Source organism: Populus alba, chromosome 10 (genome assembly GCF_005239225.2).
Source record: "Populus alba chromosome 10, ASM523922v2, whole genome shotgun sequence".
In the NCBI taxonomy this organism is placed as follows: Eukaryota; Viridiplantae; Streptophyta; class Magnoliopsida; order Malpighiales; family Salicaceae; genus Populus; species Populus alba.
This window is the reverse complement of record NC_133293.1, coordinates 7,034,297-7,158,016: the sequence shown is the minus strand read 5'-3', so window position 1 is coordinate 7,158,016 and position 123,720 is coordinate 7,034,297. Positions and strand designations below refer to the sequence as shown.

The 123,720-nt window shown below is 33.1% G+C and overlaps 6 protein-coding genes, 1 long non-coding RNA gene, 1 other non-coding gene and 3 pseudogenes across 8 annotated transcripts; 3 read left to right on the top strand and 8 right to left on the bottom strand.

Moving 5' to 3' along the window:
* The first annotated feature begins 4,475 nt into the window (after nucleotides 1-4,475).
* Nucleotides 4,476-4,619, top strand: LOC118045473 (small nucleolar RNA snoR137). Its single transcript, XR_004686988.1, has one exon. It is a non-coding gene; the product is annotated as a small nucleolar RNA snoR137 (small nucleolar RNA).
* A 510-nt stretch (nucleotides 4,620-5,129) lies between these two features.
* Nucleotides 5,130-9,213, bottom strand: LOC118045412 (protein SIEVE ELEMENT OCCLUSION B-like). The gene is made up of 8 exons (XM_035054035.2): nucleotides 8,964-9,213; nucleotides 8,741-8,848; nucleotides 8,320-8,656; nucleotides 7,589-7,700; nucleotides 7,277-7,386; nucleotides 7,000-7,142; nucleotides 6,267-6,758; nucleotides 5,130-6,040 (listed from the first exon to the last, which is right to left on the bottom strand). Exons 1-8 carry the CDS (start codon nucleotides 9,171-9,173, stop codon nucleotides 5,387-5,389), a joined length of 2,166 nt encoding a protein of 721 aa, XP_034909926.1. The 5' UTR covers nucleotides 9,174-9,213; the 3' UTR covers nucleotides 5,130-5,386.
* Nucleotides 9,214-17,576: 8,363 nt separating this feature from the next.
* LOC118045404 (protein SIEVE ELEMENT OCCLUSION B-like) lies at nucleotides 17,577-20,956 on the bottom strand. The gene is made up of 7 exons (XM_035054028.2): nucleotides 20,690-20,956; nucleotides 20,467-20,574; nucleotides 19,934-20,382; nucleotides 19,623-19,732; nucleotides 19,346-19,488; nucleotides 18,647-19,132; nucleotides 17,577-18,420 (listed from the first exon to the last, which is right to left on the bottom strand). Exons 1-7 carry the CDS (start codon nucleotides 20,897-20,899, stop codon nucleotides 17,803-17,805), a joined length of 2,124 nt encoding a protein of 707 aa, XP_034909919.1. The 5' UTR covers nucleotides 20,900-20,956; the 3' UTR covers nucleotides 17,577-17,802.
* A 10,154-nt stretch (nucleotides 20,957-31,110) lies between these two features.
* Nucleotides 31,111-33,118, top strand: LOC140956055 (uncharacterized). The gene is made up of 3 exons (XR_012171071.1): nucleotides 31,111-31,360; nucleotides 32,093-32,163; nucleotides 32,752-33,118. It is a non-coding gene; the product is annotated as an uncharacterized lncRNA (long non-coding RNA).
* A 439-nt stretch (nucleotides 33,119-33,557) lies between these two features.
* Nucleotides 33,558-45,226, bottom strand: LOC118045432 (protein SIEVE ELEMENT OCCLUSION B-like; annotated as a pseudogene).
* A 1,610-nt stretch (nucleotides 45,227-46,836) lies between these two features.
* LOC118045405 (protein SIEVE ELEMENT OCCLUSION B-like) lies at nucleotides 46,837-50,217 on the bottom strand. Its single transcript, XM_035054029.2, has 7 exons — nucleotides 49,933-50,217; nucleotides 49,730-49,837; nucleotides 49,202-49,650; nucleotides 48,891-49,000; nucleotides 48,614-48,756; nucleotides 47,888-48,379; nucleotides 46,837-47,671 (listed from the first exon to the last, which is right to left on the bottom strand). The coding sequence occupies exons 1-7, from the start codon at nucleotides 50,140-50,142 to the stop codon at nucleotides 47,054-47,056; spliced, it is 2,130 nt and encodes a 709-aa protein (XP_034909920.1). The 5' UTR covers nucleotides 50,143-50,217; the 3' UTR covers nucleotides 46,837-47,053.
* A 3,550-nt stretch (nucleotides 50,218-53,767) lies between these two features.
* LOC118045406 (protein SIEVE ELEMENT OCCLUSION C) lies at nucleotides 53,768-57,494 on the bottom strand. Its single transcript, XM_035054030.2, is given in 7 exon segments — nucleotides 53,768-54,496; nucleotides 54,583-55,065; nucleotides 55,314-55,441; nucleotides 55,546-55,658; nucleotides 55,915-56,360; nucleotides 56,453-56,560; nucleotides 57,071-57,494. Coding segments are annotated over 7 exon segments (2,064 nt in total). The 5' UTR covers nucleotides 57,242-57,494; the 3' UTR covers nucleotides 53,768-53,881.
* A 10,425-nt stretch (nucleotides 57,495-67,919) lies between these two features.
* Nucleotides 67,920-69,785, top strand: LOC118045409 (cytochrome P450 86B1-like; annotated as a pseudogene).
* Nucleotides 69,786-74,446: 4,661 nt separating this feature from the next.
* LOC118045431 (uncharacterized) lies at nucleotides 74,447-76,183 on the bottom strand (annotated as a pseudogene).
* Nucleotides 76,184-83,916: 7,733 nt separating this feature from the next.
* LOC118045408 (glycosyl hydrolase 5 family protein) lies at nucleotides 83,917-106,831 on the bottom strand. The gene is made up of 5 exons (XM_035054033.2): nucleotides 106,085-106,831; nucleotides 105,245-105,492; nucleotides 104,648-105,168; nucleotides 84,501-85,070; nucleotides 83,917-84,460 (listed from the first exon to the last, which is right to left on the bottom strand). Exons 1-4 carry the CDS (start codon nucleotides 106,502-106,504, stop codon nucleotides 84,631-84,633), a joined length of 1,629 nt encoding a protein of 542 aa, XP_034909924.1. The 5' UTR covers nucleotides 106,505-106,831; the 3' UTR covers nucleotides 83,917-84,460; nucleotides 84,501-84,630.
* A 6,457-nt stretch (nucleotides 106,832-113,288) lies between these two features.
* On the bottom strand, nucleotides 113,289-115,844 carry LOC118045407 (glycosyl hydrolase 5 family protein). Its single transcript, XM_035054032.2, has 4 exons — nucleotides 115,329-115,844; nucleotides 114,673-114,920; nucleotides 114,048-114,568; nucleotides 113,289-113,928 (listed from the first exon to the last, which is right to left on the bottom strand). Exons 1-4 carry the CDS (start codon nucleotides 115,746-115,748, stop codon nucleotides 113,432-113,434), a joined length of 1,686 nt encoding a protein of 561 aa, XP_034909923.1. The 5' UTR covers nucleotides 115,749-115,844; the 3' UTR covers nucleotides 113,289-113,431.
* Between the last annotated feature and the right edge of the window lie 7,876 nt (nucleotides 115,845-123,720).

Genomic DNA, 123,720 nt, shown 5'->3' with positions numbered 1-123,720 from the left:
TAAGGGACCCAATTGATACATTTCAAACAGAAAGGGACCAATTCATAATCTGCCATTTTTTTCCATACAAGATGACGCCGTTTTGATCCCACTGTTCACCATCCCTTCCGTTTCGCACGGACCAGACCGATTCAACAGGAAACAAATCCGGCAATTCAAGTCCATGATCTCTTGCCCACGATCCCATTAAAAGGGGAATTGGTTTCTGCATGAAAGAGGCTATAAAAAGGCACGAACAAGCCAGCACCGAAGAGGGAAGTGGAGGCAAAAACCAATACAAAAACCCAAAAAAAAAGTCACCAGAAGAACACAAGGCAGCTGACGAAAAAACCCAGAAAATGAAGAGGAAAAAAGAATGATAAAATTAAAAGCAGAGGAGCGACGCAGTGACACAGCCCTACCATCTTCTTTGTCCCAAACTCAGCCCATCGGACGAACGAACAAGAGTAGAAAAGGAACGGAGAAAAACAGAGAACACGAACAGAGCAGCAACAGAAACAAATACATACGAACACGGAGGAACGAAACAGAGGTGGAGGAGAAGTTTTGGCCGGCCACCACACCTTCATATATCTTCGTCACCGACCGCCCTCAACTTCGTCTTCACCTTCAGGAGCAACGTCTTCAGGAGCGGCAGATCACTGGTAAGTCTTCTCTTCTCTCCTATGCATTTTTAATTCACTGCTACAGTAGCAGTGAATTATAATTCACTGCTACTGTAGCAGTGAATTATAATTCACTGGGCAGGCGTGCGTTGCGCACGCCTGCCATGCGTCCGGGTCACTGGTCTAGACCAGTGACCCGACTGAGTCAACTGGGTCAAGCCCAGCCCATGTGGGCTGCGCTTGGCCCAGCCCAAAAAAATAAAAAAATAGGAAAAAATAAAAAAAATAAAATAAACGGCAGAAAAATAAAAATAAGAAAAATATGTATGCAAAAAATAATAATAATAATAATATAAATTTATTGGTTTATTCACTGACGCCAGAGTCAGGAATAAAAAATACCGGTTTAAATTTATATTATTCATTGTATTTTATTTTTATTTAGCAAGAAAAATAATAATATAAATTTATTGGTTTATTCACTGACGCCAGAGTCAGGAATAAAAATACCGATTTTAAATTTATATTATTCATTGTATTTTATTTTCATTTAACAAAAAAAAATGTGCATGCGTAAAAATAAATTTATTTTTATTTTTGTTTATTCACTGACGCCAGAGTCAGTAATAAAAAAAATACTGATTTAAATTTTTTTTTTTTTGTTTTTTATAGCTGCGTAATATTTACCAACGCCAGAGTTGGAAATATTTGTAGTTAAATATTCACTGCCGCCAGAGTCAGGAATATTATAAGCAAATTTTCATAACGTAAACTAATAAACATTTAGCAATTTAAGACGAAACTAGCAATGCAGCCTGCCTCAGGCAGGACATTTAAGGGGTGATAATATCTTTCCTTTTACGTAACCAGTCCCGAACCATAGAATCTCTGTTGACCAGTTAAGGTTCCTAGTGACCGTAATACTAGGTGGCGACTCCTTAAACAAGAATATCCACATTAAAGAACAGGATGCTAGATATTCGTTCTTTCCAAAGATTTTAAAATTTTTTAGGGCCGTCGCGATGTCGGGTGCGACAAAGCTTAATTTCTAACCAGTCCAACATTAAAAGACAAAATTTTAAAAACTTAATTAAAAAAGAACAAGAAAAAATACAAAGTTTACCCCAGTTTAGCCCGACAAGCCCTTGACTCAGGTAATGAGACTAGAATAACTCCATAAAAAAACTGAAATAAATTATGAAACATAATTCCTAATCAACCCAAATGGTAAATAATAAAATTTGAAAAAATCAATTACAAAAAATGATCTAAAAAACCTGAATCAATCAGTCGACCGGTTAACCCGTAAAACTTGCAATTCAGGTTAGGAAACTAGAATAACCTTAAAATAAAAATTAGAATGAGTTATGAAGTTCGATCTTCAATAAATATAATATTCACTGATAAATTTTTTTTAAAAAAATTATTGTTACAATAAACAATAAAATATGAGGAGGGAAATAATGATTTATCTTCCTCGATTATTCCTTGTTAATTTTGAGAGTTAAAGATGGTGCCGGGATTGATTATAAAACAAAAGGCAAAAGTATTGCTTTTTTACTTCAATTAATTAGTTTTTTATTGAACTAAATTTTAATTAAAAAGGGCACGATTCAAAAAAGTTTTTTATTAAACTAAATTTTTCATTCTCTAGTTCTTACTATATTGATGACCTGTACTATATCATGAATCAGATAAAAAAAATAACATAAAAAAGAATGTTAAGATATTGCAAGTGTATTTTTCAGAAACAAATTAGGTTTATTAAGTTTGTTTTTTGATTTATATTATAATAAAAAAATTCCAACCGTGGTAAATAGTAAGAAAAAAAAATTGATCATTACATGCACAAAAATAATGAGCAAAAATTATAAAAAATCATTTCTATAATCTTACTTAATAAGAAAGCTAAAATCAAATGGAATTCAATAAAATAAAATATAAAAATGAATCTTTAATTAATATTATAACATAAAAGAATATATAAATCAACAACAAACTGGGTGAAAAAATTTAATTTAAAAAAAAAAAAAACTCGGATTAACTCATTAAATATACAATTTAGATCATAAGACCATGACACTCCTATATAAAGAACATAAAAAGAATATTACCAATTAACAAGATATTGAGGGAATAAAATAGAAAACAAGTATTTAGTTTTTAAAATTTGACAATCTATCAATCTGCATGTCGGGTCATAAAACTATGATAACCTAATAGAAAGTAAATCAAAATAAATTATAAATAAATAAATCGAATGTTAAGGATGGAATTGAAAAAAATAATAATTAAAAAATACTAAAAAAATAACCCGAGTCAACTGGACAAACCCGCAACCCGAATTATTTAGACGAGGATAACCTAGTAGAAAAAAAGTTGAAATAAATTATGAGTCTAAATTCTTAATCAATCTAGTGTCGAAATATGAAATTGAAAAAAAATCAATTAAAAAAAAACAAAAACCGATTTGAGTAAATTTTAAGTTAATCCACTAAACCCGTGACCCTAGTTAAGGGACTAATTTGATAAGAAATCATGAATTTTAATTACTAATCAACCCAATATTAAAAAATGAGATTGAGAAAAAAAATCAATTAAAAAAACAAAAAAAAACCCAAGTCAACCGAGTTAATTTGTCAAATCCGCAGTTGGGGTCATGAGATTAGGAATTTCATTAAAAAAAAATTGAAAAAAAAAAATGAAGGCCAATCCCTAATAAACCCAACGTTAAAAGATAAAATTAAAAAAATCAATTAAAAAAAGAAGAATCAAGTCAGCCCATTAAACTTATAGTTCGAGTCATGAGACTGAGATAACCATATAAAAAAAAATAAAAAAAATAATGATATTAATTTTTCAATAAATCTAATGTTGAAGGATGAAATTGATTTTGAAAAAAAAATATATTTGTTTTTTAAAAAATCCAAAAGAAGAAAAAAAACATTACTATAGTGAATTAATATTTGCGAGGAGAGGTACAATTAAACCTTCTTCTCTTGTAATTTTTTGTTAATGAATTTGAGAAAAAAATCAATTATATATAAAAAAAAACTTGAGTCAATTTGTCAAATTTGTGATCTAGGTTATAGGACTGAATTAATCTTATAAAAAGTAAATTAAAAAAAATTATAATGTCCAATCTTAAATAAATATAATATTGAAAGATAAAATTTATTATTTTTTTTTTAAAAATAAAAATTATAAAAACAAAAAAAAATTCTAAAGAAAGAAAAAAGACACTATTAGTGAATAGTTAGGTAAAATAAAATCCCCTTTCTCTTAGTATTTTGGTGAATTCAAAATACAGGAAGGTCTTAACTCTTAACCTCCACAACCCAACCCAACCCAACCCAACTAGAACCCACGTGCCTCGGGAGTGCCGGTTAGAGTGAAGCCCATCCGTGCTGGATTCCATTAATTATCATTCTGGGCCTTGGCTCGAGGGGCATTCTTGTCATGTCACGAAAGGAAATCACATCCACGCTGTATAAATAAAACCCCTAGCACGAGCACTAGAAGAAGCATAAGAATCCCTAACGCCGCTCTCCTTTTCTCTCGTCGCTTTTCTGTGTAGATCAACTTGTTTCAAGTCTCAATTTGTCTGTGTTTCTTGTTTTTGTTTTTGCTGTTAATCGCTTTCGATAGGCGTTGCGTTCTTCAATGGCTTTTACAGATCCGGAAGGACGTGTCAACGGAAGCGTATATTTATTGCAATCCCAAACCCTTTCATACATATTTATATGTATGTATGTATGTATATAATGCATGCTACGTTTCTTTGGAAATGCGTGGTTTGGTTTCATGGCTGGGTTTGCAACATTTTTAATTAATTTCCATCTTTAATGATAATTTGGTGTTTATCTTGCTGTTGCTTCCTACTGGTGAACTCTCCCTTGAAATTAGTGGGAGAAATTCATGTTTCCGAAGCATAAATTAATTCATGTTATTACCAGTATTAAACAGCACGGTGTTTTGTTTCCAGCACCGTGTTACCTGTCTCCTGGTACATTCCTGTCTTTCTTTTTTCGATCTGGTCTCTTGTCTTCCACTCTTTCTTTTTTTAATTTTATGGTGATGAGCTCTTGTTTGTATTTTTTGCGTTTTTAAAAGAGTTTTAAAAAAATTAAAATTTTTTAATTTTAATTTTAATTTTTTAGATTATTTTGAAAATCAAATTTTATATATAATTTTTTTAAAATATTATTTTAAATAAACATTATTTTAAAAAACATTGTTAGAAATTGATCGCAGCCCGCCTGCAAACAATCCCCTCTGCGAAATAAACAATCTATTCGAATAAGGAGCAGAGACAAAGAGAGTTCAAAGTGGAAAGGTTAATTTCAAGTCTTCATGAACTTCCAGGGGGTAAACGAGATTAACAAAGCCCCACGCCATAAGAAATCTGAATCAGTTACTGGATGTTCTAAATCCCCAAAGTTTAGTGGCTTTATGTTCGAAATCAAATCCTTGTCATCGAGGCCTAAGATATGCTCCGATATCTAGGAGGTTTTCCGATGAGTGGTAAGAACATTGCTAAGGAAATGGACATGTAGAAACTAGAAATGGTACTGCAAACAACACCTTTCATTTAATTGTAGGCAACATATTAAAATACAAAAATCATGTAGTAGTAGAAAAACCTCGACATATTCCACACCAGAGCTGATGTGCATCATCACACATAGTAGCGGCAGCGACGGTGGCCTTGTCCGCCTTGGTTTTTATTGAAATAGATAGTGATTTAAAACGTAAATAACAGTTTTAGTGGTAATAAAAGCTCAATCGGTACAGCAACGATACATGATGAACTTCTCCATGGGACGGCGGCATTCAGCACAAAGAACCCTTTCCTGTACACCGTCCTTCAATATCGCAACGATAGATGATGAACTTCTCCCTGTAGCCTCTGGCAGTATCAGACGGTTGCAGTGGAATGGGCTATGGAGTTCATGGAGGTAATCATTCAGTGCAGGCAGAAAACCCTTCTCCTGTACACCTTCCTTCCATATCTCAAAGTCAGTTAAAGATTTCAGTATGGTTCCTCCCTTTGCCTTGGCCATATCAGCAGGTCCCCTGTTGATCACAGCCCACCCTTGATCACTGTCATCGAAGCTGAGCATTGTCATTATCTCCTGCATGATGACGTCATTCTCTACAGTCATCTTGTGTTGCACCTTGGAATGCCACATGCTCTCCAGCCTCACCCAAAAGAACCAGATCAAAGTGAGGTCTGGCAATACATGGCTAAGTTTCTCGGTCGTAATAATAGAGTTGTTTTTCCTAACTTTCTCCCTGGGGTTGCTCTTCCCTACATAGAGCATTTCTAACGTTATGGCGGCCTTGCTCGCAACTTCTTTTGCAGCAACGGTGAATTTACGGATCCACTCAATGTCCTCCCCACCATACAAGCATATGTACTTCCCTTGCTCTATCTGCAATAACAATTAATTACTTGAGTTAAATCCAAGAATAATGCGCGCATGAAATTCCTCTGCACCAGTCGGGTTGTTGTCTGGTTTACAAATTAGTTTCAAGTTGGGAAATTTGAATCCCTCTGCTGAGAAATTGCAGGTAGTAGATGATGTCGATAGAAAGTTGAGATAAAGACTGCATTTTAGTTTGATTATTGTATATGCATGCAAGAGAGGAAAGCTATACCCAAGACAAGATCATTGGATCAATGCTATCTGCCAATAGCTCGATTCTCCAGGTTTCTTCTTTCCAAAGTGCTTCCTCCCTCAAGCTGGTGAAAGGGAAAGCCAGGCTTCCCCAAATCCACAACATGTGGATTGCATTGGGGTTGACTACTCTCCCTCGTGGATCCAAAACCACAAGCAAGGGCCTCTTGTTGAAGTGCCACACCTCTTTGATGTACCTGATGACTGCAACATCTAGCAATGAAGGGTGATAGACAGAGTACCATGGCATCATCCTTTGAAAATCCTCAAACTGCTTTTGCTTTGTTTCATTCCACGGGGATGATCTGTCCACAACTGGGAGCCATACAACCTCATACTGGCTCTCTGGTCTTCCTGGTTGCTCCCGCGCCTCACTGTACATTTGTTGCAGCATTGAAAGCTCTTCATGGGAGATTTCGAGGTCCGAAATCAGCAGCAACACGCTCCTCCTTCTCAACACATCAAGGCTTGCCTGTAATTAACAGTGGGAATTCTGTTTTATCCTTGTATATTCATATAGGAGGATCATTAACAAATATTCTCGTCAGGAAGTATGATTGATATCTGCATAACTATTATGTGGTAAGATTTCAAGCAAGACCGCATGCGGTTTTTACTCAACAATCTCTCTGGTCTCTATCATCCAGTGAATTAACTAACAGCAATACACAATCTGAATAAAATGGACTGAAAGAACAGAACAATAACCGAACCCTTTTCTTGGTGGACCCATCAAAGAGTGGTAGTTGATCGTCCTTGGCATAAATCAAAGCCTTTAGAATCTTCATGTTGTCAATGTGGAAAGCTTCGAACAGGCTCACAAGTGTTTGAAATGCTTCAATATGTCTTTTCTCATCTGGGTCACAGAGAGATCACTAGTTATCACCATCCAGCATGTATTTTGCATCAAAACATAATTTTTTTAAATGGTGAATATTATAATATACTGTTTGATATGAATTGCACTTGTTTGACAGGGCTCGGACTCACCTATGTGTTGAAAACAAAGGGTGAGCTGCTTCATGAGATGGCTGTGAATGTTATTAACCTTGTGGGCCAAGCTTGATAGCTCCCAAGCCTCTGTTGTGGATGCTATGTACCTGTGGAGCAGATAGTGAGATGCAAAAGAAAAGTTTAGCACCCTTTTCACTCTACTTTTGGCATCTTTGCATGCATGTGAAAACCCTTCTAGTACTTTCATGGCCAGAGCCAGAGTAGACTGAGCTTTTCTACATGTTATTTTGGTGCAAGAATATTTCTGATTAATATAAGCAAATTTATCATGGAGAAGGAAACACATACTCATGACCCATGCCAATAAGGCCCATAATTTGCGATGCGCAAGCCACAATACTCCTGATGGTCCAGTAAACAGCTGTGGGGATATGCGCGGTGGCAGTTAACATTTCTGGAGTGTCAGGGGTAGGGGTGTTCACGGTCCGGTTCGGTTCGGTTTTAACATAAAAATTCAACCGAACCGGAAAATATCATTTCTTGTTAATATAACCCGAACCGAACCGAAAACCGGTTCAAACCGAACCGATTTTGTTCGGTTCGGGTCGGTTTTTTAGCCTTTAAAACCAGAAAAACCGAAACTAATAAAATAAAATAAAACTTTTGGGGAAAAGGGAAGGGAAAGGGTGAGTGGGTTGGAAAAGTTTTGGGGAAAAGGGAAGGGGGAGGGTGAGTGGGGTGCAAAGGTTTTGGGGAAAAGGGAAGGGGGATGGTGATGGTGAGTGGGGTGCAAAGATTTTGGAGAAAAGGGAAGGGGGATGGTGAGTGGGGGCCGGCGGGTATTGGAGTGGGGGCCGGGTGCAAAGGTTTTATATTTTGTTTTAGATTCAATTAAACCGGTTCGGTTTAGTCCGGTTCAATCGGTTTAAGCTTTTTAAAACCGGAACCGAACCGAACCGGGTCGTTTTTTTAAATTTTTTAATCGGTTTATTCGGTTTTTTTATCGGTTCGGTTTTTTCGGTTAATTTTTTCTCGGTTTTCTCGGTTTAATCGGTTGATCGGTTTTTTTGAACACCCCTAGTCAGGGGTGATGTATTGCGACGGAAGCTCCTTGAACTCAACTATGCATTTGGCCACATCCAACATGGCCTTGATAAGGCTTGTCAGTGCCTCAAACTTGGGCTTCAGATTGTCTGCTCGTTCAATTATATCCGGCAATTGCTTCAGAAGTGCAACCGCCTTAGCTAGTGGGTTTGTAAGGTAAAGCTGGGCGACAAGACAAAACTCCCCATAGTTCACGGCAAATCCAGCTAACGCTAGCACCACCTTTTCGTCCCACGAGTAGTTTGATACCAAGTTGAAGATTGCCAAAGTTGTTGCATGTGCATCTCCACCTCCAGAACACTTGCAGGACATCTGTTGTAAAAAAGCAGCGTATTCGTAAGTGTCTTTAAACATCATGAACTTATAAACCCACAAATCTCTTCTGTCCGAACTTACCTCGCAGGAAATCTTGTTGATATTGTAAGACAGCATCTCGATCGTTTCATGAAAGCCATTTTGAAGAGCCTTCTCGTCCAATTCATCAAGGTGTGCTTGATGAGCTCCCTGAAATATAGAAGTCACCAGTGATGATCAGAAACATAATAATAATGCTGAATAAATTATCATACCAATATAACAAGCACATAGAAATATAGCATGCAACTGGTTAGGTATATACCTGCTGCTGAACAATGCTGGTCATGCCTAGGGCAGCAGTGGCACGGAGGAAAATGTCCTCAACAATATGAAGAAGAGGCTTCACTGAAAATTCACGGCCATCAGGAGCATGAGTGGCCTGAATTTGCTTCATCATTGCGGTGTCATCCGATGATGAAAAAATACCGCGTTCACGCCTCATCTTTTGAGGTACCACTGCCATCGAGGTCATAGAAAACTATATAGATTCAAATTCTAAGAGGGAAAGAGAGGAGCGAACAGCTTGTGTTGGTATGGATGTGGTTAGCTGATCCGAGACTTGTATTTATAGGTCAAATTAAGCTAGAATTAATACCTTGCTTCAGACAGGGTCTAAGCTCTAAAGTGCACCAGGGATAAATTTTGTATAAGGTCCTGTCTACAATATTGTAACTGATTTTACTATCTCTTTTGGCTTTGATTTTAACTATGTTGTCGAAGATTCGAATACTATGATTGCTGATTTTACTTCTATATGTTTTGTGGAACACGTTGATGCTGAGTTTGTCACACAGTCACAGTTTAAATTTTAATTTTGTGGAACACGTTGATTCCGAGCATGTCACAGGTCCATACTTTCCGGTCAGCCCATGATCGGAATGTTGTTTCAGCGGCAACGCCCTTGCTCTGCTTGTTGAGACTCAGAAGCTGAAATCCTTTCGTTTTCTTATAGAAATCATTAACGAGTTGTAACTCATCTGACATCAATGTAATTTACTCTTTTCAAGAGATCTGGAATTCAAATTTCAACGTCATAGAATGAAATTACGTTCTCAAACAAAGATAAAGGCAGCAGTACTCTGATCATATTGTTATGATGAAAGGCAACATTCAATCCACAAGCAACTATCTGTGCTGCTGCACCCGTGTGTAAAACAAAATTTCATGTGTTATTCTGAAATGGTTGCACGTTAATTTTAACCAGACAATACGATGAAGGAATGGAGAAAATGTTTATGAACTTTCTCTGAAGAATGTTTCTTTGTCTTTTATGACGTAAGAAACCTTTCATCATTAAAGTTAAAGGTGATTAGATGCTCATTGTTTTCTCTGTTTTCCATATCACCAGCAATAATGACGCATCTCTTTCCTTCACTTTGTGGTAGGGTTTTTTGTGTTTTAATATTATTTTTTTTTTAAATTAATTTTTTATTTATTTTAAATAATTTTAATATACTGATATAAAAAATAGATTTTTATTTCATTATAATTTTTTAAAAACACTTTAAAAAATAATTATATCATAAAACCAAACAAACTCATCATCATTAATTATTAAAAATAAATTTTAATTGTTCATGATAAATAAATAAATAAATTCATGTTGTTTATTAAAATTAATTAATTAGTTTTTATAGTATAAAAAATGATTAAAGAGTCCCCTAACCAATACTTACCATCCTTAATTCAATAGGATTTTCTTTTCTTCTAAGAAATTTCTACTTTTCTGATTAGATCTCTTCATCTTACATGCTTTTTTAGTTTCTATTTTCTTTTTATTTCTCAAAAACAAAAAAATAAAAATAAAAACCGAAACAAATATAAAATTGAAGAAAAGAACATCCAAACCAAGCCACCTTTCTTAATTTATGAGGATTAATTGATTAATTAATTTTGTCAAATTGTAAGTACTAATTTATAATTTAGTCACCACGAACCATCCAGAACTCCAAGCCAAGCCACCTTTCTCCCATTTCTTTACATTTTAAAAGGGTGTTTCCTATTTGCTCATTCTGCATAAGTCAAGTTATTTATGAGAATTATTTCTTCCTTGTATTAATTTTTTTTTTAATTTTAAATTAATATATTTTTTAGTTTTTTTAGATTATTTTGATACACTAATATCCAAAATAATTTTAAAAAATAAAAAATATTATTTTAATATATTTTTAAATAAAAAATACTTTAAAAAACAACTATAATCATTCTTCCAATTAAATCCTTAATATAACTTATCAAAAAAGTACTTTAAGTCATTGTAATACCTTTAAAAACTGTTAATGGACGTGCGCGTTGCCTTACATGAGGTCGTTTGAATATATAACTAAGCTTACCCAACTACAAATCTTTTTTATTATTATATATTTACTTAAAAGGTACTTTTATTAATTAAAGTTAAAAATACTCAAGCGTTGCAAACGTAACTGCCAATTATTTTTTTTTAAAAAAATGATGTGAAAAAAATTATTAGAGTATAATAAAAAGTTAAAGGTTATAATTGATTGCTTTTTTTCTTTGAAAAAAGTATGATTGAGAAAGAAGAGTATTTTGATAGGTATTTATTCCTTAATTAAAAAAAAAACTCACCAAATTATAAGTGTGATTGAAATATAACATTATTTCAAACTAATCATAATAAAATTATAAAACAAACCATCCAAGAACAGTGAAGGAATAGAAAAAGAAGGTCGTCTTTTAGTTCAACTTTAATTTAGAACAAATATAAAATATACCATAAAACAATTGGATCATCATCGATTTGCACTTAGACTATCCAAACACCCTTGTTTAGATCTTGAAAGAACATCACATCAAATCACTCCAAATGATTTTTGATCCCATCGAACTTGAAATAATAGCTCAAACTTTATGAAATTCCAAAGAATGACATGGGGACCAGAATCAAAGAATAAGGTGGAAAAGGAAAAGGATAAGGAAGAACCTTATATTCTCTAGACTTGAAGGCCAAGGGATGTGGGAATAAGGCAGGCGTTCAGCACCTATACCCGGGAGGGGGGGTAAAAAGTGGTGGATAACAAGGTTTTAATCGAGTTAATCAGATTTAATCTAGATAATAATCTTTTAGATTTAACTTATGGGTCATGGTTTTCTAGTAACAACTAGCGAGACCGGCCGGGTTTAACATCTATGAAATAATTAACTATGCTAGTACAGGAAAACTAATAAGAAACCACAGATTTACTGCTCTTTGCTTCTAGCAAGTTTGGTTTTTTTTTTTTTTTTTTTTTTTTTTTTTGTGTTGGGAGATTCTAGTTTCTTTCCTTGCTGTCGTCTTTCTACTAATTTTATCTCAATGGGCATACCTCCAGAAGATCAATAGCTGCAACTTGTAGAAGGCCGCCTTTTCTACCTTATTTTTCTGCTCTTTATCTTTATACAGATCTCCGGGAATTAGCAGAACAAGCAAGGATATAGTTACTGTATTGTTTACTAAGAACATGATCAAGTGTACTGTAAAATTAAGTTGCATCAATCTGTAATTAGATGATCATAATAAATTGTCAAGCATTCTGTTTAACAGCGATAATAAAAAAAATAGCTTGATGTTTGTTTGCTTGGTACATATCGATATTTCACTCATAAACAACGTTCTTCTTCATGGGATGCTCACACTACTCACACAGTACAGTTTCTTCTGTTAGCCCTTCTGTGTAAGGAACAACTTTCGAATGATTTCAAGGCCCTAGAGGAGGAGGAGGAGGAGGAGGAGGAGGAGGAGGAGGTGGTGGTGGATCAATGGCAGCTCTAAGTGCTGACACGAATCCTAACTTTGCCACATTTTCTTCCCATTCTGGAAACCTATCCAACCATTTTATTGCTTCACTAGCTGAAAGTTTTACAATGTCTGCCGTATTCCCTCTTCCATTATGGCCCACCCTCTAACTTCTTGCGGTAAGGATGATCATATGTTCTATCAAGCAATCCCTCTTGTGGAAGGAGCTCTGCCTTGGATACCAAAAGTAAAACTACCTTGCCCTTCATTTCAGATACACCTAGCTGTAAATGAACTCAAAGAAAATCGTATCAGATGCAATGTTGTGGATAGAACGAAAATCATAGGTTTTTTTTTTGAAATCCAAGGAAGAAAAAAAAGTGAATAATATTTGCAAGGAGACATACAGTAAAACATCATTCTCTTGTTGTTTTTTATTTATAAAATTGAGAAAAAAATTAATTAGATAAAAAAAATTTCTAATCAATTCGTCAAATTTACAATTTAAATCATGAAACTAAGATAACCTTATAAAAAATAAATTAAAAAAATTATAAAAGTCAATCTCAAATAAATTTAATATTAAAAAATAAAATTAATGTTTCCAAAAAATATAAATTATAAAAACAAAAATAAAATCCCCCTTTATCTTTAGTTTTTTGGTGAATTCAGAATACAGGAAAGTCTTAACTCTTAACCTCCACAACCCAACCCTACCCAACTCGAACCCACGTGCCCCGGGAGTACCGGTTAGAGTGAAGCCCATCCGTGCTGGATTCCATTAATTATCATTCTGGGCCTTGGCTCGAGGGGCATTCTTGTCATGTCACGAAAGGAAATCACATCCACGCTGTATAAATAAAACCCCTAGGACGATCACTAGAAGAAGCATAAGAATCCCTAACGCCGCCCTCTTATGCTCTCGTCGCTTTTCTGTGTAGATAACTTGTTTTTAGGGTCTGTTTGATATTAAGGTTGTTCTTTGTGGTTATAATTTTAAAAAAGTTATTTTATAAAAAGTATTTTTAATTGAGGTTGGTTTGAAAAAATATATGTCTGGTTAAAACTGTGGTTGAAATTGAGATTGAATAAAAAGTAGTTTAATGTGTTTGGTAAAAAAAATGCTTTTTAAATTGAGGTTATAAAATAATTAATATATATATATTAATGATTTTTTAATTTAAATATTGTAGATTTAACCATTGTTATTATATCATGAAATAAATAATATTGATATCAAATATTTTTTATTCTTCCATTAAATTATGTGCAATGTCATTACATACAAAATCTATCCAACAAGGACTATATTTTTTCATGGTTTCTTAAGCGCGCAACAACAAAAACTGAATTTTTTGTTACGTCATTAAGCGATCTCCTTTTAAGTTTTTGAATAAAACACAATTAAAATAAAAATAAAAACTGAATTTTTTTTTATGTAGTGTTATTAAATAATATTAAATACTAGTTTTTCAAGTAAAACATAATTTTTTTTAAAAAATTTACAATTTTATTATGTACAAAATTCATTCGACAAGAACTACAGAAAAAATAATTTTTTGAGCGTGCAATAAAATTAAGTAAAATATTATCAGGAATAAAATTGAGATTACAATACGAGTAAATTTAATTCACCTTAAACTAATTTTTTTTAAAAATAATATTGTTCATGTTCACGTGAACAATGCGAGTAAAATAAATTAATTGCACTAATTTTTCAAGAAAAAAAATAAACATCTCGCAATGTTTTTCCAAAAAAAAAAAAAAACTAAAACTGTAATAGTGCGAGTGAATTAATTCACTCGCACTGTTGCAACAGTGGAGCATGGCTCCACTGTTCTGCTTTTCTACCCTACGATTTTGCTGCTTCTCCAAAACCTGTGGTGCGGCTGAGAATTTGATGGGTTCCACCATCAAAAAACAATTTTTTCTTGTTAACCAAACAGTATTTGGTGTGGTTGCGGGTGAACCTCACCCACAACCACGTTACCAAACGGGCACTTAGTCTCAATTTGTTTGTGTTTTCTTGTTTTTGTTTTTGCTGTTAATCGCTTTTGATAGGCGTTGCGTTCTTCAATGGCTTTTACAGATCCGTAAGGACGTGTCAACAGAAGCGTATATTTATTGCAATCCCAAACCCTTTCATATATATTAATTGACATTATTATGATCAAGCTGGGTTATTAAATAAATATATGAATTTTTTAAAGATAAATTATTAATTTATGTATATTAACTTTTAAAATATTTAGAAAAGTTTTAATTTAAATATACTATTTAAAATATAAAAAATAAATTTAAAAGTACATAAAATTAAAATTAAAATAAATTTATTATTGAAGTTATATTATTTGATGTTTTGTGAAATATAATTTATTTATAATCGAGTTTGAATCGATATTGTAATAATTTTTTAACTGAGATAAAATAACAATTTCATGTCAACTGAAAAATAAAATAATTAGTTTTTTTTCTTTTAATTTCTCATTTCTTCACTTGATTTTTTTTTAGTTTAGTACTAGTTACATGCCCCGCGCGATGCTGCGAGTTAATTATTTTTTGCATTAAAAAAAGAGTTAAAAATCTAAAAGTATTAGGTTTTTTTGCAAAGTTATACTCAAGAGTCTTAGGTTTGGTTGCAACGCCTGACCCAAGAGTAATATTTATAATATTAATAATAACATTAAACTTGGGTTAACTCTTAGCATAAAAGTGTCTAGATTGCAATACCATACCTAATAGCATTGGACGCGAGTCTGGCTGCAAGGTCGTGTCATAAAAGTGTGATAATTAAATAGATTAGTTAAAAAGAAAAAAAACCAACAGGAAAAAAAAGTAATGAAAAAAAAAGAAAAAAAAATGAATTAATTGGGTTAACCCTTCAAACTAGGTTAACCCGTCATACCTTGAATTCGCATAGTGAAAGTTTGATAATTAAAAAGAAAAAAATAAATTAATGGGTTAGCCCAGAATTAACTGGGCTAACTCGTCAAATTAGGTTAACCTGTCAAACCCGGAATCTGTGTCATGAAAGTTTGATAACTAAATAGAAATTTTTTTTTAACATTAACAATTTAAATTAAACAAAAAATTTAATTAAAAAAAAAAAACAAAAGGCATTAGCCTTTTCATTGTGGACTACACTCTGCAGTCCACTGTCAAAGGCATAAAAACAAAAAGAAAAACTAAAGGTATTAGCCGAGAACTACTTAGAAAAAAATTTAATATTAATAAACTAAATTAATTAAATAAAATTAATTAAAAAAATAAAAGAAAAAAAACCTCTAAGAAGAAAAAAAACTAAATAGAAAGAAATTTAACATTAACAAAATAAACTAAACAAAAAAAATAATTAAAAAGAAAAAAAAGCAAAAAACAAATTTCAGGTTAACTCGTCAAACCAAGTGAAACCGTTAAACTTGGGATCCGTGTCATGAATGTTTGATAACTAAATAACAAAAAAAATGAACATTAACAAACTGAACTAAACAAAAAAATTAATTAAAAACAAAAAATAAAAAAAAATTCGGGTTAACTCATCAAACCATGTTAACCCGTTAAACCATGATCTGTGTCATGAAAGTCTGATAATTAAATAAAAAAAATTTAACATTAACAAACTAAATTAAACAAAAAAATTTATGAAAAAACAATTGACGGGTCAACCTAGAATTAACTGGGTTCACCTGTGAAACCAGGTTAACCCGTGAATTTCGAGATATGTGTAATGAAAGTCTAATAAATAAATAGAAAGAAATTTAACATCAACAAACTAAACAAAACAAAAAAAATTAATTAAAAAGAATAAAAAACAAAAAATATATATATTATAGGTTAACTTGTCAAATCAGGTTAACCCGTTAAATCCGGAAAACATGTCATGGAAATCTGATAACTAAATAAAAAAAAACTAACATTAATAAACTAAATTAAACAAAAAAATTTTGTTAAAAGAAAAATAAAATAAAGAAAGAAGCAAAAAAAAAAAAAAAATCCCAAAAGGCATAAAAAAATAATACAACTTAAAAAAAAAACCCACCTAAAAATTTTGTTAAAAGAAAAAAAAAAACAAAGAAAGAAAGAAGTAAAAAAAATAATCGAAAAGGCATAAAAAAAATACAACTTAAAAAAAAAAAAAACAAACCACCTAAAGCATCAGTGTTAAAAGAATCTGTTTTACTGTGGACTGCACAGTGCAGTCCACAATAAAACACTGACTCGTTTTAGTTATAATTTAATTTTATAAGTTGGACTTCATAAGTATAAAAAGAAAGAAGAATTGATTTATTTTATTTTTTAATGGTAAATAATCATTTTATCTTTAATGAGTCGTTTTGCTTTTATTTAACAATTTTTATTTTTGTGTTAGTATTACAAAACTCTATTTATCCTAAAATTTTAAGCATATTTTATTCAATATATTTTAAGATCCTTCATAAAATTTCAGCTCAATTTGATAGTGAAATTGAAAATTATATGTAATAATATAAAACTGGTTAAATTATGATTTTTTATTAAATTTTTAAATTTCTCTAAAATTTCTGAAATTTTAAACTAAGTTTAAACATCATATTAAACGACTATACCTAAATTTTTAAAAATTTTAAATAACTCAATTATAAATTATATTTTATATAAAACCAATAAAAAAATCTTGATAAAATCTTCAACTAACCCACCCTAAACTTTGCATTGCCTCCGCCCTTGTTACCACTATTAAAAAGCACGGTGCTTTGTTTCCAGCACCGTGTTACCTGTCTATTGTTTTCTACTGTTTATTATAATTTTATGGTGATGAAATTGATCGATGCCCGCCTGTAAACAAATCTTCCTTCTGCGAAATAAACAATGTATTCGAATAAGGAGCGGAGACAGAGAGTTCAAAGATCGAAAGATTAATTCAAGTCTTCATGAACTTTCATGGGGAATACGAGATTAAAAATGCCCCACGCAACAAGAACTCTGAATCAGTTACTGGATGTTATTAAGGGTTTGACTTTTGAGTATGGATTCAAATCCCCAAAGTTTAATGGCTTTATGTTCTAAATCAAATCCTTGTCATCGAGGCCTAAGATATGCTCCGATTTCTAGGAGGTTTTCCGATGAGTGGTAAGAACATTGCTAAGGAAATGGACATGTAGAAACTAGAAATGGTACTGCAAACAACACCTTTCATTAATTATAAGCAACATATTACAATACAAATAACAGGTAGTAGTAGAAAAGCCTCGACATATTCCACACCAGAGCTGATGTGCATCATCACACATAGTAGCGGCAGCGACGGTGGCCTTGTCTGCCTTGGTTTTTATTGAAATAGATAGTGATTTAAAACGTAAATAGCATACCGTATTACTGGTAATAAAGCTCAATCGGTACAGCAACGATACATGATGAACTTCTCCATGGGACGGCCGCATTCAGCACAAACAACCCTCTCTGGGATGCTCCCCGTAGCCCCTGGCAGTATCAGACGGTCGCAGTGGAATGGGGTATGGAGTTCATGGAGGTAATCATTCAGTGCAGGCAGAAAACCCTTCTCCTGTACACCGTCCTTCCATATCTCAAAGTCAACAAAAGATCGCAGTATGGTGTCTCCCTTTGCCTTGGCCATATCAGCAGGTCCCCTGCTGATAACAGCCCACCCTTGATCATTTCCATCGAAGATGAGCATTGTCATTATCTCCTGCATGATGACGTCATTCTCCACAGTCCTCTTGTGTTGCACCTTGGAATGCCACATGCTCTCCAGCCTCACCCAAAAGAACCAGATCAAAGTGAGGTCTGGCAATACATGGCTAAGTTTCTCGGTCGTAATAATAGAGTTGTTGTTCCTAACTTTCTCCCTGGGGTTGCTATTCCCTACATAGAGCATTTCTAACGTTATAGCGGCCTTGCTCGCAACTTCTTTTGCATTAACGGTGAATTTACGGATCCACTCAATGTCCTCCCCACCATACAAGCATATGTACTTCCCTTGGTCTATCTGCAATAACAATTAATTACTTGTGTTAAATCCATGAATAATGCGCGTATGAAATTCCTCTGCACCAGCCGGGTTGTTGTCTGGTTTACAAATTAGTTTCAAGTTGGGAAATTTGAATCCCTCTGCTGAGAAATTGCAGGTAGTAGATGATGTCGATAGAATGTTGAGATAAAGACTGCATTTTAGTTTGATTATTGTATATGCATGCAAGAGAGGAAAGCTATACCCAAGACAAGATCATTGGATCAATGCTATCTGCCAATAGCTCCATTCTCCAGGTTTCTTCTTTCCAGAGTGCTTCCTCCCTCAAGCTGGTGAAAGGGAAAGCCAGGCTTCCCCAAATCCACATCATGTAGATTGCATTGGGGTTGACTACTCTCCCTTGTGGATCCAAAACCACAAGCAAGGGCCTCTTGTTGAAGTGCCACACCTCTTTGATGTACCTGATGACTGCAACATCGAGCAATGAAGGGTGATAGACAGAGTACCATGGCATCATCCTCTGAAAATCCTCAAACTGCTTTTGCTTTGTTTCATTCCATGATCTGTCCACAACTGGGAGCCATACAACCTCATACTGGCTCTCTGGTCTTCCTGGTTGCTCCCGCGCCTCACTGTACATTTGTTGCAGCATTGAAAGCTCTCCATGGGAGATTTCGAGGTCCGAAATCAGCAGCAACACGCTCCTCCTTCTCAACACATCAAGGCTTGCCTGTAATTAACAGTGGGAATTCTGTTTGATCCTTGTATATTCATATAGGAGGATCATTAACAAATATTTTCGTCAGGAAGTATGATTGATATCTGCATAGCTATTATGTGGTAAGATTTCAAGCAATCTCTCTCGTCTCTATCATCCAGTGAATTAACTAACAGCAATATAATCTGAATAAAATGGACTGAAAGAACAGAACAATAACCGAACCCTTTTCTTGGTGGAACCATCAAAGAGTGGTAGTTGATCGTCCTTGGCATAAATCAAAGCCTTTAGAATCTTCATGTTGTCAATGTGGAAAGCTTCGAACAGGCTCACAAGTGTTTGAAATGCTTCAATATGTCTTTTCTCGTCTGGATCACAGAGAGATCACTAGTTATCACCATCCAGCATGTATTTTGCATCAAAACATAATTTTTTTAAATGGTGAATATTATAATATACTGTTTGATATGAATTGCACTTGTTTGACAGGGCTCGGACTCACCTATGTGTTGAAAACAAAGGGTGAGCTGCTTCATGAGATGGCTGTGAATGTTATTAACCTTGTGGGCCAAGCTTGATAGCTCCCAAGCCTCTGTTGTGGATGCTATGTACCTGTGGAGCAGATAGTGAGATGCAAAAGAAAAGTTTAGCAACCTTTTCACTCTACTTTTGGCTGCTTTGCATGCATGTGAAAACCCTTCTAGTACTTTCATAGCCAGAGCCAGAGTAGACTGAGCTTTTCTACATTTATTTTGGTGCAAGAATATTTCTGATTAATATAAGCAAATTTATCATGGAGAAGGAAACACATACTCATGACCCATTCCAATAAGGCCCATAATTTGCGATGCGCAAGCCACAATACTCCTGATGGTCCAGTAAACAGCAGTGGGGATATGAGCGGTGGCAGTTAACATTTCTGGAGTGTCAGGTGTGATGTATTGCGACGGAAGCTCCTTGAACTCAACTATGCATTTGGCCACATCCAACATGGCCTTGATAAGGCTTGTCAGTGCCTCAAACTTGGGCTTCAGATTGTCTGCTCGTTCAATTATATCCGGCAATTGCTTCAGAAGTGCAACCGCCTTAGCTAGTGGGTTTGTAAGGTAAAGCTGGGCGACAAGCCAAAACTCCCCATAGTTCACGGCAAATCCAGCTAACGCTAGCACCACCTTTTCGTCCCACGAGTAGTTTGATACCAAGTTGAATATTGCCAAAGTTGTTGCATGTGCATCTCCACCTCCAGAACACTTGCAGGACATCTGTTGGAAAAAAGCAGCGTATTCGTAAGTGTCTTTAAACATCATGAACTTATAAACCCACAAATCTCTTCTGTCCGAACTTACCTCGCAGGAAATCTTGTTGATGTTGTAAGACAGCATCTCGATCGTTTCATGAAAGCCATTTTGAAGAGCCTTCTCCTCCAACTCATCAAGTTGTGCTTGATGAGCTCCCTGAAATATAGAAGTCACCAGTGATGATCAGAAACATAATAATAATGCTGAATAAATTATCATACCAATATAACAAGCACATAGAAATATAGCATGCAACTGGTTAGGTATATACCTGCTGCTGAACAATGCTGGTCATGCCTAGGGCAGGAGTGGCACGGAGGAAAATGTCCTCAACAATATGAAGAAGAGGCTTCACTGAAAATTCACGGCCATCAGGAGCATGAGTGGCCTGAATTTGCTTCATCATTGCGGTGTCATCCGATGATGAAAACATACTGCGTTCACGCCTCATCTTTAAAGGTACCACTGCCATCGAGGTCATAGAAAACTATATAGATTCAAATTCTAAGAGGGAAAGAGAGAGGAGCGAACAGCTTGTGTTGGTATGGATGTGGTTAGCTGATCCGAGACTTGTATTTATAGGTCAAATTAAGCTAGAATTAATACCTTGCTTCAGACAGGGTCTAAGCTCTAAAGTGCACCAGGGATAAATTTTGGAGAAGGTCCTGTCTACAATATTGTACCTGATTTTACTATCTCTTTTGGCTTTGATTTTAACTATGTTTTCGAAGATTCGAATACTATGATTGCTGATTTTACTTCTATATGTTTTGTGGAACACGTTGATGCTGAGTTTGTCACACAGTCACAGTTTAAATTTTAATTTTGTGGAACACGTTGATTCCGAGCATGTCACAGGTCCATACTTTCCGGTCAGCCCATGATCGGAATGTTGTTTCAGCGGCAACGCCCTTGCTCTGCTTGTTGAGACTCAGAAGATGAAATCCTTTCGTTTTCTTATAGAAATCATTAACGAGTTGTAACTCATCTGACATCAATGTAATTTACTCTTTTCAAGAGATCTGGAATTCAAATTTCAACGTCATAGAATGAAATTACGTTCTCAAACAAAGATAAAGGCAGCAGTACTCTGATCATATTATTATGATGGAAGGCAACATTCAATCCACAAGCAACTATCTGTGCTGCTGCACCCGTGTGTAAAACAAAATTTCATGTGTTATTCTGAAATGGTTGCACGTTAATTTTAACCAGACAATACGATGAAGGAATGGAGAAAATGTTTATGAACTTTCTCTGAAGAATGTTTCTTTGTCTTTTATGACGTAAGAAACCTTTCATCATTAAAGTTAAAGGTGATTAGATGCTCATTGTTTTCTCTGTTTTTTCCATATCACCAGCAATAATGACGCATCTCTTTCCTTCACTTTGTGGTAGGGTTTTTGTGTTTTAATATTATTTTTTTTTAAAATTAATTTTTTATTTATTTTAAATTAATTTTTAAATAATTTTAATATACTAATATCAAAAATAGATTTTATTTAATTATAATTTTTTAAAAACACTTTAAAAAATAATTATATCATAAAACCAAACAAACTCAATATCATTAATTATTAAAAATAAATTTTAATAGTTCATGATAAATAAATAAATAAATTCATGCTGTTTATTAAAACTAATTAATTAGTTTTTTATAGTATAAAAAATGATTAAAGAGTCCCCTAACCAATACTTACCATCCTTAATTCAATAGGATTTTCTTTTCTTCTAAAAAATTTCTACTTTTCTGATTAGATCTCTTTATCTTACATGCTTTTTTAGTTTCTCTTTTCTTTTTATTTCTCAAAAACAAAAAAATAAAAATAAAAACCGAAACAAATATAAAATTGAAGAAAGGAACATCCAAACCAAGCCACCTTTCTAAATTTACGATTAATTGATTAATTAATTTTGTCAAACTGTAAGTACTAATTTATAGTTTAGTCACCACGAACCATCCAGATTCTAAACTCCAAGCCAAGCCACCTTTCTCCCCATTTCTTTACATTTTAAAAGGGTGTTTTCTATTTGCTCATCCTGCATGAGTCAAGTTATTTATGAGAATTATTTTTTTCCTCGTATTAATTATTTTATTTTAAATTAATATATTTTTTAGTATTTTTAGATTATTTTGATACATTAATATCCAAAATAATTTTAAAAAATAAAAAATATTATTTTAATATATTTTTAAATAAAAAATACTTTAAAAAACAACTATAATCATTCTTCCAATTAAATCCTTAATATAACTTATCAAAAAAAGAACTGAAGTCATTGTAATACCTTTAAAAACTGTTAATGGTCGTGCGCGTTGCCTTACATGAGGTCGTTTGAATATATAACTAAGCTTACCCAACTACAAATCTTTTTTTATTATTATATATTTACTTAAAAGGTACTTTTATTAATTAAAGTTAAAAATACTCAAGCGTTGCAAACGTAACTGCCAATTTTGTTTTTTAAAAATGATGTGAAAAAAATTATTAGAGTATAATAAAAAGTTAAAGGTTATAATTGATTTTTTTTCTTTGAAAAAAGTATGATTGAGAAAGAAGAGTATTTTGATAGGTATTTATTCCTTAATTAAAAAAAAAAACTCACCAAATTATAAGTGTGATTGAAATATAACATTATTTCAAACTAATCATAATGAAATTATAAAAAAAACCATCCAAGAACAATGAAGGAATAGAAAAAAAAGGTCGTCTTTTAGTTCAACTTTAATTTAGAACAAATATAAAATATACCATAAAACAATTGGATCATCATCGATTTGCACTTAGACTATCCAAACACCCTTGTTTAGATCTTGAAAGAACATCACATATAATCACTCCAAATGATTTTTGATCCCATCGAACTTGAAATAATTATAGCTCAAACTTTATGAAATTCCAAAGAATGACATGGGGACCAAAATCAAAGCATAAGGTGGAAAAGGAAAAGGAAAAGGAAGAACCTTATATTCTCTAGACTTGAACTCCAAGGAATGTGGGAATAAGGCAGGCGTTCAGCACCTATACCAGGGAGGGGGGGGGTAAAAAGTGGTGGATAACAAGTTTTAGAATTTGAGATATGCCGATATGTCACCCAAAATCCGTTTAATTTGGGACAAAATTGGTCTGAATTGAAAATAATAATAATAATAATTGATTGACTCAGTGATCGATTTAATCAAGATCTGACTCGGTTACAGATGACTAAAAATTCATTAAATTGTTTTTAATCTTTTTTTTTATCAAAACAATATTATTTTGATTTTTTAAAAAAAATTAGATCAATTTGAATTAATTATTCCGACTCGTAACACAGACTTGCCTTTGTTGTTTTAGGTCGAGTTTTAAAACTATAATATATAAGTTATTAAGTTATTGAGTTAATCTTTATCAGTTTCAATTTAAATAAATTATTTTTTTTAAAATAAAACTTCCAAACCCAATCTAAATCTAGTCAAGTTTGAACCAAGCTAATCATGTAATTAAAAACTTAATCGAGTTAATCAGATTTGATCTAGTTAATGACTTTTTAGATTCAACTTAAGGGTCATGGTTTTCTAGTAACAACTAGCGGAGACCGGCCGGGTTTAACATCTATGAAATAATTAACTATGCTAGTACAGGAAAACTAATAAGAAACCACAGATTTACTGCTCTTTGCTTCTAGCAAGTTTGGTTTTTTTTTTTATTTGTGTTGGGAGATTCTAGTTTCTTTCCTTGCTGTCGTCTTTCTACTAATTTTATCTCCAGAGGATCAATAGCTGCAACTTGTAGAAGGCCGCCTTTTCTACCTTATTTTTCTGCTCTTTATCTTTATACAGATCGCCGAGAATTAGCAGAACAAGCAAGGATATAGTTACTGTATTGTTTACTAAGAACATGATCAAGTGTACTGTAAAATTAAGTTGCATCAATCTGTAATTAGATGATCATAATAAATTGTCAAGCATTCTGTTTAACATCGATAATAAAAAAAATAGCTTGATGTTTGTTTGCTTGGTACATATCGATATTTCACTCATAAACAACGTTCTTCTTCATGGGATGCTCACACTACTCACACAGTACAGTTTCTTCTGTTAGCCCTTCTGCGTAAGTGATAAGTAATTTACTATCAACTATGAAAGAATCAAGACAGAAAGGAAGAAGAGACAAAGTAGGAAGGAAGTTATTTATTTTCTGTATAATTCAAAACAACCTATTGGCTATATTTTATAGCCGACTAAACATTGAACAATAAACTACCTGCTTAAGAATAGGAAAGCACTAACAATACGAAACTAATAATAAGGAATTACTCCTTCCACTACGCTAGTTTCCAGCCATGACCAGTAACTAACAAAGACTCCTTCCTCATTCACCCCACGTTACTAGTAACTAACAAAGACCCATTCCTCATTCATCCCACGTCCCTGCACCATGCCTTTACCCACGTAGGAATGAACATATCAATTCCCCACCCTTAAGATTCCTTGTCCGCAAGGAATGCAGGATAGGACTTAGCCAATCGGCGTTCATCTTCCCAAGTGGCATCATCAACCGAGGTGCCTGTCCATTTAATGAGAACTTCAACTTTTGGACGATATTGGCCTTTTTGGATGACTCTGCGATCCAGAACTGTCTCAGGTTGAGGCAGAATATTGGCTTCATCATTCACAGGAGGAAGCTGAGTAGAAATTGTAGTGACAGGACCAACATGTTTTTTTAACATGCTAACATGAAAGACGTTGTGAATCAAAGACCCCAAAGGCAAAGCCAAACGATAAGCTACTGGTCCAACTTTTTCTGTAATTTGGTAAGGACCAAAATAGCGGGGTGACAGCTTCAAAGAGCTGCGAAATGCCACCGAAGTCTGTCGGTAAGGTTGCAGTTTTAGGTAGACAAAGTCGCCCACTTCATAGTTAACCTCACGGCGCCGCTGATCTGCTTGACATTTCATCCGCGCTTGAGCTAATGAGAGATTCTTTCTCAACTCACAGAGGATGGCATCTCGATTACGCAAGTATCCATCCACAGCCTGTACGTTGGAAGTTCCAGGGACATACATCAATAAGGTTGGAGGTGGAACTCCATACACTGCCTCAAAAGGTGTCATTTTGGTTGTTGAATGGACTGAGGTGTTATAGCTAAATTCTGCCCATGGAATCCAGTCAATCCATTTGCGTGGTTGGTCCCCTGCAAAACACCGCAAGTACTGCTCCAAGACGCGATTAATCACCTCAGTCTGGCCGTCCGTTTGAGGGTGGTAGCTTGAACTCATGCATAACTTTGTGCCCTGAAGCCGAAACAGTGTGCGCCAAAAAGAACTAATGAATACTCTGTCCCGATCACTAACTATTGAAGCTGGAATTCCATGCAGCCGGACTATGTGAGAAACGAATGCTTGTGCAACCGTGGCAGCTGTATATGGATGTTTCATGGGAACAAAATGTGCATATTTAGACAAACGATCAACAACCACCATAACCACCGTATGCCCACTGGATGGTGGTAACCCCTCAATGAAATCCATGGATATGTCAACCCATATCCTGTCAGGAATTGATAGAGGCTGAAGTAATCCAGCAGGTCGCATGGAATCTGTCTTGTATCGCCGACAAATATCACAGCTACGCAAAAATTCTTTGACTGTGCCACGCATTTGCGGCCAGGAGAAGCTTTGTTTGAGTCGGGATAAGGTTTTATGATAACCAAAATGTCCTCCCGTAGGAGAAGCATGACATTCTGTAATAATATCTTGCAGTAAAGAAGAAGTGGGACTAAAATAAAGCTTACCCTTTTTGAACCAAACTCCATCCCGGTATGAAAATGCAGCAGTGGAAGATGTACTGTCAGCCAAAGGTGTAAAGAATGGATCATGTGCCACTTCATGTTGAAGCTTCTGCCACCAATCAACATGTGGAGTAGAGATGGAAAGAAACTGACATTCAACTACCCGTGAAAGAGAATCAGCTGCCTGGTTGTCAACTCCTTTCTTGTACTCGATAATATAGTCATATCCCATAATCTTCGGTAACCAACGAGTCTGAGCTGGTGTAGTAATGCGCTGCTCCAACAAATATTTGAGACTTTGTTGGTCTGTGCGCACAATGAATGGTTTGCTGAGCAAGTAGGGTCTCCATTTCTTAATGGACTTCACAATTGCTAACATCTCTTTTTCATATGTAGAGAGAATCAGTGTTGAACCTTTCAGAGCCTCACTATAATAAGCTATGGGACGTTTGTTTTGAGACAGCACAGCCCCTAGGCCAACTCCGCAAGCATCACACTCAATGACAAACGGCTGTGTAAAATCTGGCAGAGCCAAAACAGGAGGAGATGTTAATGCTTGTTTCAAATCGTTGAACGCCTTTTCTGCCATATCGTTCCATTTGAAACCATCCTTGGATAACAACTGGTTGAGGGGAGCAGCAATGGTACCAAAATTCCGAATAAATTTTCGGTAGTACCCAGCTAGACCCAAAAATCCGCGGACCCCTTTAATGGTGGTTGGAGTAGGCCATTCCAGAACTGCTACGATTTTGGACGGATCGACAGAAACCCCTTGTTCTGATATAACATGGCCCAAATAATCCACTGAAGTAACCCCAAACCTGCATTTAGATTCCTTTGCCAATACACTGTTAGTAGACAAGATTGTCAAAACAGTGTGGAGGTGACTTAAATGATCCTCCCAAGATTTTGAATACACCAAAATGTCGTCAAAGAAGACAAGAATGAATTTCCGTAAATGAGAACGGAAGATATCATTCATAAGACCTTGAAAGGTTGCAGGTGCGTTAGTAAGTCCAAACGGCATGACAACAAACTCGTAGTGGCCTTCATGCGTCCTGAATGCCGTTTTAGGGATGTCTTCTTCTTGTACCCTGATTTGGTGATAACCTGCTCGAAGATCAAGCTTGGAAAAAAATTTGGCTCCATGTAATTCGTCAAGAAGTTCATCGATGACTGGAATAGGATATTTATCCTTGATGGTAAGATCATTTAGAGCTCGATAGTCTATGCAGAAACGCCAATCCCCATCTGCTTTCCTGACCAACAAGACCGGTGAAGAAAATGGGCTATGGCTGGGACGTATGAACCCTGCGTGTAGTAGCTCCTTTACCATCCGTTCAATCTCAGACTTTTGATAATATGGATATCTGTAAGGTCGTACACTGACTGGTTGGATGTTGGGCTGCAACATAATTTGGTGGTCATGTAGTCGTTTAGGTGGTAAGGTTGTAGGAGGGTTGAAAACGTGAGAGAAATTGGATAAGAGTTGGGCTATTTCAGAGGGGTGTGACTTTGGCTGGGTAGTAGAGCCTACTGGAATGATAGCAAAGAATTGGCTAGATACGTACATAGTATTGAACTCCTTCTCTGTCAACTCTTGTAGGCCAGATTGTTTCAGCCCTTGGAACACACATAAATTTCCATCTTTTTTGAAAGACATTGTGAGTCTCTTATAATCGGTCTCCACCGGTCCCAGTGTCACCAGCCACTGCACCCCCAACACTACTGGACACGCTGCTACTGGAAGAATAAAGTAATCTGCTGTAACCATTTGTCCCTGTATCAAGATGGTGAGTGAAGGACACAATCCAGTGCAATCTATCTTCTCCCCGTTGGCTACTGTCACCTGGAATTTTTTATTAGGAATCACAGGTAATTCATATTTGTGGACTATGGACTGATCAATGAAATTGTGTGTGCTTCCACCATCTATCAATACCATGACTTCTTTGCTCCTCAATCTTCCCATCACCCGAAGGGTTTGGGGGTGAGCCGTACCTGTAATTGCATGGAAGGAAATTTCAGGAAAGGCTTCCTGGTCCTCTGCCGCTGGTAGAATCTCCGATTGTTCCACAGACTCCTGATCATTTGAGTCATAAATCATGAATAATTGGGGTCGTTGGCAGCGATGACCCGGACTGAATTTCTCATCACAATAGTAACATAAACCTTTCTCTCGCCGTTCTCGTGCTTCCTGGGTGGAAATACGTCTGGCATTTGACGTGGAATTCATGCTCTGTCGCAGATTTGGTGGAGGTCCAAGCACCCCGACAGTATTACTCATGCTTGGCTTTGTTGTAGCTGTAGTTTGTTGAATCCGGAAAGGGTGTGTTACCTTCTTTTGAAGTTGGTTTCGTTCTTCAATCAACCTTGAGACACCGATGGTATCTGATAGTGTGGTTGGGTGCTTAATCTTGACATCCAAGCGAATATCATCTCTTAGACCTGCAATGAAACAGCCGATAAGGAAGGTTTCTGGAAGGCCATCAACTTGATGGGAGAGTTTTTCAAACTCTTCTTGATAGGCTGCAATGGTAGAAGTTTGTCGCAGTCTTGAAAGAGCTTCAGAGGGGTCTTCAAAATCAGTTGGACCAAAACGTCGGAGAAGGGCCTTGGTGAATTCTTCCCATGTTAATGGTCCCTGGAATTTAGTCATCCATCGATGCCATTGTAAGGCTATGCCCTCTAGGTGGAAGGATGCAAGCGATACTCGTTGAACAGGTGGAACATTATTGTACTCAAAATACTGCTCAGATTTGTAAATCCACCCCATAGGATCTTCCCCGCTGAATTTTGCAAAATTCAGTTTTAGTGAATGATGGTTTCCTGAGTTGTGACTTGATGATTCAGCAGGAGCAAATGGGTTAAACTCCGGAGGATTCATTCTTGGGCTCCTGGAGACGCGTAAGGCTTGTAACTCTGTCAGTATCGTTTGTAAAGTGCCATGCACCTGATCGAAGTTGGCTTCGTGTCTAGCCAAAGCTTCATTGACTTCACTGCGGAACTCCGCATTAGATTTTCCTCTGGTATCCATGTTGGAACCAGCTCTGATACCAATTGATAAGTAATTTACTATCAACTATGAAAGAATCAAGACAGCAAGGAAGAAGAGACAAAGTAGGAAGGAAGTTATTTATTTTCTGCATAATTCAAAACAACCTATTGGCTATATTTTATAGCCTACTAAACATTGAACAATAAACTACCTGCTTAAGAATAGGAAAGCACTAACAATACGAAACTAATAATAAGGAATTACTCCTCCCACTACGCTAGTTTCCAGCCATGACCAGTAACTAACAAAGACTCCTTCCTCATTCACCCCACGTTACTAGTAACTAACAAAGACCCATTCCTCATTCATCCCACGTCCCTGCACCATGCCTTTACCCACGTAGGAATGAACGTATCAGTAAGGAACAACTTTCGAATGATTTCAAGGCCCTAGAGGAGGAGGAGGAGGAGGAGGAGGAGGAGGTGGATCAATGGTAGCTCTAAGTGCTGACACGAATCCTAACTTTGCCACATTTTCTTCCCATTCTGGAAACCTATCCAACCATTTTATTGCTTCACTAGCTGAAAGTTTTACAATGTCTGCCGTATTCCCTCTTCCGATTATGGCCCACCCTCTAACTTCTTGCGGTAAGGATGATCATATGTTCTATCAAGCAGCAGAAGCAATCCCTCTCGTGGAAGGAGCTCTGCCTTGGATACCAAAAGTAAAACTACCTTGCCCTTCATTTCAGATACACCTAGCTGTAAATGAACTCAAAGAAAATCGTATCAGATGCAATGTTGTGGATAGAACGAAAATCATAGGTTTTTTTTTTTGAAATCCAAGGAAGAAAAAAAACATTATTATAGTGAATAATATTTGCAAGGAGACATACAGTAAAACCTCATTCTCTTGTTGTTTTTTATTTATGAAATTGAGAAAAAATTAATTAGATAAAAAAAAAATTCTAATCAATTTTGTCAAATTTACCATTTAAATCATGAAACTAAGATAACCTTATAAAAAATAAATTAAAAAATTATAAAATTCAATCCCAAATAAATTTAATATTAAAAAATAAAATTAATTTTTTTAAAAAATATAAATTATAAAAACAAAAAATAAAATCCCCGTTTATCTTTAGTTTTTTGGTGAATTCAGAATACAGGAAAGTCTTAATAAAAATAAAATCCCCGTAATAATTTTTTAACTGGGATAAAATAACAATTTCATGTCAACTGAAAAATAAAATAATTAATTTTTTTTCTTTTAATTTCTCATTTCTTCACTTGATTTTTTTTTAGTTTAATATTTTATAAGTTGGACTTCATAAGTTTACAAAAATATTCTCTTATTTTTTAATATTTTTTATATAATTTTTTTATGTTTTCCCCTTACTTTTCTCTCTTTCTTTTTTACCTTTTTTTTTTTTTCCTGTTTTGCTACCTAGTCGGCAACATATAAAAAGAAAGAAGAATTGATTTATTTTATTTTTTAATGGTAAATAATTTTTTTATCTTTAATGAGTCGTTTTGCTTTTATTTAAAAGATTTTTTATTTTTGCGTTAGCATTACAAAACTCTGTTTATCCTAAAATTTTAACCATATTTTATTCAATATATTTTTAAGATCCTTCATAAAATTTCAGCTCAATCTGATAGTGAAATTGAAAATTATATGTAATAATATAAAACTGTTCAAATTATGATTTTTTATTAAATTTTTAAATTTCTCTAAAATTTCTAAAATTTTAAACTAAGTTTAAACATAGACTATACCTAAATTTTTAAAAATTTTAAATAACTCAATTATAAATTATTTTTTTTATATAAAACCAATAAAAAAATCTTGATAAAATCTTCAACTAACCCACCCTAACCTTTGCATTGCCTCCGCCCTTGTTACCACTGTTAATGTGATGTTTTGTATTAAAAAGATTGGAAAATACAATAAAGCCCTTGGTGGTTTAAAGAGAGGGTATAAATGATTGAGGGTTAGTGTGGTAATTGAACAATAGTTGATAAATATAAATAAGAAGAAGAAAAAAAAAACAAGAATGATCTGATTTTGAGAGAAAGAGAGCTACGGGAGAGAGGGAAAGAGGAAGAAGAAGAAAAGAAAGGAGAGAAGGAAAGGAAGGAGAAGAGAAGTAGAGGAAATAAGTAAAAAGGTAAGATTTATGGTTTGAAGTGTATAATATGTTGAATTTCGGTTTTGATTAATTGTAGAGTTTTGAAGTTTGTATTTTGAGTTAATTGATGAATTAATTTGAAGGTTAGGAGTTGATTATTGTGGGTATTTGATTAATTAGTTGATTTTGAGAGATTGAATTGAAGGATAATGATTTTGAGTTATGATTTTGTTTAAATGGTGAAATTGTGTTAGAAATCAGGGGATAACAGTAGGTGATCTGTTGAAATTCTGAGTTTGAGGTTGAAGATGATGAAAATTCAGTTTGGTCCCTCAATTTACGGAAATTGCAGTTTAGTCCCCGAACTTTGGAAATTTTACAGATTGGTCCCTGGGGCATAAATTGAGGTTCTGAACAGAACTGAGGATGATTTAAGGACAAAATTCCAGTATAATTAATATTTTCAGTTTGGTCCTCCAATTTGACAAAAAGTATAATTTGACCCTAAAAATTTGGTAAAGTTCCAGAATGGTCCTTGGAGCATAATGATATATCCTGGACAGAATTGAGGATTAATTATGATCAGAATTTCAGTATGGTTATATATTTACAATTCGGTCCTCAAATTTTGGTAAAATTACGTTTTGGTCCCTGTTTTGGAAAATTGTCGTTTTAGTCCCTAAACTTGGGAGATTAAGCCCGATTTTATTTTATGCATTGGGATCTTTTTTTTTGATTTGTTTTTGAGTATATTTCATATATTTATTGTAGGTTCTCCTAACGATCCTTAATCAGATTTTTGGGTCTTTCGTCTGACATTCCTTTAGTTCAGTATTTTCCGGGTGAGTGGAATAATCTTTAATATGCATATAATATAAATATATATGTATGTTGATTATACAATGAGTACAAGTAGTAAATTTCTTGAATATTTATATATGTTGCTTTATTTTCCAAGTACTCATTTATTCTTAAATTTGCACTCGCAATCTGTCAAAGTAAATTCTATTTGATATGATATATGTTTCTTTGATGATTATGTGAATATCTGTTATGCATTGATATGGGACTTGTCAGTAACTCCATGCTAACGAAGAATAGTTAGCCTGTGTGCACATAGTATTCTGTATACCTAGCTGGTGAGAGAGGCATCAGCCTGTGGCGATTGATCATCCCACAGTGGTGTCCGACGGGTGTCATCTGGTCACCTACGGGTGTCATCTGGTCAACTTCGGGTGTCATCTGATCTCTGACATGTAATCCACTACGTTATGATAATATGTTACGTTATGATAATATGTTTAGTAAGTATATGTATATGTATATTAAGATAAATCATCTTATAAATTATTAATATCTGAAATGTATATTAAATGTTATTCCTTCACTGAGTTGGTTGAACTCACCTCTCATTTTTAATATTATTTCAGGTTCTTAGTTTCTGGGACTTTGTTGAGTGTTCCCGCTTCTTCAGTTCTGGTCGGTATGCCTTGCTTGTTCGCGAGGCTTTCCTTTCAGTTTTGATTTGATGTCTTAAACGTTCCACTGTTACCTTGGTTTAATTAAATTTGGATTTTGACAATTTAATGAGTATTATGAATTATTATTTTTGTTTTAATAACTATCTTTCAGTTTCATCAGTATTTGAATAATATAATATTTCTAAATATTATGAGCCGCTGCGTATTTTTGAACAAATTGTTCTTTTGATATGTCCGTTCTGAGGCTTAGCGTAGGTGAGGTGTCCTTTCGACACCGCTCCTACGTTGCCGGTCACGGATCCGAGATTCGGGTCGTGACAGTTAAACAGCACGGTGCTTTGTTTCCAGCACCGTGTTACCTGTCTCTTGTTTTCTACTGTTTATTATAATTTTATGGTGATGAAATTGATCGATGCCGGCCTGTAAACAAATCTTCCTTCTGCGAAATAAACAATGTATTCGAATAAGGAGCAGGGACAGAGAGTTCAAAGATCGAAAGATTAATTCAAGTCTTCATGAACTTTCATGGGGACTACGAGATTAAAAATGCCCCTCGCAACAAGAAGTCTGAATCAGTTAATTACTGGATGTTATTAAGGGTTTGACTTTTGAGTATTGATTCAAATCCCTAAAGTTTTAAGGCGTTATGTTCTAAATCAAATCCTTGTCATCGAGGCCTAAGATATGCTCTGATTTCTAGGAGGTTTTCCGATGAGTGAACATTGCCAAGGAAATGGACATGTAGAAACTAGAAATGGTACTGCAAACAACACCTTTCATTAACAATAAGCAACATATTAAAATACAAATAACATGCAGTAGTAGAAAAGCCTCGACATATTCCACACCAGAGCTGATGTGCATCATCACAGATAGTAGCGGCAGCGACGGTGGCCGTGTCTGCCTTGGTTTTTATTGAAATAGATAGTGATTTAAAACGTAAATAGCATACCGTATTCCTGGTAATAAAGCTCAATCGGTACAGCAACGATACATGATGAACTTCTCCATGGGACGGCCGCATTCAGCACAAAGAACCCTCTCTTGTACACCGTCCTTCAATATCGCAACGATAGATGATGAACTTCTCCCTGTAGCCCCTGGCAGTATCAGACGGTAGCAGTGGAGTGGGCTATGGAGTTCATGGAGGTAATCAATCAGTGCAGGCAGAAAACCCTTCTCCTGTACACCGTCCTTCCATATCTCAAAGTCAACTAAAGATTTCAGTATGGTTTCTCCGTTTGCCTTGGCCATATCAGCAGGTCCCCTGCTGATCAAAGCCCACCCTTGATCACTTCCATCGAAGCTGAGCACTGTCATTATCTCCTGCATGATGACGTCAGTCTCTACAGTCCTCTTGTGTTGCACCTTGGAATGCCACATGCTCTCCAGCCTAACCCAAAAGAACCAGATCAAAGTGAGGTCTGGCAATACATTGCTAAGTTTCTCGGTCGTAATGGTAGAGTTGTTTTTCCTAACTTTCTCCCTGGGGTTGCTCTTCCCTACATAGAGCATTTCTAACGTTATAGCGGCCTTGCTCGCAACTTCTTTTGCAGTAACGGTGAATTTACGGATCCACTCAATGTCCTCCCCACCATACAAGCATATGTACTTCCCTTGGTCTATCTGCAATAACAATTAATTGTGTTAAATCCATGAATAATGCGCGTATGAAATTCCTCTGCACCAGTCGGGTTGTTGTCGGGTTTACAAATTAGTTTCAAGTTGGGAAATTTGAATCCCTCTGCTGAGAAATTGCAAGTAGTAGATGATGTCGATAGAATGTTGAGATAAAGACTGCATTTTAGTTTGATTATTGTATATGCATGCAAGAGAGGAAAGCTATACCCAAGACACGATCATTGGATTAATGTTATCTGCCAATAGCTCGATTTTCCAGGTTTCTTCTTTCCAGAGTGCTTCCTCCCTCATGCTGGTGAAAGGGAAAGCCAGGCTTCCCCAAATCCACATCATGTGGATTGCATTGGGGTTGACTACTCTCCCTTGTGGATCCAAAACCACAAGCAAGGGCCTCTTGTTGAAGTGCCACACCTCTTTGATGTACCTGATGACTGCAACATCTAGCAATGAAGGGTGATAGACAGAGTACCATGGCATCATCCTCTGAAAATCCTCAAACTGCTTTTGCTTTGTTTCATTCCACGGGGATGATCTGTCCACAACTGGGAGCCATACAACCTCATACTGGCTCTGTGGTCTTCCTGGTTGCTCCCGCGCCTCAGTGTACATTTGTTGCAGCATTGAAACTCTTCATGGGAGATTTCGAGGTCCGAAATCAGCAGCAACACGCTCCTCCTTCTCAACACATCAAGGCTTGCCTGTAATTAACAGTGGGAATTCTGTTTTAGGAGGATCGTTAACAAATATTCTCGTCAGGAAGTATGATTGATATTATGTGGTAAGATTTCAAGCAAGACCGCATGCGGTTTTTACTCAACAATCTCTCTGGTCTCTATCATCCAGTGAATTAAGTCACAGCAATACAATCTGAATAAAATGGACTCAAAGAACAGAACAATAACCGAACCCTTTTCTTGGTGGAACCATCAAAGAGTGGTAGTTGATCGTCCTTGGCATAAATCAAAGCCTTTAGAATCTTCATGTTGTCAATGTGGACAGCCTCGTACAGGCTCACAAGTGTTTGAAATGCTTCAATATGTCTTTTCTCATCTGGGTCACAGGGAGATCACTAGTTATCTCCATCCAGCATGTATTTTGCATCAAAACATAATTTTTTTAAATGGTGAATATTATAATATACTGTTTGATATGAATTGCGCTTGTTTGAGTGGGCTCGGACTCACCTATGTGCTGAAAAGAAAGACTGAGCTGCTTCATGAGATGGCTGTGAATGTTATTAACCTTGTGGGTCAAGCTTGATAGCTCCCAAGCCTCTGTTGTGGATGCTATGTACCTGTGGAGCAGATAGTGAGACGCAAAAGAAAAGTTTAGCACCTTTTTCACTCTACTTTGGGCAAACCGTTCTAGCCAGAATATTTCTGATTAATATAAGCAAGTCATTGAGAAGCAACATGTATATTTGCTGGGAATGGAGCAAATTTCTCATGGAGAAGGAAACACATACTCATGACCCATGCCAATAAGGCCCATAATTTGTGATGCGCAAGCCACAATACTTCTGATGGTCCAGTAAACAGCAGTGGGGATATGCGCGGTGACAGTTAACATTTCTGGAGTGTCAGGGGTGATGTATTGCGACGGAATCTCCTTGAACTCAACTATGCATTTGGCCACATCCATCATGGCCTGGATAAGGCTTGTCAGTGCCTCAAACTTGGGCTTCAGATTGTCAGCTCGTTCAATTATATCCGGCAATTGCTTCAGAAGTGCAACCGCCTTAGCTAGTGGGTTTGTAAGGTAAAGCTGGGCGACAAGCCAAAACTCCCCATAGTTCACGGCAAATCCAGCTAACGCTAGCACCACCTTTTCGTCCCACGAGTAGTTTGATACCAAGTTGAATATTGCCAAAGTTGTTGCATGTGCATCTCCACCTCCAGAACACTTGCAGGACATCTGTTGGAAAAAAGCAGCGTATTCGTAAGTGTCTTTAAACATCATGAACTTAGAAACCCACAAATTTTTTCTGTCCGAACTTACCTCGCAGGAAATCTTGTTGATATTGTAAGACAGCATCTCGATCGTTTCATGAAAGCCATTTTGAAGAGCCTTCTCCTCCAACTCATCAAGTTGTGCTTGATGAGCTCCCTAAAATATAGAAGTCACCAGTGATGATCAGAAACATAATAATAATGCTGAATAATCCTGCACTTGGAAGAAGACATCAATCTTTTGGTCGTGTCAGAACCCCTTATCCCTCGCTGTTATTTTTTGCCCTTTTTTGTGCTTCGTACAAAAAATCACGCAACTTACTTCACGCAACCAAAAATTACATTTCGAAACATAAATTTTGGTCTAAAAAAAATCTTGTTTTGTTTTCGATGTTACCTAGTTGTCGCGTGATTTTCCCACACCCTCCTCACAACAGTGTTATGCTCACTGTCCTAGCAGAATTTGTCCTGTGTATAAATAATTAATTTAAAATAAAAATAATAATTTATTTACAATTATATTAATAATTTATTAGAAATAAGATGAAAATTATAAATTAACACGAACCTCAAAATCTGTCAAACCATGCATTGATTTAAGGCATCCATTCAGGATGCCTGGATATCTGACTCCATTGAAACAATGGAATCTCCATCGACGATTTAAACGCCGATGATATTACTCGGGCGACCTCAATGTTTGTGAACCTGAAAATAAATGAAATTAATGAAATAGTGATTACTTCATAAATTATGTTATAAGTTTTTTTAAAAAAACTAAAACGTTAACAAACTTACATTGAAAGGTCGTCCTTCCACTGTGCCTCGTACTTACATTGAAGTAGCGCTGGAAGACGCAGCATCGGCTGACGGTGCAGGTGGTGTAGGTGCCTCTTCTTGAGAGACACCTAAGGAAATATCATCATCGCTTCTAGACGATCTAGCTATGACCTTATGTGAACGACCAGCTATTGTTTTCATTCTACGCATCTACCTAAATTCACACAAATAATTATATAATTAAATTCAAATGTTAAAAAAAAATTCGACAGCACCTCCCCTATACTGGATACTACGCAAATCCACAAACTTGCAAATATTAACAATAGCCACAATCAATTGACCCAATCTATACTAATTATTCCAACATGTTCAATTACTAATCCTAAGGTAAATTCAACATTAAGAATTACAATTAAACAAATTATTCAATAATTATTCCAATACAACAATAAAATATATTCAATAAATTAAAAAAAACTCTAGACTAACAATTAAAATAAATGGAAAAAATTAAGCATAAATCATGCAATAATAGAGTAAAATTAATAATTATTCCAAAATATTTAATTACTAATACTAAGGTAAATTCAACATTAACAATTACAATTCAAAACATTATTCAATAATTATGCCAATACAACAAAACAATAAATTCAAAAAAAAAAACTCTAGACTAACAATCAAAATAAATGGAAAAACTAAACACAAATCATACAATAATAGAGTAAAATTACTAATTATTTCAACATATTCAATTACTAATTCTAAGGTAAATTCAACATTAACAACAAATAGTCAACAAATTAACTATTAATAATTATGCCAATACAACAATAAAAAATATTCAATAAATTAAAAAAAAACTATAGACTTTAGGAATGAAATATGCATACCTTAATAAGGTGTTGAATTCAAAAGATTATCTACATTACAAAAATACACCAAAACAAAAAACATAAAACAAATTGATAAAAATAGCTAAAAAAACCATTAAAATAAAATGAAATAGAAGAAAACACATACCTTTTAATCTGATGAAGATTCACGAGAAATCTTGCTAGAGATTCTAGGTGAAAGTCTTGAAGAATTGAGAGGAAATTTTTGGTGAAAAACGGAGGAGAAGAAAAAATGAACTGAAGGGGCGGTCCAGGGAACTTATACTGCAGTTTTACCGATGGATTCACCGATGAAAATAAAAAATTATTATTATTTTAATTTATTCCATCGGTAATTGTTGAATTTCGCTCCAACATTTTTAATTACCCTCCAGATTTTTCGTGGTTCGTCGGTAAATCTGTCGGCAATATGACGCGATCCGAGATGCATTTAATGCACATCCCTTTGGAATTCGCACATTCCATCGGTAATATTAACATACCGACAACTTACCGACGGACTCATATCAGTCGGTATTGTCGTCAATAAGTGTGGCATTTTATGTAATTATTTTTGAACTCTCTGTGAGATGTCGACATACATGAGTACGTCGGTATTGGTGTTGGTGATTGTGGCATTTCGAGTAATTATTTTCGAACTCTCTGTGAGATGCCGATAGACGTGTATCCGTCGGTATTTGTGATGGTTATTGTGGCATTTCATGTAATTATTTTCGAACTCTCTGTGAGATGCCGACAGACATGAGTCCGTCGGTATTGGTGTCGATGATTGTGGCATTTTATGTAATTATTTTCAAACTCTCTGTGAGATGCCAACGGATGTGAGTCTGTCGGTATTGACATTGGTGAATGTTGCATTTTACAGGACAAGTTGTATTTGTATTGCCTATTTTACCTTCCTCCAAAAACTGAAATGATAAACTGTCCATCACATAAAACAATAACAACAGTGCTTAAATAATAAATATTTTGTTTTACAAAATATATCATCCATAATCTAAATTACATGAAATACATAGGGCTTCGTTTTGATAGTTTGTCAGAATTTAATTCTTCTTCATCATAAATTGAATAGTCATCACCTTCATCGCAATCTTCAATATGGATATCATCTTCTTCATCGACATTTTCTTGTCCGCTAGAGCTCAAAACAACATTCAACTCCTTTGCGTCAATATCAACAAGACTATCATTGAAAACATGAAAATTTGAATTTTCTTCCAATTCAATCGAAGGAGCAACTCGACATGGTTTAACCAACTCACTAACTTGAAAGACTTCATCTCGCACACTTGTGTCTTCATTCTCATCATGAACAACCTCGACACGACCCCGGGGTTTTGTTTTTAAAACGAACAACCAATCCACTCTTGATCGATCCTTTCTAAATGAAGGGGTGTATGTGTAATAAGCTTGTTGACATTGCTTTGCGAAAACAAAGACATCGTTTATGTTGCAGAGTCTAGCTTCTGAATTGATTTTGACCTAACCATAATGCGGATCAACTCTGATTCCTTTGTCGGTCATGTCATACCAATAACATTTGAATAAAAACACTCTATTCTGCTCGCCATGATATTGCAATTCGACGACCTCTTCTAATCTACCGTAGTAGTCAACTTCTAACTCACTACTAGTGGATCCCTTAACACAAACACCGTTGTTGTATGTCTTTCTTCCTTGCTGGTATTCTTCAGTATGAAAAACATATCCATTGACAAAATACCTGTTGTAGCACTTAACTTTTCTTTCAGGCCCAAAGCTCAGTGAAGACAATGACTTAGGCACACTCCTTCCCATTTGATAAACTTTGTATGTAATGTACATCAATAAACAATAAATGAACGAGAATCTCGTAATGCCATGCATACGTACAATAATTTTGCAAGTTAGAATGAGTTTGTGATAGTGCTTACATGTGTTCTGAACCACGTGACAAATTGTTCATCTTGTAATTGAAAGATTTGGGATTCGGTCAGCTGTGAGTTATTGGAGAACAAATATTGTCGATGTTGCCTACAAGTGATAATGAGTGTATGATATTACAATATATAATTAACAGTATATTACTGACAAAGTTTAATTAATTAGTATTACACATATAAACTTATTGAATAAAAGGTCTCAGCTCATCACAATTAAATAGAACGTAGTTGTGTGCTTGTTTGAACTCTATTTCCGATAAATATCTTCCTCTTACGGCATTTTTAGGTGTGGGTCGTTTAGTATTGGAGAATATTGACAAGTTCCCACTAGAAGGCACTTCACCACCATCATCATGCCGTGGAACGCGATTGATTCTCGTTCTCAGATGAGGTTCGAAATAGTATAAGATAAATGTTGAGATCTCCTCAATAATATAGGCCTCACATATCGATGCCTCAACATGCGCCTTGTTCTTAACCTTTTTCTTGAGATTAAATAAGTACTTGCATTGAATTAATAAAGTATTTTCAATTGAGAAAAACATAGAAAATACTTTTATATATGAATTACATTGCAACTGTAATATTTGTTCGAATGGGTACATCCATCTATACTGGACCGGTCCTCCAGCTTTTGCCTCGAACGGTAGATGTATAGGGAGATGCTTCATTGAGTCAAAAAATGATGGAGGGAATATCATCTCAAGTTTGCATAATGTCTTGATAACATTCGTTTGAAGCCTCTCAATGTGCTGAAAATTCAACTTGCTGAAGCATATATCTCTAAAGAAATGACTGATCTCCGTCAGTGCATCCCATATTCCCTTTGGCAACAAATCACGAAAAGCTAATGGGATAAGTGTTTGCATAAACACGTGGCACTCATGACTCTTCATTCCATATAATCTGCAGTCCTCTATATTAACCAGCTTGATATGTTCGATGCATGTCCATCCGAAAAATACAAGCTCTTAAGCCATTTGTAGATTAGTAGTTGTGCGTTTTTCTCTAACACGAAGCTTGCCCTTGGTTTTGCGACCCTTGACTCATCATAAACCAACTCTATATTTTTACAGTTACAATACAAAGCTATATCCAATCTAGCCTTGATGTTGTCTTTTGTTTTCCCCTTCACATTCATGACGGTGTTGAAAATATTCTCAAACACGTTCTTTTCGATGTGCATGACATCAAGGTTATGGCGGAGCAGATTGGTCTTCCAATAAGGAAGCTCCTGAAAGATACTTCGCTTTACCCAATTATGGGTCAAACCAAAACCAGAAAACTTTCGCTTACCTGATTGAAGGCCAAACACAATGTCACCGTACTCTGATATAACATCATGCAATTCTTCACCAGAAAGACACGGGGATGCAACATCTTTTTCAACTCTGCCAACAAAGAAATCTTTTTTGTTCTTTCTGTACCTATGATTAAGTGGCAAGAAACGACGATGACAATAAAAAAAAGAAGCTTTACCTCCGTTTGCTAGCGTGAATGCCTTATTGTTTTCCATGCAGTATGGATATGCAAGTTTCTCATGCGTGCTCCAACCAAAAAGCATTCCATAAGCTGGAAAATTATTGATTGTTCACTCAAAGCTGCCCTCATAAAGAAATTTTGTTTCCTCGATATATCATAAGTCAGAGCTCCGAAGGACCATAACTGCGTCAACTCATCAATCAACCTTCGAAGACAAACATCTATATTCCGCCCAAGGCTGCTTGGATCGGGTATGACAGCAGATAAAAATATGAACTCAGGCCTCATACACATTCCCGGTGGCAAGTTATAAACTGTGAGTATGATCGGCTAACAAGAATAGGGAGCAGCAAATGACCCAAATGGGTTGAATCCGTATGAACACAACCCAAGACGCACATTCCTTGATTCAGCTGAAAAGTGAGGATGCACATTGTTAAAGCGTTTCCATGCTTCGCCGTCAGAAGGATGCACCATCACGCCATTAACCGCATCATGTGCTTGGTGCCATGTCATGAGCTCAGGACTCCTTGGTGACATGAATAACCTCTACAGTCTAGGTGTGATCGGGAAGTATCTAAGTTTTTTATATGCCACTAGAGTCTTTCCCCTACCAGTTCTGAGTTTGTAACGGGAATGCCCGCATGTCATGCACTCGGTCATCTCAGCATTTTCAAGGTAGTATAACATGCAGAAGTTAGGGCACATGTCAATTTTCTGGTATCCTAAACCGAGGGGTGTTATTATGGACTTCGCAGCATAGAAGTTCTCTTTCGGCCTGTTCCCTTTAGGTAAAATGCTTCTTGCCCAATCAATAATTTTGTCATACCGGGCCTCACTCAACCCGTGCTCTGACTTGATGGTGAACACCTGTGCTACGACCGATAATTTACTGTGGTTTGTGCAACCATCCAATAATGGTTCGTCAGAATCTTTCAACAAATCAAAAAACCTAGCTACATCTGTATTAGGTTCTTCTTCTACGATTGGACATTGACTGACATTACCTTCATTCATTCTCATTGCATCCATAACCATATTTCTGTAAGGATTAGTGTTGTCATTTGCCGCTTCATGCACGTTGCTAGCATTAGAAGTTGACCCAACCACCGTTTCTTCCATTCTCTTTTTACTAACAATTACTTCTCCATGTGTATACCAACACTGGTAATTCTCCATAAACCCTTTGTGTAGAAGATGTATCATTACAACATTTAGATGCAAATACTTTTTATTTTGACATTTCCTGCATGGACACCTAATACCGCCTCTAGTAAAATTTCTGGAAATAGATGTTGCGAAATTAATAAAACCCTGAACCCCGTTACAATAATCCATCCTCCGCAATCCTTGAGGTGAATCTCGATACATCCATGAACGATCATCCATGACTTATATTGAACCTCTATAAGATTATGATGACATCATGTATTAATTACCTAAGTTAGATAAATAAACTTGCAAAAATATTGGTTTACCTCAAGATTATCCAACAAACCAATCATAACTTCCCATAAATATTAAATATTCATTATCATTTATCAACGTTCATACAAATTAATATATATAAATTTACTAAAATTATCACTCTACAATACCATCGATAAAACTTAAAACGGACCCATTAAGCAAGCTATTAATTATTTCAAAAACAGAACATGTAATTCGGTAATTCCACAAAGTTTTAACAATTTACAAACAAATACAATCTTACAAAATCTAAAACAAACCATAACAGGTATAAAATTATACATTCATATACTACAAGTTTATTTGAGAAATAACAATAAAACATGTACATCTACTAACAAAATACATATACTAAAAAAAAATAAAATTGACATTTAAATGTTAAAATTTAAAAAGATAAAATAACTTACAAAAATTGATAAAATCCGTCGGTAAATCAGAACACGGATGCGGTGACCACAAAACTTCGAGAAATATAACTTTTTGTGCTCATATGAGGGAGATTTTTGTTTAGGGGGGGGAGGGGGGGCTAGTTGTTTGCAGATGGGGAGAGTTAGGATTAGGAAGAAGGAGAAATAGGGGAGGAGAGGGTCGGCAAAGAGGGCATATATTAACGTTTTCCGACGGCCTCACTGACGAAATACGTCTGTCGGCTATTCTGATGGAAAAATCGACACGTCACCATACGGATCTGCCATTTCAAATCCCTCGGTGATCCCATCGGTATTTTTAACAGTGAACCGGTCACGTCACACATACGGATCTGCGATTTCAAATTTATCCTTGATTCCATCGGTATTTTTGACGGTGAACCGGTCACGTCACTGTACAGGTCTGTCGTCGTCTTGAACCCGTCGGTGATTCTGTCGGAAAAAAATTACCCGTCAAAACCTCCATATCAGCGACTGAATTACAGACGAAAAAAGTTTCGTCGGTAATTTCGACCTCAAATTACCGACAGAAATATTTCGTCGGTGATTCCATTGTTATTAAGCGAATTTATGGTAGTGTAACAAGTTTGGCTTTATTTTATTTGTGATGGGAGATTCTAGTTTGTTTCCTTACTGTCGTCTTTCTGCTAATTTTATCAACGGGTCTATATCCAAAGGATCAAAAGCTGCACTTTGTAGAAGGCCGCCTTTTCTGCCTTATTTTTATGCTCTTTATCTTTATACAGATCGCCGAGAATTAGCAGAACAAGCAAGGATATAGTTACTGTATTGTTTACTAAGAACATGATCAAGTGGACTGTAAAACTAAGTTGCATCAATCTGTAATTAGATGATCATAATGAATTGTCAAGGATTCTGTTTAACAGCGATAATAAAAAAAATAGCTTGATGTTTGTTTGCTCAGTACATATCGATATTTCACTCATAAACAACGTTCTTCTTCATGGGATGCTTACACTACTCACACAATACAATTTCTTCTGTTAGCCCTTCTGCATAAGGAACAACTTTCGAATGATTTCAAGGCCCTAGAGGAGGAGGAGGAGGTGGTGGATCAATGGCAGCTCTAAGTGCTGACACGAATCCTAACTTTGCCACATTTTCTTCCCATTCTGGAAACCTATCCAACCATTTTATTGCTTCACTAGCTGAAAGTTTTACAATGTCTGCCGTATTCCCTCTTCCGATTATGGCCCACCCTCTAACTTCTTGCGGTAAGGATGATCATATGTTCTATCAAGCAGCAGAAGCAATCCCTCTCGTGGAAGGAGCTCTGCCTTGGATACCAAAAGTAAAACTACCTTGCCCTTCATTTCAGATACACCTAGCTGTAAATGAACTCAAAGAAAATCGTATCAGATGCAATGTTGTGGATAGAACGACAATCATAGGTTTTTTTTTTGAAATCCAAGGAAGAAAAAAAGCATTATTATAGTGAATAATATTTGCAAGGAGACATACAGTAAAACCTCATTCTCTTGTTTGTTTTTTATTTATGAAATTGAAAAAAAAAATTAATTAGATAAAAAAAAATTCTAATCAATTCGTCAAATTTACAATTTAAAATAATGAAATTAAGATAACTTTATAAAAAAATAAATTAAAATAATTATAAAATTCAATCCCAAATAAATTTAATATTAAAAAATAAAAATTAATTTTTTTTAAAAATATAAATTATAAAAACAAAAATAAAATCCCCCTTTATCTTTAGTTTTTTGGTGAATTCAGAATACAGGGAAAGTCTTAACTCTTAACCTCCACAACCCAACCCAACCCAACTCGAACCCACGTGCCCCGGGAGTACCAGTTAGAGTGAAGCCCATCCGTGCTGGATTCCATTAATTATCATTCTGGGCCTTGGCTCGAGGGGCATTCTTGTCATGTCACGAAAGGAAATCAAATCCACGCTGTATAAATAAAACCCCTAGCACGAGCACTAGAAGAAGCACAAGAATCCCTAACGCCGCTCTCCTCTGCTCTCGTAGCTTTTCTGTGTAGATCAACTTGTTTTTAGTCTTAATTTGTTTGTGTTTCTTGTTTTTGTTTTTGCTGTTAATCGCTTTCGATAGGCGTTGCGTTCTTCAATGGCTTTTACAGATCCGTAAGGACGTGTCAACGGAAGCGTATATTTATTGCAATCCCAAACCCTTTCATATATATTAATTGATATTATTATGATCAAGTTGGGTTATTAAATAAATATATGAATTTTTTTTTAAGATAAATTATTAATTTATGTATATTAACTTTTAAAATATTTAGAAAAGTTTTAATTTAAATATACTATTTAAAATATAAAAAATAAATTTAAAAGTACATAAAATAAAAAATAAAGATAAATTTATTATTGAAATTATATTATTTGATGTTTTGTGAAAATATAATTTATTTATAATCGAGTTTGAATCGATATTGTAATAATTTTTTTAACTGAGATAAAATAATAATTTCATGTCAACTGAAAAATAAAATAATTAATTTTTTTTTTCTTTTAATTTCTCATTTCTTCACTTGATTTTTTTTAGTTTAGTATTTTATAAGTTGGACTTCATAAGTTTATAAAAAGAAAGAATAATTGATTTATTTTATTTTTTAATGGTAAATAATTATTTTATCTTTAATGAGTCGTTTTGCTTTTTATTTAACAGATTTTATTTTTGCGTTAGCATTACAAAACTCTGTTTATCCTAAAATTTTAACTATATTTTATTCAATATATTTTAAGATCCTTCATAAAATTTCAGTTGAATCTGATTGTCAAATTGAAAATTATATGTAATAATATAAAACTGTTCAAATTATAATCTTGTATTAAATTTTTAAACTTCTCTAAAATTTCTGAAATTTTAAACTAAGTTTAAAATAGACTATACCTAAATTTTTAAAAATTTTAAATAACTCAATTATAAATTATTTTTTATATAAAACCAATAAAAAAATCTTGATAAAATCTTCAACTAACCCACCCTAACCTTTGCATTGCCTCCGCCCTTGTTACCACTGTTAAACAGCACGGTGCTTTGTTTCCAGCACCGTGTTACCTGTCTCTTGTTTTCTACTGTTTATTTTAATTTTATGGTGATGAAATTGATCGATGCCGGCCTGTAAACAAATCTTCCTTCTGCGAAATAAACAATGTATTCGAATAAGGAGCAGAGACAGAGAGTTCAAAGATCGAAAGATTAATTCAAGTCTTCATGAACTTTCATGGGGAATACGAGATTAAAAATGCCCCACGCAACAAGAAGTCTGAATCAGTTACTGGATGTTATTAAGGGTTTGACTTTTGAGTATTGATTCAAATCCCTAAAGTTTTAAGGCGTTATGTTCTAAATCAAATCCTTGTCATCGAGGCCTAAGATATGCTCTGATTTCTAGGAGGTTTTCCGATGAGTGAACATTGCCAAGGAAATGGACATGTAGAAACTAGAAATGGTACTGCAAACAACACCTTTCATTAACAATAAGCAACATATTAAAATACAAAAAACATGTAGTAGTAGAAAAGCCTCGACATATTCCACACCAGAGCTGATGTGCATCATCACAGATAGTAGCGGCAGCGACGGTGGCCGTGTCTGCCTTGGTTTTTATTGAAATAGATAGTGATTTAAAACGTAAATAGCATACCGTATTACTGGTAATAAAGCTCAATCGGTACAGCAACGATACATGATGAACTTCTCCATGGGACGGTTGCATTCAGCACAAACAACCTTCTCTGGGATGCTCCCTGTAGCCCCTGGCAGTATCAGACGGTTGCAGTGGAATGGGCTATGGAGTTGATGGAGGTAATCAATCAGTGCAGGCAGAAAACCCTTCTCCTGTACACTGTCCTTCCATATCTCAAATTCAACTAAGGATTTCAGGATGGTTTCTCCCTTTGCCTTGGCCATTTCAGCAGGTCCCCTGCTGATCACAGCCCACCCTTGATCACTTCCATCGAAGCTGAGCATTGTCATTATCTCCTGCATGATGACGTCATTCTCTACAGTCCTCTTGTGTTGCACCTTGGAATGCCACATGCTCTCCAGCCTCAACCAAAAGATCCAGATCCAAGCGAGGTCTGGCAATACATTGCTAAGTTTCTCGGTCGTAATGGTAGAGTTGTTTTTCCTAACTTTCTCCCTGGGGTTGCTCTTCCCTACATAGAGCATTTCTAACGTTATAGCGGCCTTGCTCGCAACTTCTTTTGCAGTAACGGTGAATTTACGGATCCACTCAATGTCCTCCCCACCATACAAGCATATGTACTTCCCTTGGTCTATCTGCAATAACAATTAATTACTTGTGTTAAATCCATGAATAATGCGCGTATGAAATTCCTCTGCACCTTGTCTAGTTTACAAATTAGTTTCAAAGTTTTGGAAATTTGAATCCCTCAGCTGAGAAATTGCAGGTAGTAGATGATGTCGATAGAATGTTGAGATAAAGACTGCATTTTAGTTTGATTATTGTATGCATGCAAGAGAGGAAAGCTATACCCAAGACACGATCGTTTGATCAATGCTATCTGCCAGTAGCTCCATTTTCCAGGTTTCTTCTTTCCAGAGCGCTTCCTCCCTCATGCTGGTGAAAGGGAAAGCCAGGCTTCCCCAAATCCACATCATGTGGATTGCATTGGGGTTGACTACTCTCCCTTGTGGATCCAAAACCACAAGAAAGGGCCTCTTGTTGAAGTGCCACACCTCTTTGATGTACCTGATGACTGCAACATCTAGCAATGAAGGGTGATAGACAGAGTACCATGGCATCATCTTTTGAAAATCCTCAAACTGCTTCTGCTTTGCTTCATTCCACGGGGATGATCTGTCCACAACTGGGAGCCATACAACCTCATACTGGCTCTCTGGTCTTCCTTGTTGCTCCCGCGCCTCAGTGTACATTTGTTGCAGCATTGAAAGCTCTTCATGGGAGATTTCGAGGTCCGAAATCAGCAGCAACACGCTCCTCCTTCTCAACACATCAAGGCTTGCCTGTAATTAACAGTGGGAATTCTGTTTTATCCTTGTATATTCATATAGGAGGATCATTAACAAATATCCTCGTCAGGAAGTATGATTGATATCTGCATAACTATTATGTGGTGAGATTTCAAGCAAGACCGCATGCGGTTTTTACTCAACAATCTCTCTGGTCTATATCATCCAGTGAATTAACTAAAAATGGACTGAAAGAAATGGACTGAAAGAACAGAACAATAACCGAACCCTTTTCTTGGTGGAACCATCAAAGAGTGGTAGTTGATCGTCCTTGGCATAAATCAAAGCCTTTAGAATCTTCATGTTCTCAATGTGGAAAGCTTCGAACAGGCTCACAAGTGTTTGAAATGCTTCAATATGTCTTTTCTCATCTGGATCACAGAGAGATCACTAGTTATCACCATCCAGCATGTATTTTGCATCAAAACATAATTTTTTTAAATGGTGAAAATTATAATATACTGTTTGATATGAATTGCACTTGTTTGACAGGGCTCGGACTCACCTATGTGTTGAAAACAAAGGGTGAGCTGCTTCATGAGATGGCTGTGAATGTTATTAACCTTGTGGGCCAAGCTTGATAGCTCCCAAGCCTCTGTTGTGGATGCTATGTACCTGTGGAGCAGATAGTGAGATGCAAAAGAAAAGTTTAGCACCCTTTTCACTCTACTTTTGGCTGCTTTGCATGCATGTGAAAACCCTTCTAGTACTTTCATAGCCAGAGCCAGAGTGGACTGAGCTTGTCTACATGTTATTTTGGTGAAGAATATTTCTGATTAATATAAGCAAATTTATCATGGAGAAGGAAACACATACTCATGACCCATGCCAATAAGGCCCATAATTTGTGATGCGCAAGCCACAATACTCCTGATGGTCCAGTAAACAGCAGTGGGGATATGAGCGGTGGCAGTTAACATTTCTGGAGTGTCAGGGGTGATGTATTGCGACGGAAGCTCCTTGAACTCAACTATGCATTTGGCCACATCCATCATGGCCTTGATAAGGCTTGTGAGTGCCTCAAACTTGGGCTTCAGATTGTCTGCTCGTTCAATTATGTCCGGCAATTGCTTCAGAAGTGCAACCGCCTTAGCTAGTGGGTTTGTAAGGTAAAGCTGGGCGACAAGCCAAAACTCCCCATAGTTCACGGCAAATCCAGCTAACGCTAGCACCACCTTTTCGTCCCACGAGTAGTTTGATACCAAGTTGAATATTGCCAAAGTTGTTGCATGTGCATCTCCACCTCCAGAACACTTGCAGGACATCTGTTGGAAAAAAAGCAGCGTATTCGTTAGTGTCTTTAAACATCATGAACTTATAAACGTCTCTTCTGTCCGAACTTACCTCGCAGGAAATCTTGTTGATGTTGTAAGACAGCATCTCGATCGTTTCATGAAAGCCATTTTGAAGAGCCTTCTCCTCCAACTCATCAAGTTGTGCTTGATGAACTCCCTAAAATATAGAAGTCACCAGTGATGATCAGAAACATAATAATAATGCTGAATAAATTAGCATGCAAGAGGCAGTACTACTGGTTATGTATATACCTGCTGCTGAACAATGCTGGTCATGCCTAGGGCAGGAGTGGCACGGAGGAAAATGTTCTCAACAATATGAAGAAGAGGCTTCACTGAAAATTCACGGCCATCGGGAGCATGAGTGGCCTGAATTTGCTTCATCATTGCGGTGTCATCCGATGATGAAAACATACTGCGTTCACGCCTCGTCTTTTGAGGTACCACAGCCATCGAGGTCATAGAAAACTATATAGATTCAAATTCTAAGAGGGAAAGAGAGAGGAGTGAACAGCTTGTGTTGGTATGGATGTGGTTAGCTGATCCGAGACTTGTATTTATAGGTCAAAGCTAGAATTAATACCTTGCTTCAGACAGGGTCTAAGCTCTAAAGTGCCCCAGGGATAAATTTTGGATAAGGTCCTGTCTGTAATATTGTAACTTATTTACTATCTCTTTTGGCTTTGATTTTAACTATGTTGTCGAAGATTCGAATACTATGATTGCTGATTTTACTGTATATATTTTGTGGAACACGTTGATGCTGAGTTTGTCACACAGTCACAGTTTAAATTTTAATTTTGTGTAACACGTTGATGCCGAGCATGTCACAGGTCCATACTTTCCGGTCAGCCCATGATCGGAATGTTGTTTCAGCGGCAACGCCCTTGCTCTGCTTGTTGAGACTCAGAAGCTGAAATCCTTTCGTTTTCTTATAGAAATCATTAACGAGTTGTAACTCATCTGACATCAGTGTAATTTACTCTTTTCAAGAGATCTGGAATTCAAATTTCAACGTTATAGAATGAAATTACGTTCTCAAACAAAGAGAAAGGCAGCAGTGCTCTGATCATATTATCAGAAAAGGCAACATTTAATCCACTTGCAATTATCCGGGCTGCACCCGTGTGTAAAACAGAATTTCTCTCAAATTCTAAGAGAGAAATGGTTGCACGTTAATTTTAACCAGACAATACGATGAAGGAATGGAGAAAATGTTTATGGACTTTCTCTAAGAATGTTTCTTTGTCTTTTATGACGTAAGAAACATTGCATCATTTTAAAGTTAAAGGTGATTAGATGCTCATTGTTTTCTCTGTTTTCCAGATCACCAGCAATAATGACGCATCTCTTTCCACACTTTGTGGTAGGGTTTTTTGTATTTTTTTAAAAAATTAATTTTAAACTTTATTATATTTTATATTTTTTAAAGTTATTTTAATATAGTGATATCAATTTTTTTAATTTAAAAATATTTTTTAAAAAAAATTAAAAAACAACCATATGACAATACCAAATAAACTCATCATCATTAATTATTAAAAGCAGAACTCAACCGTCTCCAATAAATAAATAAATAAATCCATACAATTTATTGAAACTATAAATTAATTTTTTATAAGATAAAAAATAACTAAACCATCCTTAACCAATATTTACCGTCCTTAATTCAATGGGATTTTCTTTTCTCCTAAAAAAATTCCTTCTTTTCTGATTAAATCTCTTCATCTTACATGCTCCTTTAATTTCTCTTTTCTTTTAATTTCTCAAAAATGAAAAAAAATAAAATAAAAACCAAAACAAATATAAAATTGAAGAAGGGAACATCCGAACCAAACCACCTTTCTGAATTTAAGAGGATTGATAATTATTTTTTGTCAAACTGTAAGTACTAATTTATAGCTTAGTCACCACGAACCATCCACATTCTGAAGCCGAGCCACCTTTCTCCCAATTTCTTTACATTTTAAAAGGGTGTTTCCTATTTGCTCATCCTGCAGGAGTCAAGTTATTAAAACTCTCCTCTATCCTCTGTAGCACTCCGCCGATATGACCAGTGATTACCATTAGGTTAGGAATGCCGCCACCGCTAGCTTCTGTCTTAGAGGCTAATTGGTAACGAGGTTGCGCTGTATTTTAAACAGAATGCAAATGTAACCTGTTTGATAAAGAAAAAAAAAAATTACTGTTTATGGATCCCACACTATTTTTGTGTTTGAAATGCAAGGGAAAGAAAAAGAAGCAAATATTGCTTCCTACGTACTGTTAATTAGCATGAATAGTAAAGTTGGCTATACTATTTCATTGAAAACAAATTCCTAACTAAAATATTAAAATTTTTATTTCTTTTTAATAAAAACAAAAACGCAGCTGCGTATTGTGTCTGTGTTTTTTATTTTTTATTTTTAATATTAAAGTTTTTATTTTTCTTTTTATTTCCGTCACTAGCTTCTATTTTAGAGACTATTTGGATAAAGAGGTTACATCTGTGTTTTTAAACAAAACGCAGATGCAATCTGTTTGGCAAATAATTTTTTTTTGTTTTACTGTTTATGGATCCCATAATATTTTTGTGTTTGAAACGCAGGGAAAAAAAACAGTAAGCAAAATGCTGATTTCTATGTATTATTTATACTAATTAATTAACATGAATAGTAAAGTTGGCTACATATTCACTAAAAACAAATCTTTATATATTAATGGTCGTCTGCGTTGTTACATCATGTTCTTACATGGGTTTTTTCAATATATAACTAAGCTTACCCATGTTCAAATCTTTTTTATTATTATATATTTACTTAAAAGGATACTTTTATTAATTCATATTAAAATTACTCAACCGTTGCAAACGTAACTGTCAATTTTTTTTTTTTAAATTATGTGTTAAAAAATATTAGAGTATAATAAAAAGTTAAAGGTTATAATTTTTTTTAAAAAATAGTTTTTGATTATTAAAGTAAATTTTGGCCCATAGTTGGACTAGAGTTTTTAAAAATTTTGAATTGTTTTTTTGTTTTAATTTTTTATCCTATCAAACTTGAAATAATAGCCCAAACTTTATGAAATTCCAAAGAATGACATGGGGACCAAAATCAAAGAATAAGGTGGAAAAAGAAAAGGATAAGGAAGAACCTTATATTCTCTAGACTTGAAGGCCAAGGGATGTGGGAATAAGGTAGGCGTTCAGCACCTACACCCGGGAGGGGGGTAAAAAGTGGTGGATAACAAGGTTTTAAAATTTGAGATCTGCCGACAGGTCACCCAAAATCCGTCTAAATTGAGACCAAATTGGTCTGAATTGAAAGAAAAAAATAATTGATTGACTCAATGATTGATTTGATCATGATCTAACCTGGTTGCTGATGACTAGCAATTCATTGATTTGTTTTTGATTTTTTTTATCAAAACGATATTGTTTTGATTCTTTAAAAAAATTAGGTTAATTTAAAATAATTATTTCGACTTATAACACATACTTACTTTTATTGTTTTAAATCGAGTTTTAAAATTATGATATATAAATTACTAAGTTATTGAGTTAATCTATTGATTATCAGATCAATTCAAATAAATTATTTTTTAAAAAAAAAACTTCCAAACCTAATCTAAATCTAGTCAAGTTTAAACTAAGCTAATCATGTAATTAAAAACTTAATCGAGTTGACCAGATTTGATCTAATTAATGACTTTTTAGATTCAACTTAAGGGTCATGGTTTTCTAGAAACAACTAGCGGAGACCGGCCGGGTTTAACATCTAAGAAATAAGTAACTATGCTAGTACAGGAAAACTAATAAGAAACCACAGATTTACTGCTCTTTGCTTCTAGCAAGTTTGTTTGTTTGTTTTTTTTTATTATTATTATTTGTGTTGGGAGGTTCTAGTTTCTTTCCTTGCTGTCGTCTTTCTACTAATTTTATCAATGGGCCTACCTCCAGAGGATCAATAGCTGCAACTTGTAGAAGGCCGCCTTTTCTACCTTATTTTTCTGCTCTTTATCTTTATACAGATCGCCGAGAATTAACAGAACAAGCAAGGATATAGTTACTGTATTGTTTACTAAGAACATGATCAAGTGTACTGTAAAATTAAGTTGCATCAATCTGTAATTAGATGATCATAATAAATTGTCAAGCATTCTGTTCAACAGCGATAACAAAAAAAATAGCTTGATGTTTGTTTGCTCAGTACATATCGATATTTCACTCATAAACAACGTTCTTCTTCATGGGATGCTTACACTTCTCACACAGTACAGTTTCTTCTGTTAGCCCTTCTGCATAAGGAACAACTTTCGAATGATTTCAAGGCCCTGGAGGAGGAGGAGGAGGAGGTGGTGGATCAATGGCAGCTCTAAGTGCTGACACGAATCCTAACTTTGCCACATTCTCTTCCCATTCTGGAAACCTATCCAACCATTTTATTGCTTCACTAGCTGAAAGTTTTACAATGTCTGCCGTATTCCCTCGTCCGATTATGGCCCACCCTTCGTTGGCCGTATCTAGTAATGCTGACACCTCTCTCAAGATATGATCATCGGAATGGATTGATTGTCCCAGTTGGAGTTTTGATCTTCTGATACTCTCCAACCGAAGCCAAAAGAAATGAAGTTTTGTGAAAGAGAATAAACTTCTGTGCAGTTCTTCATCGATAATAGCTAACAGGCGTCTTACTTGTTCGCCAAGGTCTTTGCAGCCAACATACACCATCTCAAGCTGCACACCAGCACTTCGGATCACCTTACACGTGGCATTGAATTCCCTAATCCAGTCTAGGTTGTCACTTCCATAAATGCAAATATTTCTGCCTTCTTCTACCTGAGATCAACGCAATGTAATGAGTGCAAAAGCGATAAAAGAAATTCCTTAAGTATGCAACCATATTCAAGATGCTAGTATCATACCCAGGTGGTTAATAGAGGGTCAATTTCATCAAGCAAAAGTTTCAGGGTCCAATTCTCTTCGTCCCAGAGTTCCTTTTCTTTCGAAGTTGAGAAGGGGTATGCTCTGGCACCCCATATGAACACCATATCCATTGCATTTGATTTTCTGACCATACCTTGCGAATCCAACACTACAATAAGAGGGGCATTTTTGTAGTCCCATTCTTGTTTTATGTAGTTCACAACAGCTGAGTAGAGCACCCACGGTCGCCGGACTGAGTACCATGGCAAAGAGTTTGACAAAACATCGAATATGTCCCTTTCAGCATCAGTCCATGTATCAGAAATTGAGATCCAAACAATTTCGTAACATCCCTCTAACTTCTTGTGGTAAGGATGATCATATGTTCTGTCAAGCAGCAGAAGCAATCCCTCTTGTGGAAGGAGCTCTGCCTTTGATACCAAAAGTAAAACTACCTTGCCCTTCATTTCAGATACACCTAGCTGTAAATGAACTCAAAGAAAATCGTATCAGATGCAATGTTGTGGATAGAACGAAGATTAAATCCATGGACTTTTTACCTTTTTTTCTTCTTCACATTTTTAGAACCAGAAAGCATTTAGACTACATGAATCAAGTGTCGTTAAGCATCATGGCTTGCTCACTCTCTCTTTCTCTCTGTTTTTCCCCTTCTTGCGTGGACGTTGGGTTGCCAGACGAAGAAGACACTATTAGTAAAAACAGTAATTACCTTGTCTTGTGTGGAGGAATTCTTGAGCGGTAACTCATCCTTCGCAGCCAATAATATTCCTAGGACATCTTGGTTATCAGGATGGACCTCCTGGAAAACTTTTAACAGCTTCTGATGCATCTTTTCCTCTGCAAGTTGTGCAAAAAGATGAGGTGTCAAAATAATTCATAATGGATTTCACATTCACTCAGGAATAGGTTTCCAAATCTTTCCCGAGAAAGAAATCAGGTACCCATTTCTTGATGACACAAATCCACCTGCCGCCTGAGGTGACTGAATATGCTGCTCAACTTATAAGCCAGACTTGAGAGCTCCCATGCTGCAATCAATGTTGAATTTGACCACCTGAAAAGAAAATCTGTGTGTTATTAATGTTATAATAGTAGAAACTCTGCAAATGATCTCTATCTTCTCATATATGAACAGAATTTAATTTACACCAGTTTTATCCTAAATTGTACAGAAAGAAATGTAATTGGGAATGGACAATAGAATGAATCCATTTTAACAGTGACATAACGATACATATCAATGCTTATTATGAATTATAAATAAAATAAAATGGTACATATTAAAACCAGACTAAAGGGAAGGAACATGCACTTGCTCAGGCTTCATGGCTTTCAAGTCTCCGATTTGAGAAGTGCATGCCACTGTGCTTCTTGTGACCCAGTAAGCAGCTACATAGATGCAAGACTTCGCAATGACCATTGTTTCATCATCCAGCTGTGCATATCTAAAGGGAAGCCCTTCAAACTTTATTATGCACTTGGTAACATCAATCATTGTCCTGACTAAGAAGCTCAAGGCCTTAAATTGGGGCTTCAATGGCCATAAGTTGAGGGGTAGGTGCTTCAACATGGCGACTGATACGGCCAAGGGATTATAAGGGTATTCCTGCAGTATGATGCAAAATTCACCGTAGGTTGCTGCAAAGGCCGCAAGTGTTAATACCGCCTTGACATCCCATCTGTAATTTCCAAGCACATCAAACAAGATCATCGTTCTCGTGTGCAGGTTTTCCTTGTCAGAATGTTTGCAAAGCATCTTCAATAACGAATAGGAAAAAGAGGAAGGGTCAAAATGTCGGTTTACTTGCATGTTTGAAGGAAAGAAAATTGGTGTGGAGAAATAATTACCTCAAACTTAATTCTGTCGATGATCTGTGCCAGTGTTTCTTGTGATCCAACCACTTCAATGTCGCTTACATCATCCTTTACAATTGCATCAATATGAAAACCACAGACCTGAAAGTGGAACTTAATTTGAATTAATGTTCAAAATGCCGGTTAACTCTGCTAATGGTACACATTTCAGTGACAGTAGCGTTGCTATGGGGAGAAAATCTGAACGCCACAAGTGAAATCCAACAAAAATCAGATCTTTCATGCGATAAAGTTGAATGCTAGATGTTGATTATGATAAATAAACTGTTGAAACATAATTTTTCATGATTTAGTCTTCTACTGCCATGCATAATGGTGAATATGCTGCACTCAGAAATAAGATGTCAATTTCCTAGTGCTCATTCTGTCAGGCATCTTTGAATCACTTTCCATGGAAATAAGCAAAACCTGCCCCCAAGAAAACAAGAAAAACTTTCTTCTCGTTTTCGTTTTCTTTTTTGTTTGTTTGAGAAAATATGACATGTCTTCATCCAAATATTGCCTCATAGATCTCTGAAAATCAATTGTACTAGTTTCTAAACCATAGTAGGGTGAAAATGAAAGGAAAAAAACCGCTTAAAAGTGTAGTACTTGGGATGCAGCAGCGTAACACAGGACATTCTCCATTGCACGAAGCAGTAGCTCGGAATCTAGGCGACGACCATCAGGATCATGTGTCAACAGGAGCTTCTTTATCAGAATATCATCTTCTGAAGGCATCGAAGAGTGCTGGGAAGAACAGTCATTACCAAACAAGTTCATGGCCTAAGTGATTGTGACTTGAAGGCTAAGTGTGCGTAGGTTAAGACATGCAACATGTGGTTGCATGATCTTATAATTATTGAACAATTAGGTGACAAATACGGGTTCACGTTGAGTAAACGAGCACAATTTGCATAATTAGGCGATGTCCGAAAGAAGGATCAGGCTACAGCTAATCTCTTGTTTAAAGATTTCCTTGGAGACCACTAAAGAGAGCATTTCTTGCTTCAAGATTTCTTCACTGTCTGCAGGAATCAAGTTCAGGACCTTCCTTTTTCACTTTTTCCATAGTTTACTTACAAGGGACAAAAGCATGCAATACTAGAACAAGTACGCACAAATTCTTTAATAATACTATAAATTTAGCTAATCTCTTTATTTTCAAGGTTTTTTCCTGCACACACACACACACACACAAAACAAAGCTTCACTGACAAAAAGTATTCGACAAAAGAGACGAATTATAAAAGCATGTGCTATAACTTCAAATATTCTTTAATTGTTTCTTTAATGATCGATACATTAGAGAATCAGTTTGACTGCATACTGCATGTCTTGGCTTTCATTGACAAAGGCAAAAATAGCAACAAAAGAAAAAGATAAAAGGAATTGTGCTCCATCTTTATTAATTTGCTTCTTATTCCAAAGAATGAAAAAAAAAAAGGGTTCAGGGAAGAAAATAAAAGTAACGGCAAAACTACACGGTGGTTGATGCAATCACATAGTCAGTCTCAGAGGAATATGGCTATCAACGATGGACTTCTGATTACAGAAAACATGATGTCGATCGGAAGTCATTTGGCTGCCATAACTTGAAAAAGATGCAAGGAAAAAAAAAAAGAAGGAATTATGCACGGGAAACAGAGTTAACTATAGCTTAGTCCTTGTAGCTTAAAGAAGCTAATATGTTAGTCCTTATGGTTTCAAAAGTTTTATATTTAATCCCCTTATGGTTTTGATTTGTTTGCATGTTAGTCCTTTTTATCAATTTTAGGTTACTTTTCAATTTATTGTCTGAAAAGTAAAGAAAAAAGAGAAGTATGAGAAAACTAGATATGAAAGGAAATTTTTTAAACAGAAAACTAGGACTGCTTAATTATATTTGATATTAAACATGAATATTTGATATTACATGGTAGTAATGTTTTAGAGTGTGTTTCGGAGTGTGATGACCGTTGCTATAAAAATAAACATAACTATCAAAGTGACAAGGCTGTAAACTCCCACAATTCATGCTATAGTAGTGGAGAGACGTTGAAGGATGAAGGTGCATCAATGGCAGCAACTTCAGCCTGAAATGGTAGTTCAACCAGCTAAGGAAATTTCAAGGAATTGATTGAGCAAATTTTGGATTCAAAACAGAGCATATCCTGGCAGAGCATATCCTGGCAGAGCATATCTTGGAGCATTCTGGAAATCTTGGACTCATAACAGAGCAAGCATATCATAGTATAGTATATATTGGAATATTAATACAACTTTAATGTAAGTATCACTCATGGAAATCTTGGACTCATCCTGATAGAGCATATCATGGAGATTTAATATCTTTACCCCTACATGTTTGTTTTTAAATAGAGGACATGGTCCTCAGCATATTGTATTATGAAAAATAAAAGGCGAATTATAATTACTTCTTTAGTTGTGTTTCGCGTTCAGAGGAGACTGACTTGCTCATTTTATTTTTTGTTCTGTTATTTTTTTTTTCTGCGGTTTTTAAAATATATTTAGCTTCTAAATATATTAAAATAATATTTTTTTAAAATTATTTTTTAATATCAATATATTAAAACGATCCAAAAATATAAAAAAATAATTTAAATAAAAACAAAAAAAAATATTGTTTTTTATTCCATTAGAATATACTATAAAACATAGATTTAAATTAAAGTTTTGAAATCAAAGTCTTTTGTTGTCTATTATTAACTATAAAAAACAACTCAAGACATCGGGTACAATCCCATGACACCTTTTTTTTTTTTTTTTGAATATCATTATAAAAGATGGTGATCGATAATTTTTCTCTATGCTCCCTTGTTTTTCCTTCATTTTATCATCTCTCTAGTCTCTAGACCAAATGGTAATAGAAAATGAACTTTAGATATCGAAATGCAAGAAGAAAATTAAGGATGAAGTGAAATATCTAGAATGCCCTTGAAGATGGAAAAAAACTCCTTCTTATATATCTTATGAATAGCAATGACTTTCAAAGTAATAATGCCATGGAATGACCTCAAAACCCTGCTTTAATTTCTTATCCATCATGCAAGATAATCAATTTTTTATTTTGATTTTGTTATAAATTAAAAATTAAAATTCCAGTCAAATGTTGATCTTCTAAAACTAAAATTCATCGTTTTCTATAATTATTAGCAAAACGGGGCATGAAAGAGCAATATCTTATAAATTTCAAGTATTCTCTAGTTTAGTTTATACCTCACTCCTCATGTGGTGGTCACGAAGTAATGATCGAATTAGGGACAGAGGCTGATTAACTTGCTGGGAAACCATGGACTCTTTCTTTCTGCATTTTACAATCGTTTTTAAAAAAAATTAAATTTTTTTTATTTTTTTATTTACTTTAAATTAATATATTTTTAGTGTTTTCAAATCATTTTGATATACTAATGTCAAAAATAATTAAAAAAAAAAAAAAACAATAGCTTGCATTTTGATTTTGATACGAAATATTATTTGAAAATTAAACCACAATTACATTGCCAAACAAGCTGTTTTAAGTTAGAAACAATAAAACAACAACAATTTTTTTTTTCCTGGAGGAGCGAAATTAGAAAATTGTAATGATCAATATGAAAAATATATTGTAAAGACTGTAATTTTGGGAGGGCCATGACTTCTTTGATATCTCAAAGGGCAAGGAGGTATAACAAATAATTTTAAAAAGATAGGTGATTCAGATCCTCTCATATTTTTCTCCTTCGATACATCAAAGGGTAAGAGGATATAACAAATATACTAAAAAGGATAAGTGATTCATTATAGCTCCTCTCATTTTTTATTTTTTTTTACCATTACAGCGTGGTAATTTTTTTATCCTTCACATGAAAATTTGAATGCCTTTAAACTAAGGATTCCAAGTAGGGATATTTTGGTATTTGTATTTTTTTATTCACTCCAATGTATTGGCATGTGCACTACATGTGTCAGTATTATGGTCTTTCAACCTCAATTCTTTTTTGTTAATTATTAGTCTGGTCAAGGATAGTTATATAATTGATGATTAAAATAATATTTTTAATTTGAAAAAACTACTGACACATGTAGTGCACATGCCAATACATTGGAGTCGCTCGCGCACTTTGAATAGTGCATGCGACAACTTCAAGTGCTTAAAAATGAGATTCCGTCATCTCATGTTATTCCTCTTTGTTTTCTTTTCCATTTGGAGTTGCATGTGGCGTCCAGATATTATCGATTTATTGTCTGTGACCCTTTCCCCCCTTTCATTTCTCTCTTCTAGCCCGATAAATACATTATGGTCCTTATTGTTATTGGTATTTCAGATTTGATCATTTTAATTTTGATTTTTGTATTTTTTTTCATTTTTTCTTTTGTTAAAGTTTTATTTGTTTTTCCAATTTAACCATTTCTTTTTAATTTGTATAGATATTTTTTTTTTCCATTTGATCCTTCTACTTTTAATTTTTAATATTTGTCCTTTGCTTTTTTTTCAAAGTTTTTATGACTACAATTTTATCCTTTATAGTTTTTGTTTTTTTCAATGATAATAATAATGATGGTGGAGGCATGGCGGCAATAATGATAATCGTAATGATGATAATAATATTTATAATAATACTAATAGTAATGATGATGGTCATAATAACAATAGTAATACTGGTTTGTTACAATAATAATAGTTATGACGGTAATGATAATTGTAATGATAATGATAATAAAAATAAAAATGATGGTTAAATGATATTAGTAGTAATAATAATAGTATCATTACTAATGATGGTGAGAAAGATAATAACGATAATAGTAACAATAATTGTGATGATGATGATAATAATAATAATAATAGTGATGGTGATGGTGGTGATGGTGATAATAGTAATAAAAATAATAATGATAGAAATAATAATAGTAATAATGATAATATTACTTATTATTATTAATAATAACACTATTTCGATCATCATTATTTGAATTGTTATTTTTTTAATTTTTTTTAATTTCATCATTTAATATTTAATTTATTAAGAATTAAAGCTTCATTATTTTTCTATAATGGATGCTTCGTGTCTAATGACTTGGGTCACAAGTTTTAAGAAGTTAATACATTTTTTTAAATGGCTTAATGATTCTTTTTATTTTTTTTATTAGATTAATCCAATCCTATAATCTAGACTACCAAGTTTGACAAAGTATCCCATGTAAGCTTAACTCTAATTTGTGTTATTAAATATTTATCGTAATCAGTTTTTTAATATTCTTTTTATTTTATTTCAATACTTTAACATTATGTTTTTTATAAAAAAAAAAAGTCCTGCTCACATCTACCTAGCACGGGCATCAAGTCTAGTAGATGGTAAACTGGTTATAGGTTCATGGGCAAGTAATGATATTTAAGACGAGTTTCTCTCTCAATTAAGAGCTCTTTGAAGAGTGATGGAGTTGGTAGTTAATTAAATTCATGGCAATCGGCATAATCAAGTGTCCGTCAATCAGAGTATTTTTGTCCCCACCGGACTTCCATTGGACCACCGGACGCCACCCCAGCATTGTTAATTGCTTAGCTAATTGTTCCTAACTAACGAAGTGCATGGTGGTGGTGGACAATTTTGAGGTGATAGCACGTGCGAGTTAGTGGCAAATGGGTTTAAAATACTATAAAAGCAACTCCTCCATTAGAGACAATACGGCAGCCACTTGAACTCATACCTTGTTTCATTAAATACATAACTAACCAACCAAAATTGCTGGTGTAAATTTTAGTTAATTCTTTGCTTCATCATTCTAGTGTTTTTTTTTTCTATTTTTTTTAATGCTATGACCTAATTTTTAAAATATCATCTCAAAAATTTTATTTTGTTAGGGCTAGCATAAAAAGAAAAGCTTTAGCATGCTTAGGCTTACAAGTCCAGGTCTGTGCACCAGTTAATTCTTTTTCCAAAGAAATAGGTGAAGAACTCACCGTCCACCCAAATTTTTTTAAATATAACAAACAATGTGTCATGTACTAGAATATTTATTTGGTTATTTTCGATGATTGAAAAATTAGGGTTTAAGTTTTGGACCTTTAAACACAAATCTTGACTTGTTTTCACCATAAAAACTCCACAAACATCATAAAAATTTAAATAATTCTATTTTCAACTAAAAAATACTCTTTAATCAGACTTAAAATATCAAATTAAATAAAAAGGCTTTAGGGATCTAATATACTCTTTTTTTCTTCTTCTTCTTTTTTTTTTTTTTCTGACATGATTAAAGGATAAAACCACCTCCATTCAACTTCTCTTCTCCAAGACTAATCAATTAACATCAAGATTAGATTTTTTTTTTTTTTTTTGTGGCTAACTAATCTTTCTTTCTTATCTTTATTTTCTTGTGACTTTCTCTCCATCTTTTCAATATCCAGGAATAAAATGTTACAAAAAATTAAAATTTTTGGAATGAAACATGAGAACTAAAAACTACATGAACAAATTAATATAAAAGAAATTTCAAGAATTAAATTGAATTTTTTGAAATAAATTAGATTAGACTATAGTAGAACAATGCAATCTATGGAGTTTTCGCTTTAGCTGTAGTGAAACCCATAACTATTTTAGTTTATACTAGATATGTTGCCTGTATGTAGCTGGACATTTTTTTTTAATGTAAAAGAAGTGATAGGTAAACAAAACTCGAGCCCCAAGTTATTGGTTAAATTACCAATTTAAATATTTATTAAAAAAAACAATAGTAAATAAACAGACAAAAAAGAAAAGAAAAGAAGAACCACACCTAAACTTATTTGGATTATCAAATAACTCCATGCTAACCTAACTAAAGGAAAACTGGAAAAAAAAAAAAAAGAGTTACATCTAAAAAAAATAGAAAAAAAAACCGGCTTAAAAAAGGGGGGAAAACTAGGCAAACTTAGGCGAACCTCTTAATTAAAACTAGTCCAATCTAAAAAATTACAACTTGTTAAATTATGAACCCAAATTCAATTTATCCAATTTAATTTCGAAGAATGCAATCCTTGAAAAAACTATTAATAAATAAACTTGCAAAAGAAAAGGAACGGCAAAACAATGAGGCAAAAATATGAAAAGAAAAAACCTGATAAGGATGAAATCCAAAAAAAAAAAAAAATTACAATTAAAAGAATTAGGATCAACCTTGAAAGATTAAAAAATCATAGGGGGTGAAATTGAAAATAATTTGTAATATGATATATTATTTATAGATTAAAAAATGGTGGGGTGAAATACAAAAACATTGTTGAGGGATAACCCAATATAATCAAATAAAAAAAAATAAGAAAAAAAAAGTTTTAAAAAGAGAATTAAACATAAAAAATAAAAAAAGTTAAAAACGAGGATAAAAAATAAGACAACATCAATTTAAAAAAAGAGAAAAAAATAAAGTAAACCTCTTAAACCTGATCTAATCTCTAAAAGTTGTATCTCATGAAATTTTTTACCTAGATTTAATCAAGAAATATAATTTCTCAACCAATTTAATTTTAAAGGATGCGATCGATAGAAAAGTTTTAATAAAAAAATTTGCAAAAGCAATTAAAAACAAACGAGGATAAAATTTGACAGGAAAAACCCAAGGAGGGTGAAATTTAATGAAAAAAATAAACAATTATTCCAAATAAAATAAATATCTATTAAAATAATAAAGATCAAATTTTAAAGTTTTAAAAAATCATATGGGGAAAAAATTGACAACATTTGTAAGAACCAAGAAAACCTAGACAAACATCCTAAAGCATAACTAAATCTTAAAAAGCTTGCAACCTATGAAACTCTGGATCTGAGCCCTATCAAGAATACTATAAGCCAATTTAAAGATATAAATTTAAAAAACTTATCAAAGCAAAAACAAAAGGATAACAAAAAAATCCTTGAGCGAACCCGGGTAAACAAATCAAACACATATGACCTACAACAAGAAATTGAAAAGTCCTTATAAATCGGAAAGCGAAAAAAAACTGGCAAAAATATATTAAAAAATGCTTAAAAAAATAGAAGTCGACTCAAGCTAATCTTTCAAATTTATTATTCAGGTCATGAGACTGAGGTTCCTCATTAAAAGCAAACTTGAAAAAACAAAGAAGCAAGATTCTTAATCAAACAAATATTGATAGATGAAATTAAGAAAAAAATAATCAATAAAAAAATATTTAATTTGAAAATAAATGCCTAGGGGTAGAATTGAAAAAAAAAACAAATCAATCAAGAAAATGATTCAAAACAAAACAAATAGAAATTAAAAGAATGATGAACAAATTTCAAAACAAATTATAAAAAAAGTTAAATGATTAGGGATGAAATCGAAAATAAAATCCAATTAGAAACAATCAATGTAAATAAAAAAATTACAAATAAGAGAAGAGAAATTGATTCAAAAGTAAAAATAAATTGAAAGGTTGATATGAATTTTTGTATGGTCAGCATGCAATCCAAAAAAAGAGAGAAAAAAAAAGTAATTTCAGTCAAATTATAAAAAACTACCTTGAAGGTATCACTTATAAAAGAATAAAATATCGAGATAAATTAAATAATATATAATTATACTTATATTTGGCGGAGCTAGCCGCACGCATCCTTAGAAATTCATGGAGATTAAATTGTCCTTTTCCAATGACCACATGCTTAAGCTTCAACTTACTAAAAGCTCTTTTCAAAATTCATGAAATAGTACAAAAATCAAGAGTTTTTAGTATACAAGGATGGAACATGGGACACAAGATCAAGAAAATACCCAGTCACTATACATAAAAACACTCTTGTGTAGAAGATATTAAATTATTTTATTCAAAAGTTTTATTAATAATTTTATTTAATTACCGAAATAATTTCATTAATAATTCTTAAAAAAAAATTGATGTTATGCTGAAAAGATCATTCTATCGTCGGCGAAAGATGAATAAAAAAAAAATCATGATACTTTTGTAAATAATAGTATTATGTGTTTTGAGACATAATAAAACTCCTAGAAAAATTAGGGTTTTGGATAATTGATGATATTGATATAGCTGGAAGTTTAGGCTCACGTACATTAAATTTTGCACAATTCCTCCCTTCTCTGATAATAATGCAATGCTAGAAAACGCACATCTAAAAGGGAAAAAAAATAAATCTCAGTGAATATACCTTATCAGATTGGTTCAGGTAAATGTCATTTTCGGTGAACCATAATTACTAATTCAATGCAGCTAGGCTGCTAGGGTACAGTACTTACTCCATGATTCACCATCATCACCATATATATATATATACCCATTAAGTTCATAAAATGAAAAATAAAAGTAAATAATATAAAAATCTTTTATTTTGGTCATTTTCAAACCCATTTACAATTAACACGCATGTGCTATCACAGCAAAATATTGGATCAGATGGTCCATGGATACTATTAATTTTTATATATATATCGGGTATTTCTTAATTTTGTGATAATATTAGGTATATATTATAAGAACTCTTACTATATTAACTTATTTTCTTTGAAGTGGAGCCGAATGAGTTTGAAGTTGGTACAAATGTTTAATGTGAGTCAAACTGTAATAAAAATGTTGTATTATTATACTAATAAGTAAAGATATTTATTTTATCATAAAAGAACATACATAACATAAAAAATTATCTAAGAAAAGCCTAAAGTTTATACATGTTTAAATTTATAAATATGCAAAAATAAAACTCAAGATAAACTTGCAATATGTATAAGATTAAAGTCTTAACTTGCATACTAATAATAAAAATAACAATGTTTAAATTAAAACAAAAATGATACTTATTTATTGAAGTACTTTGAAAGAATAAAATTTTTGTCACTATCAAGGATGAATTATTTGTCCTTAAAATTTTATTACTCCTCACTTGTCTAACTAGGATATTTATAATATATTTTCCAGGATTTCTATAACACCACCTATCTTTATATATGCTTTTTAAAACAAGATCTTTGAGTTAAAATTAAAAAAACTAAAATATTTCTCAACAAATATACATGGACCTAAACTCTAGATATTAGAGAAAAAACCAAAGCATAAAAGAGAATGAAACCATTAAAAGTGAGGTGAGAAAGAGTGAAAAAAATCTGAAATTTTTAAATTAAAAATTCTTCCTTCACCCTCCTTTTTTATAGTGAGTTTTAAAAATTAAAAGATTGAAGAATCAATAATAATGAATTCCTACCATTATCAATCTTTGATTAGCCATCATAAATAAAGAATTGAATCTAGAAAAACCAAGAGTCTTTTGAGTAGGAAAATCAAGGGTATTTAAAAATTAATTTCTTGTTTACCCATAATTTATTTAAATCATGTTAAATAAATAAATTTCCTAACACCAATCTAATATGATTGTCAAGTCTCCTAATTTCTCTCTTTCTTTAATAAGAGGAGTTCAAGAGTCTTTGGAAGAAGAGATCATTTCCAATAATTATGTGGGTGGACAAGGGTTTACCTGGCAGAGTCAATCTACTTAGATTGTTAGCTCGTGTTTTCTAGTAATTCTATGAGAATTTACTCGATGTGACTTCATCAACTTGGTAAGTTTAAAATCAACTTGAATGACCGGAAAAAAAAAAAAAATGATTGTAAAATCAATTGCCAACAAAATGACATGGTGATTATTTGAGATCACGATAACTTAATAGAAAACAAAACATTATGAAAACTAATAAAAAAAATTAAATATTAAAAAATAAAATTGAAATAAAAATAAAAAAACCAACATCCAAGTATAAAATTGAAAAAAAAAAAAAAAAAATCAAAGTACCCAAAAATAGGCCCAAGCAAAGCAAGCCCATGTGGTTCAACGGGCCTAGACCTTAATAAAGAAAACCCCGGGCATGTGAAAATCCATTCTCAACCAATTTTTTTTTTTTTACATAAAAAACCTAAAAATAACCAAGACACATAAATAAATCTTTTTATATCTTTTAAATAACCCAAAAAACAATCCAAAAATTAAAAATCAACTTGAAATCTAAAATTTTCTAATATCAGATCCACTCTTCTAGACAATTTAAAGGTGAAAGAACATCTTCATGATTTTTTTTATCAAATAAAACTTGTTGGCATCAAAATTGATTATTTTAGTGGTTGAAATCGATATTAATTAATGATTTTTTTTTTTGTATCATTAAAACCCAGTGACTTTCTCTCTTTTACATAATTATCTTTTTGTTTTTATTTAAAAATAATTATATATATATATATTGTCAAATACATTTTCTCCTCTAAATGTAAAATTTTGCAAACTCTTCACAAATGTTTATTTTAATTATCATCAAATTAAATAAAAATTAGTTTTAAAATTACGTCAATACATCGGGTTACCAATAAAATCTAGTGAATACTAAGCTGAGTTTTGAAAATTTAGGGGATGAACACGTTTTAGCAAAAGAAAAATTCTTTTTACTCTTACTGCAGGTGACGACGTCCTTTTAAGCAGGTGCTACCATAAATGCCATCGCCCTAAGCTACTTCAACCTTTGAAAAAAAAAGAAAAGGTTCCTCTCATTGCAAAAACATCACTGTTTCCGTCATGGAAAGAGAACCAACAACGGCAACAAATTTCTTGTTCTCTGCAACGCAATGGATGTACATTCACTCATCCCTTTGGGATGCATCTCTTGCTTTGTTGGGACTCTTTGTTTTCCGATGTATCAATGAAAGGCTCACCAACAAAGGCCCTATGCTATGGCCTGTGCTGGGGATCCTACCCACCATGTTCCTCCACATCAACGACATGTACAATTTCGTCACGAGAGCTTTAAGCAGAGCAGGGGGAACCTTCCACCACAAAGGAATGTGGATGGGAGGGGCATATGGAGTCGCCACGTCTGATCCTTCCAATGTCGCGTATATTCTTAAAACGAATTTCAAGAACTTCCCAAAAGGGAAATACTTCAGAGACAGGTTTCGGGATTTGCTAGGAGATGGTATTTTCAATGTTGACGATGAATTGTGGAGGGAACAAAGGCAATTAGTGAAAGCAGAGATGCATTCAAGCAGGTTCATTGAGCACTCGCTTCAAACCATGCAAGATCTGTTGCACCAGAAGCTGTTGAAGCTGACAGAAAAACTGGTAAAGTCAGGAGATAGTTTTGATCTCCAAGAGGTGCTTCTTCGGTTTACGTTTGATAACATTTGCACTGCAGCTTTTGGCGTTGATCCTGGGTGCTTAGCCCTGGATTTTCCTGAAGTTCCCTTCGCAAAAGCTTTCGAAAAAGCAACAGAATTAACTTTGTTCAGGTTCCTGATTCCGCCTTTCATTTGGAAGCCCATGAAGTTCTTTGGAATAGGATACGAGAAGGCACTGAAGGAGGCAGTTGCGATTGTGCATGACTTTGCTGAGAAGACAGTGAAGGGTAGAAGGGACGAGGCAAGGAAGCATGGTAGCTTGGGTCATCAATCTGATCTCTTGTCCAGGCTTATTGAGATTGAATATACCGGACGAGGAAAGAAGCTGCAATTCCCAGATAAGTATTTCAGAGATTTGTGTGTCAATTTCATCCTAGCAGGGAGAGACACCACTTCGGTGGCATTGACATGGTTTTTCTGGTTAGTACACGGCAATCCAGAAGTGGAAAACAGAATTCTATGCGAGATTAACGACATCTTGTCCCTTCGTGAGACACAGACAAAAGACGAGATCATTTTCACTATGGAAGAACTGAACAAGATGGTGTATCTCCATGCAGCATTATCCGAATCCCTGAGGCTGTATCCGTCCGTACCAACTGAAATGAAAGAAGTGGCAGAAGACGATGTTCTCCCTGACGGCTCCATAGTTAAGAAGGGCGCTCGAGTCTTCTACTGCATATTCTCAATGGCCAGGATGGATTCTGTATGGGGGAAAAAATTGCTTGGAGTTCAAACCAGAGAGGTGGATCAGGGATGGAAAGTTCGTAAGTGAAAATCAGTTCAAATATGCGGTGTTTAACGCCGGTCCAAGGTTGTGTCTGGGGAAGAAGTTTGCATACATGCAGATGAAAATGGTGGCAGCTTCAATCCTGTTGAGTTACTCAGTTAAGGTCGTTGAAGGCCATGATGCTTCTCCGAAGATGACGACCACACTTTACATGAAGAATGGACTCCTGGTGACTCTGATGCCGAGGTTGGTGAACGTTTAACGTTGCTCTAATGCCAATATTTAATTTGTTTGCATTTGCGGAGCTGTCTTAGCTCTCGCTTCGATCACTTTCCATATCTGAAACTTCAGCCTATGCGTATGATTCGTACGATCGATCTAAGAATATTTTACCCAAAAGAACAAAGAATAGCGTCCTCTTTGTTTAGCATATTTATGATGATATAGAGATTCCATCCGAATTTTCTGTTTGTTGAACATCCAATCAAATGCAAGGTCTGCACGCCTTTTAGAGATCTACAATCATTATTAAAATCTTGATATCATTTTAAATTTAATAATTTGGATTTGGATTTTATTTCATATATTTAAATCTTATTATGATAAGCGATGCATTCTCAATCTTTTATTGATTTATTTTTTCTTTTTTATATATAAAACCTAACTTCTCCTGGGCTCAGCAAAGAGAAAGACCCACCTCCCTCAATACTATCAGTGGGATGCTGGTTCAGACCAATATCCCAAAGACATATCCAAGTTGTAATTTTTGGTACATGAACTGTAATGGTAGCTGGTGATATTTCATAGCTGGCTGGTTCAATAATATGCTTCGTAATTATTCATTTTATTTATTAGCCAACCAACTCCATTTCTGGGCATAAATGAATGCCACCGGTCAAAGTTCATATGGATGGATCATGTCCAAAAATATTACTGCTTTAAAAAAACCAGAGGAAACCATCCATATGCCCCGTTTCCTTCTCATCACCCAACTTTTCAGAGCTAGTAACTTCCGCTTTATTTTCTAACTGTTAAGAACTTATACAATTTAATTGACACTACATGGCTTCAGAAAAATCGAAAGGTTTCTGGTGCCTGACTTTAATCCACTCGTAGCTTAACCAGAACGTCTGGTATTCATTATTTAAGTTGTTCCAAAACGTCTGGTTTCATTTATAGTTCCAGAAAATTCAACATTGTTTCCTTAAACATTAAAGAAAATATTACAAAATAATATAAATTATATATTAAGATATCATTTAAAAATTTAAAGTATTAAATTCAATTAATTTTTTAATATAATATCAAAACTTTGATGATCAAACAGTCATGGATTTAAATCTATCATCTCTATTTATTTGTTTTCTAAAACATTCTACTTTTGAAATAAATATAAATATAAATCAATCGGATAGTATTAAATTATTAAAATAATTATACATCAAATATATTAAAAATACAATATACTCTTCTAAATAATATTTTACTTTTGAAATAAATATAAATATAAATTTATATTTATACTATTCAATTAATTAAGGAGAACAGAGAAGTACACACACTACACAGCCTATCTATTAGACTTTCTGTACATTACTATTGAAATAATTGTCGATTCCGACTACCAGATGTATTTAAGACAACCAATGGAATTAAACACAACCAACCACCGAGACAAACACGCTTTAAGCTTAGCATTTACTACCTACTTCATCCAGAGATGGAATAATATTTTTTTTTCAGAAAAAAAAAAGAATAAATAGATATTTTCAATGCGTTTTTTTATATAAAAATTCTCAAACATTAATAAAAAAACTAATACATATATTTAATTAAATAAATTGATATTAGATCGAGAGAAAGCTAAAATTAAAATACATGATCTTGTAATATAGGTTTTGCACCTGGTTGTGTTAAATAACTTTATTTTTTAAAATAAATATTTTATTTAATCAAATGATTTTATGTGCAAATAAATTGATATAAAAATAATTCATAAAAATAAATTGAATAAAATTATGTAGTTCAATTATCAAACAATTTAATATTTGAAGGCAAAACTGAAAAAAAAATAATTTAAAAATAAGCAATAAAAAAAATTGGATCATCTAGGGCTAATTCACAAACCACGCAACCATGGGCCCTGGATTAGAATAATCTCGTAGAAAGAAAAAAAAATACAGAGATCAATTCCTAAAAAAAATAAATGATCAATGATAAAATTTTTAAAAAAATTAATTTGAAAAAATAACCTGAAAATGACAAAAGTCAATCTATGTTAACCTTTGAAATCCAAGATCATGAGGGCGGGACTAATTACATATATAGAAGACAAACCCCCAAAAATAACGAACCAAAATTGTTAATAAAAAAAAATGTTAAGGGGTGAAACTCTAAAAAAAATTAATCTTAAAAAAAAAAAAAAACAGAGTTAACACAAGTTAATTTGCTATCCTCATTACTATGGGCATATGATTGAGATAACCCACATAAAAAAAAATAAAAAGAAAAAAAAAAGATCAATTAAAAAAAAATATTGAATGATGAAATTAAAAATAAAATAATTTTATAAAAAATACCTAAAAAAAGACCGAAGTCAACACATATCATCCTTTTAAACCCTTGGATCATGAGGCCGAAACTAAGTCAATAAAAAGAAAAATAAATATTGAGGAATGAAATTGAAAACAACACACACACACATATATATATATATATATATATATATATATATATATATTAAGAATTGAGAGGAAATTCAACATAAAAATATTTTTTTAAAAAAACAATTCAAGTCAATTCGAGTTTACTTATCAGAATATCAATTTAAGCCCATAGAAAGTAAATTGAAATGAGTTATGAATCCTATTTCTTAATCAATTTTAATGTTTAAAAATAAAAATTAACATATATTATCATTGAATATTCATGCATTTTTTATTTAGTTGTTGCAATTTGGGCTTATATACAATTATTATAAAATTATTACAAATATAACCATTAAAAGATCTAATCTTATTTAAAAAGTATGATATAATAGGATGATTTTAACATTGTAAACTTAATTTAAATAGATATTTATTTTAAATTAGAAAAAAAAAATTAGGTCTAAAAGGCTAGACTTTCATTTTTGTCCTCTAAAAAACAAAGTCTAGTTACACTTTTACCAAGGCCAGATTCATGTGTGTGGCATTGTTCTTTCTTGTTAATTGAGTGTACTTAGCATCGTTCTTTCAATAGAAAAAATGTTTCAGGAGACGATATGTCGTCTATTACTATAAGTTTCTCACCAACTTTAATGAAAGAACAATTATATTTGAACTTTTAGATCATCAAAACCCAAATTTGAACATTTTTTGACTTGAAAATAGTTTTAAAATATCATAAAAATTTTCAATAACCTTATTTTCGATCAAAAACACCTGAGTTTTTATCTATGTTTTCTAGCATGTTTAAATAGTAAAACCACTATTATTGAACTCTTCATTTTAAGACAAATATGTTGACGCCGAAAATAGTTTTTTTTTATGGTCGTGATGTGGCTGGTCAAATCTCTTTTCTCTTACCTCTTTTTTTCAATGACTTGCTTTTTTTATCTTTCAGAACTTGAGGACTAAAATATGATAAAAATAAAGTTTGAGGATTAATGTATGTAAAATTAAAAAAATCAAATAATAATAAGAAAATAACTTCAAGGACCAAAGTTTACCATTTCACGAATAATAAAGAATGGTATTGTCCCTGTACAGTAATGTCCATAGTGTTTTTACATTTTAGGTGTAGTGAAACGAGGCATAAACATAATAAAAACACCATTTTTGTTTAGTGTTTTTTATATTATAATTGTAATACAATTTAATTAATAGATATTTTCAAGGTTAGGATCAATTTAATTATAACTTTAATACAATTTAAAATTGTTTTTGGTGTGTATCTAATAGCGTAGACATCCATGGCGCTCTTTTTTTACTTTTCTTTTCTTTTTTATACAGTCGCAGCATAACAGAGAAGACAAAGCTAGCCAAACCCTTGCTTCACAAGGAAAATCAGAGTACAAGAACTTAACATTGTGCTCTTGGGATGGAATCATTCCTGGAGCATATACAAGAGCCATGTTCAAAAACACTGTAAGTGATAGAAATTGTGAGAAAATACATAATATGGCTCCTGATTTTTACTGCTGTGGAGCAGGAACTGCTGGTGATAAAGAGGCAGTAACAGGTTTCCAACCTGGCATGGGGTCCTTGTTCAAGTCACTGCCTTATTGTATCTGTTCATCTTTGAATGTCCAGTTAATAGTCTCTATTACATCTTTGGCTTCATGATTGCTTGTCTTCAGATATGTTCACTTCCTAGCTGAATCTGCTTCGGGACCGCGCACACGAGCCCAGAATCAAAAGTTGATATTCAGATAAAACTTCTTCTACATAAAGATTAGCTATTTTCTCCCTGATAAGAGAATGGCAATTTGAGAAAGCCACCCACCACCTGTCCAGTTTTCCAGGTACCATGGCCAGGGGCGGAACTAGGATTATTTGTTAGGGGGGCCAAAAAATATAATATATATTTTTAATTTATTATATATAAAAAGTAAAAAATAAAATAAAACTACTTGATTTAGTTTTATTTAAAGAACGTATTACAAAAATATATAATAATCTTTGTACCTATTAAATACAAACATACAAAATATATAAGAAGCATTAACTAAAACGAAACATTATTTATGTTTAATAAACTTTGAAATAAAATAATAAATAATAATTCTTACATATTTATTTTAATTGTGCTCGTCGTTCTTTCATCGAATAGAAATCATCGATTATCATATCAATTGGGAATCTTTGAACAATTTCTTTTTCTATATAAACAATCAAATAATTTGCAAGAAAATCATCCTCCATCCGATTGCGAAGTCTTGTTTTAACAATCTTCATCGCTGAGAAAGCTCTTTCAGTAGTTGCTGTCGAAACAGGAAGAGTCAAGATAAGCCGAATCAACCTGTCAATGAGTGGATAAATTGTTGATTTTTCTGTTTCAACCAATCCTTGATATAAATCTGCAATCGATGACATATTCTTTAACTTTGGATGATTGGGTACATCAACCTCATAATGTTGCAACTGAAATCTCAAATGAATTTTTTCTTAGTCAGAAAAATCTTCAGGATAGAACTTGTCAACAAGCAAGCATATAAAAGAGTTTCCCAACCATCGTCTCTTAACTTCTGAATTAAAGTCTTTGTGCTAGTCACCAAATGCATAGCATTTAAAATGTCTTGAGATTTTTGTTGCAATGCTTGACAAAGCATATCAGTAATTCCCATAACATTCTTCATTATATGTAAGAAGAATGCAAAATCAAATGACATTAGCAACTTAAATGAAAAGGCCGCATCACCTCGTTGAGAATAAGTAGATCCATCTAAAGCAATGTTCTCAAGAACCAAGCAAGTTACCCCATACATTTTTATCAAACTGCGAATTGATTTGAAATGCGAACTCCATCTGCTATCTCCAGGTCGTTGCAAACCACCTACTTGATTAAATCCTTTACCCGTTTCAATCTCACCAATATCAACTAGATGCTCAATTGTAGCTGCTTGAAAAGCCCGTAACTTATCATTACGCTTGCAAGAAGCGCTAACAATGTTAATAATAAAGATCAAATTCTGAAAGAAAGTGTGAACATCAGATATTTCTCTAGCTGTAACAATAAGAGCCAATTGTAACTGATGAGCTAAGCAATGTACATAATATGCATAAGGGCAATCATTAATGAATAAAGCTTGCAAACCATTCCACTTTCCACGCATATTACTGGCACCATCATATCCTTGACCCCTAATATTTTGAACATCAAGATTATGATGAGATAAAACAAAGGAAATCTCTTCCTTAAGAGTTGCAGCAGTTGTATCTTTGACATGAACTATATCCAAAAATTGTTCTCGTATAAATCCACTTCTATCAACAAACCTAATAACAAGGGCCATTTTCTCTCTTCTAGATTCATCTCGAGCTTCATCAACAATTAAACAAAATCTTGCATCACCAATCTCATGACGAATTGAAGACTGAACATTTCTAGCAAAGACATGCAAAATTTCTTTTTGAATTTGATGTGAGGTGTATTTAGCATTTTGTGGAGCATTACCCAAAACAAGAGCACCTACTTGTTCATTGTATGATGCTAAAAGTTCCATCATTTCAAGAAAATTACCTCGGTTTTTTGATTCTGGACGTTCATCATGCCCTCTAAAAGCACATGCTTGAAATGTGAGCCAACGAACAATATCTATTGAAGCTTTAATACGCAATCGATTATTCTGAACTTCTTGAGTAATTTGCCTCTTAACTACCTTCTCAATATGACATGACTGATTTTTCAAATTTTCCAAGCACCTGGTAGCAAATCTATGAGTTGAATTTGGACCTTTTCCCATATGAGTAAAAAAAGCACATCGTTCCCCATCATTAACTTTCTTCCAACAATTAAATCCTTTAACAGTAAATGTGTCTGATCCTAGCTTTCCAGATGGTTTACTTGAAAATAAATAGCAAGGAAAACAAAATGCAGTATTTTTCTCTGAATATTCAAGCCACGGATAACTTTTGAACCAATGAGACTGAAATTGACGAGGATGTTTATTACCAGTTAGCGGATATTCAGACATGAAAGGTTGATATGGCCCCAAATTAATGTATGCCCTTCGAATTTCATCTTGTTGATTAACCGGGTATTCCTAAATTTGAGGACGATTGCTTGGATCTCTAATTAAATGAGCAATATCAATTCTAGTAAGAGGCTGCTCATCAATTAGCGCAGGTTTTTTGTAAACTGAAGTACATAGAGGCTGCTCAACCATAACTTCAACATTACTTGGAGTTGGTTTACTAGGCTGTGAGCTTTCAATATTTTTCCTTTTTTTTTTCAAAAAAAGAATCAATTCTTCTTATTTTGTTCATGGTTCAACCTAAAATCAAAACATATATAGTGAGAAAAAATTGATAATTTTGGTGGCTCTGCTAAAAAACAAAACATAAAAAAAAAATCCATGCATAATCAAAACAAACCAATAAAATATATCTAATTAATTAGAAAAAAAATCACTATAACAAGAATTCAAAAAACAATTGTTAGAACTAGCAAATTTGAAAAAAAAGAAGCAAAAATTATAAAAAAAATCTTATTAAATTCTTAATAAACATCTCAAAACAAAATAAAAATATATTTTAAATTTGAGTTATCGATATCCAATTACGTACCTTGTTTTGTTTACTGAGAGATAAATCAAATAGTACTCTGCTTCAATTTTTCCACACAAAAATTCTATTTAGGATTTTTATTCTTGTTTTTGTTTTGATGGTTGCGTTGGAATTGCAATAATTTATATTAGGGTTGTATTTTGTAGTCTATAAGGAGAGAAAAGACAAGAAAGACATTGATCCCTTTGTATATTTTTTCTTTCCCCGGTTGGCATTACTTTCCATATAGGTTTTTTTTTTTGTTCACAATCCATTAATTAATTACACGGCTGTGGGACCATTTTTTTCACCTTTTGTTTGATAATGTGCATTCAACTCTTCACTGCTTCACATAAGCGCAGAGACTGCATGTTCAATAATGTGCATTCAAAATGATTTACCTTTAAATAAAAAAAAAAAAAAATCTTGCAGGGGCCTTGCCTTCCCTTCACTCCGCCCCTGACCATGGCCATGTTCTATAAACTTGTACACGTTTTGCATGAGAAACTGAGTTTTCTTATTGCTATATTGCACTGATCACTTTTGAGGGGTACAGAAACTCTGCTATTTTCTACCTTGGCCTCTGGTTCCCTTGCTGCAATGGCTATTTTTGAGTCTGTCATGAAGGATTTTCTGGAAGTTGGAGTTGTAGTGGTCAAGATCTTGACCTGCCAATTAGCTAATTGTTTTTTTTCCTTGTTTTTTTTTTGAGAAGGTTGTATCTTGATGGTTTGACACGATGATTTTGTCAAGATTGTAGAGGTTATATCCACAAAGTTTACTCCTTTGCAATGGATTGTTGAACCATTTATGAGTGGCAAGATCTCTCTTGTTGATCATTTATTGTGTGTGAAAACTATAAGGTTCAGTCTATCTATTTTCTTAATGGTATTCATTAGCATTTGTCCTTCCAGAATAGGACAGGTAATCTGCCAGTTCTTGTCTTTCATTTCCTGGAATTCTTGTGCATTTTTTTTAAGAAAAAGATAGTAAAGAAGAAGAGCATAGTTTTAGAAAGTCTACAAAATGCTGCAGTCCTTTTCATATATTTTCTTAGGTGGTTGCAATATATATCACTAGATAGTAGACATTTTAGTGCCTGGGTCCATCTGCTAGCTTATGCAATAAGCAAATATACAAATAGCAAACCTGCACTAATTTGCAGCTAAATTTGATCAAAGGAAAATGGACAGGAGAGAGAATGTTCTGATTGATACATCCGATAGTCCTGCCAGCTCAACCCGATTATTGCTATTTACTTTTATGTTTGCCCACACTAGCAACTTGTAAAGGTGCTCCATGGCAGCTCACTACAATATTTCACAGTTTTATTGACGGGTGTATTTTATCGGTATGTGATTCTTAGTTTGTTAGTAATTCCTGTTTGAAATATATTGACAGATTGATTTTGTAGGTAAGTGTGAAATACTGATAGACTATTTACATCAGTAAAGTCGTTGGTGATTGTGAAAGCTACTGTGAAATGCCAACGGATTAATTTCGTTTGTAAATTTATCGCTAAGATTGACATTTCCTGTTCTTTGTCAAATGCCGACGGATATAGTCTGTCGATAAAACCCTCTGTGATTATTTTTAAATATGTTTTTTAAAAATTATTTAGAATATATAATATAAAATTAATATAAATTAATAGTAAAAAAAACCAATTATACAAATATAATTTTTATTAAACATCAAAACAAAAAAAAAAAAATTAATTAAATAATATTCATTACAAATTAACATAATATTGAAAATAGTCACAACCAATTGACCCAATCTATACTAATATTGTATATAACATAACATCTATACCAATAACATCCATACTAATTACAAGGTAAATTCAACATTAACAACAAATTATTCAATTATTATGGAAATACAAACAATATAATATATTCAATAAATTAAAAAAAAAACTCTAGACTAACAATTAAAATCAATGGAAATAATTAAACAAAAATCATGCAATAATAGAGTAAAATTACTAATTATTCCAATATATTTAATTACTAATTACAAGGTAAATTCAACATTAACAATTATAATTCAACAAATTATTCAATTATTATGTAAATACAAACAATAAAATATATTCAATAAATAAAAAAAAACTCTAGACTAACAATTAAAATTAATGAAAATAATTAAACACAAATCATGCAATAATAGAGTAAAATTACTAATTATTCTAACATATTCAATTACTAATTCTAAGGTAAATTCAACATTAACAATTACAGTTCAACAAATTATTCAATTATTATGAAAATACAACAATAAAATATATTCAATAAATTAAAAAAAATATAGACTTTATGAATGAAATATGCTTACCTTAATAATGTGTTTATTTCAAGACTTTATTTACATTATAAAAATACACTAAAACAAAAAACATAACAAAAATAAAAATAGCTAAAACAAAGAAAAACAAAATCCTTAAAGTAAAATGAAATAGAGGAAACACATACTTTTTAATTTGATGAAGATTCAACTAGAGATTGATGAAGATTCAACTAGAGATTACAAGCAAAACAAATAAAAATATTGAAGGAAATGAGAGGAAAAAAAATCAGAAATGAGAGGGGATTAATGGAGCAGATGAAAAAATGAACTGAAGGGGTAGTCGTTGGGATTTATAGCGTAGTTTTACTGACGGCAATAAAAAAATATTATTTTAAATTATTCCATTAGTGAAGTTTCGAAAATCCGTCGGTAAATTTTGAATTTCGCACCATTGTTTTTAATTACCCTCCATATTTTTCATAATCCATCGGTAGTTCCGTCAACAACTTGACGCGGTCAGAGATGCATTTAATGCACCACCCTTTGAAATTCGCATAGTTTGTCGGTGATTTTGTTGGTAATATTGACCCGCTAACATACCGATGGACTGGAATCCGTCTGCAAATTCATGGATGATTGTGGAATTTGCAGTAATTATTTTTCAACTCTTTGTGAAATGCCAATGGATGGTAGTCCGTCTGCAAAGTCATCGGTAATTGTGGCATTTCAAGTAATTATTTTTCAACTCTCTGTGAAATACACTTGGTCATCTCAGCATTTTTGAGGTAGTATAACATGCAGAAGTTAGGGCACATGTCAATTTTCTAGTATCCTAAACTGAGGGGTTTCATCATGGACTTCGCAGTATAGAAGTTCTCTTTTAGCCTGTTCCCTTAAGATAAAATGCTTCTCGCCCATTCAATAATTTTATCATACCCAGTCTCACTCAACTCGTGATTTGACTTGATAGTGAACACTTGTGATATGACCGATAATTTACTGTGGTTCATGCAGTCATCCTATAATGGTTTGCCATAATCTTTCAACAAATCAAAAAACCTAGTTGCATCTGCATTAGGTTCTTCTTTTATAATTGAACATTGACTGACATTACCTTGATTCATTCTCATTGCATTCATAACCATATTCTTGTAAGGATTAGTGTTGTCATTTGCTGTTTCATGCATATTGCTAGCACTAGAAGTTGACTCAACCATCCTTTCTCCTATTCTTTGCTTACTAACAAATACTTCTCTGTGTCTATACCAACACTGGTAATTCTTCATAAACCCTTTGTGTAGAAGATGCATCATTACAACATCTGGATGCAGATACTTTTTATTTTGACACTTCCTGCATGGAAACCTAATATCGCATCTAGTAAAATTCTAGGAATAAATATTGCAAAATTAATAAAACCCTAAACCTCATTGCAATAATTCATTCTCCGCAATCCTTGAGGTGAATCTTGATACATCTATGAACGATTATCAATGACTTCTATCGAACCTCTATAAAATTATGATGACAACATGTATTAATTAACTATGTCAGGTAAATAAATTTGCAAAAATATTGGTTCACCTCGAGATTATCCAACAAACCAATTACAACTTCTCATAAATATTAAATATTAAATATTAAATCAATTATCAATTATCAATGTCCATACAAATTAATACATATAAATTTATGAAAATTACAACTCCGCAATACCATTGATAAAAATTAAAACGGATATGTTAAACAAGCTATTAATTGTTTCAAAACAACACATGTAATTCAGTAATTCAATAAAGTTTCAACAATTTACAAACAAATACAATTTTACAAAATCTAAAATAAACCATAACAAGTATAAAATTATACATTCATATACTACAAGTTTGTTTGAGAAATAACAATAAAACATGTATATTACTAAAAAAAATACATATACTAAAAAAAATAAAATTGACATTTAAATTTTAAAAATTTAAAAGATAAAATTACTTCCAAAAACTGATAAAATCCATCTGTAAATCAGAACACGGATGCTATGACCAAAAAAACTTAAGAAATATGACTTGTTGTGCTGAGAAGAGGGAGATTTTTTTTTTTTTTAGGGGGCTGGTTGTTTGAAGTTGGTAGAGAGTTGGGATAGGGAAGAAAGAAGGTGAACATATAGGAGGAGAGAATTGGCAGAGTAGGTATATATTAACTTTTATTGACAGATTCACCGACAGAGTTATTCTGTTTGTGAGTCCGTCGGCTATTCTGACGGTAAACTTGGTGAGTTGCCATTTCATTTCGTCAAACTATACAAAGCTGTCAGCGAACCATCTTTTTTTTTTTTGCATTCCTTCGCTACCAATCGAATGATATCTGTCGGCATTTCAAATGGTGCAAATTTCGGTCATTATAGGTTACATCTAAAAACTTCCAAATCCGAAAAGCATTCATCTGAGTTGCATGGTGAACTTCTTTTGTTAATAAATTTAAACAATCTTTCGGTGTTATCTTTATTTGCAAGTAATTTGTCGGTAAAATCACCTGAGATGGTTTCCCATTGAATTAGAATATGTGCCTCATTGAATAATCATGCATTTTTTTAATTATTTGTTGCAATTTGGGCTTATATATAATTATTATAAAATTATTACAAATATAACCATTAAAAGATCTAATGTTATTTAAAAAGTATGACATAAATGGATGATTTTAACATTGTAATTTTTAATTTAAATAAATATTTAATTTAAATTAAAAAAATATTTATAGGCCTAAATGGCCAGGCTCACACGTGTTTGTCCTCTAAAAAAAAGAGGTCTAATAACACTTTGACTAAGGCCAGACCCATATGCGAGACATTGTTCTTTCTTGTTAATTGAGTGGACTCGGCATTGTTCTTTCAATAGAAAAAAAGTTTCAACAGACGATATGTCATCTATTACAATAATTTTCTCACTAACTCTAATGGTTAAACAATCAAAATTTAGCTTTTAGATCATCAAAACCCAAATTTGAACATTTTAACTTGAAAATATTCTTAAAACATTTTAAAAATTTCAATAACCTCTTTTTTAACTCAAAACACCTATAATCACTCTAAAAACTAATAATCAAATCAAATCAAATATAAAAACATTATGATTTTTATCTATGTTTTCTAGCATGATTAAAGGGTACAACCACCATTATTGAACTCTTCACTTTAAGTCAAACCCATTGACATCAAAAATAAGTTTTTTTATTGCCGTGATGTGGCTGGTCGAATTTCTTTTCTCTTATCTCTTCTTTTCAATGACTTGCTCCTTTATCTTTTAGAATTTAAGGATTAAAACATGATAAAAATAAAGTTTGATAATTGAAACATGTAAAACTAAAAAATTCAAATAATAATAAGAAAATAACTTCAAGGACCAAAGTTTACCATTTCACGAATAATAAAGAATTGTATTATCCCTCTACAACGATGTCCATAGTGTTTTTACTTTTTAGGAGTAGGGAACGATGCCCAAACACAATAAAACACCATTTTTGTATAGTGTTTCTTATATTATAATTATAATTATAATGTAATGTAATTAATAGATATCTTCAAGGTTAGAGTCAAAATGAATCTAGCATAGTTGTTTAAAAAGTGAAGAAGGCTAATAGATTTAGATAAAACACATGGCATGTAGGCTCGAGAAAGAGCCCACGTAGCACTAGACATGAATTCTTCATCTGGCAGACAACCTGAGCCGCCTAGCACCAATATGTGGCACAACTCGAATAGGCAAAAAGACTTGGATGCTTGACTGACCGGCGGTGACAAACATGAAACGATCGGTGGTCAAGTTTGATTTTCTCGTTTTCTTACATTACGTGGGCAGTCTTTAATATTGTTATAATAATTAAATTATAAAATACAGAAACTAGCTATTTGGTTGCTTCAGATTGTGATTTTCATGGTGGAACTCAAGATGTTACAGACAGTTGTGGCACTTCCTCCAAAAGGGTGTATTCAGCTTGGATTTTTGTAAAAGAAATGATGATACCCTGTTGAAGAAAGGTGCCCAGCCTCCAATCTAACAGAAAGACGAGGACAACGATTTTTGGCCTAATTTTTCAGCTGAATAAATTAAAACTATCCTTGATTACCAGTCAACAGAGAGACTTAATCCTTTTAACTTTGAATCTAATCTGGATGGAAGGATCTTGTTGATTGATAGTTCGTGGTAGTGTTTGGTGTGTATCTAATAGCGTAGACATCCATGGCGCTCTTTCTTTTACTTTTCTTTTCTTTTTTATGCAGTCGCAGCATAACACAGAAGACGTACAAAGCTAGCCAAACAATGCAAGCATCACACCTTTGGTAAACCCTTGTTTCACAGGGAAAATCAGAGTACAAGAACCATCAGCGGTGAGCAACAGCTTAACATTGTGCTCTTGGGATGGAATCATTCCTGGAGCATATACAAGAGCCTTGTTCAAAAACACTGCAAGTGATAAAAATTGTGAGAAAATACATAATATGGCTCCTGATTTTTACTGCTGTGGAGCAGGAACTGCTGGTAATAAAGAGGCAGTAACAGGTTTCCAACCTGGCATGTGGTCCTTGTTCAAGTCACTGCCTTATTGTATCTGTTCATCTTTGAATGTCCAGTTAATAGTCTCTATTACATCTTTGGCTTCATGATTGCTTGTCTTCAGATATGTTCACTTCCTAGCTGAATCTGCTTCGGGACCACATGAGCCCAGAATCAAAAGTTGATATTCAGATAAAACTTCTTCTACAGAAAGATTAGCTATTTTCTCCCTGATAAGAGAATGGCAATTTGAGAAAGCCCACCCACCACCTGTCCGGTTTTCCAGGTACCATGGCCATGTTCTATAAACTTGTACACGTTTTGCTTGAGAAACTGAGTTTTCTTATTGCTATATTGCACTGATCACTTTTGAGGGGTACAGAAACTCTGCTATTTTCTACCATGGCCTCTGGTTCCCTTGCTGCAATGGCTATTTTTGAGTCTGTCATGAAGGATTTTCTGCAAGTTGGAGTTGTAGTGGTCAAGATCTTGACCTGCCAATTAGCTAATTGTTTTTTTTCCTTGTTTTTTTTTTTGAGAAGGTTGTATCTTGATGGTTTGACACGATGATTTTGTCAAGATTGTAGAGGTTATATCCACAGAGTTTACTCCTTTGCAATGGATTGTTGAACCATTTATGAGTGGCAAGATCCCTCTTGTTGATCATTTATTGTGTGTGAAAACTATAAGGTTCAGTCTATCTATTTTCTTAATGGTATTCATTAGCATTTGTCCTTTCAGAACAGGACCGGTAATCTGCCAGTTCTTGTCTTTCATTTCCTGAAATTCTTGTGCATTTTTTTTTTTTAAGAAAAAGATAGTAAAAGAAGAAGAGCATAGTTTTATAAAGTCTACAAAATGCTGCAGTCCTTTTCATATATTTTCTTAGCTGGTTGCAATACTACTAGATAGTAGACATTATAGTGCATGGGTCCATCTGCTAGCTTCTGCAATAAGCAAACATACAAGCAGCAAACCTGCACTAATTTGCAGCTAAATTTGAACAAGGGGAAATGGACAGGAGAGAGAATGTTCTGATAGATGCATCCGACAGTCCTGCCAGCTCAACCTAATTATTGCTATATACTTCTAGGTTTGCCCACACTAGCAACTTGCAAAGGTGCTCCATAGGCAGCTTTTCTGCCATATAAGCTACAGTACCGAGCCTAGAAACTTCCTCGAAAAGTCCTTTTCTGGGAAATTGAGGTTTGCATTCATCCGAGTCAAAGTTTTGTCATGGTAGAACTTCTTGTGCTGTTAACTAATTTAAACCATTGGCTTTCTGGGTCGCATGCGTTATCGTTACTCAAACATTTGCAAGTATTTGTCACGATGGTGTTGTTGGAATCTACATCTAGGCAAACGGTTGTGCCACTGGAGGCGTTAGATGACAAGTGCATTTTGGAATCTGAGATGGTTTCCCATTTTGAATTAGAATCTGTGCATATTATACCAAGTTTTGCTGGTTTGGCCACGTCATCTGTTTGTAAGCAGAAATATGTCCCTTTCACTGACAATATCTTTTGGGGTGTATAGTTCCAGGCTTCAGATTCCGTGCAACGACCTAATCTTAGTGGTGCAAGCATTGATTTCCTCAATACACAAAGACCCGTTGATGGGTGGAAAATCACTTTATGTGGATTAGCTTCTGATAAACCTGGCCCTGAATTTTACACAAACGGTGTAAATGAAAGTTTGTAAATATATTAAACTAGTTTGCAAATATGCTTGGTTTATCGTAACAAGATTGTAGTTAAAAAAATAATTAGCATGAGTTGATAATTTATCATTACAAAGACATTAAATAAAAGATATTCCAAGAAAAACTAGAGTTTACACATGTTTCATTTATAAACTCAAGACAAAAAAAAAAAAATTAAATCAACTATGCTTAAATTAAAACAAGAAAGGTACTGACTTGTTAAAACACTTTAAAGTAATGAATTTTTTGTTGTTGTCAATGATGAATCATTTGTCCTTGAGATTTTATTACTCCTCATTTGTGTAATTAGGATGTATGCAACATGCCTCCCAAAATTTCAACAACACCATATTGGTTTAGATGTAGTTCTAAACTAAGGTATTTGAATCAAAGAATATGAAACTCAAATATTTCTAATGTGATCCAAGCAACACTAAAGAATCCATTAGAGGTTCCAGTTGGTTCAATGACAAGGCTTAGGGCTAAGAGGTTCAAAGAGGTTTTCAATGGACTTGAAGAGGGTAATAAATAATTTGAGTTAATTTGATTCATGTTCAAGAAGGTCTTATTGGTGGAACCAAAGCCATTACACAAGGAATCGGATATGAAGACTGAAATCGGACAGTTTGACCTTTCACTACTGTTTTGATCATAACTAGAGCTACATGTTGAATTTTGGTGCGATTCTAGTTGGGCGGGAAACTAGACTTCCATACCTTTCTAATTATATATGGCATGCCTTCTAACTCATTAAGATGAGAGAGAACCATTCACTTTAAGTTGAGTTTTGATGGTGCTAACAAATTACAAGAAAAACCAACTTTGTCTTATTTTAATTAGTTGGGCTATTAATCTATCTTTGTTTTGTGCGGCAACACTTGTTTAAGTTTCAGGCTTGTGTATTTTATTTAGTTTAATTAGTTTGGGCTAGTTTTAGCTTGGTTTGAGTGTTATTTAAATTGAGTTTATGTGTGACCTATTAGGGAAACTAGGGTTACTTAGCTTTCTAATATAAGTACTCTTTGTGAAGAATATTGAAAAAATTAATTTTTGCAAAATAAAAATATTGTCTCTCTTGGTTCTTGATTAAATTTCAACTCTTTAAAGAATTGATCAATTTTTGTGAGTGATTTTATACTTCTTTTGCTCATCTCCAAGTGTAGGTGTTGTGATTGAGTGGTTTATAGTCTTGTTGTCTTAGAGCAAGTCTTTTATTGTGATAAACTCAATTTCATACTTAAACTTGGATTAGATAGATCTTGGGTTCTTGAATTCCATTAAGTTCCGTTAGGGTTCGTATAAGTTGGTATCAGAGCCACGTCTAATCTCATGTTATATTCTTTCAATTATGTCTTTATTTTTCTTCTTGAAAGTTTCAGCCATAGATAAAAAAAAAAGAAAGAATAAAAACTAGGGTTCTTCCATCTTTTTGATTTGTTGAACATATAATCACAAGCTTGTATTCTTATTAATGCATTCTTGAGCAAATCGACACACACCCCTATTAATCTTTTTTATTTTTCTTGTTGCCGAATATATTACAAAAAAAAAAAGAAATAAAAAAAGAGTGAAGAGAAGAGAAATAACATTATATATATTTCTTCCTATACTTGCCAAAGTTAAAAAAAAAAGAGAGGAGAAATCACAATTTTAGTTTTGACTGAAGGTTTGCTTTCTTAAATTTGGATAATTGGGCAATTTCGTTCGTCTTGAATCTTTAAGTGTCTTGATTGTTTTTTCTTGATAAATTGAGTAGTTTAATTGATTTCTTTAGTTTCTTGATTTTTTTTATATTAAATCTTTAGTTCTTGATAATTCATATCTGTGTTAGTTTTTTTTTTTTTTTTCATGTCTTCAAATCGTCATTATATTCGCACAAATTTACATTGCTATTCATGAATTTGTCATCATAGTTTTGTTTTGAAAGTTTCATAATTTTCTTGATTCTTAATTCTTAAATTTATTCTATAAGATCACTGTGAAATTTATTGATTTATTTGATAGGTTGCTAGTTAATTTTAAGAATTGTAGTAAGGAAATAGAGTGAAAAAAAGGCGTAATGAGTATATTAGAGTAAAAAGCCTACAAATTATGTAAAACACGAGTGGTGTGCGATATTTTTTTTATTACTAACATTTTTCATGCAGGATAAAAAAAATATCTTCAGACAATGTATAACAAAAAAGGACTAAAACTTCAGATAAGGGGATTTCTGAAATGCGCCAACAAATGGAATTTATGTTTGGGGAGATGATAAGTAGGTTTGAGAAATTAGAGACTAGGGTTGAAAGTAGGCTTAGCAAAAAGGGTAGAGAAGTTAGGAAAAATTCAAGAAGAGTTGTTTAACATCCAGATGAAAGTGTGACTGAAAACTCTAAAAAGGAAGCCAAAGATGATGTCTTTAACCATAGTAGTGGGTTTTGTACACATAGGAATGGCCTCTACATGTCTCAGCTAAATAAGGAGAGTAGTCGGCCTAGGGCTAAATTTGGTAGCAAGGGCAATTTTGATGATATGGGTGATTTGGATAGAAATTTGGGTAGTATTAAGTTACAAATTCCACCTTTTTAAGGTAAGATGGATCCAGAAGCTTATTTAGAGTAGGAGAAAAAGGTAGAGCTAATTTTTTATATCCATAACTAGTCTAAAGGAAAGAAAGTTAAGCTTGTTGTTGTGAAGTTTATTGCTTATACTATGGTTTGGTAGGAAAGATTAGTGGTAGATAGGACAAGGAATGGAGAGAGAGTTGTTGGTATATGAGAGGAGATGAAGACAATCATGAAAAAAATATTTGTTCCTAACCATTATTATAGGGAATTGTTTAATTGATTATAGACTATTACTCAGGGTTTCAAGAGTGTGGAAGAATATCATAAGGAGTTAAAGGTTGCCATGATGAGAGATAATGTTATTGAGGATGAAGAAGTAACAATGTCTAGGTTTTTGAGTGAGATTAATAAAGACAACTAATGTGGTGGAATTACAACCTTATATGTATTTAGAGAATTTGGTGCATTTGGCTATTAAAGTGGAGAAATAGATGTAAAGAAAGAGTAGTGTGCGGCCTAGAGCTTATTCGGGTTTTCTTTAGGTTGGAAATGAATTATAGGAGACAGGGTAATGCACCATCAAAGCCAATAATGACTCTTAAAGTTGCCAAACCTAGCAACCCAAAGAAGCACGTTTCAGCCATTAAAACCGACGTGCAAATGAAGCGTAATTAACATATTAAGTGTTTTAACTATTAGGGATTGGGGTATTATGCATCAAAATGTTCAAATCGAAGAATCATGATTTTGAGGGATAAGGGAAAGATTAAATCTACTAGTGAGACGTCTGATTATGATGATATGCCACCACTTATGGATGATAGTGATGTTGAACATGAGGGGCAAGTCATGGTGATAAAGAGAGCTTTGAGTACTTAGGTTAAAAAAGATGATGTAGAGCAACAAAGGGAGAATATTTTCCACACTAGATGTCACATCCAAAATAAAATATGTAGTATGATCATTGATAGTGGTAGTTGTGCTAATGTTGCTAGTGTAACTTTGGTTAGAAAGTTGGGTTAGAGTACTATAAGGCATGAGAGACCTTATCAGCTTCAATGGTTGAATAAATGTGGCGTTAGTAAGATGAATAGACAAGTGTTGGTTACATTCTTAGTAGGCAATTATAAGGATGAAATCTTATGTGATGTTGTTCCTATGCATGCTACACATATATTATTAGAAAGACATTGACAATTTGATAGAAAAGCCAAACATGATGAGTTTAAGAACATATATTCCTTGTAGAAAGATGGTAGAGTATAGACACTTGCACCATTATCATCTATGCAAGTGCATAAAGATCATTGATTTTTCTTATTGACCCATATTTTTGATAAATTTTCAGAAAAAAAACAAAAATAGCAAAAAAACAATGAAAACCCTAAAAAAAATGCATTTTTGATATATTTGTATGATTTTTAGCATTTTCAAAGGTATTTTAAACGCGTTCAAGTTTTCACGCGTTAATTTTACAATCACTGATTTTTCTTATTGAGTCAAGGTTGATATTGCTCGCTTTAAAAAATACAAAAAAAAAAAAAAATCAAAATTGAAAAAAAAAAAAAAGTTAAGGGACCAATATGATTGTGGCCAAGCCACACTTCTCCTATAAATACTAGTCTATAGTAAAAAAGAGGGGGATTTATTTATTTATTTTTTATTTTTAAAAGCGAGCAATATTAACGTTGACTCAACAAGAAAAATCAGTGATTGCAAAATTAACACATTAAAAGTTGAACGCCTTTAAAATACCTTTGAAAATTAAAATTTTTCTAAGATGCCGTTGAAAATGCTAAAAATGATGCAAATATATCAAAAATACAAATTTTTGGAGTTTTCATTGTTCTTTTCGCTATTTTTTTTTCCTGAAAATTTATAAAAAAAACATGGGTAAAAAATTATGTAGCAACAATCACCTAAGTAAGTGCATGAAGATCAGATGAGATTAGAGAAGGATTTTGATTAAGAACAACTTCAAACAGAATATCATGGTGAGGAAGCAAGGAAAAGTGAAATAAAGTGAGCCATGAGTTGGAAAAAAAGGGATAAAGTTTTGGCCATTAAAAAGGGAGAAGAAGGTTTCAGCTAAATGAAAAAAAAAAAAAAAAAAGGGTTAGAGGCCTTGAGTGGAGAGAAGAAAGTAAAGGTGAGAAAAGAAGAGTGAATAAAAAAAGTTGGGAAACACCTAATTTCTATGCAAAACCTAATGATATTAAACATACTTATGTTTTCTGAGATGCCTAATTTTACTTATATATAAGAAGGCATACTTTAATTCTAATGGCTTAAATTCTTGTGTTTCTAGTGTTGCAAAAATTCTTTTGCAGGAATTTAAGGATATCTTTCTAGATGAGATACGTAGTGGTTTGCCACCAATTAGAGGAATTGAGCATCAAATAGACTTTGTGCTAGGAGTAGCTATACCTAATTGGCTAGCTTATAGAAGTAACCCAGAAGAGACTAAGGAACTCCAAAGGCAAGTGGATAAGTTGATGTCAAAGAGTTACATTCGAGAAAGCATGAGTCCTTGTGCAGATCCTGTACTTTTAATGCCAAAGAAAGACCATACTTGACGAATGTATGTTGATTGCAGAGCCATCAATAATATCACTATAAAGTATAGATACCCTATCCCTAGATAAGATAATATATTGGATGAATGGCATGATTCTAATTTATTTCTCTAAAATTGATTTGAGAACTGATTATCATCAAATTAGAATGAAAGAAGGTGATTAATGAAAAACTGCTTTTAAAACTAAATATAGTTGAAATGAGTGGTTGTTTATGCCTTTGGGACTTATTAATGCACCTAACACCTTTATAAGATTGATGAATTAAGTTTTCCGTGCATTTATTGGTAAGTTTGTGGTTGTGTACTTTGATGATATACTCATTTATAGTAAAAGATTAGATGAGTATATAGGACATTTAAGACAGGTTCTTGAAGTACTTAGAATGAAATCCTTGTATTCTAATTTACAAAAGTATGACTTTTGCATAGATAAGATTATATTTCTTGGTTATGTTGTTAGTGCAAAAGGCATAGAGATGAATGAGTCTAAGGTTAAGGCTATACAAGAATCGCCTACTCTTAAATCAATCATAGAAGTTAGGAGTTTTCATGATTTGGCTAGTTTTTACAAGAGGTTTGTTAAAGATTTTAGCACATTAGCCTCACCATTGACTGAAATAATTAAGAAATCAGTAGGATTCAAATGAAGTGAAGAACAAGAAAATGCCTTTAATTTGTTGAAATCAAAATTAATTTCGGCAGCTTTGTTATCTTTACTTGATTGTATTGATGTTGTTCTAATGCAAGAGAAACCGACCCATTGCTTATTTTAGTGAAATCTTAAGGGTATAGCTCTTAATTACTCGACTTGTGACAGAGTTGTATGCATTAATAAGAGCTTTGAAAAATTGGCAACATTATCTTTGACTAGGGAAGTTGTGATACATATGGAACACCTATCATTGAAACATTTGAAAAGCCAAGATAAGTTAAATAGACGATATGCCAAGTGGATTGGATTTATTGAGACATTCCTATATATGATTAAGTACAAGCAAGGTTAGAAAAATGTGGTTGCAGATACTTTATCGCAAAGGTATATTCTTTTTAATACTTTGAACACTAAATAGTTAGGATTTGAGTATATTAAAGAATTATATCCTGATGATAATAATTTTGGTACGATATATGTTAAGTGTAGAGTTTTGGCCAATGAAAAATTTTTTAGGCATGATTGATTTTTATTTAAGGAGAATAGATTATGTATGCCTAATTGTTTTATGAATGAATTGCTTGTAATGAAAACTTATGGGAGAGATTTAATTGAGCATTGTGGAATTGCTAAGACTTTAGAAGTTCTACATGAACCTTTTTATTGGCCTAACATGAAAAGAGATGTGTAAAAAATTTGTGATAAATACATAACTTGTAGACAAGCTAAATCTCAAGTAAAGCCTCATGTATATGCTCCTTTACCTGTTCCTAAGAAACCTTGGGTTGATATTTCTATGAAGCTCAATGAGCACACCCCCTCACACCTTTTCAAATCCATGTTACAATTGTAATTAATTGTTTAATGTTGTGTTTTAGATGTTTTTAAGGTTTGATGTTTGTTTTGTTTATTTTAGTTTTTTTTTTTAGCCATTTTTATGTCCTTTTGTATATTATTCTTTTGCAAGCTATTTTTCCTAAGTTATAGTTGCTACATGTTCATGTAATGGTAGTTTGAAATGAGTGTTTGATTAATATATTTTGTTTTGTTAGATTTTAGATGCTTTTGTTAAGTATTTCGGGTAGGTGCCTTTACATTGGTTTTGGGGTTTTTTTTAGATTCACCTTGAAGCATTTTTTTGCTCCTATTTGTGTGATGTCGAAATGCCTAATTTGGATCCAAGTTTTGCATAATGAATTTCTATTTTGACTTGGCAATTTTGAAGGTTGCATTTCGTGTATGAAGAATAATGATTTGGTGTTTTTTGTTTGTGTATTTAAGAACCAAAGGTTTAGTTTTGATAATGTGTTTTGCGGGGCTAAAAATGCATGTTATAGAGGTCAAATGATTTTTTTTTTTTTGGGTTTTTGGTCTGTCTATATTCTTTTTAAGAACGCACCCAAAGTGCCAACAGATGAACATGGCTTTAGGTACTAGTTTTAGAACCCATTTTGATTCATTGTTGGTTTCTACAAGTTCACATGTCATTATCATTAAATAATGTAGGACTTTCATGCATCAAGAACATGTTTTAGTAAGTTTTAGTCTTAGAATTTCGGTTTCGAACCAAAACCCATTCTTGAAAAAAATCGTGTTTGCTGAATGTTAATTAATGCCAACAGACCTTTGATTTTTTTTTTCTATGAATGTTTGCAAACAACATTATGCCTTTATTTATTTAAAACCTTGTCTCTTTCATTCATCATGTTTTGGAGTTAATAAAGAACATTCATCGTATTTTTCGTTTTGGTTTGCATTTGATCCATATTTTTTAGAAATTTGAGTTTGTATTGTTTGTAAAAAATGCAAAACTTGTAGTGTGTGAGTAATTAATGGAAAAGGAAGTATGTGTGTGTGTTTTTGCATATTTTATTGTGTTAAATGAATGATAAAAAAATGGGAGAAAAGGATAAAAAAAAAATCATTAACCCAAATGTTTTAATTGCATACAGTCAAATTCTAAAAATTTTCAAGCATATTTTCTAAAAAAACAAAATTGTTTTTCTTATCATGTTTTAAAAAATAAAAAATAAATATTGTAACTAGTTTATGATCATTTATTAGGATTTGACTAAGATTACAAAAATACCACAAAAATTAATTTGTTTAATTAATATTTGAGGTATAAATTTTGCAAGGTAATGTGTACTCATGATATTAAATTAAATGAATTAATAGCAATAAACATTAGGAATTAGCTATATCTAGCAAATAATTGTGAAGCGAAAATTTAAGCCTTTGAACGGTGATAATTTAGCCCAGTAAAGTAGAGACTTCCTCACAAAAAGAAATCTGTCTTGAACCTTAGGCAAGACAAAAATATAGAAACATGACCTAAAAAATAATTAATAAAAAATATAGTTTACCTTATATAGGGTTAACTAGGGGTGTTGTGTCTTCTCCTTGCACAACTAGTTCCCTTATCCAAGCTCTTGCAGACCATAGGTTTTCTTATAACCATGCTACTAGGTGACGACTCTCTCAAATCATAACCTTATGATTAAACCCAAAACCTTCAATTCTAGAAGGCAGCTCTGCTATACGATGTCGTGCATGTCACGACAACAACAACAACAATAATAATAGTTTATTATGTTGTGGTGGTTATGATATCAATAATTATGGTGGTGGTAGTGATAATAACAATTCATATATTGGCATTTCGTGCTCATTTCAAAATTATTCCCATCATTCGGTAACCATGGGATGATTCACAAGAAAGGTGGCAGGATTCGAACCTATGGCCGGCTCGCCCCTGACCTGTTGGGTTGGGTGGTCGGGTCCCCTCGTCGCCTCTGTACCCAAAACAGATGCACTATGCTCCCCAGGGCGTAACCTTGTTTCCTCTACCCCTTTTCTGGTAATGCAAATAATAATAATAATAATAATGCAGTAGCAACAGCTGGGTGCTAATTATAGTGCTAATAATAATAATGATACTAATAATAGTGCTAATAATAATAATAATAATAATAATAATAATAATAATAATAGCTGTAATTATAGTAATAAAAATAACAATTAATATGATAATAAAAATGATAATAGTAATAATGATAGTTCATCATTCGACATTAGATTTACAAGGATTAAGTTTCAATGTTTTTTCATGTATGGTATTTCCATTCTAATAACCCGAGTTATGGGTTTGAAAAATTCATATGGCCCGATGTTCTCTTTTATTTCTTGTTTTATTGTTTTTTTTTTCCCTATTTCATCGTTCAATATTAGTTTTTCAAAATAAAAAATGGTCATCTAGATTTTCTTTGAATTTATTAAACAAACCAATTGACATTGGGTTAGCTCTTATATAGTTTTATTGGAAACTCGTGCTGGGAAAATATCCAAGTCAAGGGATTTCAAGATTTATCTTCTTTCTCAGGTTTAATAGCATTGCAAAAACAACCTCCACACTCTTAGTGTTCTTTTTGGCATTTAAAATAATAAAAAGGTCATCCTATGGCAAAGCGCAAGCTAATGGACTAATTATATTTAAACAAGAAAGAAATGGAGGTTCTAGTTGGTCTAGTTACTAGGCTTAGAGCTAAGAAGTTCAAACAAGCTTTTAATGGACTTCTTCAAGAGACATGGGCTAAGGTGGACTTTAAGAAGATTTTTAATAATAAAAAGCAAGCCTTGATCTGATTCATGTGCAAGAGGAGTTTGTTGGTGGAACCAAGAACATTACATAAGGATTGAGAGAAGAAGACTAGCTTTAGACAGTCTAACATTTCGTCACTCTTTTGGTCATAACTAAAGATAAAAATCAAATTTTGATGTGATTTTAGTTGATCTGGAAACTAGACTTCCATACCTTTCCAATGATATATGACACACCTTTTAATTCATTAAGATGAGAGAGAACCATCCATTTTAAGTTGGCATTTTGCTGCTACCAGATAGAATGCGGAGACAACAAACTTATCTTATTTAATTAGTTGGGCTATCAAACTTTATTTATTTTGAGAGGAGAAATTTTATTAGGTCTTAGACTTGTTTATTTTAATTAGTTTGGGCTAGTTTTAGCTTGGGTTGATTATTATTTAAATTAGGCTTATGTGAGACCTTTTAGGGAAACTAAGGTTTTAGCTTGGAGTTTAAATACTCTTTAGGAATAATTTTAAGGCAGACTTTTGATGATAGTTTCAACTATTTAGCTAACTTTTTGGTTGCTCAATCTTTGTTCTTGATTAAAATTTCAACTCTTCAAAGAATTGACCATTCTTTGTTGTGAATTTATACTTCCTTTGCTCATTTCCAGTTGTAGGCGTGGTGATCGAGTTAGTTTATAGTTTTGTTGCCTTGGAGCAAGTCTTCCATTATGATAAGCTCATTCAAATCTCAATAAACTTGGATTAGATTGATCTTGGGGTTGTAAATTCTATTAAATTCCGTTAGGGTTCGCATCAATTGGTATTAAAGCAGATCTAATAATAGGTTATATCCTTCAATGTGAGTATTTATTGTTTCTTGTTTGATTCTTAATAGATTTGGTCGCCTATAAAAATAAATAAATTAGGGATCTCACTTCTTATTGCTTTGTTGAACACTTAATCATAAGTTACTGTTCTTTTTTTGCTTCTTGATCAAAATCGACATAAACACCCAAGTTCTTGATTTGTTTTGTTCTTGCCAAAATATATATAAAAGGAGGCTTAATCTTGAAATTTTGATTGCTGCCACATAGAAAAAAGAAAAGAAAAAAAATCACTTTGTTTGAGTTTTGGCCGAATACATGCTTGAAGAAACCTTGATCATTAGGCAATGGTTAGTCTTGATTCATGAATCTTTTAGTAGTCTTGATTGTGTTTCTTGAAAATTTAGGTAGTTTAGTTGATTTCTTAAGTTTCTAGAATTTTCTTGAATTAAATCCTTAGTTCTTGATAATTCATAATTGCTTAGCTCTTTTCTATTTTTTTTTTATTTTGTGTCTTCAAATCATAATATTATTCGTACAAATTTGCATTGCTATTTGTGAATTTGTCATCGAGTTTCATTTTTTTAGTGTTGTAATTTCTTGCTTCTTGAGTCTATATTGCATTTATAAATTCACTGTGTAGTTGATTGTTTTTATGAAATTATTGCTAAATGATTTTATGAACTAAAGAAAGGCAATTTTGAGTGAAAAAAAAGATGTGGTGAGCATATTAGTGTGAAAAGCCTATATTTTTATGTGAAACATGAGTGTGTGAGGTATTTTTTTTTTTTTTATTGCCAACAATTAGAGACTAAGGTTGAAAGTGGGCTTGAGAAAAAGGGTAGAGAAGCTAGGAAGAAGGAGAGTGTTGCTGGAAACTCTATAGAAGGAGCCGAAGATGATTTTAACCGTGGTAGTGAGTTCTGCACACATAGGAATGATTTGTATGAGGCTCGACCAAAGAGGGGTAGAATTCGATCAGATAGGGATTGTGGGCATTAGAGGAATTTTGATGATTTGGGTGATATAGATCGAAATTTAGGTAGTATTAAGTTGAAAATCCCAACATTTAAGGGAAAAACTGACCCTGAAGCTTACTTAGAGTGGGAGAGAAAGGTAGAGATGATTTTTGACATTCATAGATACTCAGAAGAGAAGAAGGTTCAGTTAGCTATAGTGGAGTTTACTGACTATGTCATGGTTTGGTGGGAGAGACTGGTGGTAGAAAGGAAAAGGAATAGAGAAAGCCTAGTTTGCACATGGGAGGAGTTGAAGAAAATAATGAAGAAGAGGTATGTTCCTAAACACTATTATCAAGAGTTGTTTAATCATTTACAAATGATTACACAGGGTAATATGAGTGGGGAGGAGTATCATGAAGAATTAAAGATGGCTCTGATTAGGGCTAATGTTAATGAAGATGAGGAAGTGACTAGTCTAGGTTTTTGAATGGCTTGAATAAAGACATAACTAATGTTGTGGATTTGCAATCATATGTTGATTTGGAGGAGTTAGTACACTTAGCCATTAAGGTTGAAGGACAATTGATAAGGAAGGGTAATACACGATGTAGAGTTTATACGGGGTTTTCTTCAGGTTGGAGAATGAATCATAAGAGAGAGGGTAGTGCACCATCGAAGCCATTTATGACTTTTAAAAATGCCTAACCTACCTCCATGAAGAAGCAGGTTGCGGCCAATGATAAAAAACTTAAGGGAGAAGTCCAACCGAAGCATAATCATGATATAAAGTGTTTCAAGTGTAAGTGATTGGGACACTATGCATTAGAGTGTGCAAATCAACGAGTTATGATTCTAAGGGATGATGGAGAGATTGTGTCCATTAGTGAGAAGTCTGATTGTGATGACATGCCACCATTTGAGGATGCTAGTGATTTAGAGTATGCTGTTGGTGATAAAGTTTTGATGATTAGACGGTCGCTTAGTGTTCAGACTAAGGAGGATGATGTGTAGCAACAAAGGGAGAACATCTTCCATACTAGATGCCTAATCAACGATAAGGTATGTAATATGATCATTGATAGTGGTAGTTGTACTAATGTTGCTAGTGTTACTTTGGTTAAAAAAGTTGGGATAGAATATCGTAAAGCATGTGAGGCCTTATCAGCTTCAATAGTTGAATGAATGTCGTGTTGTTAGGGTGAATAGACAGGTGGTGATTTCTTTTTTACTAGGAAAATATAAGAATGAAGTGTTATGTAATGTTGTGCCTATACATGCTACTCATCTATTACTAGGGAGACCTTTGTAATTTGACAGAAAAGCCAAGTATGATGGGTTTAAAAACAAGTATTCATTGGAGAAGGATGGAAGGATTTATACACTTGCCCTACTGTTACCAAAGCAAGTGTATGAAGATTAAATTCAATTGAAGAAGGGTTATAAGGAAGAGCAACATGTTTCGGCTAAAGTAGAGGAATAAAAAGATTCAACCAAAATGGAAAAACAAGTTGAACAATATGGTGAGGATGTGAGGAAGAGGGAAAAGAAAATGAGCCATGAGTTGAAAACAAAAGGGAACAAAGTTTTGTCCCTTAGGACATTAGAGGAGGGTCACGACCAAGAACAAAAAAAAAAATCAAAGGAAGGCCGAGAGTGGAGAGAAGAAAGAAATGGTGAGAAAAGAAGAGTGTGTAGAAAAAGTGAGGAAACACCTTAATTGTTTTGCAAAATCTAATGATCTTAAACATGCATATCTTTTTTACTTGCCTATGTTTTACTTGTGTATAAGGAGGCATTCTTTAACTCAGATGATTTAGATTCTTATGTTCCTAGTGTTCTTAAGTTCTTTTGCAGGAATTTAAGGATACCTTTTCGGATGACATTTGTCATAACCCAATTTTTGAATAAATAATACAAAATTAATGGATAAAAATATATTTGAGAATGGGGTTAAAACAACACAAATTCAAAGTTCAGGGATGAAATTATCAGATTTGAGAGTAAATTGGTTAGAAATTGAAGAATTAATAAGTTTGGAAATTTAATTAAAATTTGGATTAGTTTAATTAATGAAATTAGAAGAATTAATAAGTTGGCGGACTTAATTAAACTTTGATTTAATTAATTAAATGAATCTAGGGATTTAAATGAAATTGATCCAAAGGTAAAATTAAAAATTTATTTGATTAAGGGACCTAATTGATACATTTCAAAACGCTAGGGACCAAACTATAATTTGTCATTTTTCATGCCAAATGACGTCGTTTTGGATCCTACTATTCATCATCTGTTGGTTGAAGACCGATTCAACAGGGGAAAAATTCAGCAGATCATGAATAGAGGAAATTCTAGCAAATCACGGCCACTACACCACGATGCCGTTTCTGAAGCCCATGATTTCTCACCTCCACGATGCTTGCGATTTCTGAAGGCATGAACACACGACCTTCTCTGGCTTTATAAAAGCCAGAGAAAGGTCTCACAGAAGGAGGAGGGAAGAGGTAAAAGAAAAAACACATGGACGAAGAAAACGTAAGCAAAACCCAGAAAACAGAGGAAAGGGAAACCATGGGGGGACTAAGAACCGAAACAAAAAAAACAGGGGACAAAGAAAAAATAGGGACGAATAGGGGAGAGAAAAAAAAAAAGCATACACATAGACAAGGATTGTCCTTGCCATTGCTTTTATCCTTGCAAAAACAAGAAAAAAAAAACGACCCAAAAATTAATATCCACAGAAGCCGGCATCTTCATTCTCAGTTCCTTTATCATCTCAAAATCTGCTGGAAAAAAAAAGAGTAGACCGTGGGCACAAGATCAAAAGGGAAAGCAGAAGGAAAGGTGTCAAGCAGGCGAGAGGCACCACAACATTGCAACCATCCTCGCCATCTCTAAAAGCAGGTACACCATCTCTTCATCTATATGTATTCTTTGAAATTGTTCAAATTGGTTTGGTTACAAGAACTGTGCGAAGGTAATTTAATTAACTTCGCACAATTCATGCACGCGTGAAATTGCTTCACGCATGCATCCGATTTAGCCCAGCCAGGCCACTGGCTTGGGCCATTGGCCGGGCCGGGCTGGCTGGGTCCAACCCATATGGGCTGAGTTGAGCCCAGCCCAAAAAAAAAACAATAAAAAAATAAAAATTTGTGTATGCATAAATAAAAAAATATAAATTTTTTTTATTGGTTTATTCATTGATCCTAGAGTCAGGAATACAAATATTGATTTAATTTTTTTTAATTTTATTTAGCTATATAAAAATAAAAAAAATATGTGTATACATCAAAAATAAATTTATTTTTATTTTTTTTATTTACTGACGTTAGAGTTAGGAATAAAAAAAATACCGATTTAAATTTAATTTGTTTTTATAACTATATAATATTTACCAACGCTAGAGTTGGAAGTATTCGTGGTTGAATATTCATTAGCGCCAGAGTCAGGAATATTACACGCAAACCATCATAGCATAAACCAACAAAATGTTAGCAATTTATGACAGAACCAGCAATGCAGCCTGCCTCAGGCAGAACATTTAAGGGGTGATAATATCTTCCCTTTGTGTAACCAGTCTTGTACCAGAGAATCTCTATTGACCAGTCATGGTTCCTAGTGACCATAATACTAAGTGGCGACTCCTTAAACAAGACCATTCCCCATCAAAAAGTAGGATGCCAAAAATCCATTCTTTTCATTAAACATTTTATTTTTAAGGCTGTTGCGATGTCAGGTGCGACAACATTCCTAGTGGTTTACTGCCAATTAGAGGTATTGAGCGTCAATTTGACTTTGTTCCAAGAGCATCTATACCAAATAGGTCGGCTTATAGGAGAAATCCTGAAGAGACCAAGGAGCTTCAAAGGTAAGTGGGGGAGTTGATGTCAAAAGAATACATTCAAGAGAGCTTGAGTCCTTATGCAGTTCTCGTGCTTTTTATTCTAAAAAAGGACAAAACTTGGAGAATGTGTATGGATTGCCGAGCTATCAATAACGTCAAAGTATTGACATCCCGTTCCTAGGTTAGATGATATGTTGGATGAATTACACGGTTCTAAATTGTTTTCAAAAATTGATTTGAAAAGTGGTTAGTATCAAATTAGGATGAAAGAAAGGGATGAATGGAAAACTACTTTTAAAACTAAATATGGTTTCTATAAGTGTTTGGTTATGCCTTTTGAACTTACTAATGCACCTGGTACTTTTATGAGATTGATGAATCATGTGTTGCGTGCTTTTATTGGTAAGTTTATAGTTGTTTACTTTGATGATATCTTGATTTATAGTAAGGAGATTGATAAGCATATAGGTCATTTGAGACAAGTTCTTGACGTGCTTAGAAAAGAGTCCTTATATGCTAATTTAAAAAAGTGTGACTTTTGCATGGATATGATTGTTTTTCTTGGATATGTGGGTGGTGTGACAGGTATAGAAATTGATAAGGCTAAGGTTAAGGCTATTCAAGATTGACCTACACCAAAATCCATTACAGACGTTAGGAGTTTTCATGGTTTGACTAGTTTTTATAGGAGATTTGTTAAAGATTTTAGTACGATAGCCTCTTTATTGACTGGAATTGTTAAGAAAGCCGTGGGATTTAAGTGGGGAGAAGAACAAGAAAATGCTTTTAGCTTGTTAAAATCAAAGTTGATTTCGACACCTTTACTATCTCTACCTGATTTTAATAAAGCTTGTGAGATTGAATGTGATGCTTCAAGAATAGATATTGGATCTGTTCTAATAAAAGAAAAACGACACATTGCTTATTTTAGTGAGAAACTCAATGGTGCAACTCTTAACTATCCCACTTATGACAAAGAGTTGTATGCAATAATAAGGGCTTTAGAGACTTGATAACATTATATAGGGCCCCAGGAGTTTGTCATACATACTGATCACCAATCGTTAAAACATTTGAAGGGTCAAGGTAAGTTAAGTAGGAGACATGCTAAGTGGGTTGAGTTTACTGAAACTTTTCCATATGTTATTAAATACAAGCAAGGCAGGAAAATGTGGTCGCTGATGCCTTGTCACGAAGTTATGTTCTTTTTAATACTTTTAATACTAAATTGCTAGGATTTGAGTATATTAACGAGTTGTATCTTGATGATCATGATTTCGGTGTTATATATAACACATGCAAGGTGTCGGCCAAGAATAAATATTTTAGGCATAATGAATTTTTGTTTAAGAAAAATAAATTATGTGTGCTTAATTGTTCTTTACGTGAATTGCTTGTAAGAGAAGCATATGAGGGAGGTTTAATTAGGCATTTTAGTATTACTAAAACTTTAGAGGTTCTGCATGAGCACTTTTATTGGCCTAATATGACACGAGATGTGCAAAGAATATGTGATAGGTGCATAAAAGGTAGACAAGCTAAGTCTAGGGTAATGCCTCATGGACTATACACACCTTTGCCTGTTCCTAAGGAACATTGGGTTGATATTTCTATGGATTTCATTTTAGGTCTACCTAAGTCTAGGAAAGGAAGAGATTCTATATTTATTATAGTGGATAGATTTTCTAAGATGACACATTTCATTACTTGCTATAAAACCGATGATGCAACAAATATAGTTGACCTTTTCTTTAGAGAGCTCATTCAGCTACATAGTCTTTCTAGGAGCATTGTATCCGATCGAGATGTTAAATTTTTGAGTTACTTTTGGAAGATTTTGTGGGGTAAATTAGAAACTAAACTTTTATATTCTACTACTTGTCATTTACAAATAGATGGCCAAACTGAAGTTGTTAACCAAACTTTGATTTAATTGCTAAGGGCTATCATTCAAAATAATCTTAAAAATTAGGAAGATTGTTTGCCATTCATTGAATTTGCATATAATCGTAGTGTGCATTCTTTTACTGATTGTTCACCATTTGAGATTATATATGGTTTTAACCCTTTGACACCATTAGATTTGATTCATTCACCTGTTGATAAAAGGGTCTTGATGGTAATAAAAAAGCATAAGTGGTGAAAGATCTCCATGCAAAGATTTGACAACAAATAGAAAAGAAGAATGAACAATATGCAAACAAATCCAATAGGGGATGAAAATTGGTGAGATTTGAACTAGGTAATTAGGTTTGGGTATATATGAGGAAGGAAAGGTTTCCTAAACAAAGAACATCAAAGTTGATACCTTGAGGAGATGCTCTTTATCATATCATAGAAATGATTAATGATAATGCCTACATAGTGGATCTACCAGGTAAGTATGGTGTTAATGCTACATTTAATATTTATGATCTTTCTTTGTTTGATATAAGTTATGAAATGAGGTGAAATCCTTTTGAGGAGAGAGGGGATGATGCGATCCAACCATGAAAGGATTTATTAGAGGTTCCAGTTGATCTAGTTATTAGACTTAGGGCTAAGAAGTTCAAAGAAGCTTTCAATGGACTTCTTCAAGAGACATGGGCTAAGATGGACTTCAATAGGATTTTTAATAATAAAGAGCAAGCCTTGATTAATCTGATTCATGTTCAAGATGGGCTTGTTGGTGGAACCAAAACCATTACACAAGGAATGAGAGAAGAAGACTAGTTTGGACAGTTTGCCCTTTCGTTACTATTTTGGTCGTAACTAGAGCTAAAGATATAATTTTGATAGGATTTCAGTTGGGATGGAAACTAGACTTCCATACCTTTCCAACAGTATATGGCACGCCTTCTAATTCATTAAGACGAGAGAGAATCATCCATTTTAAGTTGGGCTTTTACTGTTACCAAACAGAATGCGAAAACAACGAACTTATCTTATTTAATTAGTTGGGCTATCAAAATTTATTTATTTTAAGAGGAGATATTTTATTTGGGTCTTAGACTTGTTTATTTTAATTATTTTGGGCTAGTTTTAGCTTGGGTTGATTATTATTTAAATTGAGCTTATAGGAGACCTATTAGTGAAACTAGGGTTTTGGCTTGGAGTTTAAATACTTTTTAGGGATAATTTTAAGGCAGAATTTTGATGATATTTTCAACATTGTAGCTGACTTTTCGGTTGCTAAATATTGGTTCTTGATTGAACTTTCAACTCTTGAAAGAATTGACCATTCTTTGTTGTGAATTTATACTTCATTTGATCTCTAGATTAAATCTTGGTTTATAATCTTGTTGCCTTGGAGCAAGTCTTCCATTGTGATAAGTTCATTCAAATCTTAACAAACTTGGATTAGATTAATCTTGGGGTGGTTCTATTAAATCCCTCTAGGGTTCGCTTCAGTAACATGTATAAAACGAAGATATAAACACGATTTATAAAAGCTTAGTTCATAAACATATATCATGCGGCAACTCAAAGATATTCAAATAAATTGCATAAATTATAATTTTAAGAGATAAATTATAACTTTAAAATAAAGAGAAAACAATAAAATAAAGTTATAAGCAAACCAAAATGTTATAAATAAAACATATAGTATTGAAATAAATCTATATGATTAATTTTTTTCCCACATGATAAACTAAACAAAGTCTAATATATACAAAAATAAAGTCTTAAGATTGTAAATCAAAGTTGGTAAATATATTAGAATAGTGTGCAAACATGCTTAGTTTATCATAACAAGATTGTTGTTAAAAAAATAATAGCATGGATTCGTAGATTATCATCACAAATCACAAAGACATGTGAAACAAAAGATATCCTAGAAAAGACTAAAGTTTATTCATGTTTAAATTTATAAACTCAAGATAAAAGAACTTAAATCAGCCCTTAAATTAAAACAAAAAGGATACTTGTTAAAATACTTTAAAGTAATGAATCTTTTATTATTGTTAAGGATGAATATTTTGTCTTTTATGACTTTTTTGTTATAAACTTGTATAACTAGGATATATGCAATATGCCTCCTAAAATTTCAACAACATAATCTTGGTTTAGTATCTAAATTAACAAAAAAATATAAAACTCAAACATCTCTCAACAATATGAATATAAACTCTAGATTTTGGAGGAAAACCAAAACGTAAAATGAGAATAAAACGCTAACATGTGAGGTGAGGAACAATGTGTAAAAGTCTGAAAAATTCTTAGATTAAACTCTTCATTTACTTTATTTTTTATAATGAATTTTGAGAACTAAAAAGATTTAAAAATTAATTCTTATTAATTTCCATCATTATCAATCTTTAATTTATCCTCATGAATCAAGAATTAAATCTAAAAAAATCAAGGGTTATTTGAGTAGAAAAACCAAAGATTCTTATAAATTAATTTTTTATTTACTGATAATCTGTATAATGAAAAACAAATTTCCAACAAACAAAACCTTAAGGATTGACTATAAAAAACAATTGAATAGGATCAAGAGCATAAGATTCAGATTGAGGAACTTATAAGAAGTTGAAGAAGTCACAAATGCTATACCTCGAAACGGAGATTGGATGGCAGATATAAGCTGCAAGAAAGTTGAATTCCTGACCTCACGCCAATTGAAATTCAAAACTCCATAGTACTCATTCATCCCTATAACGCCTTCCCTCAAATAGTAGCTTCCAACTAGTGTCCACAAAGCCCAGTCCAAGTCAAGTTCAGCTGCAACACTAAGGAAGCATCCCAAGTACCTATTATCATTAACATTTGTGCCTCTCTGATCCACCCCAAACTCACTCACAAACAATGGCCAGCCTTGGTCCAACAAATATCCAGATACCCTCATCATGTTATCCACCACTCTTCCACACACTTGGTTCGAGTTGCCATTTTTCCATGCCTCCCCATCTGTAAATCCATACCAATGCACTTCGAACACTATTTTACCACTAAATTTTAGATTCACCGGCCGATTGCGCAGGAAAGACAGGTCTTTGTCATAGTTCAGGCCTGATAGAATGACAATAACATCAGGGTTCGCTGAGTGCACTGCTTCAGCTCCTTTTTGCATGTAACTGGTTCATGTCATTAGCATGTTAACAAATCATTCGATTTAGGAAGACAACAATTGATTCACCGAGGACAAATTACCTGTACCAATCATTGACATTTTGTTTGGGGCCTCGAAGTTCATTCCTCAAGCTCATGCCCACCACATTAGGCACACCATTAAACATTCTCGCCATTCTAGTTAGGCCCGTGATCCATAGATCCGGGTCGAAATATTGGTCACCGAAGAAGCCATTGCCATCAGAATTACTGCAGCACCAACCAGGCTTGCTTATGTGATTGTCCAATATCACCATCACATTATTCTTCCCAATACTAGACACCACTGCCTGAAACACAATTATGCTGTGTTTAATTAGTGTCAGGGACAGATATAGAAGAGATAAAACCGTATTTGGTTTAGGAAACGTATAATAAATGTTTTTAAAACAATTTTAGAATGTATTGATATACTTTTAAGAGAAAGAGGAAACACTACCTTGGCTGTTACATTAAACTCAATTTTCATTTCTCTCTGGTTTTTTTTTTTTTAAGGAAATTAAATTGAACTGAACTAAATTGATAGTGTAATAATGTTGCTTAAAGTTTCACTAAACCAACGACATTTAGCATGACCTATAACAAATCATTATTATCGCCGGTCACAATCCATCCATCATCATTCCAACTTCTTCTTATCTTCTCGACCATCATGTTCTTATGTCAACTAGTCATGCTTCAATTACAAAACCCGCAAGTACAAAAGAATTTAGGCATTTGGATAACTGAGTTCTTCAATATGAAAACAAATGGCGAAGAACATGATGCAAGTAATCTTGTAGACACCGCAAATTGCTAAATTTTCATGATTCTGTCTCATTTTAATCTTTACTGTTAGGTGATGTCAAGCAGTGGTATGATTAGCATTAGAGCTATAATTACCTGGTAAACGTCAAGGAGGGAGAGATCAATGATGGAGGGGTTGTTGGCCTGGAAACCAGATATTGCTTCGAGGAGACCATGGCTTTGAAGGGATTGTCTTACAGTGAGGGACCCCAGAGTGTCATTGGTTACCAAGAAAACTGGCCAAGTGAGTCTAACACAGTTGAACCCCATGGACAGAATCCGCTTGGCGATACCATCCATGGGTTGCTTGCTAAGCCCCTCGGCTACCATGACCTCAAGATGTGATACCCAATTCACGCATGCCAGCTTCACTCTTTTCCCGTTTTCGTCCACGATCCACCGTGAGTCAGTCGACAGAGGGAGTGCCATGACTTGCTTCTGTGGTATCATCACATCAGAGAATGTTATAAGGAAAGAGAATATGGAGAGAAATGAGAAGAAAACAAGCCTCCCCATTGGTGGATTATTTGTTCTGCCTTCGGAGGTTTTCCAAGGGCGGAGCTCCAAGTCCTTATTTTATATCCTAGGAATACATTCCGTTTCAGATTTGAACTTTTTTTTTTTTTTTCTGTCTTTACTTATGCATTCAATGTGAATGCATACAGTTCCACAATCACGTGCGTAGTCTTAAGCATAAATTAAGGAGATTGTTGTGAAATAATTGTCGATTCCAACAACCAGATGGATTTAAGACAACCACTAGAATTAAACACAACCAAGCACCGACACAAACACAGTTGTAGCTTCGTATTTACTACCTATTTCACCCCTTGCTTGGCGGCAGTTTGAATAATATTTATTCAGTAAAACAAAAAAGGAATAAACAGATATTTTCAATGCATAATTGTATATAAAAAGATTCTCATTCATCAATAAAAAAAACTTATAACTAATGTTGTTATTTATTTTTGGGCTCACATGCTGGAAGATGGTGTGTATCTTTCTTGAACCAAATACAGGAGTTTAGTTCTTGTTTGTTGAAAAATTGAAAAAAACAGAGAAAAAAAAAATTTTTTGAACCCTATTTCAGTTGTTTTCTGCTCTTTTTATCCTCCCTCGTTGCTACCAAAATCGTCAGGTTTCTTAGGTTAATTAGGAGTCTTCATGATGCTAAATTTATTCCCTTTTTATCCGGTCTTTAAGGTTGGATAAATCCCTTAGAATTTACACTAAAAAACTAATTCTAGTGTTGTCGCAATTCTTTAGTAATACCAACTTTGTTCCAACTTAGACTTTGATTTTGACTTAGTTTCATGCAATATCTTATCATCCTAGTTATATTCTCTCATTCATGACATGTTAAAGAATGAATTTGTACATTTATTGGATCCTAAGGCCCATTGTTCATATGTTAGACTCTCAGTCAATTTGGTATAATCGGCATTGTCAGTTTCCGAATCAGATCTGGAGACCCCACAAATTGCGGTCAGATTCTGTTCTTCAAAATGATCTTATCTCACTTTGAATCCTTAATGAAAGTTGTAGTCCTGTACATTTAGATCAATTTGAGTTTTTGAATCACCTAATTTTGATATTAGAAGCTTAAGATATTCTCGTTTGAATATCTAGTGTGAAAGCAGAGAATCCTAGCGTGAGAAGGATTCCAGCCCAAGTTTTGCACTAAAGACTGATCCTCCTATCATTGCAATTTCGTTGCCCGCTGTTCTTAGATCATACTCTCAGTTATATCAGGATGCTCGACATTCTCAGTTTCCGAATCAGATCAGGAGACCCATTTGGACCAACCAGATTGCAGTTAGATTTTATTCTTCAAAATGATTTTATCTCACTTTGAATCCTTTATAAAAGTTGTAGTCCTATACGAGTAGATAAATTTGGGTTTTTGAATTGTCTGATTTCAATATCAAAAACTCAAGATATTCTCATTTGAATGTGTAGTGTAAAACTAGAGAATCATGTTGCGAGAAGGTTTCTAACCCGAGTTTGTAGCATAATACGGATTGGTTGAGGTCTAGATCGTGCCAGAACTTAAATCATGGAGAGGGGATGTATATTGGGTCCCAATTTAATATTTCAAGTGTTTATCGGGATAATGAGAGACCAATTTTAAACTTGGAAAAGTTAATTAGTTTTGTTGAAGGAATTGAAAAAAAACAGGGACTAGATTAGAAAACATCATAATAATTTCTATTACTTGGCTGCCATGCTTGATTACGTTGTTGTTTCTTTATTTGTTTTTGTTTTTTTTTCCCTTTGGTTTAAGAACAAAATGACATCATCCCTCTCTTAGACATAACTCACGTTTTGCTCTAGTTTTAAACAAGACGACGCCGTGTTACCCTTTGTTTTGACACAAACTGCACAACCCCTTCATGGAAATATAATTAACATAGCACTATTCACTTGCATTGTGAGAACAGTGCCTCCCCCTTTTATTTTCTCTCCACAACCATTCCCTTTAGTTTTTCATTATTCTCTCGCCTGATTTTTGGGCTGCAATCACAGTTTTTCTTCTTCAATCCAAAAGAGACAACTTTTTTGCCTCATGGTGCTAGCTGTGGAAAGACACAGAGAGGAGTTGCGCCATTATTAATGGCTGAGATTCTATACATGAAGAATAATTGCTGATGATCACAGAATAGGAATCAAAATATTTTAGTTTCCTAATTTGCTTTATTTGATTGTAAATCACCCGAGATTACATCCTAGATTAGTGTAATGTTCGTTTCCTAATTAGAGCTGTGTATAGGCTATATATAAGCCTTATCTGTTGACCTAAAAGTGAGGGGGGAAAGAAAAAAGAAAGGGAGGGAGAAGGAAAACACAGAGAACGAGAGAGTGTTTCTTTCATCCTTTCGTTATTGTGAAAACCTTCACAGAACGAGGAAAGAAAGATAGGGAGAAAAAAAAAAAAGGAAAACAGAGCAAATGAGTAAACAGAGAAGAGGAGTAAGAAAAACGAGAGAGAAGTGCAAACAAAAAAAGAAGAGAAAGAGAGAGGAGAGGGAAAATACATAGAACAAGGGAGAACAAAGGAGCTAAAAACCAGTAGAGAGAGAGGGATGAAGACGCAAAGATAAAACTCAAGTGACGGATGCCAACAGAGAATAGAGGGGAAAGAGTTAAAACAAACGAAAGCACTGATAAATCAGCCAGCATGCCTTTGAAATCATCGTTATCCTTCATCTCCACCTCCAAGTGTGTTCTCCTCATCTCTTTGCCATGCATTCTCATTTATTTTTATACTATTCAAGTGAATTATAATTCACTTTAACAGTAACTGGGCATGCACACTTAAGGAAACTCACGCGTGCCTCTTGTTTGCCCAGCCAGGTCACTAGCTTAGGCAAGTGATCCGGCCAGGCCTACTGGTCCAGCCCAGCCAAATAGGCCGAGCTGGACCCGGTCCCCCCTAAAAAATAGAGAGAGAGAGAGAGAGAGAGAGAGAGAGAGAGAGAGAGAGAGAGATTTTGTGGTTTTCTGGCATATTTATTTTAATGTATGTATTTTGATGTTGTAAAAGAAAAATACAAATATGGTATTAAAATACCTGATTTTTAACGAAATATTGCAAAAATATATATACCTGAAAAAAAAATTTCATGCATACAACCAATATCCTAACATATTTTGAATATTCCTCTTTTAAAAAAAAAAAAACAAATATTCAAAGTTTAAAAGAAAATGTGTTTTAGCATGGATTTCTTAAACACAAATTATTTTCTTGAATTTTGGATTTTACAACATGTTTGTAAATTCCAAAGGGTGTTGGCCAATATTTCAAAAATATAAAAATCTTATTTTGAGGAATTCATCTATTATTCACTATTAATATTTGGATAAAGAAACCCCAAGTGGTTAATATCCAAAATATTTTTCTAGGAATAATAAGTCATTATCTTTTAATAATATAAGGATAAAGAAACCTATAAAAGGTAAATGTTCAAATTATTGTTGAGAGTAATACAAGTTGTTTATTTTTAATATAAAGGCATCTATTATGCCCAAAATGTTATTTAGAACAATTTAATTGCACACCCTTAAAAGAAGCCTCGATATAACTGGGGACATTTCAATTGTTGACTCCACGGTTTACGAGCCATGAAAGTATGAAATATTAAGGTAAAAATAGGCTTTTAAAGCGCTCTAAATTTCCTTACATTTCTAATTTATTTTTTTTATCTCTTCTCTTTCTCTTTGTGATCTACAAGTCGAGAACACTTGAAATACTAAGGGAAAAGTCAGCGTTTAAGCATGCTGAATCTCCTTGGATTTCTATCTTAGTTGTCTCCTAATCCACGAGAGGCAAATTTAGTCTGAATCAAACACATATTTTAAGAGATCTGCATTGTTTCTCCTTGTTAATTTGTAGACATATCTAAGGTATGATTCACATTAGCCAAGGATTCTTTCTTTTTTAGACTTTGAGCCCAAATTTGTTCATCATAGGAAACTTATCCTAGAAAAACTGATGGGATTAGATAACATCAACACCATTGCAATTATAAGGCAAACTAAACACCAAGCTGCTTACCTTAAGTAAGGTGTACTAGGAGTGTTAAAAACTTTCTTTTACGCAACTAGTCCCTTATCTTAGAATCTTTAAAGACCAGTTAGGGTTTCTAGTGACCATAATACTAAGTGGCAACTATCTTTTTCACAAAACAAAGACCCCGAAATCAAACCATGCTCTGGGACTCGCGAGGGTGCGACAACTAAGATTAATATACATGATTTCGGTAACATAGATCTTGCACTTAGTTGTATTAAATAATTTTCTTTCTTAGAATAAATATTTTAATTAAAAAAAATAAAAGTAAATTAAATAAAATTATGAAACTCAACTATCAAATAACCTAACATTGGATGGCAAAAATTAAAAAAAAATTAATGAAAAAAAATTGTTCACCTCGGGTTAACCCACAAACCATATAGGTGCTGAATTAGGATAACCTTATAGAAAGGAAAGTAAAAAAACATAAAAATGAATTCCTAAAGAATTAAATGTTGAAAGATGAAATTGAAAAAAAAATTGATTAGAAAAAATGACCTAAGAGACAAAAGTCAACCCATGTTAATCTTTAAAACTCAAGGTCATGAGCTCAGGACTAATTACATAGGAGGCAAACCTAAAAAAACAATGAAGCAAAATTCTTAATAAAAAATGTTGAGGAATGAAACTAAAAAGATTATTCTAAAAAAAAAAAGCAACGAAAAAAAAAATCTAAGTCAATAGGGGTTAACCTACTAACCCCGTGACCATTGACATATGATTCAAATAACTCTTCATAAAGAAAAGTGAAAAAAATTAATTTTATAAAAAGCCTCAACAACAAAAGGGAAAATAGTAATATAAAAGAATGAGGACTAAATGCTAAACAAAAAATGAAGGGGGTAAATAGCATTAATTGATTCAAGGGTGAAATAAAAAAAAATATCAAACATTTCATAAAAAAAAATATTTAAAAGAAAAACCCAAAATTAAAAGAAAAATGATCAAACAAAATAGGAGGAAAAATAACATTTGAATGTAAGAGGATGAAATTGAAATATGTTTTTTGATAAAAGGCCCCAACAAAAAAAATAATAACATAAAAGAATGAGGACCAAATACTAAACAAAAAAATAAGGGGGAAAATAACATTAATTGATTCAAGGGTAAAATTGAAAAAAAAAATCAAACATTTCACAAAAAAATCAAAACAAAAACACAAAATTAAAAGAATGATGATCAAACTTTAAACTAAGATAAAATAAGAGGAAAAATAACATTTCAATCAAGGGTAAAATAAAAAAGAAGTACGTAAATATTTTACACGCGTCACATGAAGTGTGTAGAGTGGCCTAACATGATGGCACGTAAATAGAACGCGCTAGCAAACTTTCTTCTATAAATATTTTTCTAAAAAATACCAAATTATCCCGGTTTTAACCTTATAACTATAAAAATACCACAATTAAAAGAAAAATAAGCCCTTAGACTCTAGTTTCAAATTTTTTTAGTGAATTGGTAACCAAGTAAATTTATTGTTGATTTTTAAAGCAAAAGACGAAGTCACCCTTCTCTTGACTCGGTAATTACAAAAAGACCAAAAAAAATAAGAACAAAGCCATAGACCCTGGTTAAAATATATTTATTTCAAAGGGCAACAAAGTAAATTTACCATGCTTTTTTAAAGAGAAAGACAAAATCACCCCTTATAACATGTACAATTTATTGCATTTCAAGAGCATCCCAGTGTAATGTACAGTTAAAAAACAGAAAGAAATCCTAGACCCTAATCAAAATGATAATAACCGATTGATTCATGTGCAATTACAATTCTACCCCCAAAGGCTAAAATAGTAATTATATTATTCCTGTCAATGGCGCTTTAAGTTTGTGTGCACAATGATTTCTCCATCTCTTTCAGTATTTTTTCAAGTAATTCTAATATATTATTTTAAATCAAGTTTTGAATTAGGCTTTGAAAATTTCAAAACTATTTATTATTTATTATCTATTGAAAAGAATTTAGATATCTATTTTTATCAAAAATAGTAAATATCCATAAAAAAAAAAATCTATTCATTGAAGTGGTTGAATATTCATTAGATTTGTATTAAATTATCATATTTGTTTAAGGGGGTGTTTAAAAGTATAGTTGCGGTTGCTTTTTAAAGTGTATTTTTATTTAAAAATATATCAAAATAATATTTTTAAAATATTATTTTTGATATCAGCACATCAAAATGATTTGAAAATACTAAAAAAAAATATTAATTTGAAGAAAAAAATTAAAATATTTTTAAATTTTTTCAAAGATATTTTTAAAACACATAAACAAATAGACCCAAATTCCCCCTGTTCATCATTTTAATCAGCTTTAGGCTTTGTTGCTTTTAACGTGGCCAACCATGCAATGGCCACAATAACGAACAACCACTTAAAGAGGCCTGCTAGCATTCTGGAGTCAAATTACACTTATAATTCTTATCTCAAAACTCCGTATTTTGTTCCTTCTTTTTAATCATTCATTACAGATCCCATAAAGAGGCCTACTAGTATTCTACATTACACATTATAATTCTCATTTAAAATTCTCCTCAAATATTTGTTCTGTCTTTTTATATATAAATAAGCAGTAAATTTGAGTTTCCATTTAATGCATATATTGAATATAATCATGCAAACTCAATTGGAGTTAGTAACTCAAATGTCACGTGAGACATAATTATAAATATAGAAACTAGCTATTTGCTTGCTTCAGTCTGGTTTTCATGGTGGAACTCAAGAATGTTGAGACTGGGCTTGTATGGTAAAAGCCTGTTAGAAATAATTGATGCATCAGACAGTCTTGGCAATTCAACCAAAGTGTTGCTATATACTTTTAGATTGTCCAAGCTAGCAACTTGTACATTTGCTCCATAGGCAGCTTCTGCCTACAAACTTCCATGAAAGTCCTTTGCTGGGAAATTAAGGATTGAATTCATCCGAGACAAAGGTTTTGTCATGGTGGAACTTCTTGTGCTGTTAACTAATTTAAACCATTGGCTTTCTGGTTCACATGCATTATCTTTACTCAAACATTTGCAAGTATTTGTCACGATAGTATTGTCGGAATCTACATCTAGGCAAACGGTTGTGCCATTGGAGGCGGTAGATGAAAAGTGCATTTTAGAATCTGAGATGGTTTCCCATTTTGAATTAGAATTTGTGCATATTATACCAAGTTTTGCTGGTTTGGCCAAGTCATCTGTTTGTAAGCAGAAATATGTCCCTTTCACTGACAATATCTTCTGAGATGTATAGGTCCAAGCTTCAGATTCAGTGCAACGACCCAACCTTAGTGGCTCAAACATTGATTTCCTCAAAACACAAAGACCTGTTGATGGGTGGAAAATCACTTTATGTGGATTAACTTCTGACAAACCTGGCCCTGAATTTTACACGAAGACAACCTTAAGATCAGCTATACAAAACAATTGAATAGATCAAGAGCATAAGATTTAGATTGAGGGAACTTTGTAAGAAGTGAAGAAGTCACAAATGCTATACCTCGAAACGGAGATTGGAGGGCAGATATCTGCTGCAAGAATGTTGAATTCCTGGCCTCACACCAATTCCAATTCAAAACTCCATAGTACTCATTGATCCCTATAACACCTTGCCTCAGATAGTAACTTCCAACTAGTGTCCACAAAGCCCAGTCCAAGTCAAGTTCAGCTGCAACACTAAGGAAGCATCCCAAGTACCTATTATCATTAACATTTGTGCCTCTCTGATCCACCCCAAACTCACTCACAAACAATGGCCAGCCTTGGTCCAACAAAAATCCAGATACCCTCATCATATTATCCACCACTCTTCCACACACTTGGTTCGAGTTGCCATTTTTCCATGCCTCCCCATCTGTAAAGCCATACCAATGCACTTCGAACACTATTTTACCACTAAATGTTAGATTCACCGGTCGATTGCGCAGGAAAGACAGGTCTTTGTCATAGTTCAGGCCTGATAGAATGACAATAACATCAGGGTTCGCTGAGTGCACTGCTTCAGCTCCTTTTTGCATGTACCTGGCTCATGTCATTAGCATGTTAACAAATCATTCGATTTAGGAAGACAAAAATTAACAACTAATATTTCTTTTTTTCAAAAAGATTCACCGAGGACAAATTACCTGTACCAATCATTGACATTTTGTTTGGGGCCTCGAAGTTCATTCCTCAAGCTCATGCCCACCACATTAGGCACACCATTAAACATGCTCGCCATTCTAGTTAGGCCCGTGATCCATAGATCCGGGTCGAAATATTGGTCACCGAAGAAGCCATTGCCATCAAAATTACTGCAGCACCAACCAGGCTTGCTTATGTGATTGTCCAATATTACCATCACATTATTGTTCCCAAGACTAGACACCACTGCCTGAAACACAATTATGTTTTGTTTAATTAGTGTCAGAGACAACTATAGAAGAGATAAAACCATATTTGGTTTAGGAAACATAAAACAAGATGCTTGGCTGTTACCTTAAACTCAATTTTCTTTTCTCTCTGGTTCTTTTTTAAGGAAATTAAACTGAACTGAACTAAATTGATAGCGTAGTAATGTTGCTTAATGTTTCACTAAATCAACGACATTTAGCATGACCTATAACAATATCATTATTATCGCCGGTCCCAATCCATCCATCATCATTCCAACTTCTTCTTAAACTAGTCATAATTCTGTAGATACCGCAACTTGCTAAGTTTTCATGATTCTGTCTCATTTTAATCTTTACTGTTAGGTGATGTCAAGCAGTGGTATGATTAGCATTAGAGCTATAATTACCTGGTAAACGTCAAGGAGGGAGAGATCAATGATGGAGGGGTTGTTGGCCTGGAAACCAGATATTGATTCGAGGAGACCATGGCTTTGAAGGGATTGTCTTACAGTGAGGGACCCCAGAGTGTCATTGGTTACCAAGAAAACTGGCCAAGTGAGTCTAACACAGTTGAACCCCATGGACAAAATCCGCTTGGCGATGCCATCCATGGGCTGCTTGCTAAGCCCCTCGGCTACCATGACCTCAAGATGTGATACCCAATTCACGCATACCAGCTTCACTCTTTGCCCGTTTTCGTCCACGATCCACCGTGAGTCAGTTGACAGCGGGAGTGCCATGACTTGCTTCTGTGGTATCATCACATCAGAGAATGTTGTAAGGAAAGAGAAGATGGAGAGAAATGAGAAGAAAACAAGCCTCCCCATTAGTGGATTATTTGTTCTGCCTTCGGAGGTTTTCCAAGGGCGGAGCTGCGAGTCCTTATTTATATCCTAGGAATACTTTCCATTTTAGCTTTGAACTATTTTCTTTTTCTTTTTCTTTTTCTTTTTGTATGGTTAGACATTTTCAGGACATGATGCATTATTTTTCAGCTCTACGTTGATTAACCTTATTTTACCCCGGATTATAACTTGAAGTACAAACATATTCTTGAACCCAAAACTAACAAGCAAGCATTTAGAATGTATATTGATCGATATTTTTAAAAATATAAGTGCTGTGTGTATATATATATATATAAGTGTTGTTAAAATGTTTCTAATTATAAGCTTAAAATATAACTTATATTGATTGATATTTTTTAAAATATTAATATGACAACATTTTGGATAATATTTATTTTTAAATATTAAGATGATAATATACTAGATCAATTCAGATTAACTTATTAAATATGAGACCCAGATTATTAAATTGTAATAACCCTATAGAAACAAAATCAAAATAAATTATGAAGGCTAATTTCTAATTAACTTAATATTGAATGATGAAAAAAAATATTTAATTATAAAAGGAAAAAAAAACCACTTGGATTAATATGTCAAATCCACAATATATGTCATGAGATCATAATAACCTAATAGAAAAAAATATTAAAAATTATAAATCTCAATTTCCAACCAATCCAATATTAAACGATAAATTAAAAAAACCAAATAAAAATGGGCTAACCTTTTAAACATGTGACATTGGTTATGAGACTAGGATAACTTCTTCAAAGTCAAAAAAAAAAATCACAAAGCTTCATTTTTAACAGATTTTATGTTGAAGGTTGAAATCGAGGAAAAAAAAATATAAATCCATGAGACCAATATACTCCACAAAAAGTAATTTGAAAAAAATTAAATTGAAAAGTGAGTTGTTGGAGGCTGAAATAAAAAAAAAATCAATTAAAAAATCAAACCAGTGATTCTGATCATGAGACTAAGATAATTAAATATATAGAAAGAAAAAAAATTATGATCTCAATAAAAATAAAAAAAAAGGTAACCTAGGTTATTCTAAAAATCATGAATTGAAATTTCATAGAAAGAAAATAAATAAAAAATACGAAGTCTAATAATGTTGAAAGATAAAATAAAAAGAAAAATTAAAAAGAAAAAAAAAAATAGGTTTATATTCAGTTAAGGAGAAATGAATTGTTGACCAAATAGGTTTTATGGTGAATCATAAATACATGCAGCATAATTTGGTTTTTTTTCTCTCGAAATATCAATTTTTTATTTAATAAAGCTGTTGAATGCATACCATGCTTAGGGGTGAGCAAAAACCAAGGAACCGAAAAAACCAAAAAAAAAAAAAAAACCGATTAAACCAATTTTTTTTCAAAAAATTTTCGGTTCGGTTTGGTTTCTGTTTCAGAAACCAAAAACCGGAAAAACCCCAACCGAATCGAACCGGTTCAGTTTAAAGGGTACTATAATTACAAAAAAAAAATCTTGTAATTTTTCTTAACCCTAGCATCCATACTCCAGTCGTCCTTGTCCTTGCTCCTGAGCCGCTCCCTTAAGGGCCTAAACTCACAATTCACAATTTCAAATCGAAATCAATCCTTCTTTATCTATTGGAGCACAACCAACCCCCACTATCTTTGATTCTTCATCTTCAAACACCAGCTAGCCACATCCCTCTCCTACATCTCTTCATCTTCAAACACCAGTCAAGCGGATATTAATTTAATTAGCACTGGTACGTAGTGGTGAGCCTAATGTTATTATATAGGGAGAAAAATGGGTTTGACATAGAATAATGGTGTGTTGTGTGAGAAAAAAATGTTATTATATTTGTTTTAAATATCATTGCTAAATGCTAATCCATTATTATGGTGTGTTGTGTGCTAAAAAAAATAGAGAATAATATTTATTATTTGTGTTAAAAAAAGGGGGGGTTTGGTTGATTTTAATTTAACAATTCTAAAAACTGATTTTTATTTTATTTATGAAAAGAGAATAATGTTTATATATATATATATATATATATAAGCGCGCGCGCGCTGAGATTGTATATTGTAATGCTTGTAGTATGCTATATATATATGCTGAAATTGTATTATGTTGTAATGCTTGTAATTATATATATATACTCAACAACATACTTTTTTTTACAACATATCAACCAAAATAAAAACTTAACTTGTGAAAATAATATTTAAAAGTATAGTTGAACTTATGCATGTCATACTATTGTTAATCTATTATAAATTATTGGTTTTTAGCATGGAAAACTCAAATTCAAAATGCTTCATCATAGAATCAACCAATGTAGGATCCACCACAGATACAAAAGGTAAACAACCTCAAATTCTTGCATCTAGGAAAAGAAATACTAATGATAAAAAAAAGTCACAAATTTAGGATCACTTTACAAAACTTGATGCTGATCCTAAAGCCCCTAGAGCTGAATGTAATTATTGTGGAAAACATTATGCATGTCATACTATTGTTAATGGCACAAGTAACATGTGGAGTCATTTAAAAGTGTGCAAGAAGTTCCCTTTTGTGGTTGATAAGAAACAAAAAATTTTGGTATTAGAACCTAAGATAGAGAAGGGTGAATTGGGAGAACAAAATGTGGGAAGTCTTAAGGCAATAGGTTATAATTATGATGAATGTAGACAAGTACTAACAAAGATGGTTATAATTGATGAGTTGCCTTTTAATTTTATGGAGGGTCGGGGATTTAAATTGTTTGCTAGGACTATGCAACCTAGATTTGACATTCCTTCTCGTTTTACAATTATGAGAGATTGTTTGAAACTTTATGTTGAAGAGAAGGATAGATTGAGGATAGCTCTTAGGGGTCAATAATTGTGTTTGATAACAGATACATGGACATCAATCCAAAATATTAACTATATGTGTTTAACAGCTCATTGGATTGATAATGACTGGAATTTACATAAAAGAATTCTTAATTTTTGTCAAGTTTCCAATCATATGGGTGAGACAATTGGCCAAGTTATTGAGAATTGTTTGTTGGAGTGGGGGATTGATAAACTGTTGACCATTACATTAGACAATGCAAGCTCTAATAATGTGACCATTTCATATTTAAAGAATGTGATGAAAGATTGGCCAACTAATATATTGTCAAATGAGAACTTGCATGTTAGATGTTGTGCACACATTATAAACCTCATTGTGTGTGATGGCATGCATCAACCTATAGAAGGCGCCTCACCTTTTAAGTAGCACATGCGGTGCCTCTTGGTGACTGGATAAGCCTTTCCACTGTCTTATTGGGTACATCATCGCATGCTTTTCCATTAGGTTGACGTGAGTGGTCGTAGGGCTCGCAGTTTATCAATGGTTTGGCATTTCTTTTCTTCTTTTCATTTTTTTTCTCCTCCTAAAAAAATGTAAGTTTGTCTTTTTTCTATTTGTTTTTTTTTTTTTTAATTTTAGTCCTTATTCTTTTGATTTCTAAATTTTTTTTTATTTTGACCATTTTATAGAAGTTTTGTTTGTTTTCAATTTAGTTCTTCAATTCCAATTTGAAATATTTTATTTTTTTTCCATTTGGTCCTCATTGTTTTGATTATTGATTTTTTTTCCTTGTCCTTTTTTGCATTTTCAATTTAGTTCTCAATTTTAATTTTTCATATATAATATTTTTCATTTTGGTCCTTTTAATTTCTTTTTTTCTTCTTTTTTTTGTCAAGATTTTAGTAGTTTTCAATTTCATAATTCAATTCAAGTTTGTTTTGTTTTCCCCAATTTGGTCCTCATACTTTTTTTTGTTTTCAATTTAACCATCGAATCAAAGAATTATGCAAGCCCTTTTATTTATTTATTTTTATGACTTTCACCTTCATTCTCTAAATTGCTATATCTTATTTAAAATCATTTCATTTTATTGAGTTTTTTTTTTTGAATTCAACATTTGACATTTGATTTGTTGAGGATTTGACTTCTTAGTTATCTCACCTAGATCAAATGTCAAATTATCGGGTCATATTGGGTTTTAAATAGGTGATCTATTGTTTATCCCAATTTCTTTACTTGAGCTATAGATTTTGAGGGTTAACTCAAGTTTGCTCATCTATTATTACCCAACATACATGTTTATTGCTTAACCTCGACTTTGCTTAAGCCGTGTTTTTTTTTTTGTCTCTTTTTAATCCAATTACATGCTTGCTAAGTTTTTTTTATAAGATTATCGTTGTCATTTAAAAAATAAAACAATTTACCATTGTTGTCAATTTGTTATTATCTCATTATAATAAAACTGGCTTATTCAACTCATTCAATGCTATAATTTTGTTCTGAATCCTTTTTTTTTATGGTCCTTTTGTTGAATTTCTTTGTTTTTAATTTAACAATTCAAATCAAAAAAATATTTTCATCCTCTAATTTATTTATTTATTTTGATTTTCACCCTTATTTTTTAAATTTTTTATTAATATAACAAAAGCTAAATGGTGTGGGAAAATCACTATAAATCAAGAGACATTTCACTGTGGATTATAATAATAGTTTTACTTTTAATTTCTCATCTTATCTTTTTGCAGGACTTTTTTTAGTTGTTTTTATTTTTTTTTTTTTTTTCCTCTCTCCTGACAACTAAAGTGTACAATTGTCCTTTATTTGTTTGTTGTTTGCTTGGGTTAGACAAAGGTTACTAAACCTAAGTATCTTGGGTTTGGCAAACATGCCAGATCCAATGCTCTTGGGTCTAGCATGACAACCAAATCTAATTGGCTTGGGTCTGAAATGACCGTCAGATCCAAGAGCCTTGGGTGTGGCCTGCCACCAGACTTAAGAGACTTGGGTCTGAATTGGCCATTAGACCCTGCTGTTTTGGGTCTAACTTGGTTACCAAACCTGAGACACTTAAAATATTGTATATACTTTTAATATTTTTTTTTTTTTTTTTTTTTTTTGTTATTGACCTGCTATGGAGCACAGACCAATATACTAGTTATTATTATTTTAGATCCTTTCATGTAATTGATCCCTCTTATTTCATTATTTGACATTTGATTGGTTGAGAATTGAATTTTTCAGTTTTTTTTTTTTATGTATAGTGCTTCCGTTCTAATGACTCACGTCACGAGTATTGAAAATAATTTATCACATATTTTTTCTAACCAAACTCAATGATCAATCCGTAGCAAGCCCTAAGTCACAAGTTAAGTTGATAGACTTGGATTACCCCAAATCAATTTTTTTTTTTTTGAATTTTATAAAATGTAAAAATTATATTGTTTTTTTTTTTAAAAAAAAAAAAGTCATCAGATTTTGGTTACTCGAAACTATATTCAGAGTTATTAGGTTTTTGTTCCTTTTTAAAATTCATTTACAACTTCTAAACAATTTACAAAAAAATAGTTTAGACCCGTGGTGTAACGTTAGCCCCCGACTTGTATACTTCTAGAGCTCATGATAGGCTAATTGTGTTGCCCTTGCCAGGACATGGTGAATTTGTCTTTTTCCCCCCCTTCCTTTTGATCATTTGTTAGAAAGGGAAAGGGAAATAAAAAAACATTTTCTAAAGGGGTAATTACAAAAACTTTGATTGAATTTCATTTTTTTTTATTTTCATAAATGACACTTTCCATTATGTAGTTTATATTTTCAATGACAACGTACATCCTTAACAATGTATTTTGTTTGAATTTTTTGTATAATTTATGAAAATATAAAAAGAAAATGAAATTTAAAAACTATACAAGGATTTTTGTAATTATCTATATTCTAAATTTTAAATTTTTTTTTTGCTGCAAAACTTGAGTAAAATAATTTCTCTATTCATAAAAAAAAAACCTAATTTGAACTTCACCTAAATTTTGAATTTCACATTGTAATTTTTTTCATCAATAAGGATTACTCCGTTCGTAATGAGATGCAAATCAATTATTTGATGTCAGCATAAACTGACCAAATCCAAACATCTTCAAAGCATATTTATAAAATTGAATCTGCTCAAAACTTTGGCTCAGACCATATTTCAGTTACAACTGAGTTTGTTTATATATATATATATATATAATGACCTAGTTTTTGATTTAAGAAAATTTTTTAAAAAATATTATTCTAATAAAAAAACTAGATTATCCCATTAATTTATATCAAGAACCGAAACAAGTCTTAGAACTATGAGTACAAGGACGCATCGAGAAGCATTTTAATGCTTAAAGATTGTCCTTTCTCATTTCTTTAGTATCTTTTTCTTTCATCTAGCCACACCATTTCCAACACTTAATAATTGTTGGAAACACGCTAAGCAATCAATACAAGGGGTACGTAGTGGTGACTCACACCTGCGAAATCACGCCTCCTTCACCAAGAGAGATGATGGCGTTTGCATCTTTCGCAACCTTGATAGACTTGCAAGGCAATCCATTTATGATGGGATTGCCGGCCAAGGATGTGCTCATAGCTAAATTGATGCTTATGTTTCTTTTTAAAAAATCTCATCTTTCTTAGTTTTTTTTCAATTAAATTATTTTTTTTTTACTTTATCAAGTTTTTTTAAATTCATTATTTTTTTTAGTTTTATAATTTAATATTAAACTAATTTGGAATTAAACTTTTTGATTGAATATGAATCTATAATTTCATAAGTTACAAGTTTTAGATATTAACCCAAATTTAGGAAATTCATTTGATTTGTTTGTTTTTTTGCCTCCCTTTTTCTAAGATATATTTGTTTTAATTCAGACTTCAGTATTTATTCAATTGAAGATTGAATTTTATTATTTTTATTTCTATATATTTTTTCACTAATTTTAAAAAATAATTTGGGTTATTTCAGTTCTTTTTATTCATCATTATTTGTTGAATTTATTTTGGCAAATTTTTAAATTGATATTTTTTTATTTCATTTTTTCAACATAAAATTAGTTTTAATTTTTTTTTTTCAATTTCACCATTCTACATTGTTTATATATATGAGTTTTGTAATTTTATTCAATTCACTTTTATTAATGATTTTTTTTTTATTATTTTTTTTGCACGGATAATCATTTGATTAAATAAAAATTTTAACATAAAAAACAGAGTTATTAAACATAACTAATCACTATATGACTCGTGTTACAAGATTAAATATTTTAATCTTATTTATTTCTTGATAAATATCAATTTAATTAATTAGATGCACATATAAGCATTTGATTGTAATTTTTTATATAAAAAAAATACAATGGAAAAGTCTATATATTGTGCAACTATTGTACATGTGCAGAGTTCTACTTGCCAATTTATTCAATCACAGAATGTGGAAGTATAGGATACGCTAATATGTCTCCCTGTTTTGATATCTACGACTCTGTAGGTTGTTTCTCATTGTGAAAGCCCTGCTTTTGCTTGTGTGCATGTCAGTGTTCTTGTTGCTTCACAGGTAAAGCTTGTCAATTTACCTTGCTCTCTTTTGTTTTTTTTTTTTTTTTTTCCTTTGTTTTCTTATTTGTGTCTTGTTCAAAGAAGGGTGGTTTTGGAGAGATATATTAAGTTCTTATCATGCTCTCTGTGCTGTGTAAGCCTGATGATTGTGTGATGATACTCCTGATACGAAAAGAAAAGAAAAAGACATCCTAAGTGCAGCCATTTAGAACGTTCCAAGACTTTTGAATTTTTTAAAAAATTATTATTATATGTTTTTGAATTGTTTTAATGTATTGATGTAAAAAATAAATTATAAAAATTATGAAATATTATTTAAATATATTTTCAAAGGCCTTGTTTGTTTCCCGGAAAGTAGTTTCCGGGAAACCATTTTTCAAACTTTCCTGTGTTTGTTTGTCATTAGAAAAGTTGGTCAACGGAAAACAATTTCCGGTCAGCGAAAAAACACTTTTTAGTCAACGGAAAACACTTTTCGGTCAGCGGAAAATACTTTCCAGTCAATTTTAGTCAAAAAAAAAAAAAATTGACTTGGTTTTCAGGAAAGTGT

Excerpts from the sequence above, each read along its gene's own strand:
- LOC118045412 (XM_035054035.2), bottom strand. The coding sequence starts at position 9,173 with ATGACCTCGATGGCAGTGGTACCTCAAAAGATGAGGCGTGAACGCGGT. Across the intron at positions 7,701-8,319 it reads GCAATACATCACCCCTGACT|CTCCAGAAATGTTAACTGCC; the intron begins AGGGGTGTTCAA and ends CTACCCCTGACA. Across the intron at positions 6,759-6,999 it reads ATGGGTCCACCAAGAAAAGG|GCAAGCCTTGATGTGTTGAG; the intron begins GTTCGGTTATTG and ends TGTTAATTACAG.
- LOC118045404 (XM_035054028.2), bottom strand. The coding sequence starts at position 20,899 with ATGACCTCGATGGCAGTGGTACCTTTAAAGATGAGGCGTGAACGCAGT. Across the intron at positions 20,575-20,689 it reads CCAGCATTGTTCAGCAGCAG|GGAGCTCATCAAGCACAACT; the intron begins GTATATACCTAA and ends TCTATATTTCAG. Across the intron at positions 18,421-18,646 it reads ATCCAATGATCTTGTCTTGG|ATAGACCAAGGGAAGTACAT; the intron begins GTATAGCTTTCC and ends TTGTTATTGCAG.
- LOC118045405 (XM_035054029.2), bottom strand. The coding sequence starts at position 50,142 with ATGACCTCGATGGCTGTGGTACCTCAAAAGACGAGGCGTGAACGCAGT. Across the intron at positions 49,838-49,932 it reads CCAGCATTGTTCAGCAGCAG|GGAGTTCATCAAGCACAACT; the intron begins GTATATACATAA and ends TCTATATTTTAG. Across the intron at positions 47,672-47,887 it reads ATCAAACGATCGTGTCTTGG|ATAGACCAAGGGAAGTACAT; the intron begins GTATAGCTTTCC and ends TTGTTATTGCAG.
- LOC118045408 (XM_035054033.2), bottom strand. The coding sequence starts at position 106,504 with ATGGGGAGGCTTGTTTTCTTCTCATTTCTCTCCATATTCTCTTTCCTT. Across the intron at positions 105,493-106,084 it reads CCCTCCTTGACGTTTACCAG|GCAGTGGTGTCTAGTATTGG; the intron begins GTAATTATAGCT and ends ATTGTGTTTCAG. Across the intron at positions 105,169-105,244 it reads AATGTCAATGATTGGTACAG|TTACATGCAAAAAGGAGCTG; the intron begins GTAATTTGTCCT and ends GACATGAACCAG.
- LOC118045407 (XM_035054032.2), bottom strand. The coding sequence starts at position 115,748 with ATGGGGAGGCTTGTTTTCTTCTCATTTCTCTCCATCTTCTCTTTCCTT. Across the intron at positions 114,569-114,672 it reads AATGTCAATGATTGGTACAG|GTACATGCAAAAAGGAGCTG; the intron begins GTAATTTGTCCT and ends GACATGAGCCAG. Across the intron at positions 113,929-114,047 it reads CCTCCAATCTCCGTTTCGAG|GGCCAGGTTTGTCAGAAGTT; the intron begins GTATAGCATTTG and ends TGTAAAATTCAG.